This window comes from Scyliorhinus torazame, chromosome 5, assembly GCF_047496885.1.
Source record: "Scyliorhinus torazame isolate Kashiwa2021f chromosome 5, sScyTor2.1, whole genome shotgun sequence".
In the NCBI taxonomy this organism is placed as follows: domain Eukaryota; kingdom Metazoa; phylum Chordata; class Chondrichthyes; order Carcharhiniformes; family Scyliorhinidae; genus Scyliorhinus; species Scyliorhinus torazame.
Genome location: NC_092711.1, coordinates 171,245,288 through 171,361,617, shown reverse-complemented (window position 1 = coordinate 171,361,617; position 116,330 = coordinate 171,245,288). Strand labels below are relative to the sequence as shown.

Sequence of the window (116,330 nt, the reverse complement as noted above, 5' to 3'; positions counted from 1 at the left end):
CTACATCGGTGTTTAGGCTCCACATGAGCTTCCTTCAATTCTACTTCAACTCCCCTGTATCAGGAGAATGTTCTATCTCTTCCCCCTTCATGTGTTCATCTAGGTTCCCCTTAAATATATCTGTCTCTCACCTCAACCACTTCATGTGGTGGCATGGTCCACATTCTAATCTCCCTGAAAAAAAGAACGGTTCCTCCTGAATTTATCAGTGATCATCTTTTCTTTGTTTCCACAATTTCTGGCCTCCCCCACAAGTGGGAACTCTTCATCTCAACATCAACCCTATAAAACCCCTTTATAATCTTAAAGTCTCTATCAGGTCAACCATCAGCCTTCTCTTTCCCAGAGAAAATACCCCCCAGTCTGTTCAGTCTATTCTGTAACTAAAAACTCTCCATTCTTGTACCATCCTTGGGAATCTTTCTTGCACCTTGTCCTGGTTCTCTCTATCATTTTTATAATTATGGAGACCCAGAACTGCTCACAGTATTCTAAGTGTAGTCTAACCAAGATCTAACAAGCTGAACATGACTTCTCTGTATTTCAATGTTCTTCCTCAGCAAATGTGTCCCATGTACGGGCCTCATAATTCAGGAAGGATGTCAAGGCTTTGGAAAGACTGCAGGGATTTAGTACCGTGACAGGAATGAGGAACTTCAGTTCTGTGAAGAGGCCGAGGTTGTTCTCCTTAGAGCAGTGAAGGCCAAGAGGAAATCGGATAGAGTCACTCAATTCATCGGAACCTGAATATAATCAGCCTTTGAATCTAGAAGGAAAAATGTGTCTCTGCTCTGTCTGCTTCAAAAACTTTTAAATATTGGTGTTACTGGAAAGTGTTACAATGCATTGACTTAGGAAAGACCAGCCCAGTGTGTGTATGGACAAGGCTTCAACTCATTGTTGAACCTGGAAAGTTCTTAGCACCCTGCAACATGGGGAAAGTATGGAGCGTCTGCAGTAGTATGGAACCTTTGGGAACAGATTCAGATTTGCATTTGTGCTGGAAGCTCATCGATGCAGTCACACTGGTGAGATCGGTCACCTGCTCAGAGTGTGGGAAGAGATTCACTCTGTCCTCCAGCTCACTGAAATACCATGTCACTCACACCAATAACAGACAGTTTAAATGCTCTGAGTGTGTGAGTGCCTTTAAAAGCTCTGTGGAACTGATGGCCCACCACTCACACTGAGGAGAAACCGTTCAGCTGCTGTCACTGCACAAAGAGATTTAAAACATCATCCCACCAGCTGAGACACCAGTGAGTTCACACCGGGGAAAGACCGTTCATCTGCTCCAAGTGTGGTAAGAAATTCAATAATTCACCCAGCTGGCTAAAACACAAGTGCAGTAACATCAATTAGAAAGGTTTTAGATAGGTTGTGAGGGGTGGTCAGGTGGGGGAAGGGGTGGGGGAGCAGGATGGTCAGGTAGGGGGGGTGGTGGTGGCGTTTTTTTTTGACATGTCAGGATTGGCAGCTGGGAGCAGTCATGAGCAGAGAGGGGGGGCCATCTTGGATGGACCCAGTTCAGGGCGGAATTAAGTGAGGCAGAACTGATAGGGGCTGATGGCGGACGGTAGAGGGGAATAGAGGTAAGGACCATGACATGAAATGTCCGGGGGCTAAATGGGCCGGTCAAGAGGACCCGGGTTTTTGCACACCTGAGGGGTATGAAAGCGGAGGTGATTTTTCTACAGGAGACGCATCTCCAGGTGAAGGATCAGGTTAGGCTGAGGGAGGGATGGGTGGGGCAAGTGTTCCACTCGGGGTTTGATTCAGAGTCAAGGAGAGGTAGCCATCCTGCTGAACAAGAGAGCAGGGTGCGTGGGGGCCAGGGAGGTGCAGGACCCAGGAGGAAGGTGTGTGATAGTGAGTGGGGTGCTAGAGGGGACGCCTGTGGTGCTAGTCAATGTATATGTGCCTAATTGGGAAGTTGGTGGGTTTATAAGGGGGTCTTGGGAGCGATTGTGGAGATAGATACACAGCAACTGATTATGGGCAGAGACTTTAATTGTGAAATGAAGCTGAAGGTGGACAGGTCGAGGCACAAGTCGATGGGAAGGTCGAGGATGACAAAGAAGTTGGGAGAGTTTATGGAGCATATGGAAATAGTTGTCCAGTGAAGGTTCAGGAACCCGGGATGGAGGGAGTACTCCTTCTTCTCGCATGTGTATAATGTGTATTGAAGTATTGATTTCTTTGTGGTGAGTCGGGTGGTGTTGGTGGGGGTAGTGGGAGTGGCCTATGCGTGAATCATTATCTCAGATCATGCGCTGCACTGGCTGGATGTGAGGCTTCATTCGGGACAGGTGCAGAGGCCGGGATGGAGGCTGGACTCAGGCATATTGGCGGATTAGGGGTTTTGTTAAAAGGTGAGGAGGGTGACTGGGGATTATGTGGAGCTTAATCAGAATGGGGAGGTGTCGGCACCCACGTTCTGGGAAAGGTTGAAGGCGGTGGTTCAAGGTGAAATTATCTTGTTTAAGGCTCACAGGGGTAGGAGGAGGAGGGAGGAGCACGGACGGCTGCTGGACCAGATAGTCGAGGTGGGTAGGAGATACCCGGGGAGGGGGGGTGGGCACTAAGGAGTTGCTGGTGGAGAGGAAGAGGCTGCAGGGGCAGTTTGATAGGTTGACGACGAGAAAAGCAGTAAGGCAGCTACGGAGGGCAAGTGGGGTGCAGTATGAGTACAGAGAGAAGGGGAGGGGCCTTCTGGTTTCGGGGGTTTTCTAAGAAGTCGCTCATCAGGTGGCTCTCCTCCCGCGAACCTGAAAAATAGACTCTTTTTCCTTGAAAAACGCCTGCAAATGATACAAATCAGCCCCACACCATTACAGAATGAAGGAAGAAGGAAAGATGCTGAACAACAGCCAGTCCAGAGGCTGAGTGGAGACCAGGAGTGGGAAAAGCCAGGACAAACAACTATCAGCTGAGCCGACCAGCGCACGAGGCGGTGAACCTCGGAACCCGCCAGAGTGAGAGGAACCGACAGGCCGCACGAAAAGCCCACTCTCACCAGGGGATGGATGGAGGATATTCCTCTCAAGTGAGTTGAGGGAACACCGAGAAGAGATGAAATCGGACATACAAACTGCGGCGAAGCTTGTGTCCGAAGCTCTAGTGAACATGCAGGTGGCCCTGGACAAAGCCGAAATGCGACAGGAGGCCCAGGAGGCAACGATTAAAGATCTGGAAAGAGCCACAACGGACCAGAGCGACCGGATCATCGTCCTGGAAAAGGAGGTGGCAAGGCTGGTCGCGACACAAGGCAACCTGAGAGGAAAGGTTGAGGATCAGGTGAACCGGACGAGGCGGCAGAACCTACGAATCGTGAGCCTACCGGAGAGGAGCGAAGGTCAGAACCCCACAGACTATGTGGCCCAAATGCTGGGTAACCTGCTGGGAAGGGACAGCTTCCCCAAACCACCAGAAATTGCCAGAGTGCACCGGTCGCTCCCATCAAAGCCCAAACCGGATAACAGCCGAGGGCGATAATCGGCAAGATGCACCGGTACCAGGACCGGGAAAGAATCCTGTGCTGGGCCAGGCAGTCCACAAACTGCAGCCGGGAAGGTCACAAGATCCGGATCTACCAGGACATTGGGGCTGACCTGGCCAAGCATTGGGCCGAATTTAACACAGTGAAGGCCGCGCTGTACAGAAACGGCGTAGGATTCGGAATGCTGGACCCAGCCAAGCTCTGGGTCATGTATCAAGGCAGGGAACACTTTCTCACGCTCCCTGCAGACGCATGTTCGTCGCAGAGAACAGACTGGAGAAATGGCAGCAGGGGCAGCGATGAAGAGCCCGCAGAATGAGACTTTGATAAAGCAATGTTTTAACAAAAAAAAGCTCTCTCCCTTTTACAGTCTGCACAGCCAACAGGAGACCATTGCCACAGAGACCGCTTCACACTGGTGAACACTGCCCCGTTTTGGAGACGAGAGCAGCAAGAGAGGGAAGGATGATCTAAGTATAGCTAAGCACAGGGAAATGGCGGACAGGAAGCCCAGAAATCGGGCAATGGGAGGAAGTGAAACAACTCCCAGGAGGGGGCACCACACTAGTGAGGTAGCTAGCACCGGGATTCATGCAGGAGAGAGAGGCTGCGGAGGGGGAAGCCACCTGGCCCCAGGGTGGGGTCGGGCAGATAACGGGCACGGAGGGATAATCAGGGGAGAAAACAGCAGGGAGGGGGAGGTTTAGTTACGGAATAGAGGTGGGTGTGTGCGGGTGAGAAGACCGGGGGGGGGGGGTGGAGGGAAGAAGACCGGAAGGGAGAAATAGGTGTAGAAAGATGGAAGGCATTAGACCGGCTACAATAGGCCACATGTGGCGACTTGGAACAAAATGGCTCTGCAAGCAACCACTTTGGAGGGTCCCTGAACAAAGGGAAACCTTGGAGAGCAGGGGCTCACCCACATGGTGTACACACAGTTGGCGGCCATGTTGGATGTCCTCTGGAAAAGGGAAACCCCGGAGCGCAGGGGCCCGACCACCAGGTAAGTATGTTTGATCCCACAGGAACGGGGGGACAAAATAGTCACCTGGAACGATGGGGGACTTAACGGCCCAGTAAAAAGATCCAGAGTCTCCATCCACCTGAAAAGCATGAAAGCCGACGTAGTCTTCCTCCGAGAGACACATCTGAGGGAGAAGGACCGGCTGCGGTTAAGGAAGGGCTGGGTGGGACAGACCTACCATTCCTGCTATGGGACGAGGATCAGGGTCATTTTGCGAAATAAGAGGACAATGTTCACGGTGACAAGGGTCAGCCTGGCCCTTGGCAGTGCCACTTGGGTGCTGGCCTGGCACTGCCAGGCTGGCATTTTTTGCATGTGCATGTGATCGGGCAGGGGGTGCCCAGCGTGTGTCTTGAGAGGGGTTCGGGTGGCTGGCGACCCTTCCATAGTGCGATCGGGCTGGAGGGGGTGGGGTCGGGAGGTCAGGGCTCGTTTCTGGACCCTTGGAGATTGAGACATCATTTAAAAATGGCCTCACCATCTCTCGCTAAACTGGGGAGTTCCGGCCAGCGAAGCTCCTCACAGTAGAAAACGGGCTAAGTGCAGCCTTGGCTGTGCGTCCCCATTCCGGTCCTCTATACAATGCGTGTCACGTTGAATAGCCATGTGTTTCTCAGCGCTGAGAGTGGCATGAAACATGCAGCTAAACGTGCTCGCTCGGGGACTTTGTTTCCTCTTCGGAAAATCGCGCCCACGATGTTAACTTGTTATCTGGTTGTTCTATTGCAAAATGTTGTTGTATTGTTGCTGGCAATAGCTCTTGTTCTGCTCTGTACCCATTTCCCACCAATTTTACTGTTACTCTGTTGTGGTTATGCTTAAAAAATGTTTTTTAAAAATATAATAATAAACAGATTTAAAACAATCTGTCCAATTTATCCGTAAAAAACATTCAATGACCCTCCCCGCCTCCACTGGTCACTATGGATGAGAATTCCAGAGACTAACGACCTTCTGAGGGCAGAGATGACTAGGAATATATAACATAGCTACAGAACAATATTACAAGACAAGAAATGATAATAAACCAAAGAGAAAATGCTGGAAAATCTCAACAGGTCTGGCAGCATCTGTAGGGAGTGAAAAGAGCTAACGTTGAGTCCAGATGACCCTTTGTCAAAGCTAAAAGACAGAGAAAGTGGGAAATATTTATATTGTGGAGTGAGAATGAAAGAGGAGTCATAGCCACAGAAACCAAGGGAAACGGGGTGCTAATAGCCACAGAATGCAAGGGGAGTGCTAATGGCAGTCCCCAGAGAGAACAAAAGGTGTGAAAGGCCAAACTGCAGAGAAATTAACATCAGAGGGTAAACTGTGAAGTTGTAGATGTGGGGGGAGGGGAAGGGGGAAGCAAAGGGGAGAAAGGGTAAGGAAACGTGGAGAAGATGGGGGGTAAATATATATAAAGAAAGGCAAGAGAGAAATAAATGGTAAAAGACAGTTAAAATGAAATGGGATGAAAACAAATGGGTCGAGGTGGGGTGGAGCTGATCATCTGAAGTTGTTGAATTCGATGTTGAGACCGGAAGGAATTAGCGTGCCTAACCGGAAGATGAGATGTTGTTCCTCCAGTTTGCATTGAGCTTCACTGCAACACTGCAGAAGACAAGGATAGACATGCGGGTATGGAAGCAGGGTCTTGTGTTAGGCAAGCGTAGCTAGGACCCATGCGGGTACCCATTGTTACACATTTCATTTGGAGAAAATGGGATGATAATAAATGTACTTTATTGCAGAACCATCAATAATATATCTGCTCTGTGCCATATAACACTGGACATTTCTCGTCTGATATTAATTTACTGCCCCCTTAACTGTCAGCCATCTCCTGGGGGAAAAGAACCCTTCAATTGTGAACATTAGGGAAGAGACAATCCTTTTAGCCAGACAAATAAATGTGTCAAGCTGAGGGAGCAAAGGATGTGAATGTCTTTGAGAGAGAGAGAGACCTGGACTAAGCTTTGCAGAGTCTGCACCCTCCCTGGATTCACTTCCTTTCCCTTCAGGTGCTGCAAGTGACCAATTGAAGGCGAGAATGCGAAAAGAAATGGAAAGGGGGAGAAAAGAAAGTGTTTTACTGACAGATGTTGGAGACCGGAGGAAGTTTCAGTCTGTGTGAAGCTCAATCATTCACACAAAGCCCGCGCGCTGATTGGCTGGAGGACGAGAGTCCTTCCGGTCCCACAACTCTTTCCAATGATCAAAACCTCAGAAGGTCAGGAGGCGGGCTCTCCCCTGCACCTACGCAACTTCCCCTCTTCCTTGGGACATGCGCAGTCCCGGGCCAGGGGGAGCTCACCGAGTTGCTTCTCGATCTGGCTGCATCCATCAGCCGGTTTTTTGGAAACCTTTGTCTCGAGGAGGTACAGGGGGGAAACTGGTGGGGGTGGGGCTTCGGGGCTCCCGTGTCCGCGTGCCGAGCCTGCGCACTGAGACCCGAAAACGTCAGTTGAACAGAGTGATTCTTATTGGTTGATTCAGATCGGGTTCTCGTGACGTCACAAAGCGGGCTTTGGAAGTGAAACTTCCTCCTGTGTCTCCAACATCTGTGAGTAAAAACTTTCCTTTCTCCCCCTTTCCATTTCTTTTCTCATTCTCACCTTTAATTGGTCACTTGCAGCAACTGAAGGGAAAGGAAGTGAATCCAGGGAGGGTGCAGACTCTGCAAAGCTTGGCCCAGGTCTCTCTCTCTCTCTCTCTCAAAGACATTGACATCCTTTGTTCCCTCAGCTTGACACATTTATTTGTCTGGCTAAAAGGATGGCCTCTTTCCCAATGTTCACAATTAAAGGCTGGTTTCCCCTGGAGATGGCTCACATTTAAGGGATCAGTAAATTAATATCAGACAGAGATATGTCTAGTATTTTTAAATGGTACAGATTAGATATATTACATATGGTCTGTAATAAAGTACATTTATTATTAACTCCAGTTGTGTAATATTGTACTGTAGCTATGTTATATATTTCCAGTCATCTCTTCCCTCAGTGGGTTGTTAGTTTCTGGATTTCTCTTCCACATGGACCAGTGGAGTTTGAGAGTCAATGAATATATTCATTACGAAGTCTTACAACACCAGGTTAAAGTCCAACAGGTTTGTTTTGATGTCACTCGGTTTCGGAGCGCTGCTCCTTCCTCAGGTGAATGAAGAGGTATGTTCCAGAAACACATAGATAGACAAATTCAAAGATGCCAAACAATGCTTGGAATGCGACCATTAGCAGGTGATTAAATCTTTACAGATCCAGAGATGGGGTAACCCCAGGTTAAAGAGGTGTGAATTTAACCTGGGGTTACCCCATCTCTGGATCTGTAAAGATTTAATCACCTGCTAATGGTCGCATTCCTGGTATTGTTTGGCATCTTTGAATTTGTCTATATATGTGTTTCTGGAACATACCTCTTCATTCACCTGAGGAAGGAGCAGCGCTCCGAAAGCTAGTGACATCGAAACAAACCTGTTGGACTTTAACCTGGTGTTGTAAGACTTCGTACTGTGCTCACCCCAGTCCAACGCCGGCATCTCCACATCATGAATATATTCATGGATGAGTTGGACAGATTTTTAATATTTCTTTTGTGATTTTTAAAAACTTTTTAAAATAATGAATGCAACAGACTAACAGAAAAATTGATGGAAAATGGGTACAGTGTAGAACAACTGATATTGCTGCATAAATACAAGCAACACATTGCAGAATTAATTTGTAGCAGGATATTTTAGGGACCAGAGCCGCTATATGAAATGCCAGATCAATTGAACAACCGGTTAACAGAGTGAGTGGGGAAAGAGGGTAAGATTATATAAAAACAGAAGGATACCAATGCACACCCCAAAACAGACTAACAGCATAGTTGAATTAAAATAACATAGATGACACAGAATCTCTATAGTGCAGAAGGAGGCTATTCGCTTCTTCAAGTCTGCACTGACCCTCAGAAAATGCACTCACCGAGGCAGACTCCCCGCCCGATTCCCATAATCCGGTGCATTGATCATCGTCAACCCACCTAACCTAACATCTTTGGACACTAAGGGGCAATTTAGCATGACCAATCCACTTAACCTGCACATCTTTGGACTGTGGGAGGAAACTGGAGCACCCAGAGGCAACCCACACAGACACAGGGCGAATGTCCATGTCCACACAGATAGGCATTCAAGGAATCAAACCTGGTTCCCTGGCTCTGTGCTAACCACTGTGCCTCACTGTGCCCTACTCTGGGCTCAGTTGAATTGAATTCACTGATGGAAATCCCTGGAGGAGCAAGTCTGTCAAATTGGAGCACATATATTTGAGACAGGGGTCTCATTATTTAACAAATGCATCAGACTTAGAATGAAGTACAGACATTACAATTGCAATGGGATACATTCTGTAATCAATCTGTGCCAGTTTTGGATAGAGGGAGAACTGATTGGCCTGCTTCCATATCGAGCCTGATGGATGTTGGGTCTATGGTAACCAAATTCCGTGTGAACCTAAGATGAGAGGCCAATTGATAAAGCCTGATATTCCGGAGACACCCACCTTTAGCTCCTGGTGATTGGAGCTTAACTAAGTTGAGGTGAGGTTTATTTTTATTCCAGATAAATGTACTAATCATTCCATTAATTTCCTGAATGACCATGGTTGACAGCAGCATAGGCAGCATCTGCAGAGGGTATGCAGTCTGGGCAACACATTCATTTTAATGAAGGTGATCCTCCCTCGCCATGAAATCGGAAGAGCCGACCACCGGGCAAGGTCCCACCTAATAGTCACCATCAGCTGTGGAAAGTTGGCCCCATATAGCTGTCTGAAAAAGGGTCATTGATATTCCCAGATATTTAAATCCCAAGGGGGGAGCATCTGATTGAGAACTCAGCAAGAGGAGGGGGCTTACCCTGCAACACCCTCCCCCCCCTCACCAGCATGGCCTCTGACTCAGTAAAATTCATCTTATAACCAGAGAAGGCACTAAATCTATCCACAATCAGGTGCAGCTGGTTAAGATGAACATTTTGTGGTTTTTATTTTTATCTCGGTGCCTAATGGTCTTTTTGCCAAAATTGGTCTTTATGGGGGTGGATTGGTTGGTTTAATCGTTTGTGTGGGCAGATAAGGTGGCAAGGATTAGGAAGACGGTGATTCAGAGAGGGCGACAGTCAGGCGGCTTGGCCCTGCTGAACCTGTTATACTATTATTGGGCGGCGAACGCAGAGTACGTGTGGGGTTGGAGCAGGGAAACGGAGGCTTTGTAGGCTTCCATTAAAGGGTAGGTGGGGTTAATGGGTTACAGGGATAGGGTGGAGACATGGGCTTTTGTAGGGTGCTCTTTCAAAGAGTCGGTGCAGACTCGATGGGCTGAATGGCCTCCTTCTGCACTGTACGGATTCTATGTTCTATAATTTCAAGGAACTGCTAGGTGGGAGGGGAGGGAGGTGAAGAGTTTTGTTAGGGAGTTGGGGTGGGTTTAGAGGTTTTGTGTTGGTTTTACTTTGTAATGTTATGTGTTGCAAATGTTAAAATCAGAATGAAAATACTTTAAAAAAAATCTATCCACTACTCCAATAATGTCCAGGACTGAAACACTGGGGTTCAACACAAACAGCAGCCCGTCATGTGCACACAGAGTGATCTTGTGCTGCCTCACCCCACCCCCCAGTCCTGATATCAGAGACTCCGATCTGATAGCCTCTGGCATTGGCTCAGTGGACAAGGGGGACAGAGGGCAGCCCTGTCTAGTCCCTCTCTGAAGCTGAAAATTCGATGCCCGCAAACCATTGGTGAGCACCGCCGCTGCCGGTCTGTGATGTAACAATTGAATCCACTCAATATAATCCTCACCCAACCCGAAGCCTCGCAGCGGATACACCAGATAATTCCACTCAACTCAAGCAAAAGCTTTCTATGCATTGAAGGAGATCACCAGCCCATCCAATGCATATTTCTGAACAGCCTGAATCAAATTCAGCAACCTTCCAACGTTGTTACTGGAAAATCTTCTCCGTATAAACCCAGTCTGGTCCTCCCGCACGATTGTCGGAAGGATGTCCTCCAGCCTTATCGCCAAAACATAAGATCGCAATTTCAAGTCAACATTCAAAAGAGAGGGAACTTGTGACGGGGATGTGCTGAGCAGTCACACATCAGGTGGCTCTCCTCCATACAACAGAAAAATAGGCACTGTCGGCCGAATTTAGCCGCAAAATCAGACTTCAACATCCCCTCACCCTCAACAATAGTGCGGACAACAAAATGCTAGGAAGCAACAGCTCGAAAGGCTGCAGGGTCACAAACTGCAGCAAGGGACAGGAGTGGCGAGCAAGCGGGTCGGCGGCCCCAATCGACTACGTGGCCCAAATGCTGGGAAATCTGATTGGGAGGGACAGCTTCCCCAAACCGCCAGACATCGACAGGGCGTCACCTCGCAATGAACAGGGGAGCCAGCTCATAGGAGGGAGGGGGCGAGGTCAGCAGAGCGCAGGAGAGGGTGAGGAGGAGGCAGCAGGGACACAAGCAGAGCGGGTGTAGGATGGGGGTCAGATCGATCCTGGGTGGGGGGGGGGGGGCACACCAGCGGGAAAGCTAGTGCCAGGAAGTACGGGAGAGAGAGGGCCCGTGGCACATCTCCCACTGGGAAGAGAGCGTCTGTGTGTGGGGGGGGGGGGGGGAGAAAGAGAGGATAGAGGAGGGGGATACGGTGGGGTGGGGGGCAGAATAGAAGAGGGGGGGATACAGTGGGCTGGGAGGGAGATAGAAGAGGGGGGGATACGGTCTGATCATGAGCGGGGAAACTTCACACCTGTTTACAGGATCCATTTACTGACAGATCAATCCCAGAACAGGGAAAATGACAGCCATGGTGAGGGAACTGGGAACGTTCATGGAGCAGACGGGGGCAGTGGATCCCTGGCAATTCTTACACCCGGGTGAGAAGGAATTCTCGTTCTTCTCACCAGTGCACAAGGTCTACACTCACATCGGCTTCTTTGTTGTGGGGAAATCGGTGCTTCCAGAAATAGTCAGAGCGAAATAATCCATGATTGGAATCTCAGACCACGCTCCACATTACATGGATGTGAGGTTGGAGACGGGACAAACCCAATGCCCCACATGGAGGTTGGACACGGCCCTCTTGGCCGACAAGGTCTTCTGCCAGAAAACATCACCGGCCATCGGCAAGTACATCACTAACAGCCAGAACGGGGAAGTCTCACCTTCCACGTTCTGGGAGGCACTGAAGGCTGTGATTCGGGGAAAAATAATCGCCAAAAGGCTCGTAGAGACAGGGAAAAGAGAGCGGTTAGGCAGCAACTGATCGACTCCATTCTGGAGGTTGACAGACGATACTCCGAGGCCCTGACCATAGAGCTTCTGCTGGAGAGGAAGAAGCTGCAAAAGAACTTTGACCTGCTCCCCACCAGGAAAGCAGTGACCAACTCCACCAGGCACGGGGGACCTTTTATGAGCGCGGAGAGGGCTAGCCGCCTGCTGGTTCACCAGCTGAGAAAGAAGGCAGCCACTAGGGAAATAGCCCAGGTAAAGGATAACAGAGGCAGACTGGTAGAATAATTTTTATAATTGTCACAAGTAGGCTTACATTAACACAGCAATGAAGTTAGTGTGAAAATACCCTAGTCGCCACACTCCGGCACCTGTTCGGGTACACTGAGGGAGAATTCAGAATGTCCAATTCACCTAACAGTATGCCTTTCGGGACTTGTGGGAGGAAACCGGAGCTCCCGGAGGAAACCCGCGCAGACATGGGGAGAACGTGCAGACTCCACACAGACAGTGACGGGAATCGAACCTGGGACCCTGGCGCTGTGAAGCAAAATTGCTGACCACTGTGCTACCGTGCCGCCCAACCATAGCCGTCCCGTAGCCCAACCAAAAAAGGTCAACCAAGCGTTCAAGGCCTTCTACCGGGGACTGTACGCCTCCGAGGACCCCCTCCTCCCCGGAGAGAGTTCGGAATCTTCTTGGGCCACAAACCCAACCTGGGCAAAAACAAAGATTTCCCGGTGAGGGGGAGGGGCAGAGCTGGAGGGCCTCCCAGTTAAAATAGCCCAAAACAAATCCCGCTACCTGGAGATCCAGGTTTCCCACGAGTGGACACGGATCCACAAGTGGAAGCTGACCAGTCTGGCGGAGGAAGTCAAAAACGACCCACAGAGATGGGATGGATTCCTGCTTTCCCTGGCGGGGAGGATGCAGATGATCAAGGTGAACGTACTGCCCAGGTTCCTCTTCCTGTTTAGATCCTTACCGATCTACATCCCCAAGGCCTTTTTCCATTCAATAGATAAGGTGATTATGGCGTTTGTGCGGAGGGGCAAGAATTCCAAAATCCCTAAAACAGTACTACAATGGAGAAGAAACATGGGAGGCCTGGCCCTCCCGAACTTGCAATACTATCACTGGGAAGCCACGGCCGAAAGAGTGAGGAGATGGGTAAAGGGCCCAGTCATAGAATGGGTGATGATGGACGAGTCCTCATGTACAGGAATGACCCTCCGGGCCCCACTCCCATCCCCGGCAGCACCAGTCCAGTGGTGGCAGCTACCCTGAGAACCTGGAACCAGATGTGGCAGCATTTCAGTCTGACCGATGTGTCCTTCATGGCCCCCATCTGCGGCAACCATAGGTTTGCACCAGCCATTCTCAACACCACCTTCAAGAGGTAGAGACAGGGTGGGGGAACACTGATGGTTAGGGACTTTTACACGGGAAATAGACTAGCGACCTTAGAGGAGCTGATGGAGAGACTGAACCTACCAAACAGAGATGAGCTCCAGGTCAAACACTTTCTCTGCAAGGAGACACCAGCACACCCAGAAACCCTGAGAAGCACAATGCAAGAGGAGTTACTGGACGCAGACAGTCTGGGGAAGGGAAACTGTGGGGACCTGTACGGACAACTCTTAATAAGGATGCGCTCCTTACTTGACGAAACCCAGGAAAAATGGGCAGAAGAGCGAGGGACGGAAATAGGGTGGGGTCTCTGGAGCGAAGCACTGAACGGGACCAACTCCACCTTCTCCTCCGCAAGGCTAAGCTTCATGCAGCTGAATGTTGTGCACAGAGCGCACCTGACAAGAACCCGAATGAGCAGGTTCTTCCCGGAGATGGAGGACAAATGTGAATGGTGCCAGCGGGGCCCGGCAAACCATACCCACATGTTCAGGGTATGCCCCAGACTTGTCGAATTCTGGACAGCCTATTTAGAGGCAATGTCCATGGTTATGAAGGTGGAGCCGTGCCCACAAATGGCAGTCTTCGGGGTATCGGACCAGACAGAACTACTCATGGGGAAGAGGGCGGACGCCCTTGCCTTTGCTTCTCTAATCGGCCGCTGGAGAATCCTGCTCGGCTGGCGATCAGCAGCACCACCCACAGCTCAGACTGGCTGGCAGACCTATCGGAATTTCTCCACCTGGTGAAGATCAAGTTCACCGTCCGAGGGTCAGAGGATGGTTCCCACAAAGTGTGGAGGCCATTCACCAACTTGTTCCAGGACCTGTTTGAAGCCAGCGGCCAATGGAACACTGGGGAGGGAGGTGGGTGTACGGGGGCCAACGGGATCACAGGGAGCAGGCAGGAAAAGAGGTGGGGGGGGCTACTGGGACAAGGTGGGAGAACCAGAAACCAACTGACACAGAGACCAGAGAGCCGAGAACAAAAACACAAGAGGAGGAACCCCCCAAGGGAAGGTTTAAAACAGGACAGGGAGTGCGCGGGGTGGAAGGGGGGAGGCCCATCAATGGGTGGGGGTGGGGGGGGAGGGGGGGGCACCGTCCACTTGTAAATAATAGATAACTCCCATTGTACAGTGAAGGGCCCAGGAAAGGACCCAGAAACGACGAGTGATGGGGCGGAGGGGAGGGACGGGAGATGGGGGGACCGGCACAAAGGAAATTGACATGCACATTGTAATCGGCAGAGTTACCCTGACTGCTTGGATAGTGTATAATAAGCATTGCCACAAGTCTGTTACTGGATGAAAAAGAGGTGAAAAAAACTTCCCCATCCAATCCCGCCTCAATTTAAAGTGTTCCTCATAATCCAGATGGGTTTCCTGTAATAAAGCGATGTCGACTTTCTCCTTTCGAAAGGAGAGGATATTTTTCCTTCTGATAGGGTGATGGATGCCCCGTACATTCCCTGAGAAAATTTGCAGATTAACTGCCGCCATTAGTTAGGCGACAAGAGAGAACAGGAACAGATTTTCACACCACAATCGTGCGTGCGCCATTACCCCCTCCTCCAACTCACTTTACACCAGAGGCACCAAAGTTTCTCCAAATTGCTCCTTTCACAGATAAAAGCCCCGTCTGTACCAGAGTAGGATAAAGTCAACAACACATAAACCCTCCCATAATAACAAAAATACAAAAGAATCACCACCACAATAGACCCAAGGGGACATTCCTCAATAAGACTGAGGACCCGGAGGATTAACCTCACGGCCAGACTGTCGTTACCCTCAGGAAACCTTCTCCAAAATGAGGAGAAGAAAAGTAACTTTTGTAAATTGTTTTTACAGGATATTAGAAGAGGAGGAATTACAGACAGAAATCTCAAACGTCACATCTCAATCTGACTGAGTCTCTCAATTCCTTGAAACTGAATATCACCGGACTTTGAATCTAGAAGGAGAAATGTTTGTCTTTTCTGTCGGCTTCAAAACATCAGTGTGACTGGAAAAGCCCCGAGACACACACACACGAGTGAGAGTGTTCCAGGGCACTGACTGTGGAAAGAGCTTTAACCAGTTACGCAGCCTGAAAAAACATCTCACCATTCACAGCGGACAGAGACTGTACACGTGTTGTGTGTGGACGAGGCTTCAACTGATCGGCAAACCTGGAGAGACACGAGGATACCCAAAACATGGAGAAACGGTGGAAATGTGGGGACTGTGGGAAGGGATTCAGGGTCCCATCTGAGCTGGAAGTTCATCGGCGCATTCACACTGGGGAGAGGCCGTTCACGTGCTCTGTGTGTGAGAGGGGATTCGCTCAGGTATCCGGCCTGCGGAAACATCAGCGAGTTCACACTGGGGAGAGGCCGTTCACCTGCTCTCAGTGTGAAAAGGGATTCACTCAGTTATCCACCCTGCGGATACATCAGCGAGTTCACACTGGGGAGAGGCCGTTCACCTGCTCTCAGTGTGAGAAGAGATTCACTACTTCATCGGGACTGCTGGCACATAAGCGATTTCACACTGGGGAGAGGCCGTTCACCTGCTCTCAGTGTCAGAAGGGATTCACTCGGTTATCCGTCCTGCAGAGACATCAGCGAGTTCACACTGGGGCGAGGCGGTTCACCTGCTCTAAGTGTCAGAAAGGATTCACTCAGTTATCCGACCTGCGGACACACCAGCGAGTTCACATTGGGGAGAGGCCGTTCACCTGCTCTCAGTGTGAGAAGGGATTCACTACTTCATCCGACCTGCTAACACACCAGCGACTTCACACTGGGGAGAGGCCGTTCACCTGCTCTCAGTGTGAGAAGGGATTCACTACTTCATCCGGCCTGCTGACACACCAGCGAGTTCACACTGGGGAGAGGCCGTTCACCTGCTCTCAGTGTGAGAAGGGATTCACTACTTCATCGAACCTGCTGACACACCAGCGTGTTCACACTGGGGTGAGGCCGTTCGCCTGCTCTCAGTGTGAGAAGGGATTCACTACTTCATCGAACCTGCTGACACACCAGCGTGTTCACACTGGGGTGAGGCCGTTCGCCTGCTCTCAGTGTGAGAAGGGATTCACTACTTCATGTAGCCTGCTGGGACACCAGCGGGTTCACACTGGGGAGAGGCCGTTCACCTGCTCTCAGTGTGAGAAGGGATTCACTACTTCATCCGGCCTGCTGAGACACCAGCGAGTTCACACTGGGGAGAAGGCGTTCACCTGCTCTCAGTGTGAGAAGGGATTCACTACTTCATCGAACCTGCTGACACACCAGCGTGTTCACACTGGGGTGAGGCCGTTCGCCTGCTCTCAGTGTGAGAAGGGATTCACTACTTCATGGAGCCTGCTGGGACACCAGCGGGTTCACACTGGGGAGAGGCCGTTCACCTGTTCTCAGTGTGAGAAGGGATTCATTTGGTTATCCAACCTGCGGAAACACCAGCGAGTTCACACAGGGGAGAAGGCGTTAACCTGCTCTTCGTGAGAGAAGGGATTCAGATATCCATACACCCTGCAGGAACCCTAGTGAGTTAACACCTGGAAGAGGCCATTCACCTACTCTGAGCAGGGGAGACATTCAATGATCCGTCCCATCTCCGGAGACACTAGCGAGTTAATTCTGGGGAAAGACCATTCATCTGCTCTCAATGTGGGGAGGGGGTTTTGTGATTCATCACACCTGTTGTGACTCCAACAAGTTCACAATAAATTGCAGATGTTGGCTCCGTTGTTATTGTTTCTGCTCTCACTGACATCCAGGACTGCATTTTGTTCATTCTGACATCTGGTGAATGGTGATGATTGGAGGGTTTCTTTCTGCTGGACTGGTCAGTCTAGCACCTCTGCCTCCGGTGGGCTGACCATTTTTGAGGCTAGTTGCGATTACCTGGTTCCAAGTTTGACGAGGAGCACAGAATGAAAAGGTGTTTGCACATTGGAAGATATTTAGTTCCCAAAGCAGCCACGTTGCCATGAAGATGGGCTATGGTGGTTACAGGGTTCTTTTGCCTAATTTATCTGGGTGTTTCTCACAGAAGGAGACTGTCATGGTATGAGGGGCAAGTTGTCTGTGGTAGATTGGGAAATTACAATAAACGTATCACTGAAAGTGGCAACGCAGGTGGATAAGGAGCTAAGAAGGCAGACGGCATGCTTGTCTTCATTGGTCAGGGTATTGAGTATAAAAATTGGCAAGTCATGCAGCCGCTGCACAAAACCTTAGTTAGGCTACACGTGGATATTGCCTACAATTCTGGTCACCACATTACCAAAAGGATGTGGAGGCTTTGGAGAGAGTACAGAGGAGGTTTACCAGGATGTTTCCTGGCCTGGAGGTTATTAGCTATGAGGAGAGGTTGGATAAACTCTGATTGTTTTCACTCGAGCGACAGAGTTGAGGGACGACCTGATAAAAGTTTACAAAATTGACTGGCACGGACAGAGTGGATAGTCAGAAGCTTTTTCCCAGGTTGGAAAAGTCAATTACCAGGTGACAGAGGTTTAAGGTGCGAGGGGCAAAGTTTAGAGGAGATGTGTGAGGGAGTTTTTTTTACACCGAATGCGGTGAGTGCCTGGAACTCGCTGCCGGAGGAGGTGATGGAAGCAGGTACGATAGTGACGTTTAAGAGGCATCTTGACGAATACATGAATAGGATGGGAATAGACGGATACAGACCCTGGAAGCACAGAAGGTTTTAGTTTAGACAAACATCATGATCCGAGCAGGCTTGGTGGGCCGAAGGGCCTGTTCCTGTGCTGTCCTTTCTTCTTTGTTGTTCTTTGTATGACGATAGACAATAGACAGGCAACCACTCGCATTTTATTTACATAAAATATAGATTCCTTTAAGAAGCAAAAATTAAACAGCAAAATGAAGCTATCGTGGCTGACAAGAAAAGTTAAAGATTCTATTAGATCAATGGAGGAGACTCAAAGTGGGTAAAATATTAGTGAGCCTGAGGATTGGGAACTTGGTTTAGAATTCAGCAAAGGACCAAGAAACTGATAAAGAGAAAATAGAATATGCGAGCAAACTGGGGAGAAACATAAAAACCAACAGGAAAAATTCCTACCGGAATGTGAAAAGGAAAAGATTAGCAAAGACCAATGTGGGTCCATTCCAGGCAGAGACAGGAGAGTTTATAATGGGGAATAAGGAAATGGCAGAGAAACTAAACAATGTGTGTTTGTCTTCACGGAGGAAGATACAGAAATCGTCCCCAAAACACCAGAGAACCAAGGAACCAGTGAGCACGAGGGAATGAAAGAGATTAGTATTCGTGAGAAAGTAGTACTGGAGAAATTAATGGTATTGAAAGTTAATGAGTCCCCAAAAGCTGCTGCTCTACATCCCAGAGTGTTGAAAGAGGCGGCTGTGGAGATAGTGGATACATTGGTGATCATCTTTCAAAATTCTATAGATTCTGGAATGGTTCCTGCAGATTGGAAGGTGGTAAATGTAACCCCAATATTTAAGGAGGGAGAGAGAAAACAGGAACCACAGACCCATTAGCCTGACATCAGTAGGAGGGAAAATGCTACAATCTATTATAAAGGATGTGATAACAGAGGAATTAGGAGCAGGAGTAGGCCACTCGGCCCCTCGAGCCTGCTCCGCCATTCAATAAGTTCACGGCTGATCTGATTGAAACCTCAACTCCACAGAGGCCCCTCAGAAAATACATCTGGGGAGATAGTAATGATATTCTTTATTATTATAATCTTTATTATTTTCACAAATAGGCTTACATTAACACTGCAATGAAGTTACTGTGAAAATCCGCCAGTCGCCACACTCCGGCCCCTGTTCGGGTACACAGAGGGAGAATTCAGAATGTCCAATTCACCTAACAAGCACATCTTTTGGGACTTGTGGGAGGAAACCCACGCAGTATTAGGGAGAACGTGGAGACTCCGCACAGACAGTGACCCAAGCCGGGAATTGAACCCGGGTCCCTGGAGCTGTGAAGCAACAGTGCTAACCACCATGTGCCTCCACGCCGCTGTGTCAGTTATGGGGAACAAGGAAATGGCAGAGGAGTTTAAAAATATATATATTCTATTCTCCTTTTTCACATTTTCTGCCAAATTTACACCTACCAACAATAAACAATCAGCAACAAATATGTCAATCCCCATAACAATAACAACAATCCCATCCCCCCACCAACCCCCAAACATCAGCCCGCATGTTTACATAAACAAATTACAAAAAGGAATCAGGGATTACCCGTAGTCACCCTTCATACACACAGTCCCCCAACCCTCCCACCCACCCCCCCAACTAATGTTCGATGTTATCCAGTTTTTGAAAGTGCATAATGAATAATGCCCATTAATTGTAGAACCCCTCCATCCTTCCCCTCAGTTCAAACTTATCCTTTTCAAGGGTCCAGTATTCCAACAGGTCCCCCCGCCACGCCAGGGCACAGGGTGGAGAGGCTGTTCTCCATCCCAGCAGGATCCGTCTTCGGGCGATCAACGAGACAAAGGCTACAATATCTGCCTCTGCCCCCGTTTCCAACCCTTGCTGATTTGACACCCCGAATATGGCCTCCCGGAGACCAGGGTCCAGTTTCACGTGCACCACCTCGGAAATTACCCTAAAAACCTCCTTCCGGTACTTCTCTAGCTTTGGACAGGACCAAAACATATGAACTTGATTAGCCCCCCCCCCGCCCGCAACATTCACACACATCTACCATCTACTCCTTCAAAGAATCGCCTCATCCTCGCCCTCATGAGGTGTGCTCTGTATACCACCTTCAGCTGTATCAGCCCCAACCTCTCACATGAGGTGGAGGCATTTACTCTCCTGAGCACCTCACACCAGAACCCCTCATCTATAATAACCTCTCCCAACTCTTCCTCCCACTTTGCTTTGATCTCTTCCAGTGGTACCTTATCCTCTTCCAAAATAGCTCCATACACCGCTTACACTGCCCCCTTCTCCAGTCCCCTTGTCGTCAGCACCTCCTCCAGCAATGTGGAGGCCGGTTCCTCCGGGAAGTTCTGTATCTCCTTCCTGGCAAAATCTCGAACCTGCAAGTATCTAAACATTTCTCCCCGCTCTAGCCCATACTTCGCTTCCAGCTCCCTCAATCCTGCAAACCGACCCCGAAGAAACAAATCTTTTAGAGTCTTAATCCCCTTCTCTTCCCATTTCCGAAAACTTCCATCCCACCTCCCTGGTTCAAATCTGTGGTTCCTCCGAATCGGCATTTCCCTTGACCCTGCCCCCAACCCGAAGTGTTGGCGAAACTGCCTCCAGATTTTCAATGAAGCTATTATTACCAGACTCGCTGAGTATTTACCCGGAGCTATCGGGAGCGGCGCTGTTGCTAGTGCTTTCAGTCCCGACCCCCTGCACAAACTTTCCTCCATTCTGACCCACTGGGAATCAACCCCTCTGACCCAGCTCCGCACCTTCTCCACATTCGCTGCCCAGTAGTAGTACATCAGGTTCGGGATAACCAAACTCTCTGCCTGCCTTCCCCTCTGTATCAGCACCTTTCTCACTCTGGCCGCCTTCCCTCCCCATATGAACGAGGTAATCCTTCCCTCAATCTCCCTGAAAGAAGCCTTTGGCAGGAAAATCGGGAGGCATTGAAAAATAAACAGAAATCGCAGCAAAACATTCATTTTAACCACCTGTACCCGACCCGCCAGTGACAGAGGGAGACCATCCCACCTTGCCAGATCAGCTTTCACTCCCCACCAAACTAGTGATATTGTACCTGCGAAGCCTCCCCCACTCCCGGGCAACCTGCACCCCCAGATACCTAAAGTGAGTTTCTGCCCTACGGAATGAATGGCAGAGGAGTTAAAACAGATTTTTTTGCATCAGTCTTTATGGTGCAAGATACTTTGACTATCCCATTAATACTAAAGAATGCGAATGGAACAATTAAATACCATCACTGGAGAAGTTGTATTGGACAAACTAATGAGGATAAGATAAGTCTCTTGGATGGCTGCATCCTAGGATCCTAAAAGAAATGGCTACAGGGATAGTGGATGCATTGATTGTAATTTTCCAAAAATCCTTGGATTCTGGAGAAGTACCAGAGGATTGGAAAACTGCCCATGTGACAACCCCTGATTCAAAATGGGAGGGAGGCAGAAAACGAGACACTATAGGACGATTAGCCTAACATTTATTATTGAAAAAATGTTGGAATCAATTATTAGGAAGTAATAGGAGCACATTGAGAAAATCATTATCTAATCAAGCAGAGTCAGCATGGCTTTGTGAAAGGGAAACCGTGTCTGACAATTTTATCAGAGTGTTTCGAGGAAGTCTCAACCAGAGTGAATAGAGGGGGACCAGTAGATGTGTTGTATTTAAACTTCCAGAAGGCCTTTGACAAGGTACCTCACAAACCGTTAAGTCATGAGATAAGAACCCATGGTGTTGGAGGTAGTATATTGACATGGATAGAGAATTGGTTAATGAGCAGGAAACAGCGAGTGGGAATAAGGGGTTCTCTTTCAGATTGGTGACCTGTAACCAGTGGGGTTCCACAGGGGTCAGTGCTGGGATCGCAACTGTGTACAATTTATATTAATGACTTGGGGGAAGGAAGTGAATGTACTGTGCCCAAATTTGCAGACAACATAAAAATAGATGGAAAGGCAAGTTGCGAGGGGGATTCAAACAGTTTGCAAAGAGATATTGAGAGGTTAAGCAAGTGGACAAAAAGTTGCCACATGGAGCATAATGTGGGAAAATGTGAAGTTCATTTTGGAAGGGAGAACAAAATAACAGTATTATTTAAATGGAGAAAAACTGCAGAAAGCTGCAGCACAAAGGGACTTGGGGGAACTTGTGCACGGAACACAGAAAGCTAGCAGACAGGTGCAGCAGGTAATCAGGAAGGCTAATGGAATGTTGGCCCTGATTTCAAGGGTGTTGGAGTATAAGAGTCGGGAAGTCTTGCTGCAGCTGTACAAGGTGCTGGTAGAGACCACATCTGGAGAACTGAGAGCAGTTTTGGTCCCCTTATTTAAGGAAAGATATTATTTTATTGGAGGCTGTTTAGAGAAGGTTCACGAGGATGAACCCTATTATGGAGGGATTGTGTTATGAGCAAAGGTTAAACAGGTTGGGACTCTACTCATTGGAATTTAGAAGAATGAGAGGTGATCTCATTGAAACATCCAGGATTCTTAAGGGGTTTGACAGGGTAAATGCGGAGAGGATGTTTCCCTCATGGGAGTGTTGACCAGAGGGCATAGTCTCAGAATAAAGAGATGTCAATTTAAGACTGAGCTGAGGAGGAGTTTCTTCTGAGAATCTTTGGAACTGAATTGTGGGGACAGAGTCCTTGTGTATATTTAAGGCTGAGATAGATTCTTTTTTTTAGTTTAAAAAAAATGTAAATTTAGAGTGCCCAATTCATTTTTTTCCAATTAAGGGGAAATTTAGTGTGGCCAATCCACCTACCCTGCACATCTTTGGGTTGTGGGGGCGAAACCCACGCAAACATGGGGAGAATGTGCAAACTCCACACTGACCGTGACCCAGAGCCGGGATCGAACCTGGGAACATCGTGAGGCAGCAGTGCTAACCACTGCGCCACTGTGCTGCCCGGCTGAGATAGATTCTTGATCAGTCAGGGAACCGATGATTACGGGGAAAGGGCAGGAAAGTGAACGTGAGGAATGTTAGTTTCAGACATGATCCTATTGAAATGTGCAGCAGGCTGGAAGGGCCGAATGGCCTACTCCTATTCCTTATGGTCTTAGTGTGGTCTTATTCCCACCTATCCCTGATAAACTTTCACCCCTTGATTTTCAAGAATCTATCCAGGTCTGCCTTAAAAATATTCAAAGACTCCGTTTCCACTGCCCTTTGAGGAAGAAAGTTCCAAAGACTCCCAACCCTCAGAGAAAAAAGTTCTCCGCCTTAAATGGGGCAAGTTATTGGTTTTGTAGTGACCACAATTTCTAGATTCTCCCACAAGAAGAAACATCCTTTCCACATCCACCCTGTCGAGGCCCCTCAAGATCTTACACGGTTCAATCAAGTCACCTAAACTCCATCGTACACAAGCCCAGCCTGTCCAATCATTCCTCATAAGACCAGCCTCCAATTCCAGGTATGAGTCCAGTAAAACTTCTCTGATCTGCTTCCAACACATTTACATCATTCCTTAAATGAGAGCAATACTGTACGCAGTGCTCCAGATGTGGTCTCAGCAATGTCCTGTATAACTGAAACATAACCTTCCTACTTTTGTAATCAATTCCCCTCACAATAAACAATAACAGTCTATTAGCTTTCCTAATTACTTGCTGTGCCTGTATACTCACCTTTTGTGATTCATGCTCTCGGACACCCAGATCCCTCTGAATCTCAGAGCTCTGCAATCTCTCACCATTTAGATAATAAGATTTTTTATCCTTCTGGCCAATATGGACAAAACATTTTCTCTCGTTATTCTCCATTTGGCAGATCCTATTCCACTCATTTAACATCTACCTTTTTAAAAAAAAAAATATTTTATTGAAAATTTTTGGTCCACCAACACCATACATTGTGCATCCTTGACACAATATTATAACAACACAAATAACAATGACCTATTTTATGAACAGAAAATGAATAAATAACAAAAATGAAAACTAACCCTAATTGGCAACTGCCTTATCACAAGTAACACTCTCCAAAAATATAATTTAACAGTCCAATATATAATTATCTGTCGCAACGACCTATACATATTATACAGTATATATTAACAACCCTGAGAGTCCTTCTGGTTCCTGCTCCCACCCCCCCACCCCCGATCCTGGGCTGCTGCTGCTGCCTTCTTTTTTCCATTCCATCTATCTTTCTGCGAGGTATTCGACGAACGGTTGCCACCGCCTGGTGAATCCTTGAGCCGACCCCCTTAGAACGAACTTAATCCGCTCTAGCTTTATAAACCCTGCCATGTCATTTATCCTGGTCTCCACCCCCGGGGGCTTGGCTTCTTTCCACATGAGCAATATCCTGCGCCGGGCTACTAGGGACGCAAAGGCCAAAACATCGGCCTCTCTCGCCTCCTGCACTCCCGGCTCTTGTGCAACCCCAAATATAGCCAACCCCCAGCTTGGTTCGACCCGGACCCCCACTACTTTTGAAAGCACCTTTGTCACCCCCATCCAAAACCCCTGTAGTGCCGGGCATGACCAAAACATATGGGTATGATACGCTGGGCTTCTCGAGCACCTCGCACACCTATCCTCCACCCCAAAAAATTTACTGAGCCGTGCTCCAGTCATATGCGCCCTGTGTAATACCTTAAACTGAATCAGGCTTAGCCTGGCACACGAGGACGACGAGTTTACCCTGCTTAGGGCATCTGCCCACAGCCCCTCCTCGATCTCCTCCCCCAGCTCTTCTTCCCATTTCCCTTTTAGTTCATCTACCATAGTCTCCCCTTCGTCCCTCATTTCCCTATATATATCTGACACCTTACCATCCCCCACCCATGTCTTTGAGATCACTCTGTCCTGCACCTCTTGTGTCGGGAGCTGCGGGAATTCCCTCACCTGTTGCCTCGCAAAAGCCCTCAGTTGCATATACCTGAATGCATTCCCTTGGGGCAACCCATATTTCTCGGTCAGCGCTCCCAGACTCGCGAACTTCCCATCCACAAACAGATCTTTCAGTTGCGTTATTCCTGCTCTTTGCCACATTCCATATCCCCCATCCATTCCCCCCGGGGCAAACCTATGGTTGTTTCTTATCGGGGACCCCCCCAAGGCTCCAGTCTTTCCCCTATGCCGTCTCCACTGTCCCCAAATCTTCAGTGTAGCCACCACCACCGGGCTTGTGGTGTCGTTCATCGGTGAGAATGGCAATGGGGCTGTCACCATAGCCTGTAGGCTAGTCCCCCTACAGGACGCCCTCTCTAATCTCTTCCACGCCGCTCCCTCCTCCTCTCCCATCCACTTACTCACCATTGAAATATTAGCGGCCCAATAATGCTCACTTAGGCTCGGTAGTGCCAGTCCCCCCTATCCCTGCTACGGTGTAAAAATCCCTTCCTCACTCTCGGGGTCTTCCCGGCCCACACAAAACCCATGATGCTCTTTTCAATCCTTTTTTTAAAAAAAGCCTTCGTGATCACCACAGGGAGGCACTGAAACACAAAGAGGAATCTCGGGAGGACCACCATCTTAACCGCCTGCACCCTCCCTGCCAGTGACAGGGATACCATATCCCATCTCTTGAAATCCTCCTCCATTTGTTCCACCAACCGCGTTAAATTTAACCTATGCAATGTGCCCCAATTCTTGGCTATCTGGATCCCCAGGTAACGAAAGTCCCTTGTTACCTTTCTCAACGGTAGGTCCTCTATTTCTCTACTCTGCTCCCCTGGATGCACCACAAACAACTCACTTTTCCCCATGTTCAATTTATACCCTGAAAAATCCCCAAACTCCCCAAGTATCCGCATTATTTCTGGCATCCCCTCCGCCGGGTCTGCCACGTATAGTAGCAAATCGTCCGCATACAAAGATACCCGGTGTTCTTCTCCTCCTCTAAGTAGTCCCCTCCACTTCTTGGAACCCCTCAACGCTATCACCAGGGGCTCAATCGCCAGTGCAAACAATAATGGGGACAGAGGGCATCCCTGCCTTGTCCCTCTATGGAGCCGAAAATATGCAGATCCCCGTCCATTCGTGACCACGCTCGCCATCGGGGCCATATACAACAGCTGCACCCATCTAACATACCCCTCTCCAAAACCAAATCTCCTCAACACCTCCCACAAATAATCCCACTCCACTCTATCAAATGCTTTCTCGGCATCCATCGCCACTACTATCGCCGTTTCCCCCTCTGGTGGGGGCATCATCATTACCCCTAACAGCCTCCGTATATTCGTGTTCAGCTGTCTCCCCTTCAAACCCAGTTTGGTCCTCGTGGACCACCCCCGGGACACATTCCTCTATTCTCATTGCCGTTACCTTGGCCAGGATCTTGGCATCTACATTTAGGAGGGAAATAGGTCTATAGGACCCGCTAAGTAGCGGGTCCTTTTCCTTCTTTAAGAGAAGGGATATTGTTGCTTCAGACATAGTTGGGGGCAGTTGTCCCCTTTCCTTTGCCTCATTAAAGGTCCTCGTCAATACCGGGGCGAGCAAGTCCACATATTTTCTATAGAATTCGACTGGGAATCCATCCGACCTGGGGCCTTTCCTGCCTGCATTCTCCTAATTCCTTTCACCACTTCTTCTACCTCGATCTGTGCTCCCAGTCCCACCCTTTCTTGCTCTTCCACCTTGGGAAATTCCAGCCGATCCAAAAAGCCCATCATTCTCTCCCTCCCATCCGGGGGTTGAGCTTCATATAATTTTTTATAAAATGTCTTGAACACTCCATTCACTCTCTCCGCTCCCCGCTCCATCTCTCCTTCCTCATCCCTCACTCCCCCTATTTCCCTCGCTGCTCCCCTTTTCCTCAATTGGTGTGCCAGCAACCTGAACGCCTTCTCCCCATATTCGTACTGTACACCCTGTGCCTTCCTCCATTGTGCCTCTGCAGTGCCCGTAGTCAGCAAGTCAAATTCTACATGTAGCCTTTGCCTTCCCCTGTACAGTCCCTCCTCCGGTGCTTCCGCATATTGTCTGTCCACCCTCAAAAGTTCTTGCAGCAACCGCTCCCGTTCCTTACTCTCCTGCTTCCCTTTATGTGCCCTTATTGATATCAGCTCCCCTCTAACCACCGCCTTCAGCGCCTCCCAGACCACTCCCACCTGGACCTCCCCATTATCATTGAGTTCCAAGTACTTTTCAATGCACCCCCTCACCCTTAGACACACCCCCTCATCTGCCATTAGTCCCATGTCCATTCTCCAGGGTGGGCGCCCTCCTGTTTCCTCCCCTATCTCCAAGTCTACCCAGTGTGGAGCGTGATCCGAAATGGCTATAGCCGTATACTCCGTTCCCCTCACCTTCGGGATCAACGCCCTTCCCAGCACAAAAAAGTCTATTCGCGAGTAGACTTTATGGACATAGGAGAAAAACGAGAACTCCTTACTCCTAGGTCTGCTAAATCTCCACGGGTCTACACCTCCCATCTGCTCCATATAATCTTTAAGTACCTTGGCTGCTGCCGGCCTCCTTCCAGTCCTGGACTTCGACCTATCCAGCCCTGGTTCCAACACCGTATTAAAATCTCCCCCCATTATCAGCTTTCCCATCTCTAGGTCCGGAATGCGTCCTAGCATCCGCCTCATAAAATTGGCATCATCCCAGTTCGGGGCATATACGTTTACCAAAACCACCGTCTCCCCCTGTAGTTTGCCACTCACCATCACGTATCTGCCCCCGTTATCCACCACTATAGTCTTTGCCTCGAACATTACCCGCTTCCCCACTAATATAGCCACCCCCCTGTTTTTTGCATCTCGCCCCGAATGGAACACCTGCCCCACCCATCCTTTGCGTAGCCTAACCTGGTCTATCAGTTTCAGGTGCGTTTCCTGTAACATAACCACATCTGCCTTAAGTTTCTTAAGGTGTGCGAGTACCCGTGCCCTCTTTATCGGCCCGTTCAGCCCTCTCACGTTCCACGTGATCAGCCGGGTTGGGGGGCTTCCTACCCCCCCCCCCCCCCCCCTTGTCGATTAGCGATCCCCTTTTTCCAGCTCTTCACCCGGTTCTCACGCAGCTGTATCTCCCCCAGGCGGTGCCCCCCCGCCCGTCCCCTCCCATACCAGCTCCCCCCTCTCCCCAGCAGCAGCAACCCAGTAATTCCCCCCCCCGCTAGATCCCTCGCTAGCGTAATTACTCCTCCCATGTTGCTCCCAGAAGTCAGCAAACTCTGGCCGACCTCAGCTTCCCCCCCGTGACCTCGGCTCGCACCGTGCAACGCCCCCTCCTTCCTGCTTCTCTATTCCCGCCATGATTATCATAGCGCGGGAACCAAGCCCGCGCTTCTCCTTTGGCCCCGCCCCCAATGGCCAACGCCCCATCTCCTCCACCTCCCCTCCTCCCCCCATCACCACCTGTGGAAGAGAGAAAAGTTACCACATCGCAGGATTAGTACATAAAACTCCTCTTTCCCCCCCTCTTCGCCCCCCACATTCGCCCCACCACTTTGTTCAAATGTTCTTTTTAATAACCCGCTCATTCCAGTTTTTCTTCCACAATAAAAGTCCACGCTTCATCCGCCGTCTCAAAGTAGTGGTGCCTCCCTCGATATGTGACCCACAGTCTTGCCGGTTGCAGCATTCCAAATTTTATCTTCTTTTTATGAAGCACCGCCTTGGCCCGTAGCCCTTCGATCGCCTGTAGTATCGGGGCCAACAGCTCTTTCTTCATTTCCTTTTTGAGCTCTTCCACACAGCATTTCAAGAACTCTTGTTGTTCAGGGCCCCATGTTAAACTGCCACCTTCCGACGCCATCTTGGTTTTTGCTTGCCTTCCTTGCCGCTGTTCTAAAGGATCCACTGCAATCCGGCCACTTTCTCCTTTTTTCATCCGTATCCAGGGGGGATTCCCTTCTGGTTTACCGCACAGTGTTTTTAGCCGTCAAAATTGCCGTTGGGGCTCCTATCAAGAGCCCAAAAGTCCGTTTCACCGGGAGCTGCCGAAACGTGCGACTCAGCTGGTCATCGCCGCACCCGGAAGTCTCACATCTACCTTTTTAACCTCCTTATGTCCTTGTCACAATTTACTTTCCTGCTTATCTTTGTATCATTGGAATATAGGGGCAGGACTTGGCCATTCAGCCCGTCGAGCCTGCTCCACCGTTCAATACGATCATGGCTGATCATCCACTTCAATGTCTTTTCCCCACATCCTTTGTGTTATTGGGATTTAGAAATCTGTCAGTCTCTGTCTTAAACACACTCAATGACTGAGCTTCCACAGCCCTCTGGGGTAGAGAATTCCAAAGATTCACAACTTGTAGATCAAACCATATGATCTATCCTCATATTCCTGTCAGTTTATTTCCCTCAAAAGCCCATCCAATTTTCCTTTGGAAACATTCCAACATCTCTGCTTCTACCCGCATCGTAGGAAGTGGCTTCCAGGTATTTCCCACTTTCTTCAAATGCAAATGAGTCTCAGTGAGCACAGAAAGAGGCCATTCTGTCCATTGTTCCCATGCTAGCTCTTTGAATGAACTATCTAATTACTCCTATCGCCCGGTAAGTTCTTTTCCTCAAGAATCTGTCCAGTTCCCTTGTGAAAGTTACAGTTGAATTTCCTTCCTGCAGCTTTGTCAGGCAGTGAATCCCAACAACTCGTTCTGTTTTAAATTGAATAATTTCACAATACGCTGTGTTTGGATTTTTACAGGGGATTTGAAATGGCACCCCCCGTGTCTTCATATCTAACCCTGAGTGAAAGACGTGGCCTACCCACCCTTTCCTTAGCCTAGTCTGGTCCTCGATCTTCAAATGTGTTTCCTGTAAAAATGGCACATCCGCGTTTAAGCTCCTCAAGTGGGCGAACATGCACGACTTTGACCGGCCCATTCAGCCCTCTCACTCTCCCTGTGATCAACTGGTCAGGGGGCGTGCCCCTCCCCCTCTCCACTGATCAGCCATAGCTTCTCTTGGGCCAGCCCCGGCCCACATCACGCAACTCTCCAGGCCCGCCCTCTGATGCCCACCATCACCAACCCCCTCCTTATCGCACTTCAACAGCACCACCTCCGTCAACACCCTGAACAACACAATCTCAATACTCTGATCACCTGCTCACCCCCCACTGCGCTCCTGTGAACTAGCTCGCCCAGCTAGCCTGGCTGACCCACCCACAGCGGCAAACTTCCTACCCCCCACTGATCCCCCCTCCCCCCAGCACTTCCATGGTGCAATCAACAATAACAATAAGAAAATAAAAGATGCCCTCACCCCACCTGATCCTCCAGCCTCCCAGCAAAGAACCTCGCAAGAAAGACAAACGATCCCTGAGTGAAACGAGGTTCTTCCCTGACCGTCACCCCAAACAAAACAATACAATAAAAAAGCAACAATCACAATGGGACAGAGAGAATCAGCATCTCCTCACACCTCCTCCAAAGTTCAATGTCCTTCTCCTGCCAGTCCATTGTCTCTCTCAAACTCCACCGCCTCCGCCGGCGCTCCAAAATAATCCTCACGACCATTGTGGGTCACCCAGAGGTGGGCAGGGTACAGCATCCCGAACTTCACCCCCTACTTATAGAGGGCAGCCTTGACTCGGTTGAATCCCGCTCTCTTCTTGTCCACACACAGGTCCTGGTATACCCAGGGCTCATTACCCTCCCAGGTACATCTTGTCTGCCTGGCCCCCCTCAAGATCTTCTCCTTATCCAGGAATCGGTGTAACCTCGCCACCATAGCCCTCGGCAGCTCGTTCGCCTGCGGTTTCCTCATCAGCGCCCTGTGCGCCCGATCAACCACCGGGGCCAGTCAAAGGCCCCTTCCCCCATCAACGTCTCCAGCATTTTGGCGACACGAGCCTGCGCCGCTCCCTCAATGCCCTCTGGCATCCCCACAATTCTTAAATTCTGTCTCCGGGAGCAGTTTTCCAGGTCCTCCACTTTCTCCTTAAGCCGCTTCTGGGTCTCTCGCATCATCCCGATCTCGGCCACCAACGAGGTAAGCTACACCTCGTGCTCCCCCACCTTCTGGATCGCCTGGCTCTGGATCTCAAGCCTCAGCTCCACACGATCGATCCCCGCTCTCAGCGGGTGTACCACCTTCTCCAGATCCTCCAGAGCCTCCCTCCTTTGTTGGCTGAAAGTTTCATTCAGAAAGTCAACCAGCTGCTCAGTCGACCATTGAGCTGGTCGGGCTGACCCCTAGCTCTCCGCCATCTTTCCCTGTGTCACACAAAGAGCTTCTTGCTCTTGCAGCTCCTTTCTTCTAAACCCACTTCTGGCCCACAAATCCATTCACCGATGGAGTAAAGTCTTCCTCCACCACTCTTAAACCATTTTCCTTCAAAACATCCGCCCAGCAAATGGGGAGAAGGACCAAAAATTCCACCTCGAGCAGGAGCTGCCAAATGTGCGACCACTCACTCCATGGCCGCCACTGGAAGTCCGATTATTTCCAGTCTTGTAATATTATTCATCACTCAGTGCTATAGAACTTGTGTGTTGCTAAAAAGAGGGACCAGCAGTCGAGGCTTTTCATCCTCACTCATCCGGACAGATCCAAGAATAGCAAATTTCAAAGGGAACAATTTTTTTGAAAACAGGTCCTGATTGTTTGGCAAGTCAGAATTGATTGGGCAATTCTTTGCCATGTTGATTGCAACACAGAGCAATTGACACCCAATATTTTTGTGTAACTAAAGGGGTGAAAAATGTCCAGCTACTTTTATTCCAGTAATACCAATGATTATCAGGTCTCTACTTTCTTGGGCAGGAAGTGGTGAGCATGGATCTGTGAAGCTGGATGAACCAGCACCTTTAGGAGAATTTGGAGGGTGTATATTATGTTTTCGGAATAACTAGCTACGGAAACAGACAAAAGTCTGCCTTGGTGCACCACTAGGTGTGAGAAGAGAATTGGAATGGAATATTAGGTACTGCACAGTGACACTGGCCAGAGGGATGTGGATGGAAATTTACTTTTGGGAAATGAGAGAGGAAAGAATGTTCCATAGAAACTGAAATTGTCTGTTCTATGTTTCTAGCTTGTAATGACAGGAATGAATTTTGTGATCTCCTTTTACAGGATATTAGAAAGTTGAGGATTTACAGAAAGTAAATCTCAAACCAAACATCACATCAAGATCTGACAGAGTCACTCGATTCATCTGGACCGGAATATCATTGGCATTTGAAGGTGGAAGGAGAAATGTTTATCTGTTCTGACTGCTTCAAAAGATTTTAAACATCAGTGTGACTGGAAAAGCACCGAGACACACGCACCCGAGTGAGAGTGTTCCAGACTGTGGAAAGAACTTTAACCAGTTCCACAACCTGAAAAACATTGCACCATTCACAGCGGAGAGAGGCCTTATCTCTGTTCTAATTGAGGAAAAGATTTCAACTGACCAGTAAATCTGGAGGGAGACCAGGATACCCACATCATGGAGAGACCATGGAAATGTGGGAATTGTGGAAAAGGATTCAAAGTCCCGTCTAAGCTGGAGATTCATCGACGCAGTCACACTGGGGAGAGGCCGTTCACTTGCTCAGTGTGTGGGAAGGGATTCACTGAGTTATCCACCCTGCGGAAACACCAGCGAATTCACACTGGGGAGAAGCCATTCACCTGCTCTCAGTGTGAGAAGGGATTCACTCAGTCATCCCACCTGCGGACACACCAACGAGTTCACACTGGGGAGAGGCCGTTCATTTGTTCACTGTGTGGGAAGGGATTCTCACTCTCATCTCACCTTTTGACACACCAGCGGGTTCACACCGGGGAGAGGCCATTCACCTGCTCCGAGTGTGGGAAGGGATTCTCTCAGTCTTCCACCCTCCTGACACACCAGCGAGTTCACACCGGGGAAAGGCCTTTCATCTGCTCCGGTGTGGGAATGGATTCACTCTCTCATCCCACCTGCTGATACACCAGCGGGTTCACACAGGGGAGGCTCTGTTCACCTGCCCTGACTGTGGGAAGGAATTCACCCGATCGTCCAACCTGCTGACCCACCAGCGAGTTCACACCAGGGAGAGGCCGTTCACCTGCCCTGACTGTGGGAAGAAATTTATTCAGTCATCCCACCTTCTGACGCACCGGCGAATTCACTCCGGGGAATTTTAACAGGGATGTCTCTGTAGGGTGGACGATTGACTGAATCCCTTCCCACACTGAGCACAGGTGAATGGCTTCTCCCTAGTATGAACTCGCTGGTGTGTCTGCAATTTGGATAACTGAGTAAATCCCTTCCCACATTGAGAGCAGGTGAACGGCCTCTCCCCAGTGTGAACTCGCTGGTGGAGCAGCAGGGTGGATGACTGGCTGAATCCTTTGCCACACTGCAAACAGGTGAATGGCCTCTCCCCAGTGTGAATCCGCTGGTGTATCAGCAGGGTGGATGACTTTTTAAACTTCTTTGCACAGCGAGAGCAGCTGAACCATCTCTCTCCTCTGTGAATGTGCTGGTGGAACATCTGATCCACAGAGTTCTTAAAGCCACCACCACTGTCAGAGCATTTGAAGTGTTTCTCACGGTTATGACTGTCCTGGTGTTTCAGCAGGTTGTATGACTGACTGAATCCCTTCCCACACACTGAGCAGGTGAACGGTCTTTCTCCAGTGTGAACCCGTTGGTGTCTCAGCAGGGCGAATAACCTAGTCAATGTCTTTCCACAGTCAGAGCAGGAGAATGCCCTCTCCCTGGTGTGAACTCGCTGGTGGGTCTGCAGGTTGGTAACTGACTGAATCCTTTGCCACACTCAGAGCAGGGGAATGGCCTCTCCCTGGTGTGAACTCGCTGGTGGAGCAGCAGTGACTGAATCCTTTGCCACACTCAGAGCAGGGGAACGGCCTCTCCCCGGCGTGACTGCGTCGATGAATTTCCAATTGCGATGGGCCTTTGAATCCCTTCCCACAGTCTTTGCATTTCCACGGTTTCTCCATGGTGCAGGTTTCCACGTGTTTCTCCAGGGTCAACGATTTATTCACGCCTTGTCCACACACACGACACGTGTAACTGGTTGAAGCTCTTTCCACAGTTAATGGTCTGGAACACTCTCACTCGGGGGTCTGTGAGTCTCAGACCCTTCCCAGTCACGCTGATGATTATAATATTTTTAACCAGGCAGGACAAACAAACAACTTATCCTGAAGATTCCAAGGCCAATAATATTTCCGTCTCAATTAATCAAAAGATCCTGTCAGATCTTCCTGTGACGTTGCATTTGAGATTTGTCTCTGAATCCTCCCCTTCTAGTAGCCTGTAAAATAAGTTGACAACAATTCAGCACTGTCTGTACAGGATAGGAATTTAGAATACACAATTCTAGTTTCTATGGAACATTCTTTCCTCATTCGTTCCCCAAAAGTAAATCTCTGTCTCACACACTCTTCTTCCATACACACTTTGCTTTATCTAACACACAGCCTCCCAAATCTCCAAAAGGTGGCAGGACATTCTGGTGGACAGGCCAATTCTCACCACTTCCGGTACAAGAAACAGAGTCCTGATAATCATATATAGAACTGGAATAAAATTAGTTGGATATTTTGCACCTTTAATCAATACTCAAAAGATTGATGATCAAACTGTTTTATTCACAATAGCAAAGCATCACCCAATCAATTCTGATTTGCCAACCAATCAGGAACTACTTTGAAATGAATGAAAATCGCTTATTGTTACAGGTAGCCTTCAATGAAGTTACTGTGAAAAGCCCGTAGTCGCAACATTCTGGCGCCTGTTCGACGAGGCTGTTACGGGAATTGAACCGTGCTGCTGGCCTGCCCAGTCTGCTTTCAAAGCCAGCGATTTAGCCCAGTGTGCTAATGTTCCCTTTGAAATTTGGTATTCTTGCATCTGTCCTGATGAGTGAAGATGAAAAGTTTCAACAGAAGTCCCTTTTTTTTTTTAGCAATGCTTAGTTCAGTAGTACCAAGTAATGAATAATATCACAAGACTGGAAATAATAATCATTGCATCTTACAGAGAACTGTAAATAATATATTGAGTCAGTAATATGTAACACTGAACATAAATCTGTTCAGTGTTAATTTACTGTCCCCTTAAATGTCAGCCATCTCCTGGGGAAACCAGCCCTTTCATTGAACATTAGGAAAGAGATCATCCTTTTAGCCAGACAAATAAATGTGTCAAGCTGAGGGAGCAAAGGATATCACTGTCTTTAAGAGCGAGAGAGACCTGGGCCAAGCTTTCCGGAGTATGCACCCTCCCTTCAGTTGCTGCAAGTGACCAATGTCACCCAGAATAAGAAAATAAATGGGGAAGGTTGAGACATTAATTTTCTGCTGTTGCCCAGAGGAGGAAGCTTCAGTCTAAAATTCTTGTCCAACTTCCGCTTTCTGACCTCACAGTGGAGTCCTGCCTGAATCAACCAACGGGAATCACGCTGCTCCGCAATGACGTCTCCAGATTCCAGTGCGCATACCCGGTACGGACACGGGAGCCCCACCCCCATCTATTGCTCCCCTTCCCCCCACACCACCGAAATGCAAGGTTTCCCAGCAACGGGTTGATGACTCCGGCCAGAGCGAGAAGCCGCTCGGTGATCTCCCCGCGGCCCGGGACTGCGCATGCCTAAAGGAGAGGGACAGGTGCGCACGTTCGGGAGGGAGCCGCCTCCTGACCTTTCTGCTGAGATGTTGGCCAATGGGAAGAATTGGAGCGCCGGAAGGATTCTTGTCCTCCAGCCAATCAGAGCACGAGCTTTGTGTGAGTGAAGATTGTCTTCACTAAAATTGTCTGACTAAAAGGATAATATAATAATACAATAATAATCACTTATTGCCACAAGTAGGCTTCAATGAAGTTACCGTGAAAAGCCCCAGGTCACCACATTCCGGCGCCTGTTTGGGGTGGCCAGTATTGGAACTGAACCCGCGCTACTGGCATTGTTCTCCATTGCAAGCCAGCTGTTTAGCCCACTGTGCTAATCCAGACACTGGTCTCTTTCCTAATATTCCCAATTGAAGGGCTGGTTTCCCCAGAAGATGGCTGACATTTAAGGGGACAGAAAAGTAATATCAGACAGAGATATATCTAATGTTATATGGCACAGATTAGATATATTAGTGATGGTTCTGTAATAAAATACATTTATTATTTCCAGTTGTGTAATATTGTACTGTTGCAACATTATATATTTCCAGTCGTCTCTTCCATTAGAGGGTTGTTTGTCTCTTGAATTCTCTTCTGCAGGGACCAATGGAGGCTTTGGGGGAGGTCATTGAATATATGCACAGATGAGCTGGATAGATTAAAATACATATTTTTATTGGTTTTTAACAATGAACACAAAGTTACAGAAACATTGGTGGAAAATGGGTGCAGAGAAAAAGGGATATTCCCAGCATAAATACAAGGAACACATTGCAGAATTCATTTGGGACAGGATATTTGAGGGACCAGAGCCTCTCGATGAAATGCCGGATCAATTTAACAACCAGTTAACAGGTTAACATAGTGAGTGGGGAAAGAGGGTAAGATTATATAAAAACAGAAGGATAACAATGCAGGTTGCATATCCTTTAATATTGTGAAACAAACTAACAACATTGTCCAATTAAAATGAAGCATAAAAAGCTCATGGAAAGCCCAGGACGAGCAGGTCAGATAAAATGGAGCCTGTGTATTTGAGATGGGGCTTCCATACTCTGTGGAATACATCAGACTTAGAACGGAGTACAGACATTAAAAATTCCATTGGTATGCTTTCGATAATCAGCCTATGCCAGGTTTGGACAGAGGGGAAATTGTCGCTAATTCAGGAGTAGAGGATATTTTTACGAGTGGCAACAGTCAAGATATTACACAGCCTTTTTTTAAATAGAATCAGTGATTCGTCCATGTAGGAGACCCAGGATCAGGAATAAAGCATTCGACTCTAACACTCTGTCTAAAATCCTCTCCAGTTTCCTGACCACATTTGGCCAATAGGCTTGGATCTTGACAAAGGTCCATAAACAACGTACATAGTTGCCCTTGACTATCAGGCACTTGAGGCACATCGCGGATATAGTCTAAGACTAGACGTAATTTGAAGATGGTGCAGTATCTTGAACTGGATCTCCTTCATTTTATTGCAAACCAAAATTTTTACAGACATAGTCCCATTTGTTATCCCATATCTCCTCAGCAATATTGACTGTTAAGTCCCTTTCCCATGACTGCAATGCTCTCAACGTTGAAATGCAGCATCTGGAATTTAGAGTATCATGGAACTTGCTAATCAATTGTTTCAGCTCCACAGAATTCAGGATTCTTTCCACGGGGGAAATTGAGGAATCATGAGGCAAAGATCCCTTATTAAGAATAAAGTGCCTGAGCTGTAAATACTTAAAAAGGGTTTGTCTCAGGATATCACATTTCTGACAGAGTTGCTCAAAGGATGATATGGAAGCATCTCTGAACTTGTTTCCCAGCCTACAAACACCTCTATCTCTCCAGGTATCAAATCCATGGTCAATGAGACTGGGTGGAAAATCTAGACTGCCGTGGAGAGGAGAGTGGAAGTCAATGTCGATCTCCCTTCTAATTGGTGGGCCAACCTCCACGCTCTGAGAGTATTAATAATAACAGGATTATCACACTTAGCAGAACCTGTCTTAATATCACCATAAACAAGACCTGTAGAGGGAGAACTGACTGGCCTGCTTCTACATTCAGCCAGGTGGATGTTGGGTCCATCCTAACCCAATCCCTTATGAACCTCAGATGAGAGGCCAGTTGATATAGCCTGATTTTTGGAAGACCCAACTCTCCCTTAGCTCTGGGTGATTGGAGCTGAACAAACTTGATGCAAGGTCTCTTTTTGTTCCAGATAAATGTACTGGGTTCTATTAATTTCCTTAACGACTCTGGTCGACAGCAGTATAGGCAGCATCTGCAGAGAGTACAACATTCATTTTAATGAAGGCGATCCTCCCTCGCCATGAAATCGGAAGAGAGACCATGTGGCGGCATGGTGGCACAGTGGTTAGCACTGTTGCCTACGACACTGAGGACCTGGGTTCGATTCTGGCCCCGGGTCATTGTTCGTGTGGAGTTTGCACATTCTCCCCGTGACTGTGGATCTCACCCCCCACAACCCAAACATGCGCAAGTTCGGTGGATTGGCCAGGCTAAATTGGCCCTTCATAGGACAAAGAATAATAATTGGGTACTCTAAATTTATTTTTTTTGAAAGAAGGAAAAAAAAAGAACTAGTTTTAGAATTCAGCAAAGGAAGACCAAGAAACTGATAAAGAGAAAATAGAATGTGAGATTAAACTGGCGAGAAACATAAAAAAAACACCTGGAAAAGCTCCTCTCGGAATGTGAAAAGCAAAAGATTAGCAAAGACCAATGTGACCCAGGGCTGGGAGTCCAATCCGGGTCCTCAGTGCCATAGTCCCAGTGCTAACCACTGTGCCACGTGCCATCCCCTAAAACTAGTTCCCAATCCTCCGGCTTACTATTATTTTTGCCACTGGAAAAGCCTCTTCCTTTTATCTAATGGAATCTTTAACTTTTCTTGTTAGCCACGATTGCATCATTTTTCCTGATGGATTTTTGTTCTTAAAGGAATTTATATGTTATGGAAATATGTAATAATTGCTGAACTGCTAGCGAGTGCCTTTCTTTTGTCTTGAGTTTAATTGTAATGACCCAATATGACACAAACAACTTGCCCCTCATACCTTGACAGTTTCCTTCTGTGAGAAACACCCAGATAAATTAAACAAAACAACCATATAACCACCATAGCCCAGCTTCATGGCAACGTGGCATGCTTTGGGGAGCTCCAAACAGAAATGGGAACCAAATATCTTTCAACTTCCAAACACCCTTTCAGTCTTTGTCCTTGTAAAATTTAGGTAAGATATTCGCAACAAGGCTCAAAGAGCATCAGCCCACTAGAAGCAAAGTCGTGAGACCGGCCAGTCCAGCAGAAATAAACCCTCCGACCCTCCCACTTCACCAAGTGTCAGAATGAACACAATGCAGTCCTGGGTGTAATTAAGAGCAGAAACAGTAACAGAATCCAACCCCCGTAATCAATTGTGAACTTGTTGGTGTTTCACCGGATGCCATGAATCTCAGAATCCCTTCCCACATTGAATGGTATTCGCGGGAATGACTCTAAAAGAATCACTCAACACTCGGGTCTGCCCCAAATGTTAAACAGTTTATTGATTTAACACCGGCAGGGAGCCAGTCATGGGTCTCATCATGCGCTTCTCTTAATGCATAACAAAAATCATCAATAATTATACAATTCGAACAGTTACACAGCCCACCTCGGCTGGACACAATCCAATTCTAATAATTATTGGTTACTATCAGCATGGGGCTGTGTGGTCAGAGGTCATAAACAGACAGAGGCCCCCTCGTGGTGTATTCCAGACCACTTATCAGCTGTCCTTGGGTCTTTTTGATAGACTCTCTTATCTTAACCTCATTGCAGACTGGTGATACAGGCAGCATTCCTCACAGGCAGCTGCCTGGGAGTTACAGGCAAGGGGATTTCAGCTCTCTGTGTGAACTCCTTCACAAGGAATGTGGCCAAGTCAGCTGGCTATCCATGATGCCTCAGAGGCTGCTACATGACATTTTAAACAAGGATTATACACGGTTAGTGTGAATCTAGAAAATGATCCGTATTTGAAATATTGTACGTTTCATATACATATAGATGTATATTGCAGATACCTCCACTTTGGGTCCATTTCTACAATTGCCTATCCCAAGTGTGAATTCGCTGGTGTGACTTCAGGCTAGATAACGTAGTGAATGCCTTCCCACACTGGGAACAGGTGAACTGTCTCTCCCCAGTGTGTACTTGCTGGTGTGTCTGCAGATGGGGAATCTGAGTGAATCACTTCCCACAGTCAGAGCAGGTGAATGGCCTTTCCCCAGTGTGAACTCGCTGGTGTCTCCGCAGGATGGGTAAAGAAGTGAATCTCTTCCCACACTGAGAGCAAATGAACGGCCTCTCTCCAGTGTGAACCCGCTGGTATTTCCGCAGGCTGGATAAAGTAGTGAATTCCTTCCCACACTGAAGACAGGTGAGTAGCTCCCCCACAGTGTGAACTCGCTGATGTGTCTTTAGGATGCATAAATGAGTGAATACCTTCCCACACACAGAGCAGGTGAATGGCCTCTCCCCAGTGTGAATGCGTCAATGAGCTTCCAGTTCAGATGAGACTCTGAATGCCTTCTCACAGTCCCCACATTTCCACGGTTTCTCCATGTTTTGGGTCTCCTCGTGTCGCTCCAGGTTGGACAATCAGTTGAAGCCTCGGTCACACACAGAACACGTGTACTGTCTCTCTCCACTGTGAATGGTGTGATGTTTTTTCAGGCAGTGTATCTCTTTCCACTGTCAGTGCTCTGGAACACTCACTCAGATGTGTGTGTCTCAGTGCTTTTCCAGATACACTGATGGTTAAAATCTTTTGAAGCCGACAGATGAGGCAAACATTTCTCCTTCTAGATTCAAAATCTAGAATTCAAAGACCACGGATTCGATACCTGGAGTGATAGAGGCGTTTGTCGACTGGGAGACATGTTCAGAGACACTTCCTTGTCACCCTTTGAGCAGCTATGTCAGCAACTTGACATCACAAGACAATCCTTTAAGTATTTACAGCTCAGAGATGTTATTCGTAACAAGACATCTTTGTGTCTTGATTCCTCAATTTCCCCAGTGGAAAGAATCCTGAATTCTGTGGAGCCTAAACAATTGATTAGCCAATTCTATGATATACTAAATTCCAGATCCTGTATTTCAATGATGAGAACCTTGCAGTCATCGGACAAGGACTTAGCAGTCAATATTGATGAGGAGACATGGGGTAACATATGGGACTATGCCAGTGAAATTTTGATTTGCAATAAAATGAAGGAGACTGTGCAATACTACACAGTCTTCATATTACGTCTAGTCTTAGACACCGGGTTGAGCCCACTCTACTCCAATGTGCCTGGTGGTTGAGAGTGACTATACACGTTGTCTATGGAGCTGTGTAAAGATTCAATCCTATTGGTCAAATGTAGTCAGGGAACTGGAGAGGGGTTTTGAGAGAGCTTTAGAATCTAAACCTGTATTCCTGATCCTGGGACTCTAAGGTGGGCAAATCACCAATTCTAATTTTAAAAGGAAATATAATATCCTGACCTTTGCCACTCATAAAAATATCCTCTGCTCCTGGATTACCGACAACTTCCCCTTTATCCAAAACTGACATAGGCTGATTATGGAATGCATCCCTGTGGAATTTTTAACATCTATACTCTGCTCTAAGTCTGATGTATTGTGTAAAGTACGGGAGCCATATCTCAAATACATATGCTCCGATTCAGCTGACTTACTCCTCCTGGGCTTTCCATGACTGAATTCAATTCACCTTATTCGTTTTAAGTCGACTATGTTGTTAGTCTGTTTCATAATACTTTGGGGTGTGCAACCTGCATTGCTGTCCTCCTGTTTTTACAAACTCTTACCCTCTTTCCCCTCTCACCATGTTAACCTGTTAGCTGGTTGTTCAATTGATCCAGTATTTCATCTAGAGGCCCTGGTCCCTCAGCTATCCTGTTCCGAATTAATTCTGCAATGTGTTGCTTGTATTTATGCGGCAATATCTCTTGTTCTGCTCTGTACCCATTTCCCACCAATTTTTCTGTTACTCTGTTGTGTTTATTGTACTGCTGTGTCTATGGTTAAAAAAAAAATGCGTTCAGAAAAATCTGTCAAACTCATCCGTGAAAATATTCACCAACTCCCAGACTCCACTGGTCCCTGTGGAAGAGAAATCCCACCCTGAGGGAAGAGATGCCTGGAAATATATAATGGAGATACAGAACAACATTACACAACTAGAAATAATAATAAATGTACTTTGTTACAGAACCATCAATAATATATCTAATCTACCATATAACAACACTGGACATTTATGTATCTGTCCGATATTAATTTACTGTTGCCTTAAATGTCAGCCGTCTCCTGGGAAAACCAGCACTTTAATTGTGAACATTAGGAAAGAGACCATCCTTTTAGCCAGACAAATAAATGTGTCAAGCTGAGAGAGCAAAGGATGTCAATGTCTTTGAGAGACTGAGAGAGAGAGACCTGGGCCAACCTTTGCAGAATTTGAAGAGGGAGCAGAGTCTGCACCCCCCCTGATTTCACTTCCTTTCAATTCAGTTGCTGCAAGTCATCAACTGAAGGTCAGAATGAGAAAATAAATGGAAAGGGGGAGAAAAGAAAGTGTTTTACTCACAGATAGTGCAGACAGGAGGACGTTTCAGTCTGTGTGAAGCTCAATTATCAGCCGCACAAACCCCGAGCCCTGATTAGCTGGAGGACCAGAGTACTTCCGGTCCTCCAACTCTTCACATTGGTTAATACGTCTGCTGGTTGGTCATGGGGCTTGCCACCGGCCGCATATGCGCAGCTTCCCCGCACATGCGCAGTCACGGGCCGGGGGAGGGGAAGGGGAAGGTCATTGACTGGGTTGTCCCCGCGTCAGACCCGCAGCACCGACCGGCGACACCGAGCAGTGAGTCCCGAGGCTCTCGGCAGCTTGACCAGGCTGCACGGAAAGAGCTGAAGCGGCTCCCTGACTCCCTGTCGGAAGGGAAGCCGCGCACCTCCCGCCAGACACCCGCAAATGTCAATATTTTTATTTATTTTCTTTTCACCATTTTTCAAACAATGAAAGCAGCAGAAAAACTGGCGGGAAATGGGCCCAGAGAACAAGAGATATTGCCGCAGAAATACAACCAGACATTGGGAATTCATTCAGAACAGGATATCTGAGGGAGCACAGCCTCCAGATGAAATGTCAGCAATTCAACAACCAGTCAACATGTTCACATAGTGAGTGGGGAAAGAGGGTTAGATTCTATAAAAACAGGAGGATAACAATGCAGCTCACACACCCCAAAGTATTGGCAAACTGACGAACAACATAGTCAATTTGAAATGGATAAATTGAATTCGCTCATGGAAAGCCCAGGAGGAGCAAGCCAATGAAATTGAAACATCTGAATTTGAGGTTGGGTCTCATACGTTGCAGAATGGGGATGTCAAATTTTTAAAACATAAGACAGGATCTGTACAAAATCAACTGGGAGCAGCCACTTGTCGAAAAATCTATATCCGAGCAGTAGGATTGATAGAGAGCGCACAAGGAGGCATGATAGCACAGTGGGTAGCACTGTTGCTTCACAGCTCCAAGGTCCCAGGTTCGATTCCCGACTTGGGTCACTGTCTGCACGTTGTCCCCATGTCTGCGTGGGTTTCCTCCGGGTGCTTGTGTTTCCTCCCACAGTCCAAAGATGCGCAGGTTAGGTGGATTGGCCATGCTAAATTGCCCTTAGTGTCCAAAAAGGTTAGGTGGGGTTACGGGGATAGGGTGGAGGTGTGGGCCTCAGTGGGGTGCTCTTTCCAAAGGCTGGAGCAGATTTGATGGGCCAAATGGCCGCCTCCTACACTGTAAATTCCATGTTCCCATGATAGTGAAGGATGGGAGCAATAAGTCCAGGGAACCCTGGATGTAAGGGATATCCAGGGTTGGATAAGGAATTAAAGGTGACTCTTGTCACAGATACCGAGGGCTCAAAGCGGAAGTCCCAGAGGAACATAGAAAGTGCAAGGGATTACTTAAGAAAGGAATTAGGAGAGCAAAGAGGAAGCATGGAAAATGGGGCAGGGGGTTGACCAGGGTAAGAGTACGGACCAATGTGTGCATGGAACTGGAAGGTTTTAAATGAGCACTTTGCATCTGTGTTCACTACGGAGAAGGATAATGTAGGAATAGAAATCACGGAGGCACATTGTGATTTGCTTGAACAACTTAACATTGAGAGGGCGACGGTATGAACAGTTTCACCAGGTCTGAAAGCGAATAAATCCCCAGGGCCAAATGAGATATATCCCAGGCTGCTGTGGGAGGCAAGGAAGGAGATTGCAGAGGCTCTGACAAAAAAAATTCAAATCTTCTCTGGCCACAGGAGAGGTGCCTGAGGACTGGAAGACAGCTAATGTGGTGCCATTATTCAAGAAGGCAAGTAGGGACAAACCAGGAAATTACAAGCCAGTGAGTCTAACTTCACTGCCATGGAAACTACTGGAAAACATTCTGAGGGACAGAATTAATCTCAACTTGGAAAGGCAAGGATTAAACAAGGGAGAGCATGTCTTACAAATTTGATTGAATCTTTTGAAGAGATGACTAGGTGTGTAGATGAGGGTAGTGCAGTTGATTTAGTCTACATGGACTTTAGAATCCCCAAATTAAGGTTTTTATACTCTTATCTCAGATACTCTGCCCCTCCGAGTCCGTTCCCTGGAGACTAGGCCGTGAATCCCGAGGTAAGGTTGTTGTACTTACTGCTCCAATACACCATCCCTCCCTGGAAACTAGATGTGGGGAATAGGTATTGAAGACGAGGTATTGGGGAATGTGACAGAATGAATGTTGTACAGAAACTAGAATTGTTTGTTCTGAATTTCTATCCGATACTGAGTTGAAATTGTAAACTCCTTCTGTAGGATATTACAAGAGGAGGAAATACGGACAGAAATCTCAAACATCACGTCTAGACCTGAAAGAGCCACTTGATTCGTTAGGATCTGAATATCATCGGCCTTTGAATCCAGAAGAATTAATGTTTACCCGATCTGTCGGCATCAAAACATTTAAACCATCAGTGTGACTGGAAAAGCACCGAGACACACACACCCGAGTAAGAGTGTTCCAGATCACTGACTGTGGAAAGAGCTTTAACCAGTTACACAGCCTGAAAACACATCACACCATTCACAGCGGGGAGAGACCGTACACGTGTTCTGTGTGTGGACGAGGCCTCAACTGATTGTCCAACCTGGAGAGACACGAGGACACCCAAAACATGGAGAAACCGTGGAAATGTGTGGACTGTGGGAAGGGATTTAGAGCCCCATCACAGCTGGAAGCTCATCGGCGCATTCACACTGGGGAGAGGCCATTCACCTGCTCTCAGTGTGAGAAGGGATTCACGCAGTTATCCAACCTGCAGTCACACCAGCGAGTTCACACCAGGGAGAGGCAGTTCACCTGCTCTCAGTGTGGGAAGGAATTCACTCAGTTATCCAACCTGCAGACACACCAGCGAGTTCACACCAGGGAGAGGCAGTTCACCTGCTCTCAGTGTGGGAAGGAATTCACTCAGTTATCCAACCTGCAGACACACCAGCGAGTTCACACTGGGGAGAGGCCATTCACCTGCTCTGTGTGGGAAGGAATTTGCTCAGTTATCCAACCTGCGGGCACACCGCCGAGTTCACACTGGGGAGAGGCTGTTCACCTGCTCTCAGTGTGGGAAGGGATTCACTCAGTTATCCGGCCTGCGGAGACACCAGCGGGTTCATACCAGGGAGAGGCTATTCATTTGTTCTCAGTGTGGGAAGGAATTTACTCAGTTATCCCACCTGCAGTCACATCAGCGAGTTCACACTGGGGAGAGGCCGTTCACCTGTTCTCAATGTGGGAAGGGATTCACTGTGTTATCCAACCTGAAGTCACACCAGCGAGTTCACACTGGGGAGTGGCCTTTCACCTGCTCTCAGTGTGGGAAGGGATTCAGTCAATTATCCAACCTGCGAAAACATCAGCGAGTTCACACTGGGGAGAAGCCATTCACCTGCTCTCAGTGTGGAAAGGGATTCACTGGGTTATCCAACCTGAAATCACACCGTCGAGTTCACACTGGGGAGAGACCATTCACCTGCTCTCAGTGTGGGAAAGGATTCAGTCAATTATCCAACATGCGAAAACATCAGCGAGTTCACACTGGAGAGAAGCCGTTCACTTGCTCTCAGTGTGAGAAGGGATTCACTCAGTTATCCAGCCTGCAGACACACCAGCGAGTCCACGCTGAGTAGAGACCGTTCACCTGCTCTCAGCCTGGGAAGGGAATCCATGATTCATGGTGCCTGCTGAGACACCAAGTTCACAAGTGATTACAGGGGTTGGATTTTGATGTTATTGTTTCTGCTTCAGTTACATCCAGGACGGCATTTTGTTCATTCTGACAGTTCATCAATGGGGAGGGTCGGAGGGTTTTGTTCTGCTGGACTGGCGGTAAATGAGCAATACTGTACACAGTGCTCCAGATGTGGTCTCACCAATGTCCTGTATAACTGAAGCATAACCTCCCGACTTTTGTATTCAATTCCCCTCACAATAAGCAATAACATTCTATTAGCTTTCCTAATTACTTGCTGTACCTGGAAACTCGCCTTTTGTGATTCCTGCTCTTGGACACCCAGATCCCTCTGAGTCTCAGAACCATGTGAGCTCTCCTGTGTTTCTAACAGACCCACATATTCAACGAATACATCACATATCTCTGCCTTCCTAGCTTTAGCTGGCATCTCTATATTCATTTACCTGCCAATTTACCAACCCTTTTCAAGAAACCAAAGACAGGCTGTCCACCTGAATAAAATCTTAGCAGCCTCCAGAGCCGTCCTTATACCACTACAAACCTGGTGTGTCTTTTTAATTTATACTGTAACCCAATCATCGGCGTCTGCCATTCCAAAGATCAGGGACCTGAGCCCCCAAGTTATATTGCCACTCCCGGCCTGGTGTGTGGTCAATTCTAGCCCCGCAGGACTTTCGTAGGCGACTATGAAGGAGTAAGTCGCACATTTGGTGGTTCCCGCTCTGGTCGGACTTTTGGACCTTTTCCCACTATTTTTTAACGGAGTTGAATTGAAGAACGGACGTCACTGGCAATTCTCTACAGAATTCCCACTTCGGTACATGGAGAAAAGGACTAGAAGTGTTCGTAAGGGCAGAAACAGAAAGACAGAGACTTGGGCTGAAGTTGCAACAGGAGACAACATGGCGGAGGGGCGAACCTCTGGCTTGTCGACCCAGCAGTCTATGGAGTAGCTGATGCAAGTCATTCAGGAGGGCTTTGCGACACAGAAACGGGACTGCTTGGACCCAATAAAAGCATCGATTGAGTGGGTGGAGCTCAGATTGGACGCCCAGGATCGGGCGATCCAGAAGGTGGAGAAGGCGCTGGCTGAGCAGGGGGAGCATCAGACTGCAGTGGAACTGGAGGTGGGGATGCTGAGGGACCAGCAAAAGAAGCTTCTGGAGAAGTTGGAGGACCTAGAGAATTGGTCCCGCCGGCAGAACCTAAGAATTGTCGGGCTCGCGGAGGAGTCCGAAGGAACGGCACTGGGACATACGTCGCAGGCATGTTTGAGAAGCTGCTGGGGGAATGGGGCATTCTCCCGGCCCCTGGAGGTGGATAGGGCTCACAGAGCACTCGCGAGGAAGCCGCGGATGGGAGACCTTCCGAGGGCTATGGTGGTGAGATTCCACAGGTTCTCAGATAAGGAGTATATTCTGCAGTGAGCCAAGCAGACACGGAGCTATAAATGGGACAATAGCATCCTGCGGGACCTGAGTGTGGAGGTGGCCAGGAGGAGGGCAGGCTTCAATCAGATCAGGACGATCCTTTTCAAGAAAAAGGTGAAGTTTGGACTGTTATACCCAGCCCGTCTCTGGGTCACGCATGAGGATCAACACTTTTACTTCGAGTCGCCTGAGGACACGTTGGACTTTGCAAGAAAGAAAGGGCTGGCGAAGGACTGAGAACTTTTGAACTTGGCTGCAATGTTCATGTTTTTGTTTCTCTGTTTTGTTCCTCTGTTTTTGTAAAAAGTTTCTCGTTCTGCGTTTTATGGAAGATGGGTTTGAGGTGCCATTTGCACTGATTTGGAACCAGAAGTAGAGCTGAGTGAGTTAAGGTTTTCATTTGCACTGTTGGGGGATGGAGGTGTGCTTGTTTTGATCTTGGTGTTTTTTCTGTTGGGCAATTGTGTGGGGATTGTTTGATGCTGGAGTTTGTTTGTATGAGTGGGGGGGAGGGGGGGGGGGGTGCAGGGGAGAGAACAATAGGTGGAAGACTATCTGCCGCCGGGGATGGGGGCCGCCAAGCTAGCTCGGTGAGCTAGCTCTCGGAAGTGCAGTGGGGGGGGGGTGCATATGTTTGGTTTGGGAAAGGGGTTGGGTTACAGGGTGTTGTTGCTGGGGGGGGGGGGGGGGTGAGTGTTCTGCTGACAAAGGAGGGACTTGGGCTGAGGGACAGAGAGGAGGTCGGGGGCTGCCTGGGGGCGGACCGGTGGAGGCGCGGAACACGGGCTGGAGGTGGGCCTAAAAAAGGGGGTGGCTGAGCAGCGGAGGGTGGGGGGGGGGGGGCAATGAGCCCCCCAACTAGGCTGATCACCTGTAATGTTCGAGGGTTAAATGGACCGGTTAAAAGGACACGTGTGCTCGCGCAACTTAGGAGATTGAAGGTGGACGTGATAATGTTGCAGGAGACGCACCTTAAGATAACGGACTAGGTTAGATTGGGGAATGGCTGGGTCAGCCAGGTGTTTCACTCGGGACTAGATTGAAAGACTAGAGGGGTCACGATCCTGATCAATAAACAGGTGGTGTTTGAGGCGGTTAGAACAGTCTCGGACGTGGGAGGTCGGTACATTATGGTCAGTGGGAAACTGGAGGGGGTGCAGGTGGTATTAGTAAATGTATATGCGCCAAATTGGGACAATGTGGAGTTTATTAGGAGGATGCTGGGAAAGATACCGGACCTGGACTCGCACATGTTGGTCATGGGAGGAGACTTCAATACAGTTATGGACCCTGGCTTAGACCGGTCAAGCTCAAAAACGGGCAGGGTTCCAGCAATGGCAAAGAAACTAAGAGGGTTCATGGAGCTGATGGGCGGGGTGGATCCATGGTAATTTAGGCAACCGAGGGTGAAGGAGTTCTCCTTCTCTCACGTGCATAAAGTGTATTCCCGGATTGATTTCTTTATTTTGAGCAGGGTCTTTCTGACTGGGGTAGTGGACTCGGGGTATTCGGCGATTACAATCTCAGACCATGCACCGTACTGGGATGACCTGCAGGTTAGCAAAGACAGTAACCAGCGCCCGCACTGGAGGTGGGACTTTTGGCAAATGAAGGGGTGAGCGAGTGGCTGAGGAAATGCATTCAGAACTACCTGCAGGTCAATGACACGGGGGAAACTTCGGCAGCAGTGGTTTGGGAAGCACTGAAGGCGGTGGTAAGTGGGGAGCTGATCTCGATCCGGGCTCATGGGGAGAAGGTTGACAGGGCAGAGACGGACAGACTGGTAAAGGAGATACTACAGATTGATAGGAGGTATGCGGAGACCCCCAGAGGCAGGGCTATTAAGGGAACGACGGAGGTTGCAGGCGGGGTTTAGTTTGCTGACCACAGGTGGAGCAGCTGAGAAAGGTGAAGGGGGCGATTTATGAACATGGGGAGAAGGCCAGTAGAATGCTCGCACAGCGGCTTAGGAAGAGGGAGGCAGCTAGGGAGTTAGGGAAAGTAAAGGACTGAGATAGGAACCTGGTTGGTGATTCGGTCGGGGTGAATAAGGTGTTCAGAGATTTTTACAGCAGGCTGTACAGGTCGGAAACCCCTGCGGGGCCGGAGGGGATGAGGCACTTCTTGGAGGGGCTGAATTTCCCAATGGTGGACGTGGAGCGGGTAGAAGGGCTGGGGGCCCCAATTGGGCTGGAAGAGATAGTGGACGGCTTGAAGGCCATGCAGGCGGGTAAGGCCCCGGGTCCGGACGGGTACCCAGTAAAGTTCTATAAAAGGTTCTCGGGGATATTGGGGCCAGTGTTGTTGCGGATGTTCAATGAGGCAAGGGAGAGAGGGGTGCTCCACCCGACGATGTCACAGGCAATGATTTCGCTGATTCTTAAGCGGGACAAGAACCCGGAGTTGTGTGGGTCCTACAGGCTGATCTCCCTGCTGAATGTGGATGCCAAGTTGCTGGCCAAAATCTTGTTCTCCAGGATTGAGGATTGTGTTCCGGACGTTATTGGGGAGGACCAGAAGGTTAAGGATAGGCAGTTGATGTCCAATGTAAGAAGGCTGTTAAATGTGATCATGATGTCCCCGGAAGGTAGGGAGATTGAGGTAGTGATCGCAATGGATGCAGAAAAGGCTTTTGATGGGGTAGAATGGGATTATCTGTGGGAGGTACTGGGACAGTTTGGATTTGGGCGGGGCTTTATTGACTGGGTCAGGTTACTGTATCAGGCTCCTGTGGCAAGTGTGTGGACGAACAGACAACTTCGGACTATTTTGGACTGCACCGGGGGACGAGACAGGGATGCCCCCTCTCCCCACTGCTGTTTTTGCTGGCTATAGAGCCACTGGCAATTGCTCTGAGAGCTTCAAGGAGCTGGACTGGTTGGGGGTGGGGTGGAGCACAGGGTTTCGCTCTATGCGGATGATCTGCTTCTGAACGTTTCGGACCCAGTAGAGGGGATGGAGGAAATCATGAAGATTTTTGGGGAATTCGGCCGGTTTTCGGGGTATAAGCTAAACATGGAAAAGAGTGAGATGTTTGTGGTTCAGGCGAGGGGACAGGAGGGGCGACTGGGGAGCTGCCGATCAGGTCGGTAGGGAGTCGTTTTAGGTACCTGGCATCCAAGTGGCACGGGAATGGGACCGGCTGCATAACTTGAATCTGGCCCGGCTAGTGGACCAAATGAATGACGATTTTCGGAGATGGGACGCGCTCCCGTTGTCTCTGGCCGGGAGGGTGCAATAGGTGAAAATGACGGTCCTCCCGAGGTTCTTATTTATATTTCAATGTCACCCCAATTTTATTCCGCGTTCCTTTTTTAAGTGGGTCAACACGGTGATCACGGGCTTCGTCTGGGCGGGCAAGACCCCACGGCTAAGGAAGGTAACGCTCGAGCGGACCCAGGGAGAGGGCGGGTGTCGCTGTCAAATTTTAGCAATTATTACTGGGCAGCTAACATAGCCATGATCAGGAAGTGAGTGGTGGGGGAGGGGTCATTGTGGGTGCGTAAGGAGGCGACTTCTTGTAAGGGCACCAGTCTGGGGCGTTGGTAACTGCATCTCTGCCATTCCCGCTGGCACGGTACTCTTCCAGTCCAGTGGTGGTGGCGGCCCTGAGAGTTTGGGGCCAGTGGACGTGGCATGTGGGAGCAATGGGAGCATCGGTCTGGGCCCCAATTTGTGCTAACCACCGGTTTGCCCCGGGGAGTATGGATGGGGTGTTCCGGGTATGGCGGAGAGCAGGGATTGAGAGGATGGGGGATGTGTTCATAGAGGGGAGTTTCCCGAGTATGAGGGTGCTGGAGGAAAGGTTTGGGCTGGCGAGGGGAAACAAATTCAGGTATCTGCAGGTGTGGGACTTCCTTCGTAAACAGGTGTCAACCTACCCGCTCCTACCGCTGAGGGGGATTCAGGACAGGGTAATTTCCAGGGTGGGTAGGGGAGGGGAGCGCCTCAGACATCTATAAGGAGCTTATGGGGTCGGAGGAGATGCAGACCGACGAGCTGAAGCGTAAGTGGGAGGAGGAGCTGGGAGGTGAGATAGAGGATGGTTTATGGGCAGACGCGTTTAGAGTCAACACGTCTGCAACATGTGCCAGGCTCAGCCTGATACAATTTAAGGTTGTGCACCGGGCTCACATGACAGTGGCCCGGATGATCAGATTCTTTTAGGTGGAGGACAGGTGCACCATGTCCACATGTTTTAGACATGTCCAAAGCTTCGGGGATTCTGGCAGGGGTTTGTGTACATCACGTCCACGGTGTTAAAAACAAGGGTGGCGCTAGGTCCAGAGGTGGTGATTCTCGGGGTGGCGGAAGTTCCGGGAATCCAGGAGGAGAGAGAGGCGGATGTTCTGACCTTTGCTTCCCTGGTAGCCCGGAGACGGATACTTTTGGCATGGGGGGACCCAGAGCCCCCGAAGTCGGAGACCTGGTTATCGGACGTGGCTAGCTTTCTCTGTATGGAGAAAATTTAGTTTGCCTTGAGAGGTTCACTATTCGGGTTCACCCGGAGGTGGCAACCGTTCGCGACTTCCTTGCGGAAAATTAATTGTCAGCAGACGGGGGTGGGGGGGGGGGCGGGGGGGAGAGTAGGTTAGGTTAGAGTCGGGGGTCAATAAGGGTGAGACCTGTACCAAAGGTAAACGGTTTTTGCACGATGTTTATGGTTTCATGTATCTTTTCTATTTTGTTGTTTCTACATGCGCACGAACAGACTCAAAAACAGCTTCTTCCCCACTGTCACCAGACTCCTAAATGACCCTCTTATGGACTGACCTCATTAACACTACACCCTGTATGCTTCATCCGATGCCAGTGCTTATGTAGTTACATTGTATATGTTGTGTTGCCCTGTTATGTATTTTCTTTTCTTCCCTTTTCTTCCCATGTATTCAATGATCTGTTGAGCTGCTCGCAGAAAAATACTTTTCACTGTACCTCGGTACATGTGACAATAAACAAATCCAATCCAATCCAAAATACCTCAATAAAATGTTTATTAAAAAATAAAATTAGGGCTGGACCGTTCAAGAGAGATGTTAGGAAGAACTTCTTCACTCAAAGAGTTGTAGAAGTTTGGAACTCTCTCCCACAAACTGCAGTTGAAGTTAGATCAGTTGTTTATTTTAAATGAGATAGATAGATTTTTGTAAATCAAAGAGGTTAAGGGATATGGGCCAAATGCAGGTATATGGAGTTAGGTCACAGATAAGCCATGATCTCATTGAATAGCGGGACAGGCTCCAGGGGCTGAATGGCCTGCTCCAGTTCCTATGTTCCGAAAAGTTGTAAATCTCCATCCCACACACTCTCCCTCCATTCTCATTCTGCTGTTTTTAATATCAACCTCTCAATTTTCCTGAAGGTGCTGATTCAGGCTGTTTGACAGATCCATGCTCACTGCTTTATAATAATAATCTTTATTGTCACAAGTAGGCTTACATTAACATTGCAGTGAAGTTACTGTGAAAAACCCCGCATCGCCACATTCCGTCGCCTGTTCGTGTACACAGAGGGAAAATTCAGAATGTCCAAATCACTGAGAGACTGGTTTAGCACAGGGCTAAAAAGCTGGCTTGTAAAACAACAAGGCCAGCAGTGCGGGTTCAATTCCCGTACCAGCCTCTCCGAACAGGTGCTGGAATGTGGCGACTAGGGGCTTTTCACAGTAACTTCATTTGAAGCCTACTTGTGACAATAAGTGATTTTCATTTCATTTTTCATTTCACCGAACAGCAAGTCTTTGGAGACTTGTGGGAGGAAACTGGAGCACCCGGAGGAAACCAACGCAGACACGGGGAGAACGTGCAGACTCTGCACAGACCGTGACCCAAGCCGGGAATCAAACCTGGGACCCTGGAGCTGTGAAGCAACAGTGCTGATCACTGTGCTATCATGTGTTTCAACACAGAATAAATAGGAGCTGCATTTGGCCCATCAAGCCTGCTCAACCATTCGATAGATAATTGGCCCCTCTACCTCAGCACCATTTTCCCTGTGTTGCAACCCTACAGGAGACCAAGGAATCTGCAACCTCAGATTCCCTCAGGCCTCACCCGAGTACCACCTACCTGGATGAGGCGGGCAGAGCTACACCCTTAACCCAGGGGCCTTTGTGACAAAAACACTTCAGCCCAAGTGTGGGTCATGGACAGGAGACCCTTCAGGCGACCGCCGGGCCAAGCACATCGGAACCACCCAGGGGTTCAGTCCAAAAGCCTGGTCCCACCGTCTGTGCGGCGTCTGCACGTTCTCCCCGTGTCAAGCTGAGGGAGCAAAGGATGTCAATGTCTTTCAGAGAGATAGAGAAAGATCTGGGCCAAGCTTTCCAGAGTCTGCACCCTCCCTGGATTCACTTCCTTTCCCTTCAGTTGCTGCAAGTGACCAATTGAAAGTCAGAATGAGAAAAGAAATGGAAAGGGGGAGAAAAGGAAGTGTTTTACTCCCAGATGTTTGAGACAGGAGGAGGTTTCCGTCTGTGTGAAGCTCAAACTTCGTTCACACAACGCCGGAGCTCTAATTGGCTGGGGGACCAGAGTCCTTCCGGTCCTCCAATACTTCCTATTGGTCCAAACGTCACCAGTAAGGTCAGGGGTGGGCGCTCCGCCCCACGGACGCGGCTTCCCTTCTTCCCCGCACATGCGCAGTCCCGGGCCGGGGGAGGGGAAGGTCACGGATTGGGTTGTCTCCCGTCAGATCCGCAGCACCGACCCGCGGCACCGAGCAGTGAGTCCCGAGACTCTCAGCAGCTTGACCAGGCTGCACGGAAAGAGCTGAAGCGGCTCCCTGTCGGAAGGGAAGCCGCGCACCTCCCGCCAGACACCCGCAAATGTCAATATTTTTATTACTTTTCTTTTCAACATTTTTCAAACAATGAAAGCAGCAGAAAAACTGGCGGGAAATGGGCCCAGAGAACAAGAGATATTGCCGCAGAAATACAACCAGACATTGAGAATTCATTCAGAACAGGATATCTGAGGGAGCACAGCCTCCAGGTGAAATGTCAGCAATTCAACAACCAGTCACCATGTTCACACAGTGAGTGGGGAAAGAGGGTTAGATTCTATAAAAACAGGAGGATAACAATGCAGGTCACACACCCCAAAGTATCGGGGAACTGACTAACAACATAGTCAACTTGAAATGGATCTGTCCTGTGTCTTGTACTTTTGTGCGCCCATTCTTTCAATTTTAAACTGTCCCTAACCTCTTATTTGTCCGTGGCTGTTTTTATTTGTGAAGCGGAGCCTTTTCCTCTCGGGGATATACTTGCTCTCTATCTCGTTAAATGTTTCTTTAAATATTCTCCACTGATCTTCAGTTGTTTGACCCAGGAACCGATCTCCCCAGTTTACCGTGGACAGTCTCTGTCTCATAGAATTTACTTTTTTTCATAGAATTTACAGTGCAGAAGGAGGCCATTCGGCCCATCGAGTCTGCACCGGCTCTTGGAAAGAGCACCCTACCCAAGCCCACACCTCCACCCTATCCCCATAACCCAGTAACCCCACCCAACACTAAGGGCAATTTTGGACACTAAGGACAATTTAACCTGGCCAATCCACCTAACCTGCAAATCTTTGGATTGTGGGAGGAAACCGGAGCACCCGGAGGAAACCCACGCACACACTGGGAGGACGTGCAGACTCCGCACAGACAGTGACCCAAGCCGGGAATCGAACTTGGGACCCTGGAGCTGTGAAGCAATTGTGCTATCCACTATGCTACCGTACTGCCCCGGCGACAGTCTCATCCCGTTAAAGTCAGCCTTACCCAATTCTAAAATTCTACTGTCTGTAACGTGCTTTTCACTTTCAAACACTACAGTGAATTCAATCATGTGATCACTATTTGATAAATGTTTGCGCAGTTAGGCTACCAACTAAATTAGGAATCTTTTTTCAAATATATTTAGAGTAACCCAATTCTTTTTTCCCCAATTAAGGGGCAATTTAGCGTGGCCAATTGACCTACCCTGCACATCTTTTTGGGTTGTGGGGGTGAGACCCAGACAGACAGGGGGAGAATGTGCAAAGGCTTTTATACTCTTAGCTCAGATTCTCTGCCCCTCCGAGTCCCGTCCCTGGAGACTAGGCTGTGAATCCCGAGGTACGGTTGTTATACTTACTGCTCCAATACTCCATTCCTTCCTGGAGACTAGGTATGGGGGAATGAGAGAGGAAAGAATGTTATGCAGAAACTAGAATTGTTTATTCTGAATTGTTATCCGATACTGAGTTGACTTTGTAAACTCCTTCTGCAGGATATTACAAGAGGAGGAATTACACACAGAAGACTCAAATGTCACGTCTCGATCTGAAAGAGCCACTTGATTCGTTAGCATCTGAATATCATCGGCCTTTGAATCCAGAAGAATTAATGTATACCCAATCTGTCGGCATCAAAACATTTAAACCATCAGTGTGACTGGAAAAGCACCGAGACACACACACCCGAGTGAGAGTGTTCCAGAGCACTGACTGTGGAAAGAGCTTTAACCAGTTACACAGCCAGAAAAAAAACACACCATTCACAGTGGGGAGAGACCGTACACGTGTTCTGTGTGTGGACGAGGCTTCAACTGGTTGTCCGACCTGGAGAAACTCTAGGAGACCCAAAACATGGAGAAACCGTGGAAATGTGGAGACTGTGGGAAGGGATTCAGAGTCCCATCTGCACTGGAAACTCATCGACGCAGTCACACTGGGCAGAGGCCCTTCACCTGCTCTGTGTGTGGGAAGGGATTCAGTCAGTTATCCCACCAGCAGTCACACCAGCGAGTTCACACTGGGGAGAGGCCGTTGAACGGCCCTCAGTATGGGAAGGGATTCAGTCTGTTATCCACCCTGCGGATACACCAGCGAGTTCACGCTGGGAAGAAGCTGTTCATCTGCTTACAGTGTGGGAAGAGATTTAGACAGTTATCCAGCCTGAAGTTACACCAGCGAGTTCACACTGGGGAGAGGCCATTCACCTGCTCTCAGTGTGGGAAGGGATTCAGTCAGTTGTCCACGCTGCGGATACATCAGCGAGTTCACACTGGGGAGAGGCCATTCACCTGCTCTCAGTGTGGGAAGAGATTTAAACATTTATCCAGCCTGAAGAAACACCAGCGAGTTCACACTGGGGAGAGGCCGTTCACCTGCTCTCAGTGTGGGAAGGGATTCAGATATTCATCCAACCTGCGGAAACACCAGCGAGTTCACACTGGGGAGAAGCTATTCACATGCTCTCAGTGTGGGAAAGGATTCAATCGGTTAACCCACCTACGGACACACCAGCAAGTTCACACTGGGGAGAGGCCGTTCACCTGTTCGCAGTGTGGCATGCGATTCATTCACTTATCTAATCTGAAGACACACCAGCGAGATCACACTGGGGAGAGGCCATTCACTTGCTCTGTGTGTGAGAAAGGATTCACTCGGTTATCTAACCTGAAGACACACCAGCGGGTTCACACTGGGGAGAAGCCATTCACCTGCTCTGTGTGTGAGAAAGGATTCACTCGGTTATCTAACCTGCAGTCACACCAGCGGATTCACACTGGGGAGAGGCCGTTCACCTGCTCTGTGTGTCAGAAAGGATTCACTCGGTTATCTAACCTGAAGACACATCAGCGAGTTCACACTGGGGAGAAGCCGTTCACCTGCTCTCAGTGTGGGACGCGATTCACTCACTTATCTAGTCTGAAGACGCACCAGCACGATCACACAGTGGAGAGGCCATTCATCTGCTCTGTGTGTGGGAAAGGATTCACTCGGTTATCTGACCTGAAGACACACCAGCGGGTTCATACTGGGGAGAAGCCATTCACCTGCTCTCAGTGTGGGATGCGATTCACTCGCTTATCTAGTCTTAAGACACACCAGCGAGATCACACTGGGGAGAGACCATTCACCTGCTCTGTGTGTGAGAAAGGATTCACTCGCTTATCTATTCTGAAGAGACACCAGCGGGTTCACACTGGGGAGAAGCCGTTCACCTGCTCTCAGTGTGGGAAGGGATTCAGTGATTCATCCAACCTGCAGACACACCAGCGAATTCACACTGGGGAGAGGCCGTTCACCTGCTCTCGGTGTGGGAAGGGATTCACTCAGTCATCCAACCTGCAGAGTCACCAGCGAGTTCACACTGGGTAGAGGCCATTCACCTGTGGGAAGGGAAAGCATGATTCATTGCATCTGCTGAGACACCAATACATTGACCAGTGATTACAGGAGTTGGATTCTGCTGTTATTGTTTCTGCTCTCAGTTACACCCAGGACTGCATTTTGTTCATTCTGACAGTTGGTCAATGGGGAGGGTTTCTTTCTGCTGGACTGGCCGGTCTCACGACTTTGCCTCCAGTGGGCTGATGCTCTTTGTCTTGTTGCGAATACCTGGTTTCAAATTTCATAAGGATCTCAGAGTAAAAGGATGTTTCGCAAGTGAGAAGATATTCAGTTTGCATTTCTGTTTGGATCCCCCAAAATCATGCCACATTGCCATGAAGATGGGCCGTGATGGTTACATGGGTTTTTTTTTTGTTTAATTTATCTGGGTGTTGCTCACAGAAGAACGCCATCAGGGTATGAGGGGCAAGTTGTCTGAGGTGGACTGGGAAACTGATGGGAGACGTAGAATAGCCAATATTTAAGGAATGATTACATATTTACCAGGGGCTCTCTCTCTATTGAGATTTTTGTGGTATACAGAAGAAGGATCAGTGTGTACATACAGACACGGTTGTTCTTTCTCTCGCATTATTCACGGTGGTTGTGGTTTCCTGTTTTTCGTTCCCCACTGTTTATTTTTGTTCCGGCTGTTGCCCCGCCCCCCCCCTTGTTTCTCATGCTTCTTTTGTTGGGCGTGGTTGGGTTCCATGTCTCCTGCCCCCCTCTCATTCCCCTATCCCACCCACCCCCTCCCCCTCCCTTACTGTGTCATGACTGCCTTCTCCTGTTCTTTGTCTTCTAAGCTGTTGGGCTACAAACAGGTCTTGGAACAACCGAGTGAATGGCTCCCACGTTTTGTGGAAGCCATCTTCCGACCTCGGATGGCAAACTTTTGCTTGACTCTTCCGAATTTTATTAACTATTACTGGGCAGCCAACATATCGATGGTTAGTGTTGAAGTCCGATTTAGAAAGAAGATTTTAGATAAAGGTACCCTGGCTTGGATGCCTGGACAAGAGGCAATTTGTAGGAATAGATAGTGTATAACATGCTTGTGATTTTATAACCGAAGAATTACTAATATCAGAAAGGACACAAAATGGCTGTTAGCTGAGCTAGGCACATTGCTGAACAATCATTAGCTGGGTTACTTGCAAACTGGTACAAATAACATCATTTAATTACAGACAGCAGAGTTAGTCAGGGAAGCAGGAATGATTGATATCAAGGAATTGAATGTGAAACATACATGGGAGTTTTTAGGGAGGATTTTACCAGCACTGATAACAGCTCCACAGGACAAAGAGCAGAATGTATCCTCACCAGCTCAAGGTCTCCAGGTGCAGGCAGGAGACATAACTTTAAGTTGGTTTTGAGTGACTGCTTCATGAAGTTAGGGGCTGGTAAGACACCAACCCACTTTACATAATGTCAAATTTAATTGGATATATATCTAATGTATGTAATCTATAATCAGTATTATTGGACAAGGTCCGGCCGGAATGGGCTGTGTAGCTGTTTTGAAAAATATAAGAATGGATGTTTTCCTTTGTTCAGTGGAGAGATGGTCTGGGACTGTAACAGACGCCATCTCCCCGCCGGCGAAATGAACCGTTTGGTGCGAGGACCAGTAACCCTGGGCGTTGAGTGATTTCTTTGAGATTCTCTCCCGCTAACAGTTAGGAAGTGGGTAGTGGGGGAGGGGGTCGGTGTGGGAACGAGTGGAGGCAGCATCTTGTAAGGGTACGAGTTTGGAGGCTTTACTAACGGCGCCTCTGCCATTCTCGCCGGCTCGGTACTCCACAAGCCCAGTGGTAGTGGCAGCCCTGAGAGTGTGGGGGCAATGGAGGCGGCACATGAGACTGGAGGGGTCACCGACCTGTGACGATCACTGTTTTATTCCGGGAGGATTGGTCGGGGGCTTTAGGAGATGGCAGCGGGCAGGGATCGAGGGATTTGGTAATCTCTTCATTGAGGAGGGTTTCCGAGCCTGGAGACACGAAAGGAGGAGTTTGAGTTGCCGGGTGGGAACGGGTTTCACTCCCTGCAGGTTTTGGACTTTGTCCAGAGACAGGTCCCAAGTTTTCCCCGCCTCCCCCTAAGGGGACGACAGGATATGGTGATGTCAAAAACAGGGGTTAGAGAGGGTAGGGTCTCGGAAATATACAAGGAATTGATGGAGTGGGAAGGGGTCCCAAATGGGGAGGCAAAGAGGAAGTGGGAGGAAAAGTTGGGAGGGGTGTTGGAAGTCGGACTATGGGAAAAGGCCTTGATGAGAGTCAATTCATCCTCGTTGTGTGCCAGGCTTAGCCTGATCCAGTTCAAGGTGGTTCATGGGGCTCATATGACTGTGGCCCGGATGAGTAGGTTTTTGAGGAAGTGGAGGATAGGTGCGGGCAGTTTGGGGGTAACCCGGCGAACCACGTACACATGTTCTGGGCATGTCCGAAGTTGAGGGGATTCTGGCAGGGATTTGTGGACGTCATGTCAGAGGTCCTGGAAGGGAGGGTGACTCCGAGTCCAGAAATGGCAATATTTGGGGTATCGGAAGATCCGGGGGGGAGGGGAGGAGAAGCCGACGTTTTGGCCTTTGCCTCCCTGGTGGCTCAGAGACAGGTTTTGTTGGGATGGAAGGATTCAGAGCCTCCAATGTCAGTGACATGGCACGGTTTCGCAGGCTGGAAAAGATTAAGTTCGCCTTGAGAGGTTCAATTCAGGGGTTCGCTCGGAGGTGGCAACTGTTCATTGATTTCTTCAAGGAAAACTGTCCGTCAGCAGTAAGAGAGGGGGGCGGGGGGGAATGGGAGGCACAGCAGTGTAAAATAAGGATGGGGAATCTAATATACGGGTAGTTCGGAGCTCGGGCGGAGAGGGCAGTTGGGTATTTTATGGTGATGTTGTTGCGTGTGTCGGTCCGCTCGCTTGTTTAGAATGTTAAATTGTTAAACTGTGAAAATTACAAATGCTTCAATAAAATGTTTTCTAAAAAAAAAAAGGAAGAGGAACCTGGGCAGTACATTCATTTTGATCGTCTGCACCCTCCCCGCCAAGGTGAGTGGGAGTGTGTCCCATCTCTGCAGGTCCTGTTATACTTCCTCCACCAGGCTGGTCAGGCTCCACTTGTGGATCCCTGTCTTGTGATGAGCGATTTGGATCCCCAGGTAGTGGAATTTGTGCCGGGCCTGTTTAAAAGGTAAACCTTCCAGCTCTGCTCCTCTCCCTTATGGGTTCACCGGGAAGATCCCGCTTTTGCTCAGGTTAAGTTTGTCACCCAAATAGGTTCCAAACTCTTTCAAAAGCCCCATAATTCATTCCATGCGGTTTGCAGGTCCGAGATGTAGAGGAGGCCATCTGCATAGAGCAAAGCTCTGTGTCTCCTCTCCGGATCCCTTTCCAGTTCTTTGCCACCCTAAGCGCGATCTCGAGTGATTTGATCGCCAGGACGAACAGTAGCGGGGATAACAGTCATCCCTGCCTTGTGCCTCTGTGCGGCTGGAAGTATTTAGAGCTGGTGGGGGGGGTTTAAACGGGGGTTTCATCCAGGCAGTGAATCCTGTTCCAAGCCCGAACCGCTCCAGTACCTCTATGAGGTACTTCCGCTCAACTCTATCAAAGGTCTTTTCTCTGTCCAGGGAGAAGATCACCTCAGGTTTTCTCTCCACGGATGGGGTCATGATCACGTTCAGCAGGCGCCTGATGTTCAGATTTTTAACCTCCTTATGTCCTCTTCACAACTTACTTTCCTGCCTATCTTTGTGTTATTGAAACATCGGAGCAGGAGTTGGCCATTCAGCCCGTCGAGCCTGCTCCACCATTCAATACGATCATGGCTGATCATCCACTTCAATGTCTTTTCCCCCACACTGTCCGCATATCCCTTTGTGTTATTGGGTCTCTGTTAGTCAGTCTCTGCTTTAAACACGCTCAATGGCTGAGCTCCCACAGCTCTCTGGGGGAGAGAATTCCAAAGATTCACAACGTGTAGATCTCTGTAGATCAAACCAACATTCCATCATCTCTGCTCCTACCCCCCTCGTAGGAAGTGGCTTCCAGGTATTTCCCACTTTCTTCAAATGCAAACGAGTCAGAGAGCACAGAAAGAGGCCATCCCGCCCATTGTTCCCATGCTAGCTCTTTGAGTGAGGTATCTAATTAGTCCCATCGCCCGGCAAGTTTCTTTTCCCACAGAATCTGTCCAGTTCCCTTTTGAAAGTTACAGTTGAATTTACTTCCTGCACCTTTGTCAGGCAGTGAATCCCAACAGCTCGTTCGGTTTTAAATCTAATTATTTCATGATATACTGTGTTTGGATTTTCACACTGTATTTGAAATGGAGAGAAAATCAAGCCTCAGTCTTTATGAGTGATCTTCATGAATGGGCAGAGTGTGATATACCCAAGTTTTCAGTGCCAAGGTGCCATCCGGCAGTGCCAAGGTACCCATGTTCCCGGGGAAGGCCAGGGGTCCGCCCTGACCATTCAAGGGCTTCCAATGGCCGGGAGACCCCTCAGGTGCTGTGATGCCTGGTCCATGTCTGTGTAGACCAGTAACACTCGGCGCCCGCATGACCGCTTGCTGGGGAGCTAGTTAGATCACCGGGGGCTATTAGAGGGTCCTTCCGTTAATGGGATGGAGATTGGCCTTCATTGGAGCTCGACCTCGCCAACGGGAGTGGGCCGGTTAGATCGGAAAGCGATTAGCGCTTGGCGTGGTTACCAATTCCGGACTCTCCAGCGGTCTAACCGGCTCGCCTGGCTCAATATGGCCATTAGATCATGGCTTGAGTTTTATTTGCTGTAAAAATGTAAATACTTAATTGCTGTGTATGTAAAGAATGTGCAATGAGGATAAATGTACTGGCAAGAGAGACCTTCAACCTCTGATTAGCCTCAACATTTGAAACTATGAATAAGGGATTGTATAGAATCAGATAAAGGGATAGTATGAAACAGTTCTATTGTATTCCTGTCTGAGATAGAGAAGGTGGTGTCAGGAATTGGAGATCCAATTAAATTAATCCAGTGACCAAATTGACCAATTGTCATGTTACAACAGGCCCAACTCTGACGTGAGGTAATGGTCACTTTGGGGATAAAAGTAGAGGTTCCGAAGGTCTTCCTTGCTGGCCAAGTACTGAAGATTCCCGCGGCCGAGTTCCAAGGAAATTACTGTCAAAGAAGGAGCCAGACTCCCGAGGCTGAATTCCACAAGAATTACTCTCAAAGAAGGAGCCAGAGAGGGTTACCCTTCTACAGACTGATCACCCACATGAAGTTGTAAAAGTCAATGGGCTGGATTCTCCGATCACCGCAATTGGCCGGAGAATCCACTTTTACGGCAGAAGTGGAGGCATTTTTGCGATTCTCCGCCCACTCAAAAACAGCGAACTCGAAGAGGTCACCTGAGACCCTCCCCAGATACTCCGCCCCCGATGGGTCGAGTCCCCGACTGCGTCACTCGCCTGTGCTCACACCATTAGGGGACCTCGCGTGGCAGCGGCGGACTGAGTCCAGCGTCGCCACAGTCACGGGGGGAGAGGGAACTGTTCTGCTGCCATGGGGGGCTTCAGCGGGGGACTGGTGGGGGTGGCGAGGCTGGTTACAGGGGGGCAGTGTTTGGCAGGCCGGGTCCGCTCATGGCGGGCGCCATGTTGCGCGGCGCGGCAGCCGGCATGCACATGCGGAGCCAATGACCCGGCAATTCTGCGACCGTTCATCAGGTAAAGCCGGGCTTTACGCTGCGTGACTACAAGCCCCCCACCGGGCGGAGGATCAGCGGTGTGGACTTGGCCGCAGGATCGGAAAATCCAGCCCAGTGTCTTAAAGTTGTTCAGTAAACTTTTCATCTCATAAACCTCTTTTGAAATTTACTATCCAGAGAATTCTGCCTTTGCCTTAATTGGTTAAAGTCTTGTCTGGACCAAAGTGAATTTATGAAATGGTAAGTTGGGGGTGGCTGAAATCAATTAAGTTCCAGATAACAAGATCTTTTAACATAAATCTTCAATTTAAAAACCTGCATTTCTATAGCACCTTTCACAACCACAGGACGTCCCAAAGTGCTTTACAGCCAATGAAGTACTTTTGAAGTGTAGTCACTGTTGTAATGTAGGAAACACAGCAGCCAATTTACACACAGCAAGATCCCACACACAGCAATGTGATAATGAGCAGATGATCTGGTTTTAGTGATGTTGATTGAGGGATAAATATTGACCAGGACACTGGGGATAACTCCCCTGCTCTTCTTCAAAATAGTGGCTGTGGAACTTTTACACCCACCTGGGAGGGGCAGACAGGACCTCAGTTTAACACCTTATTTGAAAGTAGCTGTTCTGACAGTGCAGCACCCCCTCAGTGCTGGGACGAGGAATGTTGGATGTGATTTCTGTCCTCAGGTCCATGGGGTGGGATTTGAATCCACAACCTTCTGACTCCGAGGTGAGAGAGCTGCCCACTGAGCCACGGCTGACACTATTGACAATACAAAATTAGAAAGGGGGATATCCGGTGGCGGCCACGGTGTGAGTGGTCGCACATTTGGTGGCTCCCGCCCGTGGTGGAATATTCTGACTTTTTCCCTTGTTAATGGGTGGATTTGTTGATTTATAAAGTTGCAGGAGGAGTGGAACAAAGAACAAAGAAATGTACAGCACAGGAACAGGCCCTTCGGCCCTCCTAGCCTGTGCCAACCATGCTGTCCGACTAAACTACAATCTTCTACACTTCCTGGGTCCGTATCCCTCTATTCCCATCCTGTTCGTGTATTTGTCAAGATGCCCCTTAAATGTCACTATCGTCCCTGCTTCCACCACCTCCTCCGGTAGCGAGTTCCAGGCACCCACTACCCTCTGTGTAAAAAAACTTGCCTCGTACATCTGCTCTAAACCTTGCCCCTCTCACCTTTAACCTATGCCCCCTAGTAATTGACCCCTCTACCCTGGGGAATAGCCTCTGACTATCAACTCTGTCTAGGCCCCTCAGAATTTTGTAGACCTCTGTCAGGTCGCCCCTCAACCTCCGTCGTTCCAGTGAGAACAAACCGAGTTTATTCAACCGCTCCTCATAGCTAATGCCCTCCATACCAGGCAACATTCTGGTAAATCTCTTCTGCACCCTCTCTAAAGCCTCCACATCCTTCTGGTAGTGTGCCAACCAGAATTGAACACTACACTCCAAGTGTGGCCTAACTAAGGTTCTATACAGCTGCAACATGACTTGCCAATTCTTATACTCAATGCCCCGGCCAATGAAGGCAAGCATGCCGTATGCCTTCTTGACTACCTTCTCCACCTGTGTTGCCCCTTTCAATGACCTGTGGACCTGTACTCCTAGATCTCTCTGACTTTCAATACTCTTGAGGGTTCTACCATTCACTGTATATTCCCTACCTGCATTAGACCTTCCAAAATGCATTACCTCACATTTGTCCGGATTAAACTCCATCTGCCATCTCTCCACCCAAGTCGCCAAACAATCTAAATCCTGCTGTATCCTCTGACAGTCCTCATCGCTATCTGCAATTCCACTAACCTTTGTGTCGTCTGCAAACTTACTAATCAGACCAGTTACATTTTCCTCCAAATCATTTATATATACTACAAACAGCAAAGGTCCCAGCACTGACCCCTGCGGAACACCACTGGTCACAGCCCTCCAATTAGAAAAGCATCCTTCCATTGCTACTCTCTGCCTTCTATGACCTAGCCAGTTCTGTATCCACCTTGCCAGCTCACCCCTGATCTCGTGTGACTTCACCTTTTGTACTAGTCTACCATGAGGGACCTTGTCAAAGGCCTTATTGAAGTCCATATAGACAACATCCACTGCCCTACCTGCATCAATCACCTTTGTGACCTCCTCGAAAACTCTTATCAAGTTAGTGAGACACGACCTCCCCTTCACAAAACCATGCTGCCTCTCACTAATACGTCCATTTGCTTCCAAATGGGAGTAGATCCTGTCTCGAAGAATTCTCTCCAGTAATTTCCCTACCACTGAAGTAAGGCTCACCGGCCTGTAGTTCCCTGGATTATCCTTGCTACCCTTCTTAAACAGAGGAACAACATTGGCTATTCTCCAGTCCTCCGGGACATCACCTGAAGACAGTGAGGATCCAAAGATTTCTGTCAAGGCCTCAGCAATTTACTCTCCAGCCTCCTTCAGTATTCTGGGGTAGATCCCATCAGGCCCTGGGGACGTATCTACCTTAATATTTTTTATGACGCCCAACACCTCGTCTTTTTGGATCTCAATGCGATCCAGGCTATCTACACACCCTTCTCCAGACTCAACATCTACCAATTCCTTCTCTTTGGTGAATACTGATGCAAAGTATTCATTTAGTACCTCGCCCATTTCCTCTGGCTCCACACATAGATTCCCTTGCCTATCCTTCAGTGGGCCAACCCTTTCCCTGGCTACCCTCTTGCTTTTTATGTACGCATAAAAAGCCTTGGGATTTTCCTTAACCCTATTTGCCAATGACTTTTCGTGACCCCTTCTCGCCCTCCTGACTCCTTGCTTAAGTTCCTTCCTACTTTCCTTATGTTCCACACAGGCTTTGTCTGTTCCCAGCCTTTTAGCCTTGACAAATTCCTCCTTTTTCTTTTTGACGAGGCCTACAAGGACAGAGGGTACCACCGGTGGATATATTTGTGGACCAGAAGTTGTCTAAAAAGAAAGGAACAGTTGGAGATAGTTGGGGTGGTGCCTGCGACACAGGAGAAGGTGGCGGACGGTCATGGACTGATCCTGCCCTCTCAATGGTCGACGGAGCAGCTGGTGGGCTTTCTGAACAAGAAGTTCACCCAGCAGAGGAAGGAGAATCTGAAGGACCTGGCTAGGGTGGTGGACCTGATTAAAAGCGGGATCGAACGTCTGGAGACAAGGCTGGAGGCCCAGAGCCAGGCGATCTGGAAGGTGGAGGAGATGGTGGGGTAGCACAAGAAGCAGCTCACTTCAATGGCAGCGGAGATGGGGTTGATGCGGGATAATCAGAGGTGGCTGCAGGAGAAAGTGGAGGACCTGGTGAATCGGTCTCGCAGGCAAAACCTGCGGATCATGGGACTCCTGGAGGGCAGCGAGGGAGCGGACGCTGGCACGTGTGTGGCTCGCTTGTTTGAGAAGTTGCTGGGTGAGGGGACATTTGAACGCCACTTGGAAGTGGATCGGGCACACAGGGCGCTGATGAGGAAGCTGCAGGGGAGCGAGACGCTGAGGGTGGTGGTGGTGCGGCTGCACCAGTTCCTGATAAGGAGCGGATCCTGAGGTCAGGCAGGCGAGGTGATGTACCTGGGAGGGCAGTGAAATCCGCGTGTACCAGGACCTGGGTGCAGAGCTGGCCAAGAGGAGAGCGGGCTTCAACAAAGTGAAGGCGGCCCTCTTTAAGAAGGGGGTGAAATAACTCCCGGATGCGGAGCTAAGCCGCACGACTTGGCAGCTCCCACGATCACGGACTTTCGGGCTCTCTAGAAGAGCCCCAACGGGAATTTTTTGAAGACGTTCCGTGTGGGAAGGGGAGAGTGAGGTCCTCCTTCACTGTTTATGGATCAGACAAGAAGTGAAACGGCCAAAAAAGCGGCGTTGGAGCAACGGGAGAAGCAAGGGAAGAAAAACAAGATGGCGGCGGCCGGAGATAAAGTGGAATGTGGGCCGGAGCTGCGAGAGTTCATTAAGCACTGTTTTGAGGAGCTGCGGAAAGAGATGCTGGCGCCTATGCGGTCAGCGATTGAAGGATTGGGGATGACCCAGAAGGCCCACGAGGTAAAGATCCAGGAGGTGCAGAAAAAAGTTAACGGGAACGAGGATGAGATCTTGGGCCTGGCGGTGAGGGTGGAGGCGCACGAGGCGCTGCACCAGAGGTGGGCGGGAAGATACGAAGACCTGGAGAACAGGTCGAGGAGAAAGAATCTTCGGATCCTGGGTCTGCTGAGGGAGTGGAGGGGGCCGATGCCAGGGCATATGCGAGCACGATGCTCGAGTCGATGATGGGCGCGGAGGCCCCTTCGAGGCCTTTGGAGCTGGATGGGGCACACCGGGTGCTGGAGAGGAGGCCCAAGGCTAGTGAGCCGCCAAGGGCTATTGCGGTGAGGTTTCACCATTTCACAGACAGAGTGAGGGTCTTGAAATGGGCCAAGAAAGAGCGGAGCAGCAGCTGGGAGAATGCGGAGATCCGAATATACCCGGACTGGAGCACGGAGGTAGCAAAGAGGAGAGCGGGTTTCAACCGGGCCAAGGCGGTGCTGCACCGGAAAGGAGTGAGATTCGGAATGCTGCAGCCAGCGCGATTGTGGGTCACATTCAAGGATCAACATCACTATTTGAAACGCCTGAGGAGGCTTGGACCTTTATTCAAACTGAAAAGTTGGACTCAAACGGAGGGTTTGTGAGGGTGGGGGGGTGTTTGATGTTTGTTGCACATGGGGTGTTAATCACGCGCAGGAAATGTTCCACGGGCTGGGGGATGGATGGGGATGGGGAAAGGGACCGGGTGAGTAGACCGTACGAGACGGTGGGCGCTGGTGCTGGAGGGAGAGGAGGCTCGGGGATGGGGGAAATGAGACAAGGCCGCGACAGGAGCTGCGGCAGAGGGGGCGGGGCAGGCTTAGGAAAGCACGGGCTTTTTCCCGCGCCAGGGAAAGACGGTGGGGGGGGGGGGCAACGGAGGAGCGAACACTGATTGGGAGATTCCCACACGGGGGGGGTCAATGGGACGGCGGGGGAAGCCGGGGTCAGCAGGCGTCAGCTGACTTACGGGAGTGCTATGGGGGGAGCAAAAGAGCTAGACACGGGTCTAGCGGGGAGGGGGGGGGTGAAATAGGGTTGCTGCTGCACTGGCCGAAGGGGAATGGGACACAGAAGAGGTGGGCGGGGGTCTCCCGTCTGGGGGACTGGAGGGTGATGGCGGCGCGGGCATGGGACTGGCCTAGAAAAGGAGATGGCTAGCTGGCGAGGGGGGGGGGTGGCCCCCTCCGGCTGATAACGTGGAATGCAAGGGGCCTGAATGGGCCGGTAAAGAGGGCCCGAGTGTTCGCGCACTTAAAGGGACTGAAGGCAGACGTGGTCATGCTCCAGGAGACACATTTGAAGGTGGCGGATCAGGTCAGGTTAAGAAAGGGATGGGTAGGACAGGTATTCCATTCGGGGCTGGATGCGAAGAACAGAGGGGTGGCAATATTGGTGGGGAAGCGGGTGTCGTTTGAGGCCAAGAATATCATAGTGGACAATGGAGGTCGATACATGATGGTGAGCGGTAAGTTGCAGGGGAGGTGTGTGGTATTGGTAAATGTATACACCCCGAACTGGGACGATGCCGGATTCATGAAGCGCATGTTGGGGCGCATTCCGGACCCGGAGGTAGGAAGCTTGATAATGGGCGGGGATTTTAATACGGTGTTGGACCCAGCACTGGCTCGCTCCAGATCTAGGACCGTAAAGAGGCCGGCTGCGGCCAAGGTACTTAGGGGGTTTATGGATCAGATGGGGGGAGTGGACCCGTGGAGGTTTGCCAGGCCGCAGGCCAGGGAATTTTCTTTTTTCTCCCACGTGCACAAAGCCTACTCCCGGATAGATTTTGTTGTTCTGGGCAGGGCGCTGATCCCGAAAGTGGAGGGAACGGCGTATTCGGCCATAGCCATTTCAGATCACGCCCCGCACTGGGTGGAACTGGAGTTGGGAGAGGAGAGGGACCAACGCCCGTTGTGGCGGTTGGATGTGGGACTGCTGGCAGATGAGGCGGTGTGTGGGAGGGTGAGGGGGTGTATTGAAAGGTACTTGGAGGCCAGCAACAATGGGGAGGTGCGGGTGGGGGTGGTATGGGAGGCGCTGAAGGCGGTGATCAGGGGAGAGCTAATCTCCATCAGGGCTCATAGGGAGAAGATAGAGGGCATGGAAAGGGAGAGGTTAGTGGGGGAGATTTCAAGAGTGGACAGGAGATACGCAGATGCCCCTGAAGAGGAATTACTTAGGGAAAGGCGACGCCTCCAGATGGAGTTTGACCTGTTGACCACAGGGAAGGCAGAGGCACAGTGGAGGAAAGCGCAGGGGGCAACGTACGAGTATGGGGAGAAGGCGAGTCGGATGCTGGCACACCAGCTCCGTAAGAGGATGGCAGCGAGGGAAATAGGGGGAGTCAAGGATGGAAGGGGAGCTACGGTGCGGAGTGCGACGAAAGTAAATAAGGCATTCAAGGCCTTCTATGAGGAGCTGTACAGATCCCAGCCCCCAGCGGGGGAAGAGGGGATGAGACGATTCTTGGACCAACTGAGGTTCCCGAGGGTGGAGGAGCAGGTGGCGGCTGGTTTGGGGGCATCAATTGGGTTGGAGGAGCTGAGCAAAGGTCTGGGGAGTATGCAGGCAGGGAAGGCCCGGGGACCGGACGGGTTCCCGGTTGAGTTCTGTAGGAAGTACGTAGACCTGTTGGCCCCGTTGCTAGTGAGGACTTTAAATGAGGCAAGGGAGGGAGGGACCCTGCCCCCGACAATGTCGGAGGCCACCATCTCTTTGATCCTGAAGCGGGACAAGGACCCACTGCAATGTGGGTCGTACAGGCCGATCTCGCTCCTCAACGTGGATGCTAAGTTGCTGGCAAAAGTGCTGGCTACGAGGATCGAGGACTGTCCCGGGGTGATTCACGAGGACCAGACGGGATTTCTAAAGGGCAGGCAGTTAAATACCAATGTGCGGAGGCTCCTAAACGTGATAATGATGCCATCGGTGGAGGGAGAGGCGGAGATAGTGGCAGCTATGGACGCGGAGAAGGCCTTTGACCGAGTAGAGTAGGAGTACCTCTGGGAAGTGCTGCGTAGGTTTGTGTTCGGGGGAGGGTTTATTAGTTGGGTTAAGCTCCTTTACAGAGCCCCGGTGGCGAGTGTGGTTACGAATCGGCGGAGGTCGGAGTATTTTCGGCTGTATCGTGGGACGAGGCAGGGGTGCCCCCTGTCCCCCCTGTTGTTTGCATTAGCAATTGAACCCTTGGCCATGTCATTAAGGGAGTCTAGGAAATGGAGGGGGGTGGTCCGAGGGGGAGAGGAGCATCGAGTGTCGCTTTATGCAGACGACCTGTTGCTGTATGTGGCAGATTCAGTGGAGGGGATGGTGGAGGTCATGCAGACTCTAAGGGAGTTTGGGGATTTTTCGGGCTATAAGCTTAATGTAGGGAAGAGTGAGCTTTTTGTAGTACAGTCAGGAGACCAGGAAAGGGGGATAGACGATCTACCGCTGAGGAGGGCGGAAAGGAGCTTTCGGTACCTGGGGATCCAAATAGCTATGAGTTGGGGGGCCCTACATAAACTGAATCTGACGAGGCTGGTGGAGCAGATGAAGGAGGACTTCAAACGATGGGACATGTTGCCGCTCTTGCTAGCGGGTAGAGTGCAGTCGGTCAAAATGGTGGTCCTCCTGAGGTTTCTTTTTGTGTTCCAGTGCCTTCCAATTGTAATCACCAAGGCCTTTTTAAAGAGGGTAGGCAGGAGTATGATTGGTTTTGTGTGGGCGAATAAGACCCCGAGGGTAAGGAGAGGGTTTCTGGAGCGCAGTAGGGACCGAGGAGGGTTGGCGCTGCCGAATCTGGGTGGCTACTACTGGGCAGCAAATGTGGCGATGATCCGTCAGTGGGTGATGGAGGGAGAGGGGGCGGCATGGAAGAGGTTGGAGATGGCGTCCTGCAAAGGAACGAGCCTGGGGGCACTGGTGACGGCACCGCTGCCGCTCTCGCCGACAAGGTACAGCACGAGTCCGGTGGTGGCGGCAACGCTAAAGATCTGGGGGCAGTGGAGCCGACACAGGGGTGCAATGGGAGCCTCGGTGTGGTCCCAGATCAGGGGTAACCATCGGTTTGTCCCAGGGAGGATGGACGGGGGGTTTCAGAGCTGGCATCGAGCAGGGATTAGAAGAATGGGGGACCTGTTCATTGATGGGACGTTTGCGAGCCTAGGGGCACTGGAGGAGATGTTTGGGCTACCCCCGGGAAATGCTTTCCGATACATGCAGGTGAGGGCGTTTGTGAGGCGACAGGTGAGGGAATTCCCATTGCTCCCGGCACAGGAGATTCAAGATAGGGTGATCTCGGGTGTATGGGTCGGAGAGGGCAAGGTGTCGGCGATATACCAGGAGAGGAAAGAAGAGGGGGAGGCCTTGGTAGAGGAGCTGAAGGGTAAATGGGAGGAGGAGCTGGGGGAGGAGATTGAGGAGGGGCTATGGGCTGATGTCCTAAGTAGGGTTAATTCCTCCTCCTCATGTGCCAGGCTTAGCCTAATACAATTTAAGGTGGTTCATAGAGCGCACATGACGGGGGCGAGGCTGAGTAGGTTCTTTGGGGTGGAGGACAGATGTGGGAGGTGCTCAGGAAGACCGGCAAACCATGTCCATATATTTTGGTCATGCCCGGCACTGGAGGGGTTCTGGCGGGGAGTGGCGGGAACAGTATCTAAGGTGGCGAAAGTCCGGGTCAAACCAAGCTGGGGGCTAGCAATATTTGGAGTAGTGGACGAACCGGGAGTGCAGGAGGCGAAAGAGGCCGGCATTCTGGCGTTTGCGTCCCTAGTAGCCCAGCGAAGGATCTTGCTAATGTGGAAGGAGGCGAAGCCCCCCAGCATGGAGGCCTGGATAAATGATATGGCAGGATTTATCAAGTTGGAGAGGATAATGTTTGCCTTGAGAGGGTCTGCGCAGGCGTTCTACAGGCGGTTGCAACCGTTCCTAGACTATCTCGCGGAGCGTTAGATGAAGGTCGGTCAGCAGCAGCAGCAACCCAGGGGGGGGGGGGATGTCTGGGGGGTCTTTGAGCAAGAAAATACATGAAGGATCTGGAAAACTGACATGTACGGGAGGAATCCAATGTACAAAGCTCTGTAACATATCGTTTTACCATGTTCATGTCTTGCTATGTGCGCTTTCTTTCTTTCTGTTACGGGGGGGGGGGGAGGTTTTGTTTGTAAGGGTGAAAAATTGTGTTAAAAATCTTAATAAATATATTTTTAAAAAAAGAAAGGGGTGAATTTCGGTATGCTGTACCCGGCGCGCCTGTGGGTGACCTATAAGGGTCGGGAGCTGTACTTTGGGATGCCGGAGGAGGCGATGGAATTTGTCAGTGACAATGAACTGGCAGGAGAAGGAGGACACTGAATGTTTGAGGAGATGATCGCTTTCTGTTTGTTTTTGTATTGTGTTTGGGACCATTGCTCGGAATCTGTTCTTGTTCTTTTCTTTGTGTTGGGTGGGTGTTGTTAAGTTTGCACTGGGAGGATGTTTGAGCGGAGGGGAGGGGAATCAGTGGGGTGTAAGATGCTAGGTGCCATGGGTGGGGGCTACCAGGCTTGCTGGGTGGACTAGCTCACGGAAGCACAGTGGGGGGTGAGCAGGTGGTTAGTGTGTTGATGGGGTTTGGTGTTGTTATTTTGTGATGGGGGAGAGGGGGAGGTAGTGCTGACAGGGGAGGGGTTTCTAGAAGGTGGTAGGGGAGGGGTTTCTAGAAGGTGGTAGGGGAAGGGTCAATGACGGTGGGTGCCTGAAGGTGGGCCTGAGGTGAGAGGTACCTGCCCTCCCGACCCGGCTGATTACATGGAACGTGAGAGATATGAATGGGCCGGTCAAGAGGGCCAGTTTGTTTGCACATTTAAAGAGTCTAATGGCGGACATAGCTCTGTTACAGGAGACACATATGAAGTTTGGGGATCAGACTAGGCTGAGGAAAGGGTGGGTAGGGCAGGTATTCCATTCAGGATTAGATTCTAAGACGAGGGTTGTGGCAATTTTGATGAACAAACGGTGGTGTTCGAAGAGGCTGACTTTGGGGGGGAGGTATCTGATGGTGAGTGGGAAATTGGAGGGGATGCTGTTGGTGTTGGTGAATATTTGTGCTCCGAACTAGGACGATGTGGAGTTTATGAGGTGGGTGTTGGGGAAGATCCCTGATCTGGACTCGGATCAGTTGATAATGGGGGGGATTTGGACCCAAGGCTGGATCGGTCGAGTTCGGGGTCGATGAGGGTGTCGGCGGTAGCGAAGGAGCTGAGGGGGTTTCTGGAGAACATGGGGAGGTGGGGGGGGGGGGGGGGGGGGGTCTGTGGAGGTTTGGTAGGCCGAGGGCAAAGGAATTTTTGTTCTTTTCACATGTACACAGGGTGTACTCCAGAATTGACTTTTTGGTCCTGTTGGTGGGGCGAGTCGATGTGGAGTAGTCAGCGATTGTTGCATTGCAGCGATTGTTGCATTGGATCATGCGCTGCATTGGGTTGGCTTGCGGGTGAATAAGGGAGGGGACCAGTGCCCACAATGGAGGCTAGATGTGGGGCTTTTGACAGATGAGGAGGTTTGTGAGTGGGTGAGGGAGGCCATTAGGGGGTTTGTGCAGCGAAACGACACAGGGGAGGTCTCGCGGCCACTTTGCGGGAAGCATTGAAGGCAGTAGTGAAGGGGGAAGTTTATCTAGATACGGGCGCACAGGGGGAAGGCAGTGCGGCTGGAGATGGAAAGGCTAGTGGAGGTGATCCTGCAGGTGGACAGGAGGTATTCGGAGGCCCCGGAGGTGGGGCTGTTGAAGGAGCGGCAGAAGCTGCAGATGGAGATCGGATTGTTAGCCACAGGGAAGGCGGGTGGGGCAGCTGAGAAGGGCGAGAGGGACGGTTCATGAATATGGGGAGAAAGCGAGCAGGATGCTGGCGCACCAGCTGAGGAAGCAGGAGGCAGCGAGAGAGATCGGGAAAGTGAAGGACGGGAGGAAATGGGTAGTGGGGGAGGGGGTCGTGTGGGAGCGGGTGGAGGCAGCCTTGTGTAAGGTCTCGCGTTTAGGGGCACTGTTAAAGGCACCTTTGCCGTTCTCACCGACCAGGTACTCCACAAGCCCTGAGGGTGTGGGGACAATGGCGGCAGCACATGGGGCTGGAGGGGGTGTCAGTGTGGGCACCGATATGTGGTAACCACTGGTTTGCTCCAGGGGGGCTGGATGGGGGTTTCGGGGGTGGGAGCGGGCGGGGATGGAGCGATTTTGAGGATTTGTTTATAGATGGTGGCTTTCCGTGTTTGGGAGAGTTGGAGGAGGAGTTTGAACAGCCTGCTGGGAATTGGTTTGGCTACTTGACGGTGAGGGACTTTGTGCGGAGGCAGGTTTCAACCTTTCCGTACCCACCGCCCCAGGGGCTACAGGGTAAGGGAGTGTCAAAAGCGGGAGTGGTGGAGGGGAAGGTATCGGAATAAAGAACAGATAAACGCTAGATGTGATATATGTAAGAAATATAGAAGAACGCCATCCCAACCCATAGAGAGTATGCCCTCAGTGAAAGATTTTAATGAAGTTGTAGCCGTGGACCTTATGGTGAGGGATAAAGAAAAGAACATTTTCATTCACACTTTGTCAACTTGGCAACTAAGTAGGGTCAGTCGATAATTCTACACAGTAAAGAAAAGAAAATAATTGTGGACAAACAAGACCGGACGGCAGCTTTGGTGTTTTAGAGGCTAAGCACTGAAATGAACGATCCTAAAATTGAAGAAACTATTGCAGCAAACAAAACTTTGGCAAAATTAAAATTGGAGAATTGTGTTTTGAAATTCCCATCTTTAAGTAAGATTAGACAATGGAAACTGATTGTTTACAGGGACACATCTTATGCTAATCTCTGTGATGGCTTTTTGAGTGCAGGAGGATTTATAGTTTTCCTCCAGGGGGAGAAAGATGAATGTTGCCCTTTGACACGGGAAACTAAAATGATAAGAAGAGTGGTAAAAAGTACATTGGCAGCAGAGACACTTGTCTTTGTGGAGGCAGTAGATATGGCATTTTTTATATCCAAGATCCTGGCAAACATTTTCAATGGAACAGGACATTATGGGAACAATACATATAGAGTGTCACATAGACAATAGATATAGAGTGTCACATAGACAATATGTCCCTTTGGGAGAATGTCCTCTCTGCAAAAAGCTTCAATGAAAAGAGACTGCAGATTAACATAGCGATCCTAAAACAGATGCTCGAGAACAGGGAGATTGACAAGATCAAGTGGTGTTGATAGCAGTTCCATTTATCTGACTGTCTGACATGAAAAGGGGCAAGTTTGAAGAAGTTATTAGAAATTGTTAAAGAGGGGAGTCTTTTCCCTTAAGGAAGAGAATGTGAGGGTGGATATTAAAAAAAAATGTTTTAAGAACAAGGAATAGGGTGCATTTATTGTCAAAACGAAAATAGATACATTTGTATAATTTGTTGTGGTAATTTACATCAAACTTAGAAATTATTATTTGCAAATCTGTTAGGAAAGAGTTAATGTTCCCCAGTGCTTAAATTTAGTTGCTTAATCGACCACATTGTTTGAGAGATTGCAAATATGTGTAAAGGGGATACAGGTGGAGGAGAAGTGATTGTAGAACACAATAAAATTGGAGTTGAAGAAGACTTGCTTTCTAGTTCTTATCACAGAGGTTCCACCTGAGTTTAACACCGATGTCTCAGCAGGTGGGATGACCGAGCAAATCCCTTACCACACTTAAAACAGGTGAACAATCTCTGCCCGGTGTGAATTCGCTGGTGTATCCGCAGGTTGGATGAATCCCTGAATCCCTTCCCACATTCAGAGCAGGAGAACGGCCTCTCCCCAGTATGAACTCGCTGGTGTCTCAAGAGGCTGGATAAATGACTGAATCTCTTGTCACACACTGAGCAGGAGAACGGCCTCTCCCCACTGTGAATTCGCTGGTGTCTCACCAACGCGGAAGAATCTCTAAATCCCGTCCCACATTCAGAACAGGTGAATGGCCTCTCCCCAGTGTGAATTCGTTGATGCATTTGCAGTTTGGTCAGCTGAATAAATCCCTTCCCACACTCAGTGCAGGTGAATGGCCTCTCTCCGGTGTGAACTCGCTGGTGTTCCAGCAGGTTGGATGACCATCTAAAACTCTTTGTGCAATGAGAGCAGCTGAATTGTCTCTCCCCAGTGTGAACTCGCTGGTGCGTCAGCAGGTTGGATAACTGAGCGAATTCCTTCCCACACTCAGAGCAGATGAACGGACGCTCCCCAGTATGAACTCGCTGATGCTTCTGCAGGGTGGATGAATGTTTGAATCCCTTCCCACACTCAGTGCAGTTGAACGGCCTATCCTCGGTGTGAGTGCGCTGGTGTCTCAGCAGGTGGGATGACCGACTGAATCTCGCCTCACACTCAGAGCAGTTGAATGGTCTGTCACTCGTGTGAACTCGCCGGTGTGTCAGAAGGTGGGATGAATTTGTGAATCCCTTCCCACAGTGTGACTGCGTCGATGAATGTCCAGCTTTGATGGTGATATGAATCTCTTCCCACATTCCCCACATTTCCATGGTTTCCCCATGGTGCAGGTGTTCTTGTGGCTCTCCATGTTCAACAATTAACTGAAGTGTCCACACACAGAACTTGTGGATGGTCTTTCCCTGCTCCAAAGGGTAATGGTTTTTTCAAGCTGTGTAACTGCTTAAAGCTGGAATTCTCACACTCGGGTGTGTGTGTCTCGGTACTTTCCCAGTCACACTGATGTTCAAAAACTTCTGAATCAGACAAACATTCCTGATGAGTTGCGTGACTCTTTCAGATCTTGATGAAAAATTTTGGTCTCCATTTCCTGTCTGAAAATTCTCTCCTTCTGATATCCTGCAAAAGGAGTTTACAAAATTCATCACTGTGAGTAGAGGATAGAAATTTAGAACAGGCAATTCTAGTTTTTGTGGAACATTCAGTCCTCTCATTCCCCAAAAGTAAATCTCCATCCAACACACTCTCCCTCCATTCTCATTCTGTTACATCTAATATACACCCTCCCAATCCTCCTAAAGGAGTGATTCATAGCCTGGAGACAGACACACAAAAATCTTAATATAGGCTTTACGTTATATGTTGTGTTGCCCTATTATGTATTTTCTTTTCTTCCCATGTATTTAATGATCTGTTGAGCTGCTCGCAGAAAAATACTTTTCACTGTACCTCGGTACACGTGACAATAAACAAATCCAATCCAATCCAATACAGATATATTTCTATGTACATCATGAGCTGCACAACAGATTTTGAGATACAGGACTGTATATCCTAATTAGAGATATAGTGCGGGTGTGAGGAAGAACTTTATTTAGACATTGAGTGGGCAAAATCTAAAAATCACTTTGTACGCCAGTGGTGGCGGTGAATAAGAATAATTTCAAACTGAAATTGGACGTGCAATTAATCTTGCAGGAGAACGGGGCTATAGTGGGGAATGGAACTGACTGGATTGTTGTACCCAAATTCGGCATAGGCTCTGGTTACTGGATGGACCCTGCCTGTGCCACAATGAATCGACGCCTGGAAATATATAATGTAGCTACAGTAGAATATTACAAGACTAAAAATAATAATAAATATCCTTAATTACAGAACCATCAATAATCTATCTAATCTGTATCATATAACACTAGACATATCTCTGTCCGATATGAATTTACTGTCCCCCCTTAAATGTCAGCCCTTTAATTGTGAACATTAGGAAAGAGACCATCCTTTTTAGCCGGACAAATAAATGTGTCAAGCTGAGGGAGCAAAGGTCTTTAAGAGAGAGAGAGAGAGAGACCTGGACCAACCTTTCCAGAGTCTGCACCATCCCTGGATTCACTTCCTTTCCCTTCAGTTGCTGCAAGTGACCAATTGAAGGTCAGAATGAGAAAAGAAATGGAAAGGGGGAGAAAAGAAATGGAAAGGGGGAGAAAAGAAAGTGTGTTACTCACAAATGTTGGAGACAGGAGGCGATTTCAGTCTGTGTGAAGCTCAATCTCGTTCTGATTGGCTGGAGGTCAAAAGTCCTTCCGGTGCTCTGACTCTTGCCATTGGTCAATACCTCAGTAGGAATGTCAAGGGCGAGCTCGCCTCCGCAACTTCCCCTTTCCTTGGACATGCGCAGTCCTCGGCCGATGGGAATGGGAAATCATCGAGCGGCTTCTCGCTCTGGCCGGAGCCGTCACCCGATTGCTTGGAAACCTTGTTTTGCGAGGTGTCAGGGGAGCGGAACATTGGCTGGCGGGCGGCGGGCGGCGGGGGCAGGGGTGGGGGGGGGCTCAGCCGCGCTGGGCCTGCGCATTGGAACCCAGAGACGTCATCAAGGAGCAACATGATTCCAATTGGCTGATTCAGGCAGGGCTAGATTGTGACGTCACACTGCGGAGGTTGGACAATGAGTTTCAGATTAAAGCTCCCTCTTCTGGGCAACATCTGGGAGCAAATCAATGTCTCCCCCTTTCCATTTCTTTTCTCACTCTGGTCAGACATTGATGACTTTAATAGGGCAGGTCTCTGGAAAGGTTGGTTCTCTCTTAATGACATTGTGATACTTGAGTGAGAGTGTTCCTGTGCACTGACTGTGCAAAGAATTTAACCAGTTACACAGCCTGAAAAACATCACACCATTCACAGCAGGGAGAGACAGCACACGTGTTCTGTGTTTGTCTGGCCTTGAGCTCATCTTGGAATTTGAGTGACACAAGAACGTTTGCACCATGGAGAAACCTTGGAAATGTGGAGACTGTGGGAATGGATTCATATCCCCATCTCATCTTGGAATTCATCGACGCAGTCACACTGGGGAGAGGCCGTTCACTTGCTTTGTGTGTGGGAAGGGATTCATTCATTCATCCCACCTAGTGAGACACCAGCGAGTTCACACTGGAGAGAGGCCATTCTCCTGCACTGAGTGTGGGAAGGAATTTGTAGCTTTATCTGGCCTGCTGACACATCAGCGGGTTCACACTGGAGATAAACCATACCCCTGCTCTCTGTGTGGAAAGGGCTTCAGTCAGTTATCTCACTTACAGATACACCACAGAGTTCATACTGGAGAGAGGCCATACACCTGCTCTCTATGTGAGAAGGGATTCAGTCAGTTATCTCACTTGCAGACACACCAGCGAGTTCACACTGAGGAGAAGCCGTTCATCTGCTCGGAATGTGGGAAGGAATTCAATGATCCATCTAACCTGCGGACCCACCAGCGAGTTCACACTCGGGAGAGGCCGTTCACCTGCTCTGAGTGTGGGAAGCGATTCACTCAGTCATCTCACCTGCTGAGGCACCAACGAATTCACAAGTGATGACGGGGGTTGGATTCTGCTGTTAATCACAACCAGGACTGAACGATGTTCATTTTGAAAGTTGATGAAGTCGGAGGGTTTCTTTTTGTTGGACTGGTCCTTCCCTCAATTTTCTTCCAGTGGGCTGATGCTCTTTGAGCCTGGGAGAGCACATTTCCACTGAAATGATCCCTAAAATCGGATGAAGGACATTTATTTTATCCTGGAGAGTAAATAATGATTTCCTACCACTACAGGTAGATCTGCCCAGAGGGCAGATTATCGACTTCTCTCGGAAAAATTAAGCTGTCAGCAGTGGGAGGGGCAGGGGCGGGGGCGGGGTGGGGGGGGGGTGGGGGGAGGTGAGGGGGAACTGGGATTTGGGTGTCGTTGATGTAAACCATGTCGACTAGGGCTTTGTTGGTTGGGTGTGTGTTCATTTTGTTATTTTATTATCTTGTTAAAATTGTTACAATTCTAATATAAATGCCTCAATACAAATATATATATATATATTTTTAAACTACAGGTAGATCTAAAATTTGTCACTTTTCCATTTGTTGTCCGGTGAATTATCAGATACTTTGACCAGTTTATTATTAAATATTTTACCCAGTTGTCCTTACTTATGAGACAAACAAAGGACAAAACAGATTCATGGGTTCACCCAATTTTATTCACAATTCTCTGATTGTTTTGCTGTTCTTCTGTTTTATTTGGGCATTACAATCTTCAACAGCACTCACACTGAATATGACTCAGACTCACAGCTGAGCTCCAGGTATTACCCGCACTTCGTGAAGTAAGCTGGCCAGGCCACGATCACTCAATGTGGATACCTTCTTCTCTGAGCTCGGAGCCCAGGGTCCCTTCTTCTTGTGATAGTTGTGCCTGGGAGATTCCCAGGTTGTCACTCGCGACAGGTTTCAATGTTCCTTCTTCTATACCAGTTCTGCTAGCACTGAGTTGTAAGTACACACCCACATCTGGCCTGAGTTCTATTGTCCCATCCAGACTTAAACTCAGAAATAGGAATAAACAGGATACTCCTGTTCACCCAGGGTGATTCAAACAAGATCCATTGTCCTCTGAAACACTCTTGGCTGACCAGCTATTAGTCCATTATGGAGTCTGATATCGTTTGCATGCTGTAAAGTTGATTACTTCTGCCTTGTAGTTAATTAGGTATTCATAATATGTTTTTTTTGCCCTTTTGTGTAAAACTGTTAACTACTGTAAGTGGGAATCACAAAGTTCCATATAGTGTAATGAATTTCTGTACTGACCTGGGTGCTCTGGCAGATGTCCAGTATCGAATTTAGCCAGGGCCTTATTTGGCAGTTCCTATTTTTCGGCCTATGTGTGTTTTTCTTCCTTGTCAGCCTGTTCCCAGTATCACATTTCCCCCTTTGATCCCATAAATATAAACGTATGGGGCCACTAGTTTGGGCAACTGTATTTCCCAGTGTGAGTCGAAGATACAACATTTCTTTACATTATTCAAAACGTATTCAATTACATACTTAGTTACAGTTATTAAAAGCTTGTTTAATTATGTATTTTTATATTTAGAAACAAATCCCTACGTCTCATTACCTATTCCACATTGAATCTCTCTTCCATTTGCCTTTTTCCATCTCTTAAACATAATTATCATTGAAGCTTGATGTATAGTTACAAGAACAACAGCAATAACAAAATGCAATGTGACCTGTATCCAAGGTGTATGTCCATATTAGAGCCCCAATCCCAAATATTGTCCGACCAAGTTGTCTCCTTTGTCTGCTTGATGTTATTATTAATCTCCTCAGTTTCCTGTTCTACCTGAACATGTGTCTTGTAGACCCTTTTTTATATAATAAACATTTTATTGAGGTAGTTCTGGTATTACAACAACAACAAAATAAACAATGTACATGAATCTATAAACATAGTGCAAAAGATGTCTCCCTCCCTTACAGGTCCCACCTTTATTAACCCCCTACTCTAAACTAACCTAACCCCACCTCCTGCTGACGATTAATTTTCCGCAAAGAAATCGACGAATGGTTGCCACCTCCGGGCGAACCCTAACATTGACCCTCTCAAGGCGAACTTGGTTTTCTCCAAACAGAGAAAGCTAGCCATGTCCGCTAGCCAGGTCTCCGACTTTGGGGGCTTGGAGTCCCTCCATGCTAATAGTATCTGTCTCCGGTAATTACGCTAGCGGGGGGTCTAGCAGGGGGGGGGGGGGGGAGGGGGAATTACTGGGTTGCTGCTGCTGGGGAAAGGGGGGAGTGGGGACGGGAAAGGATGGGCGGGGGGGCACCGTCTGGGAGAGATACAGCTGCGTGGGAACTGGGTGAGAAGCTGGAAAAAGATGATGGCTAACCGGCAAGGGGGGGGGTGGGGGGGGTGGGAAGCCCCCCAACTCGGCTGATCACGTGGAACGTGAGGGGGCTTAACGGGCCGATAAAGAGGGCACGAGTACTCGCACACCTTAAGAAACTTAAAGCAGATGTGGTTATGCTACAGGAAACGCACCTGAAACTGATAGACCAGGTTAGGTTGCGCAAAGGATGGGTGGGGCAGGTGTTCCATTCGGGGCTGGATGCGAAAAACAGGGGGGTGGCTATATTAGTGGGGAAGCGGGTAATGTTCGAGGCGAAGACTAGAGTGGCGGATAACGGGGGCAGATACGTGATGGTGAGTGGCAAATTACAGGGAGAGATGGTGGTTTTGGTAAACGTGTATGCCCCGAACTGGGACGATGCCAACTTTATGAGGCGAATGCTAGGACGCATCCCAGACCTAGAGACCGGAAAGCTGATAATGGGGGGAGACTTTAACACGGTGTTGGAACCAAGGCTGGATAGGTCGAAGTCCAGGACTGGTAGGAGGCCGGCAGCAGCCAAGGTGCTTAAGGATTTTATGGAGCAGATGGGAGGGGTGGACCCGTGGTGATTCAGTAGACCTAGGAGTAAGGAGTTCTCGTTTTTCTCCTATGTCCATAAAGTCTATTCACGCATAGACTTTTTTGTGTTGGGTAGGGCATTGATCCCGAGGGTGAGGGGAACGGAATATACGGCTATAGCCATTTCGGATCATGCCCCACACTGGGTAGACTTGGAGATAGGGGAGGAAACAAGAGGGTGCCCACCCTGAAGAATGGACATGGGACTAATGGCGGATGAGGGGGTGTGCCTAAGGGTGAGGGGATGCATTGAAAAGTACTTGGAACTCAATGACAATGGGGAGGTTCAGGTGGGAGTGGTCTGGGAGGCGTTGAAGGCGGTGGTTAGGGGGGAGCTGATATCAATAAGGACACATAAAGGGAAGCAGGAGAGTAAGGAACGGGAGCGGTTGCTGCAAGAACTTTTGAGGGTGGATAGACAATATGCGGAAGCACCGGAGGAGGGACTGTACAGGGAAAGGCAAAGGCTGCATGTGGAATTTGACTTGCTGACTACAGGCACTGCAGAGGCACAATGGAGGAAGGCGCAGGGTGTACAGTATGAATATGGAGAGAAGGCGAGCAGATTGCTGGCACACCAATTGAGGAAAAGGGGAGCAGCGAGGGAAATAGGGGGGGTGAGGGACGAGGAAGGAGAGACGGAGCGGGGAGCGGAGAGAGTGAACGAAGTGTTCAAGACATTTTATAAAAAATTGTATGAAGCTCAACTCCCGGATGGGAGGGAGAGAATGATGGATTTTTTGGATCGGCTGGAAATTCCCAAGGTGGAAGAGCAGGAAAGGGTGGGACTGGGAGCACAGATCACGGTAGAAGAAGTGGTGAAAGGAATTAGGAACATGCAGACGGGAAAGGCTCCGGGACCGGACGGATTCCCAGTTGACTTTTACAGAAAATATTTGGACTTGCTCGCCCCGCTACTGACGAGGACCTTTAACGAGGCAAAGGAAAGGGGACAACTGCCCCCGACTATGTCAGAAGCAACGATATCGCTTCTCTTAAAGAAGGAAAAGGATCCGCTACAATGCGGGTCCTGCAGACCAATTTCCCTCCTCAATGTGGATGCCAAGGTCCTGGCCAAGGTAATGGCAATGAGAATAGAGGAATGTGTCCCGGGGGTGGTTCATGAGGACCAAACTGGGTTTGTGAAGGGGAGACAGCTGAACACGAATATACGGAGGCTGTTAGGGGTAATGATGATGGCCCCACCAGAGGGTGAAACGGAGATAGTAGTGGCGATGGATGCCGAGAAAGCATTTGATAGAGTGGAATGGGATTATCTGTGGGAGGTGTTGAGGAGATTTGGGTTTGGAGAGGGGTATGTTAGATGGGTGCAGCTGTTGTATAGGGCCCCAGTGGCGAGTGTGGTCACGAATGGACGGGGATCGACATATTTTCGGCTCCATAGAGGGACAAGGCAGGGATGTCCTCTGTCCCCATTACTGTTTGCACTGGCGATTGAGCCCCTGGCGATAGCGCTGAGAGGTTCCAAGAGATGGAGGGGAATACTTAGGGGAGGAGAAGAACACCGGGTATCTTTATATGCGGATGATCTGCTACTATATGTGGCGGATCCAGCGGAGGGGATGCCAGAAATAATGCGGATACTTGGGGAGTTTGGGGATTTTTCAGGGTATAAATTGAACATGGGGAAGAGTGAGCTGTTTGTGGTGCATCCAGGGGAGCAGAGTAGAGAAATAGAAGACCTACCGTTGAGGAAGGTAACAAGAGACTTTTGTTACCTGGAGATCCAGATAGCTAAGAATTGGGGCACATTGCACAGGCTAAATTTGACGCGGTTGGTGGAACAAATGGAGGAAGATTTCAAGAGATGGGATATGGTAGCATTGTCAATGGCAGGGAGGGTGCAGGCGGTTAAGATGGTGGTCCTCCCGAGATTCCTCTTTGTGTTTCAGTGCCTCCCGGTGGTGATCACGAAGGCTTTTTTCAAAAGGATAGAAAAGAGTATCATGGGTTTTGTTTGGGCCGGGAAGACTCCGAGAGTGAGGAAGGGATTCTTACAGCGTAGTAGGGATAGGGGGGGGCTGGCACTACCGAGCCTAAGTGAGTATTATTGGGCCGCTAATATTTCAATGGTGAGTAAGTGGATGGGAGAGGAGGAAGGAGCGGCGTGGAAGAGATTAGAGAGGGCGTCCTGTAGGGGGACCAGCCTGCAGGCTATGGTGACAGCCCCATTGCCGTTCTCACCAAGGAACTATACCACGAGTCCGGTGGTGGTAGCTACACTGAAGATTTGGGGACAGTGGAGACGACATAGGGGAAAGACCGGAGCATTGGGGGGGTCCCCGATAAGAAACAACCATAGGTTTGCCCCGGGGGGAATGGATGGGGGATATGGAATGTGGCAAAGAGCAGGTATAACGCAATTGAAAGATCTATTTGTGGATGGGAAGTTCGCGAGTCTGGGAGCGCTGACTGAGAAATATGGGTTGCCCCAAGGGAATGCATTCAGGTACATGCAATTGAGGGCTTTTGCGAGGCAACAGGTGAGGGAATTCCCGCAGCTCCCGACACAAGAGGTGCAGGACAGAGTCATCTCGAAGAAATGGGTGGGGGATGGTAAGGTGTCGGATATATATAGGGAAATGAGGGATGAAGGGGAGACTATGGTGGACGAACTAAAAGGGAAATGGGAAGAAGAGCTAGGGGAGGAGATCGAGGAGGGGCTGTGGGCAGATGCCCTAAACAGGGTAAACTCGTCGTCCTCGTGCGCCAGGCTAAGCCTGATTCAGTTTAAGGTATTACACAGGGCACATATGACTGGAACACGGCTCAGTAAATTTTTTGGGATGGAGGATAGGTGTGCGAGGTGCTCGAGAAGCCCAGCGAATCATATCCATATGTTTTGGTCATGCCCGGCACTACAGGGGTTTTGGATGGGGGTGACAAAGGTGCTTTCGAAAGTAGTAGGAGTCCGGGTCGAACCAAGCTGGGGGTTGGCTATATTTGGGGTTGCACAAGAGCCGGGAGTGCAGGAGGCGAGAGAGGCCGATGTTTTGGCCTTTGCGTCCCTAGTAGCCCGGCGCAGAATATTGCTAATGTGGAAAGAAGCCAAGCCCCCGGGGGTGGAGACCTGGATAAATGATATGGCGGGGTTCATAAAGTTAGAGCGGATTAAGTTCGTCCTAAGGGGGTCGGCTCAAGGGTTTACCAGGCGGTGGCAACCGTTCGTCGAATATCTTGCGGAAAGATAGATGGGGGAAAAAAGAAGGCAGCAGCAGCAGCCCAGGACTTGGGGGTGGGGGGGGGGGGGGGGGGGTGGGGTGGGGGGGGGGGGTTGGTGGCCTGAGACAAGGCAGTTGCCAATTAGGGCTAGTTTTTATTTTTGTTATTTAATATTTATTTATTTGTTGTTGTTTTCTTTTGTTCTTGTTTAAATAAAAAAGGTCATTATTATCTGTATTGTTATAATGTTGTGTAAAGGATGCACAATGTACTGTGTTGGTTGACCAAAAATTTTCAATAAAATATTATTTAAAAAAAAAAATAGTATCTGTCTCCGGGCTACTAGGGCAGCAAAGGCCCGAACGTCTGCCTCTTTCTCATGATTCCCGGATCTTCTGACACCCCGGAAATCACCACCTCTGAACTCGGTGCCACCCTTGTTTTTAACACCGTGGACATGACATCTGCAAACCCCAGCCAAAATCCCAGAAGCTTCGGACATGCCCAAAACATGTGGACATGGTTCGCTGGTCCTCCCGCACACTTTGCACACTTGTATTCCACCCCAGAGAATCTGCTCATCCAGGCCCCTGTCATGTGAGCCTGATGAACGACCTTGAATTGTAATCAGGCTGAGCCTGGCACATTGCTCAAAGCGTCTGCCCACAGACCATCCTCTATCTCTCCTCCCAGTTCCTCCTCCCACTTGCGCTTCAGCTCCTCGGTCTGCGTCTCCTCTGACCCCATAAGTTCCTTATAAATGTCGGAGACACTCCCCTCTCCCACCCACCCTCTGGAAACTACCCTGTCCTGAATCTCCCTTGGTCGTAGGAGCGGGAAGGTTGACACCTGTCTACGTAGGAAGTCCCGCACCTACAGGTACCTGAATTTGTTTCTCCTCGCCAACCCAAACTTCTCCTCCAGCGCCCTCATATTCGGAACGCTCCCCTCTATAAACATATCCCCCATCCTCTCAATCCCTGCTCTCTGGCATACCCGGAACCTCATATCCATACTTCCCAGGGCACACCGGTGATTATTACAGATTGAGAACCAGACCAATGCTCCATCTGCTCCCATGTCTCCTCCATTGCCCCCAGACTCTCAGGGCCGCCACCACCACGGGGCTGGTGAAGTACTGTGCCGGCGGGAACAGCAGAGGCGCAGTTACCAATACACCTAAACTGGTGCCATTGCATGAAGCCGCCTCCATACGCTGCTATGCCGACCTCCCCCCCCCCCCCCCCCCCGCCCCCCCAACCCACTTCCTGATCATGGCTATATTCGCCACCCAGTAATAGTTACTGAAATTTGGCAGCGCCAGCCCGCCATCTCCCCAACTCCGCTCAAGCATTACCTTCCTTATTCGTGGGGTATTGCCCGCCCAAATAAAGCCAGTGCTCACTTTGTTAACCCGTTTAAAAAAGGACCTCGGAAAAAAAATGGGGAGACACTGAAATACAAACAGAAATCTCGGGAGGACCATCATCTTCACCATCTGCACCCTCCCAGCCAGTGACAACGGAAGCGCGTCCCATCTCCAAGAATCGTCCTTCATTTGGTCTACTAGTCGGGCCAGATTTAATTTATGCAGCCATTCCCATTCCCGCGCCACATGGATGCCTAGATACCTAAAGCATTTCCCCACTAATCTAAACGGTAGCTCCCCCAATCGCCATTCCTGTCCCCTCGCCCGGACGCAAACATCTCACTTTTCACCATATTTAGCTTATACCCTGAAAACCAGCCAAATTCCCCAAGAATCCTCCTGATTTCTTCCATCCCCTCTATTGGGTCCGATACATACAGAAGCACATCATCTGCATAAAGCGAGACCCTGTGCTCCACCGCCCCCCCCCCCCCCCCCCCCCCCCCCCCCCCCCGGCCCCTTCCAGCCCCTTGAAGCTCTCAGAGCAATTCCAGTGGCTCTAATAGCTAGCGCGAACAACAGTGGGGAGAGGGGGCATCCCTGTCTCGTCCCCCGGTGCAGTCTAAAGTAGTCCAATGTTGTTCTATTCGTCCGTACGCCTGCCACAGGAGCCTCATACAGCAACCTGACCCAGTCAATAAAGCCCCGCCTAAATTCAAACCGTCCCAGTACCTCCCACAGATATTCCCATTCTACCCGATCAAAAGCCTTCTCTGCGTCCATTGCGACCACTACCTCCACCTCCCTACCTTCCGGATAATAGAAAGATCCTGAACAGTCCCATTGTTCTGCTCCAAGGAGCAATTTACATAAATGGTTAAATCCAATAAAATTAACCCAATAAAAACAATAACCAATTGTCTGATTACAACAGGTCTTATTCAGATCAGGGAATGTTAATTCAAGAGGTAAACGTGGGATTTGTGAGTGATCTTGGGCGTTGCAAGTTGGACTCTAGTCATGGAGATACTCAGTGCTCCTGTGGCAGGATTTTGGGAAATCGCTGTTTCACACTCCTACCTGGGGTGGTCGGTCAATTGAAGGGGTGAACAACACCAGATCCATTCGAGTATTGCCCTCTGTAATTGTTTCTCTGGCACCCAAATGTATATGTACCTCCCCAGTTCCCCCCTCCCCCACAAACAGATGCCTACTTATGTGTTAAAAATAATACTGCCAATTGTACAGAGTTGCTGTTGTTGAGCTAGTGCATAATACCCTACCAGCTATTTTATTTTATTATTTTTTGTTTGTGTGTGCTCTTCTATATATATATATATATATGTATATTTTATTCTGTGTACATAACAGTAAATATACTTTGTTCAAAAACCCACTGAAAAACATGTTTAAAAAAAGATTGAAGGGGTGAAAGTCGTTCATGTTTTTTAAATAAACATTGATATTGTTAGCTGTCTTCTCAGATGGTGAAGTCACTTGAACTAAAGCATTGATAGTATTTGCTATTTCACAGTTCTGTCTTGCCAGATGTTTAAGGCTTTTCCTAACTAAACCTTTAGGAGGGTCAATTTAGAATAGAGAAATTAGGCACCTGTAACTAAATTATACTAAGCCCAAATATTAATTATCTGCTCGTTCAAACGGAAAGACAACAAAGAACAAAGAGAAGTACAGCACAGGAACAGGCCCTTCGGCCCTCCAAGCCTGTGCCGACCATGCTGCCCGTCTAAACTAAAATCTTTTGCACTTCCGGGGTCCGTGTCCCTCTATTCTCATCCTATTCATGTATTTGTCAAGATGCCCCTTAAACGTCTCTATTGTCCCTTCTTCCACCAGCTCCTCCGGTCGCGAGTTCCAGGCACCCACTACCCTCTGCGTAAAAAACTTGCCTCGTACATCTACTCTAAACCTTGCCCCTCTCACCTTAAACCTATGCCCCCTAGTGACTGACCCCTCTACCCTGGAAAAAGTATTTGACTATCCACCCTGTTTATGCCCCTCATAATTTTGTAGACTTCTATCAGGTCGCCCCTCAATCTCCGTCATTCCAGTGAGAACAAACCGAGTTTATTCAACCTCTCCTCATAGCTAATGCTCTCCATATCAGGCAACATCCTGGTAAATCTCGTCTGCACCCTCTCTAAAGCCTCCACATCCTTCTGGTAGTGTGGCGACCAGAATTGAACACTATACTCCAATTGTGGCCGAACTAAGATTCTATACAGCTGCAACATGACTTGCCAATATTTATACTCAATGCCCGACAATGAAGTCAAGCATTCCGTATGCCTTCTTGACTATCTTCTCCACCTGTGTTGCCCCTTTCAGTGATCTGTGGACCTGTACACCTAGATCTCTCTGACTGTCAATACTCTTGAGGGTTCTACCATTCACTGTATATTCTCTACTTGCATTAGACCTTCAAAAATGCAAAACCTCACATTTGTCCGGTTTAAACTCCATCTGCCATCTCTCCGCCCAAGTCTCCAAATGATCTAAATCCTGCTGTATCCTCCGACTGTCCTCACTGCTATCCGCAATTCCACCAACCTTTGCGTCATCCGCAAACTTCCTAATCAGGCCAGTTACATTTTCCTCCAATTTATTTATATATACTATGAACAGCAAAGTTCCCAGCACGGTTCCCTGCGGAACACCACGAGTCACAGCCCTCCAATCAGAAAAGCACCCTTCCATTGCTACTCTCTGCCTTCTATGACCTAGCCAGTTCTGTATCCATCTTGCCAGCTCACCCCTGATCCCGTGTGACTTCACCTTTTGTACCAGTCTGCCATGAGGGACCTTGTCAAATGCCTTACTGAAGTCCATATAGACAACATCCACTGCCCTACCTGCATCTCTAGAAAGTTTCACAGGGATGATACCAGAACTGAGAGGGATTAAGTTACAGGATATGTTGAACAGGCTGGTAATATTTTCTCTGGAAAAGAGAAGGTTGAAGACTGACCTGATAGAGACTTTAATGGGCGTAATAGGATTGACATCATCAAGTCATCACTGTAATTATAGAATAGAAATTCAGAATTGATAATTCTTGTTGTCACAGAAATCCTTCTTCCGAAACTATAAATCTCTATCCCCCACACACTCCCTCCTCCCAATTGATTTCAACACTAATTAATCCCACTATCCCCATAGAACATACAACATACAGTGCAGAAGTACTTCCTGCTTTTCCCCCAATTCTCCTCCTGGAAGGTGCTGACTCTCGGGTTCAGTTTCACTCTCACCTGTTGCTCTCCCCAATATGTCACCCAGGTGTCTAAATCTTTACACCTGAAGTTAACAAACTGTTTTACTAAGGGGGGCGTCATAATCCAATCCAGTGACTACCCCCCCCCCGCAAAAGTCCCAAGTCCAAGGAGTTTGGAGACTGGGCTCCGAATGAGTAATGGCGGCCGAAGCCCCCATAATGCCCCGCGCTGCGGAAACCACTCTATCCGCCGTGCAAATGTGCGGCCCGCAACTGTGCGCGCCCAAGGGTGAGGGGAGCTTGCGCATGTGTGGGGGAAGAGTTGGAGGACCAGGACAGTCAGAGCGCGGGCGTTGTGTGAATGAAGACTGAGCTTCACATCGACTGAAACGTCCTCCTGTCTCCAACATCTGGGAGTAAAACACCGTCTTTTCTCCCCCTTTCCATTTATTTTCTCATTCTGACCTTCAATTGGTCACTTACAGCAACTGAAGGGAAAGGAAGTGAATCCAGGGAGGGTGCAGACTCTGGAAAGGTCGGCCCAGGTCTCTCTCTCTCTTAAAGACATTGGCATCCTTTGCTCCCTCAGATTGACACATTTATTTGCCTGGCTAAAAGGATGGTCTCTTTCTGAATGTTCACAATTAAAGGGCTGGGTTCCCCAGGAGATGGCTGACATTTAAGAGGTCAGTAAATTAATATCAGACAGAGATATGTCTCATGTTGTTATATGGTACATATTAATGATAATAATCTTTATTGTCACAAGGAGGCTTACATTGAAGTTACTTTGAGAAGCCCCTAGTCACCATATATGTATTATTTATGGTTCTGTTATAAAGTACATTTATTTCCAATCTTGTAATCTAGTACTGTTGTTTTGTTATATATTTCCAGCCTCAGAGCATTGCAGCACAGAAGGAGTTAGTCAGCAACTCGAGTCGATGCCAACTCTCTGTCGAGCAATTCTGTCAGTCTCACATTTGTCCAATTCTGTAGCCCTGCAGTGCCCTTCTGATTTTATTGCAAAATTATTGATCAGCTATTTGCAGGCAAGGGGACAGCTGGCAAGTGGGAGTCTTTCAAAAAGGTGTTAACTAGGGTTCAGGGTGAGCACATTCCTCTTAGGCTGGTAGAGGAGGGAACCCTGGATGACTCGGGATATTGAGGCTGTGGTCAAAAAGGAGGCAAAAGCATGCATACGCAGCTGGGATCAAGTGGATCCCTTGAAGAGTGCAGTGTTTGTCGGAGTAGAGTTAAGATAGAGATCAGGAGAGTAAAAAGGGGACATAAGATTGTCTTGGCAGATGAAGCAAAGGAAAATCCAAAGAGCTTTTACAGATACATAGAGGGTAAAAGAGTGACTAGGGAGAGGGTAGAGCCTCTTAAGGATACACTAGGTCATCTATGTACAGATCCACAAGGGATGGGAAAGGTCCTAAATGATATTGGCCTTCTGGAAGTTTAAATACAACACATCTACTGGTCCCCCTCTATCCACTCTGGTTGAGACTTCCTCGAAACACTCTGATAAATTAGTCAGACACGGTTTCCCTTTCACAAAGCCATGCTGACTCTGCTTGATTAGATTATGATTTTCTCAATGTGCTGCTATTATTTCCTAATAATTGATTCCAACATTTTTTTCAACAATAAATGTTAGGCTAATCGTCCTATAGTGTCTCGTTGTTTTCCTCCCTCCCATTCTGAATCAGGGGGTTGTCACATTGGCAGTTTTCCAATCCTCTGGTACTTCTCCAGAATCCAAGGATTTTTGGAAAATTACAATCAATGCATCCACTATCCCTGCAGCCATTTATTTTAGGATCCTAGGATGCAGCCATCCAGGGGACTTATCTTATCCCCATTAGTTTGTCCAATACAACTTCTCCAATGATGGTATTTAATTGCTCCCTCCATATTCTTTAGTATTAATGGGATATTTTAAGTATCTTCCACCGTAAAGACTTTTGCAAAATATCTGTTTAACTCCTCTGCCATTTCCTTGTTCCCCATAACTGACACAGCGGCATGGAGGCACAGTGGTTAGTGCTGTTGCTTCACAGCTCCAGGGATCTGGATTCAATTCCCGGCTTGGGTCATTGTCTGTGCAGTCTCCACGTTCTCCCCAAAACAGTGTGGGTTTCCTCCCACAAGCCCCAAAAGACGTGCTTGTTAGGTGAATTGGACATTCTGAATTCTCCCTCTGTATACCCGAACAGGTGCCGGAGTGTGGCGACTAGGGGATTTTCACAGTAATTTCATTGCAGTGTTAATGTAAGCCTACTTGTGACAATAATAAAGGTGATTATAATAAAGAATATTACTATCTCCCAAGATACAATCAGATCAGCCATGAACCTTTTGAATGGTGGAGCTGGCTCGAGGGGCCGAGTGGCCTACTCCTGCTCCTAATTCGTATGTTATCACATCCTTTATAATAGATTGTAGCATTTTCCCTCCTACTGATGTCAGGCTAATGGGTCTGTGGTTCCCCGTTTTCTCTCTCTCTCCTTAAATATTGGGGTTACATTTACCACCTTCCATTCTGCAGGAATCATTCCAGAATTTATAGAATTTTGAAAGATGATCACCAATGTATCCACTATCTCTACAGCCGCCTCTTTCAACACTCTGGGATGGAGAGCATCAGCTTTGGGGGATTTATTAATTTTCAACCACATTAATTTCTCCAGTACTGCTTTTTCACTAATACTAATCTCTGCTCACTAGTCCCTTGGTTCTCTAATGTTTTTGGGACAATTTCTGCATCTTCCTCCATGAAGACAAACACACACAGTTTAGTTTCTCTGCCATTTCCTTATTCCCCATTATAAATTCTCCTGTCTCTGCCTGGAATGGACCCACATTGGTCTTTGCCAATCTTTTCCTTTTCACATTCCTATAGGAGCTTTTGCAGTTCTCCCCAGTTTGCTCTCATATTCTATTTTCTCTTCCATCAGTTTCTTGGTCCTTTGCTGAATTCTAAAACAAGTTCTCAATCCTCAGGCTCACTACTATTTGGGCCACTTCATGAGTCTCCTCCATTGATCTAATGGAATCTTTAACTTTCCTTGTTAGCCACGATAGCTTCATTTTGCTGTTTAATTTTTGTTTCTTAAAGAAATCTATATTTTATGTAAATAAAATGCGAGCAGTTGCCTGTCTATTGTTTATCGACATACAAAGAACAAAGGACAGTACAGCAAAGGGACAGGCCCTTGGGCCCACCAAGTCTGCTCTGATCATGATGTCTATCCAAACTAAAACCTTCTGTGCTTCCATCTGTATCCGTCTATTTCCAACCGATTCATGTATTTGTCAAGATGCCTCTTAAACGTCACTATCGTACCTGCTTCCACCACCACCTCCGGCAGCGAGTTCCAGGCACTCACCACCCTCTGTGTAAAAAACTTCCCTCGCATGTCTCCTCTAAACTTTGCCCCTCACACCTTCAACCTGGTAATTGAGTTTTACAACCGGGGAAAAAGCTTCGGACTATCCACTCTGTCCATGCCACTCTTTTATCAGGTCGTCCCTCAACTCCGTCGCTCTAGTGAAAACAATCAGAATTTATCCAACCTCTCCGCATAGCTAATACCCGCCAGGCAACATCCTGGTAAACCTCCTCTGAACTCTCTCCAAAGCTGATGCACGATCAATTACACAAAGACGAGAGTTGGATGCAATCGAGGCTTTATTACACTGAGATGTGTGGCCTCCTACAGCAGCTGGCGAAATGGCTGCTATACTGGGAGCACACATATTTATACTCCGCCTACTGGGCGGAGCCAGCAGGCAGGGAACTACCCCTGTATCTGTAGTACAGGGCCTCACCATAAAGTATCTACATCGACATTCTCTATATACAATACATACATCAGTGGTGACTACCACATTCACCCCCTGTTAAAATTGAGTCCGGCGGGGGTGGTGGAGAACTATATGCAGAAAGATGTGATTTCAAATACAGAAAATATTACAAGTTCAGGCGGTCCGGAGCCTTGATCTGCCGTTGAGAGCAGTGCTGGCGGTGACTCCGGCGTTGGTTTGGTCTTTGGTGACTCCGGGAGCGTGGCGAAATCCTCTTCATCCCCGGGTGTGAGCCGGGGAAGGACGGATTATCCTGGAGCGGGAACTGCGGTGGGGTGCGCCGGAGCGGGGGGGGGGGGGGGGGGGGAGAAACCAGCTGGTGCCAGGTCCCTGAGGGAGACTGTGTCTTGGCGGCCGTCGGGGTACGCTACGTAGGCGTACTGCTGGTTGGCGTGAAGTAGCTGTACCCTCTCAACCAACGGGTCCGCCTTGTGGAGTCGAACGTGCCTACGGCGGATAATGGGTCCCGGAGCTGTCAGCCATGTCGGGAGGGACACAGAGGTGGGACTTCCTAGGGAAGGCAAAGAGACATTCATGAGATGTTTCATGAGTCGCAGTGCACAGGAGCGACCGAATGGAGTAAGGGCGTCGGGGAGGACCTCCTGCCAGCTGGAAGGCCCTCCAAACCGTCCCATTCGCCCTTTCCACCTGCCCGTTTCCCCGGGGGTTGTAGCTGGTCGTCCTGCTCGAGGCGATACCCCTGTTGAGCAGGAACTGGCGCAGCTCATCGCTCATGAATGAGGATCCCCTGTCGCTGTGGACGTAGGCGGGGAAGCTGAACCGAGCGAAGATGGTGTTGAGGGCTTTGATGACGGTGGCAGACGTTATATCAGGGCATGGGATGACGAAGGGGAATCTGTAATGTTCATCGACCACACTGAGGACGGAAGTGTTATGGTCGGTGGAGGGGAGGGGCCCTTTGAAGTCCACGCTGAGGCGTTCAAAGAGGCGGGAGGCCTTCACCAGGCGCGCACGGTCTGGCCAGTAGAAGTCCGGCTTACACACCGCGCAGACCTGGCTGTCTCTGGTGATTGCTCGGACTTCCTCGATGGAGTAGGGCAGGTTGCGGGCCTTAATGAAATGGTAAAAACGTGTGATCCCCGGGTGACAGAGGTTGTCGTGCAGAGTCCGGAGTCGGTCCACCTGTGCGCTGGCACATGTACCTCGGGATAGGGCATCAGGGGGCTCGTTGAGCGTACCAGGGCGATACAAAATCTCGTAGTTGTAGGTGGAGAGCTCGATCCTCCACCTCAAGATTTTATCGTTTTTGATCTTGCCCCGCTGTGTGTTGTTAAACATGAAGGCAACTGACTGTTGGTCAGTGAGGAGAGTGAATCGCCTGCCAGCCAGGTAATGCCTCCAATGCCGCACAGCGTCAACGATGGCTTGGGCCTCTTTTTCAACGGAGGAATGCCGAATTTCGGAGGCATGTAGGGTGCGGGAAAAGAATGCCACGGGCCTGCCTGCCTGGTTGAGGGTGGCGGCCAGAGCGACGTCTGATACATCGCTCTCGACTTGGAATGGTAACGTCTCGTCGACTGCGTGCATCGCGGCCTTGGCGATGTCGGCCTTGATATGGTTGAAGGCCTGGTGGAGCCTCAGCCATCAGGGGAAAACAGTGGATTGAATGAGTGGGCGGGCCTTGTCCGCATAGTTTGGGACCCACTGGGCGTAATATGAAAAGAACCCCAGGCATCGTTTGGGGGCCTTGCAGCAGTGGGGAAGGGGGAGTTCTATGAGGAGGCGCATGTGATCGGGGTCGGGCCCCAGAACTCCGTTCTGGACCACAAAGCCGAGGATGGCTAAGCGGCTCATGCTGAACACGCACTTCTCCTTGTTATAGGTTAGGTTGAGGAGAGTGGCGGTGTGGAGAAATTTGGCAAGGTTGGCGTCATGGTCCTGCTGATCGTGGCCGCATATGGTGACATTGTCCAGGTACGGGAAAGTGGCCCGCAGTCCGTACCAGTCAACCATTCAGTCCACCTCCCGTTGGAAGACCGAGACCCCGTTAGTGACGCCAAAGGGAACGCTAAGAAAGTGGTAAAGGTGGCCACCTGCCTCGAAGGCTGTGTATGGGCGGTCCGCCTTGCGGATGGGGAGCTGGTGGTAGGCAGATTTCAGGCCCACAGTTGAGAAGACCCGGTACTGTGCAATCTGATTGACCATATGAGATATGCGTGGGAGTGGGTACACGTCGAGCTGCGTGTACCGATTGATGGTCTGGCTGTAGTCAACGACTATCCTGTGTTTCTCCCCAGTTTTAACGACTACCACTTGGGCTCTCCAGGGGCTGTTGCTGGCATCGATGATGCCCTCCCGAAACAGTGACTGGACTTCGGACCTGATGAAGGTCCTGTCCTGGGCGCTGTACTGTCTGCTCCTGGTGGCAACAGATTTACAATCCGGAGTTAGGTTTGCAAATAGGGGAGGTGGGTCGACCTTTAGGGTCGCGAGGCCGCACACAGTAAGGGGTGGTAGGGGCCTGCCCCATTTCAGTGTTAGGCTCTGGAGGTTGCACTGGAAGTAGCAGGGCAGCGCAGAGGTTAGGAAGGACGTAGAGACGGAAGCCGCTGAACTCCACGCCTTGGACAGTGAGAGTGGCGATGCAACACCTCCGGATCGCCACGGAGTGGGACCCGGAGGCCAGGGAGATTCTCTGGTTAACGGGATGTAGCGCGAGGGAGCAGCACCTTACCGTATCGGGGTGAATGAAGCTCTCGGTGCTCCCGGAGTCCAGCAGGCAGGAGATCTTGTGCCCATCTACCTTCACTTTGGTTGAAGCAGTTGCAAGGTTGTGTGGACGAGACTGCGGAAAGCGGATAGATCCAAGTGTACTTTGTCCTGAGATGATCCCACTCGTATCAGTTAACCACTCTAACGGTTGTGTGTTGAAAATGTAGGATCCCTTTGAGTGATGTGCACTCTCTCCTAATTATGATCCAAATTCTTGGAGGATGTTTCTTTTTGCGACCGTGACCGAGGCGAGACGCGGCTGGTCATCGGTGGTTGCGGGCGATGAGCAGCTGGTTGAGGTGCCGGATGGGCAGGGGTCCTGGGGGGAACAAGATGGCGGCACCCACGGGCCGCACGTGTCGTGGGGAAAACAAAATGGTGGCGCCCGTTGGTCCTGGGGGGAACAAGATGGCGGCACCCACGGGCCGCACGTGTCGTGGGGAAAACAAGATGGTGGCGCCCGTTGGTCCTGGGGGGAACAAGATGGCGGCACCCTTAGGTCGCACGTGGTCTGAGGAAGGGAAAATGGCGGAGCCCACTGTCCGCACGTGGCGGGTGCCGGAACAATAGTGGCAATTGAGCGGGCCTGGCACACTGCAGCAAAATGATCGGTTGGCTGCCGCGTGGCACAGGCGTGGGGTTGGCTGAGGGCGTTCGCTGATAGGGACCATGATGGGGCGGCCGTCTGCGGAGTCCATGATGCACAGGGGGGGTGGGCCGCTCGGCCGGGTGCATAGGCTGGACGTTGCATGAAGCGACCGTGAGTGAGAGCTCTAGCTTTTTGGTTTCTGCGAGGTCGAGCGTGGACCGTTCTAAAAGGCGCTGGCGGATGTGATCGGCCCCTATGCCTGTAACAAATGCATCTCTCGTGAGCAAATTCGAGTGTTCCATGGACGAGACGGCCTGACAGTAACAGTCTCTAACTAGGGGAACCCGGGCACGCCAGAAATCTTCCACTGACTCACCAGGAAGTTGACGACACGTGGAGAGGAGGTGCCTGGCGTATAGTGTGTTCGGCCGCTGAGCATAGTTTTCCTTCAGTAGCGCCATGGCTTCTGCGTCGGTCGGCGAGTCCTGGATAAGTGGAAAGACATTGGAGCTCAGCCGCGTGTAAAGGATCTGGATCTTCTGTGGTTCTGGGATTGGGGCTGGCGCAGACCCGATGTAAGCTTCGAAACAGGCTAGCCAGTGTTGATACTCCTTTCTGGCGTTGTCTGCTTGCGGATGCAGCTGCAGGCGATCCTGCTTGATGCGGAGGTCCATCTTCTGAAAACTTAGTGTAATAAATTGGTGCACGATCAATTACACAAAGACGAGAGTTGGATGCAATCAAGGCTTTACTACACTAAGATGTGTGGCCTCCTACAGCAGCTGGCGAAATGGCTGCTGTACTGGGTGCACACATATTTATACTCCGCCTACTGGGCGGAGCCAGTAGGCAGGGAACTACCCCCATACCTGTAGTACAGGGCCTCACCATAAAGCATCTACATCGACATCCTCGATATACAATATATACTTCAGTGGTGACTACCACGAAAGCCTCCACATCCTTTTGGTAATGTGGTGACCAGAATTGTCAGCAATATTCCACGTGTGGCCTAACTAAGGTTCTGTACAGCTGCAGCATGACTTGCCAATTTTTATACTCAATACCCCGACCAATGAAGACAAGCATGCCGTCTGCATTCTTAGCTACCTTATCCACCTGAGTTGCCACTTTCAGTGATTTGTTTATTGTAATTTTCCAATCTACCAGACAACTTGCCCCTCAGACCATGGCAGTTTCTTTCTGCGAGAAACACCCAGATAAATTAGGCAAAAGAACCATGTAACCACCATAGCCCATCTTCATGGCAACATGGCTGCTTTGGGAACTAAATATCTTCCAACGTGCAAACGCCTTTTCATTCTGTGCTCCTCGTCAAACTTGGAACCAGGTAATCGCAACTAACCTCAAAAATGGTCAGCCCACCGGAGGCAGAGGTGTTAGACTGGCCAGTCCAGCAGAAAGAAACCCTCCAATCATCACCATTCACCAGATGTCAGAATGAACAAAATGCAGTCCTGGATGTCAGTGAGAGCAGAAACAATAACGGAGCCAACATCTGTAATTTGTGAACTTGGAGTCACAACAGGTGCGATGAATCACAAAACCCCTCCCCACATTGAGCGCAGATGAATGGTCTCTCCCCAGAATTAACTTGCTGGTGTCTCCGGAGTTGGGTCGGATCATTGAATGCCTCCCCTGCTCAGAGCAGGTGAATGGCTTCTTCCAGGTGTGAACTCGCTAGTGTTCCTGCAGGGTGTCCGGATATCTGAATCCCTTCTCTCACTAAGAGCATGTTAACGCCTTCTCCCCGGTGTGAACTCGCTGGTGTCTCTGCAGGTTGGATAACCGAGTGAATCCCTTCTCACACAGAGCAGGTGAACGGCCTCTCCCCAGTGTGAACTCGCTGGTGTCTCCGCAGGCTCGATGAAGTAGTGAATCCCTTCTCACACTGAGAGCAGGTGAATGGCCTCTCCCCAGTGTGAACTCGCTGATGTATCCGCAGGTTGGATAACTGAGCGAATCCCTTCTCACACTGAGAGCAGGTGAACGGCCTCTCCCCACTGTGATCTCGATGGTGTCTCTGCAGGCTCGATGAAGTAGTGAATCCCTTCTCACACTGAGAGCAGGCGAATGGCTTCTCCCCAGTGTGAACTCGCTGATGTATCCGCAGGTTGGATAACTGAGCGAATCCCTTCTCACACTGAGAGCAGGTGAACGGCCTCTCCCCAGTGTGAATTCGCTGGTGTGTCTGCAGGACGGATAACTGAGTGAATCCCTTCTCACACTGAGAGCAGGTGAACGGCCTCTCCCCAGTGTGAACTCGCTGGTGTGTCTGCAGGCTGGATAACCGACTGAATCCCTTCTCACACTGAGAGCAGGTGAACGGCCTCTCCCCAGTGTGAACTCGCTGGTGTGTCAGCAGGCTCGATGAAGTAGTGAATCCCTTCTCACACTGAGAGCATGTGAATGGCCTCTCCCCAGTGTGAACTCGCTGGTGTTTCCGCAGGCTGGATAACTCAGTGAATCCCTTCTCACACTGAGAGCATGTGAATGGCCTCTCCCCAGTGTGAACTCGCTGGTGTTTCCGCAGTCTGGATAACTCAGTGAATCCCTTGCCAAACTGAGAGCAGGTGAACGGCCTCTTCCCAGTGTGATCTCGCTGGTGTAACTGCAGGGTGGATAACCGACTGAATCCCTTCTCACACACAGAGCAGGTGAACGGCCTCTCCCCAGTATGACTGCGCCGATGAACTTCCAGCTGAGATGGAACCCTGAATCCCTTCCCACAGTCCCCACATTTCCACCGTTTCTCCATGTTTTGGGTATTCTTCTTTCTCTCCAGGTTTGACCTGTCAGTTGAAGCCTCGATCACACACAGAACACGTGTACGGTCTCTCTCAGGGGCTGGTTTAGCTCATTGGGCTAAATTGCTGGTTTTTAAAGCAGACCAAGGCAGGCCAGCAGCACGGTTCAATTCCTGTACCAGCCTCCCCGAACAGGCTCCGCAATGTGGCGACTATTGGCTTTTCACAGTAACTTCATTGAAGCCTACTTGTGACAATAAGCGATTTTCATTTCATTTTCATTTCATTCATTTTCCCCGCTGTGAATGGTGCGATGTTTTTTCAGGCTGTGTAACTGGTTAAAGCTCTTTCCACAGTCAGTGCTCTGGAACACACTCACTCGGGTGCGTGTGTCTTGGTGCTTTTCCAGTCACACTGATGGTTAAAATCTTTTGAAGCCGACAGAACAGACAAACATTTCTCCTTCGAGATTCAAAGGCCGATGATATTCAGTTCCAAGGAATTGAGAGACTCAGTCAGATCGAGAAGTAAAGTTTGAGATTTCTGTCTGTAATTCCTCCTCTTCTAATATCCTGTAAAAACAATTTACAAAAGACATCACTGTCAGTACAGGATAGAAATTCAGAACAGACCATTCTAGTTTCTAGAGAACATTCTTTCCTCTCTTATTCCCCAAGAGCTGTGAATCCCCGTCCCGCACTCTCCCCCTCCATTCTCACTCTGCTGCATCTAATATTCACCCTCCCAATTCTCCTGAAGGTGCTGATTCAGGCTGATTGACAGATCCATGCTCACTGCTTCCTGTCCTCTGCACAGAGATCATAACAAATACGAGCTGCAGTTGGCCATTCGGCCCATCGAGCCTGCTCGTCTATTCTGTGGGATCATTGGCCGATCTATGTCAGCGACATTCTGCGTGTTACTGACCAGAGGCTGAGTGTGCTGACTCAATATCTGTGAGCTCATGAGGCCAAGCTGTAAAACACCATGAAGAGGCTTGATGATCCGGAGGAGAGAATCCTGAACGTTGAGCAAGATGCCTCCTCGGCGGAGGCAAGAATTCAATCCTTGGAAAACCGGCTGAGTGGTGTGGTGGACTCCTGGAGAACTTGGAGAACTGAGGGTCAGAGACCGAACATCCGAGTCGTCGACCTGCCAGAAGGTATGGAGGGTAAGGCTCCCGTTAGGTTCTTCGAGGACCGGCTGCCACGTTTTCTGAAGCTGGATGTGAAGCCTGGGCATTTCAAATTAGAAAGGGCCTCGGATCCTGTCTTTGAGGCCGAGGGATAGTTTTCATCCCAGGTCTGTAATCATTCACTTCCACAGCTTGAAAGATCACCAGAGGGTCCTGGAGATGGGCAAGGTGAGGTGAGACCTGGCTCCTACCTCACCTTACAGTGAATTATGTCGCTTTGTCCTGTGATCCTGAAATTGTATCCAACAATTCCGTCAAGTCTTTCAATAATCCGACTACTGCCTTGGCCTTCGCTAAATCCATGAAGGGGAAGAATTGGAGCGATGATTTGCAGCCCAGACTAACTGAGGCTCTAATCCGGACTCTTTCCCTATCTTGGTGTTGTCTGAATTTGTTATCTTTTATCCTGTTGAAGGGAGTTGTTATTCTGTGAGGGCCGATTGAATGTCTTCTTCTCCTCGAGTGTTCCAGGGACTCGTATTATCTTATCTCAGTTATGGTAGATGTGCCGTGTGCTTATTATCCGCCGTCTTTCTTCTATTATCCGAGCGTTAATCGTGGCAGAACCGAGTGGCGCCATTGCCAAAGGGTGGGTGGTGGTGGATGCAGGTCTTCACGGGTGGGTCTAAAATGTGGGAGGGACATTCGATCCCCATTCCCTTGTTGGCCCTTCTTTTCTTCTCCTCATTTTGGAGAAGGTATCCTGAGGGTAACGACAGTCTGGCCGTGGGGTTAATCCTCCGGGTCCTCAGTCTTATTGAGGAATGTCCCCTTGGATCTATTGTGGTGGTGATTCTTTTGTATTTTTGTTATTATGGGAGGGTTTATGTGTTGTTGACTTTATCCTACTCTGGTACAGACGGGGCTTTTATCTGTGAAAGGAGCAGTTTGGGGAGTCTTTGGTACCTCTGGTGTAAAGTGAGTTGGAGGAGGGGGTAATGGCGCACGCCCGATTGAGGCGTGAAAATCTGTTCCTGTTCTCTCTGTCATCTAACTAATGGCGGCAGTTAATCTGCAAATTTTCTCAGGGAATGTACGGGGCATCCATCACCCTATCAGAAGGAAAAAGATAATCTCCTTTCTTAAGGAGAAAGTCGACATAACCTTAGTACAGAAAATTCATCTGGATGATGGGGAACAGTTCTGGTCAGCCTATTATAGGAAGGATATTGTTAAACTAGAAAGAGTGCAGAAGAGATTTACGAGGATGCTGCCAGGTCTTGATGGTCTGAGTTATAAGGAGAAGCTGGATTGGCTGGGACTTTTTTCCCTGGAGCGTAGGAGGTTTAGATGTAATCTTATAGAGGTCTATAAAATAATGAGAAGCATAGATAAGGTATACAGTCGACATCTTTTCCCTAAGGTAGAGGAGTCTAGAACTAGAGGACATAGGTTTAAGGTGAGAGGAGAGAGATACAAAAGAGACCAGAGGGGAAATTTCTTCAGATAGAAGGTGGTGAGCATCTGGAACGGCTGCCAGAGGCAGTGGTAGAGGCAGGTACAATTTTGTATTTAAACCCCAGTTACATGGGCAGGGTGGGTATAGAGGGATAGGGGATAAATCCTGGCAAGTGGGACTAGCTTAGTGATAGAAACTGGGCGGCATGGACAAGCTGGGCCGAAGGGCCTGTTTCCATGCTGAAAAAAATCTATGACTCTATCTGGAACACAAAGAAATCTCGCCTGAAGTCTGTTGAGCTCCAATTACCAGGAGCTAAGGGAGTGTATGGTCTCCCGAAAATCATGCTTCATCAATTGGCCTCTCGTCTTAGGTTCATAATGTCTTGGGATGGACCCAACATTCATCTGGCTCAATACAGAAGCAGACCAGTCAGGTCTCCCTGTATCCAAAACTGGCATAGGCTGATTATGGAATGCATCTCCATGCAATTTTTAATGTCTGTAATTGATTCCGAGTCTGATGCATTGGGTAAAGTGTGGGACTCCTATCTCAAATACATAGCCTCCAATTTGACTGACTTGCGCCTCCTGAGCCTTGTGTCTTTGTGGGTTTCCTCCGGTTGCTCCAGTTTCCTCCCACTGTCCAAAGATGTGCAACAAACGTGTATTGGTCACACTAAATTGCCCCTTAGTGTCCAAGATGTTTAGGGTAGATAGCTTGACCATGATCAACGCACCGGTTTACGAGAATAGGATGGGGAGTGGGCTTCAGTGAAGTGTTCTTTCTGAGACTCACTGCAGACTTGAGGGGTGAATGGCCTTCTGCACTATCGGAGTTCTCTGTCATCTATGTTGTGTTATTCATTTTAATTTGTATATCCGGTTAGTCTGTTTGTAATATTTTACAAACTGAATTGTTATCCTCTGTTATTATATAATCTTACTCTCTTTCCCCACACACTATTCTAACCTGTTAACTGGTTGTTCAATTGATCTGGCATTTCATCTCGAGGCTCTGGTCCCTCAAATATCCTGTTCCAAATTAATTCTGCAATGTGTTGCTCGGATTGATGTTGGCAATATCTCTTGTTCCACTCTGTGACCATTTTCCACCATTCTTTCTGTTACTCTGTTGCATTCATTGTTTAAAACATGATTTAAAAAATAACAACTTATTAAAAATCTGTCCACCTCATCCGTGAATATATTCAATGACCCCCCACACCCCACTGGTCCCTGTGGGAGATCCAGAGACTAATAACCCTCTGAGGGAAGAGATGACAGGAAATATATAACATAGCTACAGCACAATATTACAAGGCTAGAAATAATAATAAATGTAATTTATGACAGAACCATAAATAATATGATGTGGAGATTATATATAAATGTCTAATTTGTAATTTTTTAATAATAATAATAAATGTACTTTATTACAGAACCATAAATAATATATCTAATCTGTACCATATAACAACACGAGACATAGCTCTGTCTGATATTAATTTACTGTCCCCTTAAATGTCAGCCATCTCCTGGAGAAACCAGCCCTTTAATTGTGAACATTGGGAAAGAGACCATCCTTTTAGCCAGACAAATAAATGCACGGTAGCATTGTGGATAGCACAATTGCTTCACAGCTCCAGGGTCCCAGGTTCGATTCCGGCTTGGGTCAGTGTCTGTGCGGAGTCTGCACATCCTCCCCGTGTGTGCGTGGGTTTCCTCCGGGTGCTCCGGTTTCCTCCCACAGTCCAAAGATGTGCAGGTTAGGTGGATTGGCCATGATAAATTGCCCTTAGTGTTGGGTGGGGTTACTGGGTTATGGGGATAGGGTGGGAGTGTTGACCTTGGGTAGGGTGCTCTTTCCAAGAGCCGGTGCAGACTCGATGGGCCGAATGGCCTCCTTCTGCACTGTAAATTCTATGATCAAGCTGAGGGAGCAAAGGATGACAATGTCTTTACGAGAGAGAAAAGCTTTCCAGAGTCTGTACCCTCCCTGGATTCACTTCCTTTACCTTCAGAATGAGAAAAGAAATGGAAAAGGGGAGAAAAGAAAGTGTTTTACTCACAGATGTTGGAGACAAGAGGAAGCCTCATCGTCCAGCTTCCGCATTCAGGCAACAGGGGAGCTGATTGGATGGTGGAAGAGTCCTTCCGGTTCACCAACTCTTCCCATTGGTCAACAACAGTCCGGCGCACGCACAGGAATCCTCGGTGATGTCTCAGGGTCCAGTGCTCAAGCCCGGCGCGCGGACACGGCAGCTCCACGCCACTCATTAATCCCCCTCCTCCAGACAAGGTTTCCAACCGGCTGACAGCTCCGGCCAGAGCGAAGTGATTTTCCCTCCCTCCGTGCCGGGACTGCGCATGTCCAAGAGAGAGGAGCGGCTGCGCATGTGCGAGGGAAAGCCCACCCCCTGACCTTCCTGGTGAGGTGTTGCCCAATGAGAAGAGTGAGGACCGGAAGGACTCTGCTCCTCCAGCCAATCAGCGCGAGCTTGGTGTGAATGGAGATTTTACTTCACACAGACTGAAATGTCCTCCTGTCTCCAACATCTGTGAGTAAAACACTTTCTTTTCTCCCCCTTTTCATTTCTTTTCTCATTCTCACCTTCAATTGGTCACTTGCAGCAACTGAAGGGAAAGGAAGTGAATCCAGGGAGGGTGCAAACTCTGGAAAGCTTGGCCCAGGTCTCTCTCTCTCTCTTAAAATAATTGACATCCTTTCCTCCCTCAGCTTCATAGAACCAATGAATTTACAGTGTAGACGGAGCCCATTCAGCCCATCGAGTCTGCACGGCCCTTAGAAAGAGCACCCTACCTAATCCCACGCCTCCACCCGATCCCTGTAATCCAGTAAACCGACTGAACCTCTTGGACATTAAGGGCAATTTAGCATGATCAACCCATCTAACCTGCACATCTTTGGACTGTGGGAAGAAACCACAGCACCCAGAGGAAACCCACACAGACACGGGGAGAATGTGCAAACTCCACACAGACAGTCTCACAACGCCAGAATTGAACCCAGGTCCCTGGAACTGTGAGGCAGCAGTGCTAACCACTGTGCCTCCCTTGATACATTTGTTTGGCTGAAAGGATGGTCAGTTTTCTAATATTCACAATTAAATGGCTGGTTTCCCCAGGAGATGATTGACATTTAAGGGGACAGTAAATTCATATCAGACAGAGAAATGTCCAGTGTTGTTATATGGTACAGATTAGATATATTATTTATGGTTCTGTAATAAAGTACATTTATTATTATTATTAAATCTGCACTGACCCACAGAAAGAGCACTTCACTGAGGCCCACTCTCTGCCCTATCCCCATAACCTCATGCATTGATTATAGACAACCCACCTAACCTACACCAGCACAGTGGGCTGAACAGCTGGCTTGTAATGCGCAACAATGCCAGCAGCGCAGCTTCAATTCCCGTACCGGCCTCCCTGAACAGGCGCCGGAATGTGTTGACTAGGGGCTTTTCACAGTAACTTCATTGAAGCCTACTTGTGGCAATAAGCAATTATTATTATACCTCTTTGGACACTAAGGGGCAATTTAGCATGACCAATCCACTTTAACTGCACATCTTTGGACTGTGGGAGGAAAACGTAGCACTCAGAGGAAACACACGCAGACACAGGGAGAATGTCTATCTTCACACAGACAGCCACTCAAGGAATCAAACCTGGGTCCCTGGTGCTGTGAGGCAGCAGGGCTACCCACTGTGCCCTATTCCTAGCCGAAGTTGAATTTAATTCACTCGTGGAATGCCCAGGAGGAGCAAGTCAGTCAAATTGGAGCCTATGTATTTGAGATAGGAGTTCCATACTTCACCCAATGCACCAGACTCGGAATCAATTACAGACATTAAAGATTGCATGGCGATGCATTCCATAATCAGCCTATGCCAGTTTTGGATCGAGGGAGACCTGACTGGTCTGCTTCTGTATTGAGCCAGATGAATGTTGGGTCCATCCTAACTCAATCCCTTATGAACCTGAGACGAGAGGCCAATTGACATAGTCTGATATTCGGGAGATCCAACCCTCCCTTAGCTCCTGGTGACTGGAGCAGAACAAACTTGAGACCAGATAAATGTACTAATCGTTCCATTAATTTCCTTAACAATTCTGTTCGACAGCAGTATAGGCAGTATCTGCAGAGGGTGCAACAGTCTGGGCAACACATTCATTTTAATGAAGGTGATTCTCCCTCACCATGAAATCGGAAGAGCCGACCACCGGGCAAGGACCCACCTAATAGTCACCATCAGCTGTGGAAAGTTGGCCCCATATAGCTGTCTAAAAAGGGGGGACATTGACATTCCCAGATATTTAAATCCCAAGGGGAACCATCTGAAGGGTAACTTAGCAAGAAAAGAGGGCTTACCCCTCAACAGTTCAAACCCCCTCCCCCACTCTAATAATGTCCGGGTCTGAAACACTGGGTTCGACACAAACAGCTGCCCGTCATCGACGCTCAGAGTGATCTTGTGCTGCCTCACCCCACCCTCCAGTCTTGATATCAGAGTTTCTGATCTAATATCCTCCAGCAAGGGCTCAATGGCCAACGCAAACAGCAAGGGGGGCAGAGGGCAGCCCAGTCTTGTCCCTCTCTGAAGCTCAAAATTTGACATCCTTATACCATTGGTGAGCACCGCCGCTGCCGGTCTGTGATGTAACAATTGAATCCACTCAATATAATCCTCACCCAACCCAAAGCCTCGCAGCGGATACACCAGATAATTCCACTCAACTTGAGCAAAAGCTTTCTCTGCATCGAAGGAGATCACCAGCCCATCCAATGCATATTTCTGAAAAGCCTGAATCACATTCAGCAACCTTCCAACATTGCTACTGGAAAACCTTCTCCTTATAAACCCAGTCTGGTCCTCCCGCACGATTGTCGGAAGGATGTCCTCCACCCTTTTCGCCAAAACATAAGATCGCAGTTTCAAGTCAACATTCAAAAGAGAGATTGGCCGATGAGAGGCCCACTCCTCTGAGTCCTTGCCCACCTTCAGAATCAAAGAGATATTAACCTCACAAAGAGTCGGTGGCACCATCCCAGAGTCAAAAGAGTGACAACACATATCTACCAATGGGTCCAACAACAAATCCTCAAACCCCCGATAAAACTCATCCACAGCCATCCGGTCCCGAGGCTTTACCCGGCTGCAGCTACTTCTTGGCCTTTGACACCTGTTTCCTAGAAATAATATAATAATCTTTTATTGTCACAAGTAGACTTACATTAACACTGCAATGACTTTACTGTGAAAAGCCCCAAGTCGCCACATTCAGGCGCCTGTTTGGGTCACAGAGGGAGAATTCAGAATTCTCAGCCGGTACAGGAATTGAACCCGCGCTGCTGGCCTTGTTCTGCATCACAAACCAGCTGTCTCATTAAGATTTTCTGAGGCCTCCAGAAGCTTCAGGGAAGAGAAAGAATGTTCCACACCCACCAACACATCACCAGACTGCTCAGACTTGTGTAATCCTCCATAGAATTCCTCAAATCCCTGTTTTTCTCCTCCGTCTTCATGACCCTTTTCCATCCCCAAGCTGCATCGAGCAATTTTCTCTAAAGTCGGCCTTATTCTTTGTCAGACAGGCCAAGTATTTGCTCGGCTTATTCCCAAACTCGTACAACTTCTGCCTGACAAACGTTCAACTTTTCTCGGCCTGCTGAGTAAACAGGGAGTCCAAAGCCACTCTTGCTGCGTTAACCTCCTTCAGCAATAGCTTACTCGGGCCCTCCATATGATTCTCCTCCACCTTCACCAAACAAACCTCCAGACGCCGCTGGTTCTCCAGCATCCTGCACCTTTTGTTAGCAGTGTGAGAAATGATCAGCTCCGAGTATAAACTTTACACATCTCCCACAAAATGGAGCGGGGAAATACCAGGAGTCGAGTTAACCAAAAGGAAGAACTCAAACTCTTCCCGAAAGTGCACAATAAATGAATTCAGGGAGGCTCCAAACCTCCTCATTCTCGACCTGGGGGTGAGCCCTCGAGCAGAAACTCCAGACAAACGGGGGAAGGTCTGCGATTAGGATGCTCCCTGTGGTGCAAGAGGACACCAGGTGTAGGATCGTCCTCGGCACAAATAAGTCAGAGATTCTAGTCTGACATTGCTGTGGGGCTGGAAAGAAGGTAAAATCTCTGCTCCTCGGGTACAAAGTTCTCTAAACATCCACATAACCCACCTCCTCACTGTTATGACCCCGGACCAGACCCCAACAGTGGCTCGGACACTGGACACAAACCCCAATATTTTATTTGTGTTTTGTCAGACTGTGAGTGAAGGATACCTCACTCCAGGAGTGATTTCACAAAAAATAGGCTGTGCTGTATGAAAACAAACTTTATTACTGACACAATATTAAAATAAATTTAACATCGCACCAGAAAACAGCTGACAAATAGCCCTTAAACAATGCTAATCAATACAGTGAATACAGTAACCCTTAACTGCTCCCTTTATTCCCACTCAAACAACAAAAACACCATCTCAGCTCTCAATCCACCGTTAAACACAGTTCGCCCTCAGCAATACCTGCTTTACACAGATATTCTTTGAGAAAGAGAGATCTTGTGTCACCGCTTCAAAGACAAGATCTCGATCCTGTCAGAACCACGAAGAAACCTGGGAAGCTGTTTCAGCTTGTTTCAGCTCGCCTTCGAATGACACTCTTCTGAACTGCTTGGAAAGAAACTGCCAATCTAGCTGCAGACATATATTTTCAACTGAACTGAGATGCTTGACCTCTGCTCACGTCTTGAACTAATTCTCAACTAAAACACTGCTTTGCTGCAAAAAGCCTGAAACCGTGGCTCCTCCCAGTACTGACATCATCTTACCAAGCTGAAATCTAATTAACTCCACAGGGAATCCCCTTCATCCAAACAACATTCCATTAGTCCACGCTTTTTACGATGCTTTAATTACACCTCTGGCTCCAAAACTTCATTGTCCTTCAAAAAGAATAAATTTAGAGTACCCAATTCTTTTTTTTTCCAATTAAGGGGCAATTTAGCGTGGCCAATTCACCGACCCTGCACATCATTTTACATTGTGGGGGTGAGACCCATGTAGACACAGGGAGAATGTGAAGACTCCACATGGACAGTGACACGGGGCCAGGATCGAAACCAGGTCCTCGGCACTGAGGGGCAGCAGTGCTAATCACTGCGCCACCGTGCTGCCCCCGGCAATGAATTCAAAGACAATGTGGTGAAGCTTTGGGATTCTCTACCCCAGAGGACTGTGGAGCCTCAGCATCAAGTATTTTTAGACCGAGAGTGATAGGTTTCTCGATATTGAAGATATCGAGGGATATGGGGGATAGTGTGGAAAAATGGTGCTGAGGTAGATCGGCCAATGATCCCATTGAATGGTCGAGTAGGCTTGATGGGCTGAATGGCCGACTGTGGCTCCTATTTGTTATGATCTGTGTCCAGGACAGGAAGCAGTGAGCAGGGATCTGTCAATCAGCCTGAATCAGTACCTTCAGGAGAATTGGGAGGGTGAATATTAGATACAGCAGAGTGAGAATGGAGGGAGAGTGTGTGGGATGGAGATTTACGGCTTTTGGGGAATGAGAGAGGAAAAAATGTTCCATAGAAATTAAAATAATCTGTTCTGAATTTCTATCCTGGACTGACTGTGATGTCTTTTGTAAACTCCAAAGGATCGGATTTACAGACAGAAATCTCAAACATCACGTCTGGATCTGACAGAGTCACTCGGTTCATCGGCCATTAAATCTAGAAGGAGAAATGTTTGCCCGACCTGTTGGCTTCAACAAAGTTTAACCATCAGTGTGACTGGAAAAGCACCGAGACACACACACCCGAGCGAGAGTGCTCCAGAGCACTGACTGTGGAAAGAGCTTTAACCAGTTACACAGCCTGAAAAAACATCACACCATTCACAGCGGGGAGAGACCGTACACGTGTTCTGTGTGTGGACGAGGCTTCAATTGATCGTCTGACCTGGAGAGACACGAGGAGACCCAAAACATGGAGAAACCGTGGAAATGTGGGGACTGTGGGAAGGGATACAGATTCCCATCAGAGCTGGAGATTCATCAACGCAGTCACACTGGGGAGAGGCCATTCGCCTGCTCTCAGTGTGAGAAGGGATTCACTGAGTTATCCAGTCTGAAGAAACACCAGCGAGTTCACACTGGGGAGAGGCCGTTCACTTGCTCTCAGTGTGGGAAGGGATTCACTGAGTTATCCAATCTGAAGAAACACCAGCAAGTTCACACTGGGGAGAGACCATTCACCTGCTCCCACTGTGGGAAGGGATTCACTCAGTCAAGCAGCCTTCAAACACACCTGCGAATTCACACTGGGGAGAAGCCGTTCACCTGCTCTCAGTGTAGGAAGGGATTCACTGCTTCATCGAGCCTGCTGAAACACCAGCGAGTTCACACTGGGAAGAGGCCGTTCACCTGCTCTCAGTGTGGGAAGGGATTCACTATTTCATCGAACCTGCAGAAACACCAGCTAGTTCACACTGGGAAGAGGCCGTTCACCTGCTCTCAGTGTGGGAAGGGATTCACTACTTCATCCAACCTGCTGTCACACCAGCGAGTTCACACTGGGGAGAAGCCGTTCACCTGCTCTCAGTGTAGGAAGGGATTCACTGCTTCATCGAGCCTGCTGAAACACCAGCGAGTTCACACTGGGAAGAGGCCGTTCACCTGCTCTCAGTGTAGGAAGGGATTCACTGCTTCATCGAGCCTGCTGAAACACCAGCGAGTTCACACTGGGAAGAGGCCATTCACCTGCTCTCAGTGTGGGAAGGGATTCACTACTTCATCCAACCTGCTGAAACACCAGCAAGTTCACACTGGGGAGAAGCCGTTCACCTGCTCTCAGTGTGGGAAGGGATTCTGTGTTTCCTCGTCCCTGCTGAGACACCAACAAGTTCACAATTGATTACAGTGATGGATTCTGCTGTTATTGTTCTGCTTCAATTACATCCAGGACTGCATTTCGTTCTCTCTTCTCTTTCTCTCTCAGGGATTCTGAGACAGGAAAAGTGATGGAACCGTGGCGAACAAGAAAAGTTAAAGATTCCATTAGATCAGAGGAAGAGGCTCATAAAGTGGCCAAAATAGTAGTAAACCTGAGGACTGAGAACGTGTTTTAGAATTCAGCAAAGGAGGACCAAGCAACTGATAAAGAGAAAATAGAACATGGACTTGCACAAACTGATCATGGGAGGGGACTTTAATACAGTTATTGATCCCGGCCTGGATCGATCATGCTTGAAAACGGGCAGGGTGCCAGCAATGGCAAAGGAACTGAAAGGGTTCATGGAGCAGATGGGGTGGGATGGATCCATGGAGATTTAGGCAGCCGAGGATGAAGGAGTTTTCTTTCTACTCCCACGTACATAAGGTATACTCTCAGATCGATTTCTTTGTTTTGGGTAGGGCCTCGCTGGCAGGGGTGGTGGACACGGGGTATTCGGCGATTACGATCTCGGACCATGCTCCACACTGGGTTGACCTGCAGATGAGTAAAGATAGCAATTAGCGCCCGCAATGGAGGTTGGATGTCGGGCTGTTGGCGGACGAAGCGGTGTGCGAGAGGCTGAGGAAATGCATGTTGCATTACCCGCAGGTAAATGATACGGGGGAGGTCTCGGCAGTGGTGGTCTGGGAAGTGCTGAAGGCAGTGGTGAGAGGAGAGCTGATCTCGATCCGGGCTTACAGGGACAGGACGGACAGGGCAGAGACGGACCGACTAGTAAAAGAGATTCTACGAGTCGATAGGAGGTACGCGGAGACTCCAGAGATAGGGCATTTAAGGGAACGGCGGAGGCTACAGGTGGAGTTTGGCTTGTTAACCACAGGGAGGGCAGTGGAATAGCTCAAAGGCGAGGGGGGGCGATATACGAGCATGGTGAGAAGGCCAGCAGGATGCTTGCACAGCAGCTTAGAAAGAGGGACGCAGCTAGGGAAATAGGGAAAGTTATCGACGGGGATGGGAACTTAGTTGGGGACTCCGTAGGGGATGTAAGACATTTCGGGATTTTTACAGCAGGTTGTACAGCTCAGAACCGCCTGTGAGGCCGGAGGGGTTGAGGCACTTCCTGGAGGGGCTGACTTTTCCGAAGGTGGACGGGGAGCTGTTAGAAGGGCTGGGAACCCCGATCGGGTTGGAAGAGATAGTGAAGGGTCTGAAGGCCACGCTGCCGGGTAAGGCCCGGGATCGGACGGGTACCCAGCGGAGTTCTATGAAAAGTTCTCCGGGTTATTGGGACCGGTGCTGATGAAGGTGTTTATCGAGGCAAGGGAAAGGGAGGTTCTGCCCCAGATGATGTCACGGGCCACGATTCCGCTTATCCTGAAACGGGGCAAGAACCCGGAGCTACGTGGGTCCTACGGCCGATTTCCCTGTTGAACGTAGATGCCAAACTGCTGGTCAAAATTTTGTTGAACGTCATTGTGGAGGATCAGACGGGCAGGCAGCTGGTGGCCAATGTAAGAAAGCTGTTAAACATGATCATGATGCCCCCGGAAAGTAGGGAGGTGGAGGTAATGGTCGCAATGGATGCGGAGAAAGATTTTGACCGGGTTGAGTGGGATTATTTTTGGGAGGTCCTGGGGCGGTTTGGATTTGGGAGGGGCTTTATTGACTGGGTCAGGTTGCTGTACCAGTCTCCAGTGTACGGATGAACAGGACGACTTCGGATGAGACAGGGATGCCCCTTCTCCCCACTGCTGTTTTCACTGGCTCTTGAGCCGCTGGCAATTGCTCTGAGGGTCTCAAGGGGCTGGAAGGGGCTCGTCTGGGGGAGGGGGGGAGCACAGAGTCTCGCTGTATGCAGACGACCTGCATTTGTATGTTTCCAATCCAATTGAGGGGATGGAAGAAATTGTGGGAATTTTAGGGGAATTTGGCTGCTTTTCGGGGTATAAGCTTAATATGGGGGAGAGCGAGATGTTTATAGTCCAGGCGACTGGGGGAACTGCCGTTTAGAGTGGTAGGGGACAGTTTCAGGTCCCTAGGTGGCGAGGGATTGGGACCGGCTACCACCTCCGCTGGCAAAGCATTCCAGGCACCCACCACCCTCTGCGTAAAAAACTTTCCACGCACATCTCCCTTAAACTTTCCCCCTCTCACTTTGAAATCGTGACCCCTTGTAATTGACACCCCCACTCTTGGAAAAAGCTTGTTGCTATCCACCCTGTCCATACCTCTCATAATTTTGTAGACCTCAATCAGGTCCCCCCTCAACCTCTGCCTTTCCAACGAAAACAATCCTAATCTACTCAACCTTTCTTCATAGCTAGCACCCTCCATACCAGGAAACATCCTGGTGAACCTCCTCTGAACCCTCTCTAAAGCATCCACATCCTTCTGGTTATGTGGCGACCAGAACTGCACGCAGTATTCCAAATGTGGCCCAACCAAAGTCCTATACAACTGTAACATGACCTGCCGACTCTTATACTCAGTACCCCGTCCGATGAACGCAAGCATGCTGTATGCCTTCTTGACAACTCTATCGACCTGCGTTACCACCTTCAGGGTACAATGGACCTGAACTCCCAGATCTCTCTGTACATCAATTTTCCCCAGGACTCTTCCATTGACCGTATAGTCCGCTCTTGAATTGGATCTTCAAAAATGCATCACCTTGCATTTTCCTGGATTGAACTCCATCTGCCATTTTTCTATCCAATTCTCCAATCTATCTATATTTTGCTGTATTCTCTGACAGTCCTCCTCGCTATCTGCAACTCCACCAATCTTAGTATCATCTGCAAACTTGCTAATCAGACCACCTATACCTTCGTCCAGATCATTTATGTATATTACAAACAACAGTGGTCCGAGCATGGATCCCTGTGGAACACCACTAGTCACCTTTCTCCATTTTGAGACACTCCCATCCACCACTACTCTCTGTCTCCTGTTACCCAGCCAGTTCTTTATCCATCTAGCTAGTACACCCTGAACTCCATACAACTTCACTTTTTCAATCAACCTGCCATGGGAAACTTTATCAAACACATCTACAGCTCTTCCCTCATCAATTAACTTTGTCACTTCATTAAAGAGTTCTATTAAATTTGTAAAACATGACCTTCCCTGCACAAAACCATGCTGCCTATCACTGATAACTCTATTTTCTTCCAAATGTGAATAGATCCTATCCCTCAGTATCTTCTCCAACAGTTTGCCTACCACTGATGTCAGGCTCACAGGTCTATAATTCCCTGGATTATCCCTGCTACCCTTCTTAAACAAAGGGACAACATTAGCAATTCTCCAATCCTCCGGGACCTCACCCGTGCTCAAGGATGCTGCAAATATATCTGTTAAGGCCCCAGCTATTTCGTCCCTCGCTTCCCTCAGTAACCTGGGAAAGGTCCCATCCGGACCTGGGGACTTGTCCACCTTAATGCCTTTTAAAATACCCAAAACTTCCCCCTTCCTTATGTCGACTTGACCTAGAGTATTTAAACATCCATCCCTAGCCTCAACATCAGTCATGTCCCTCTCCTTGGTGAATACCGATGCAAAGTACTCATTAAAAATCTCACCCATTTCCTCTGACTCCACGCATAAATTCCCTCTTTTGTCTTTGAGTGGGCCAATCCTTTCTCTAGTTACCCTCTTGCTTATATATGAATAAAAGGCTTTGGGATTTTCCTTAACCCTGTTAGCCAAAGATATTTCATGATCCCTTTTAGCCCTCTTTATCGCGTGTTTGAGATTTGTCCAATTTCCCGATATTCCTCCAAAGCTTCATCAGTTTTAAGTCGCCTAGATCTTATGTATGCTTCCTTTTCATCTTAGCGAGTCTCACAATTCCACCCGTCGTCCATGGTTCCCTAATCTTGCCATTTCTATCCCTCATTTTCACAGGGACATGTCTATCCTGCACTCTAATCAACCTTTCCTTAATAGACTTCCACATTTCAAATGTGGATTTACCCTTAAACAGCTGCTCCCAATCCACATTCCCTAGCTCCTGCCGAATTTCGTTATACTTGGCCTTTCCCCAATTTAACACTCTTCCTTTAGGACCACTCTCGTCTTTGTCCATGAATATTCTAAAACTTACGGAATTGTGATCGCCATTCCCAAAGTAATCACCGACTGAAACTTGAACCACCAGGCCGGGATAATTCCCCAATACCAGGTCCTGTATGTCCCCTTCCCGAGTTGGACTATTTCAACACTGTTCTAAAAAAAACTCTCCTGGATGCTCCTTACAAATTCTGCTCCATCTACGCCTCCAACACTACATGAGTCCCATTCAATGTTGGGGAAGTTAAAATCACCCATCACGACCACCCTATTGCTCCTACATTTTTCTATAATCTGTCTACATATTTGTACCTCTACTTCACGCTCGCTTTTGGGAGGCCTGTAGTAAAGTCCCAACGATGTTACTGCACCCTTCCTATTTCTTCGCTCTACCCATATTGCCTCAGTGCTCGAATCCTCCATCGTGCCCTCCTTAATCACAGCTGTGATATCATCTCTGACCAGTAATCCAACTCCTCCACCCCTTTTACCTCCCTCTCTATCCCTCCTGAAG

General features: G+C 49.0%; 4 protein-coding genes across 8 annotated transcripts; 3 read left to right on the top strand and 1 right to left on the bottom strand.

The window, feature by feature from the left end:
- The first annotated feature begins 6,911 nt into the window (after window positions 1–6,911).
- Window positions 6,912–16,938, top strand: LOC140420657 (uncharacterized). The gene is made up of 2 exons (XM_072504654.1): window positions 6,912–7,071; window positions 15,057–16,938. Exon 2 carries the CDS (start codon window positions 15,404–15,406, stop codon window positions 16,691–16,693), a length of 1,290 nt encoding a protein of 429 aa, XP_072360755.1. The 5' UTR covers window positions 6,912–7,071; window positions 15,057–15,403; the 3' UTR covers window positions 16,694–16,938.
- A 25,397-nt stretch (window positions 16,939–42,335) lies between these two features.
- LOC140420655 (uncharacterized) lies at window positions 42,336–111,723 on the top strand. 5 transcript variants are annotated; one of them, XM_072504652.1, is made up of 5 exons: window positions 42,336–42,688; window positions 55,492–57,352; window positions 79,280–79,422; window positions 106,915–106,923; window positions 110,917–111,723. In XM_072504652.1, the coding sequence occupies exons 2-5, from the start codon at window positions 55,850–55,852 to the stop codon at window positions 111,701–111,703; spliced, it is 2,442 nt and encodes an 813-aa protein (XP_072360753.1). In that variant the 5' UTR covers window positions 42,336–42,688; window positions 55,492–55,849; the 3' UTR covers window positions 111,704–111,723. The 5 variants fall into 5 exon arrangements, with proteins under 5 accessions (XP_072360753.1, XP_072360752.1, XP_072360751.1 ...); XM_072504651.1 differs by lacking the exons at window positions 42,336–42,688; window positions 79,280–79,422; window positions 106,915–106,923; window positions 110,917–111,723 and adding an exon at window positions 53,919–54,059 and having other exon boundaries at window positions 55,492–60,381; XM_072504650.1 differs by lacking the exons at window positions 42,336–42,688; window positions 79,280–79,422; window positions 106,915–106,923; window positions 110,917–111,723 and adding an exon at window positions 53,919–54,266 and having other exon boundaries at window positions 55,492–60,381.
- On the top strand, window positions 43,141–47,727 carry LOC140420658 (uncharacterized). The gene is given in 3 exon segments (XM_072504655.1): window positions 43,141–44,185; window positions 44,366–45,083; window positions 45,085–47,727. Coding segments are annotated over 2 exon segments (1,011 nt in total). The 5' UTR covers window positions 43,141–44,185; window positions 44,366–44,724; the 3' UTR covers window positions 45,737–47,727.
- LOC140420661 (uncharacterized) lies at window positions 75,149–105,030 on the bottom strand. Its single transcript, XM_072504661.1, has 3 exons — window positions 104,810–105,030; window positions 99,224–100,716; window positions 75,149–76,472 (listed from the first exon to the last, which is right to left on the bottom strand). Exons 2-3 carry the CDS (start codon window positions 100,153–100,155, stop codon window positions 75,815–75,817), a joined length of 1,590 nt encoding a protein of 529 aa, XP_072360762.1. The 5' UTR covers window positions 100,156–100,716; window positions 104,810–105,030; the 3' UTR covers window positions 75,149–75,814.
- Window positions 111,724–116,330: the final 4,607 nt, after the last annotated feature.

Coding starts and splice junctions, on each gene's coding strand:
- LOC140420657 (XM_072504654.1), top strand. CDS start 15,404: ATGGAGAAACGGTGGAAATGTGGGGACTGTGGGAAGGGATTCAGGGTC.
- LOC140420655 (XM_072504652.1), top strand. CDS start 55,850: ATGGAGAAACCGTGGAAATGTGGAGACTGTGGGAAGGGATTCAGAGTC. Junction 57,353..79,279: donor ACCTGCAGAGTCACCAGCGA/GTTCACACTGGG, acceptor CAGACACACCAG/CGAGTTCACACTGAGGAGAA.
- LOC140420661 (XM_072504661.1), bottom strand. CDS start 100,155: ATGGAGAAACGGTGGAAATGTGGGGACTGTGGGAAGGGATTCAGGGTT. Junction 76,473..99,223: donor CGAGTTCACACTGGGGAGAG/GCCGTTCACCTG, acceptor CACCGAGGATAG/GCCGTTCAACTGCACTGAGT.